The sequence below is a fragment of the Pseudophryne corroboree genome, chromosome 1 (genome assembly GCF_028390025.1).
Source record: "Pseudophryne corroboree isolate aPseCor3 chromosome 1, aPseCor3.hap2, whole genome shotgun sequence".
Lineage (NCBI taxonomy): Eukaryota > Metazoa > Chordata > Amphibia > Anura > Myobatrachidae > Pseudophryne > Pseudophryne corroboree.
In genome coordinates, this window is record NC_086444.1 from 106,179,193 (window position 1) to 106,323,371 (window position 144,179).

A 144,179-nucleotide genomic window follows, 5' to 3' on the forward strand; every position below is an offset into this window, starting at 1 on the left:
CATTGGCCCCTTCCCTGTCGAAAGAGTCATTAACCCTGTGGCCTACAAGCTGAAGTTACCACCTTCTCTGCGAATACCTAATGCTTTTCATGTTTCTCTCCTCAGACCTTTAGTCCTGAATCATTTCCAAAGAGCTCTTCCAGTTGGCCCCAAAGTTCGAACTCAGCGGGGCGTGGAGTTCGAGATTGGCAAGATTCTGGATTCCCGTTGCCGGTATGGACGTCTTCAATACCTTGTCGATTGGTCCGGTTATGGCCCAGAGGAGAGAAGTTGGGTGAATTCGTTGGATGTCCATGCTCCAAGGTTGGTCCGTGTCTTCCATAACACTCATCCTTCCAAGCCACGTGGGTGTTCGGTGCCCACCCTTAAAGGGGGGGTACTGTCAGGAATCGACTCACCAAGCTGACATCTGTCCGCCGCTGCGGACTCCGTCCTGGGTCCCTGCGTTCATCTGTCATCCGCGTCTCTGCCATCAGACGCCATCCTGGGCCTGGGAGCGCTCCTGTGATAGCGGGCGTGTAGCACGCCGCGTTCCCGCTAGGCCGCGGCATGGGCGCCGCCATGACAGCCTCCAGCAGTCAGCATACGGCGGCCAATCCGGTGCTTGGCCGCACCCACTTTTCCTCACTCCACCAATGACTGTCTAACAAGGGGTATATATGAAGCTGCAGGATCAGTCTGCAGGCATCCTGAACTTTGTGTCACTCCTGCGACTCATGTGTAAGGATCTGGTTCCTGTTTCCTCCGTGTACCTGGATACCTACCTGCTGTTCCGTGTTCCTGGCTTTCTACCTGAGACTTTGTACTCCTGGTTACTCTTCACAGCTCCGTGGAACTTCAAGCCCCAGCAATACCTGCTTCCATCTACAGGCTTCACACTCATCACCATCTCTGTGTGCTTCAGCCTAGCAGTAGAGACTGACTCCAGGTGTGTTCCATCTCTCCACCTGTGATACAGCTTGCTTGCTGCCAGTGCCTCATCACCTGCACTGTGAGTCAGACTCCTGCCTCTGCTACCAGGTTTACTATACTATACCATCTCTGCTGGTTCCATGTTTTAATCTGCTCTGGTTCCCATACCAGAATATTCTCTGCCAAATTATCACTCATCTGTTATCATCACTACCGGTTATTATTTCATCAGTCACCATTCATTCTGTTACCATAGACTTTCAGCTGCCACGCTGTACAATTGACATTTGCATTTCCTACTGTTATTTTCTGCTGCCGTTTTGTGAACCATCTGTTTAATAAATATCATTGCGCTCATGCGCAGAAACATAATCCAGCCTCCTCGTTTTCTCCCATCCACCTCCACTGACCCACTAGCGCCCCCTCCGGGGACACAGACAAAACCAAGTCTGACAGGGACCTTTATGTCTGGACGGGTGGTCTGGGCAAACTCTGCACAGTCTCTTAATGCCTAAAGGGGTGGGCAGTCCTTCAGCCATGGGTCCTCAGAGGTTTCCTCCACAAGGGGGTTTTTCCTCTCCTGAGTGCTGAAGGATGACTCTTCATGAGTCATGAGGCTTACGTCATCTTGTTCCTCTTATGGGACAAGTTTGTAAGATTACTGGACCAATCGTAGCAGAGTAAATAATAATAATAATTACAAATAATAGTAATAATAATAATAATAATAATAAGAAGAAGAATGAGGAGAAAAAAAACAGGCAGCATTTTACTTAAAATAAAAATAGACATTTATTTTTAAAATATATTTTGATTGAAGTTGTCTTTATTTTATTAATAAATCCCCTCAAAAGGTGAAGAAATTACACATATTTGGGGAGACAAAATTATTAGGAGAGTTCAGAACCATGTATTGTTTATCCTAAGAGAGTACCAGGCGAGGCAGCCATGTTGGGCGCACTACATAGGTTACATTGTGCGATTAGCAAAACATGGCAGTAAGGCATACAAGGGTACAAAGAAAAGCAACTAACAGGACACCTAGTTCTGCAGCTTACATAGTAAGGAAAATGGTCTTGCTCTGTAATTGCTTTCAGAAAATGTTCTCCTTTATAAAATTTTTAAAGTGAGCTAAGGGGAAAATATAAAAAAAAAATACCAGTTAGATGTTGAAATAATTTACAAAAAATAATAATTATCTGACCAAAAAATAAGAAAAAAATAAATCCCGACAGCCGGCGTACCAACAGCTGGGCGAGCGCAAATGAGCTGTGGGCACGGTTGTGCGCTATGCTCGCCACTATTTATTCTCCCTCCATGGGGGTCGTGGACTCCCAAGAGGGAGAAAAATTGTCGGTATGCCGGGTGTCGGGATTCCGGCGCCAGGATCCCAACAGCCGGCAAACTAAATACCACCCCACAAGGATTACTGGCACCTCAGGAGGTATGTGATAACTCTGAGCTGTTGTAAGGGTTCCAATGACACAGACTTTGTTTCTGTGCAAAATAGACAAATACAAGTGCTATGAGACCCGTAAAGAAATGTTAATTACATTCTAAACAACTACAGTGGAGATAATATCATACAGTTTTAATCTATTTTCACTTAAAAACCAGTATCAATAAAGAAAAAGTGATGAAACAGTGCTGGATGTGATCTGCGGTACAGAATCTGACCTGCTTCCTAGGACTTGACCAACGACTGGCCTGCAGAGTCCTGAGAGCCGCGGCACATGACTGGACCAAAAAAGAAATCAGCGCCAAAGTCCTGGAACAGCAGAAGGATTATTGCAAAATGAGCTTCATACAAACATCTATTCCCTCAGTGGTTCCCAAACTGTGTTGTCTCTAGGCACTTGTAGTGGTGTCCTGGGTTGGTGGTCTAGGTCTAGGACCAATTCAAATTATTTATGGTCAATATAATAGGCAAAACCAGTGCTAAGCCTTACTGAAGCAGCCCCTATAGCAGGGATGGGGAACCTATTTTCTACCAAGGGCCATTTGGATATTTATAAAATCCTTCGGGGACCATACAAAAATTATCAACTTAAAAATTAGCCTGCCTCCAGTAATTATGCCCCCAGTCAGTAGTTATGCTCCCAGTAGATATGCCCCAGTAGTTATGCCCCCAGTACATGTGCCCGCAGTAGATATGCCCCAGTACATATACCCCCAGTCAGTTGTTATGCCCCAGTAGACATGCCCCTAGTCAGTTGTTATATCCCAGTACATACGCCCCCAATCAGTTGTTATGCCCCATTAGATATGCCCCCAGTCAATTGTTATGCCCCATTAGATGTGCCCCCTCTAGTGGCGCCGCTTGCACACACACACACACATAAAAAAACAACAACAAAACACAATACTCACCAGCCCCGTTCCTAGTTCCGGACCGCTGCACACCGCCTGGCAGTCCGCTCCTCTGAACTATGGGAGAGATGTCATGACGTCTCTCTCATAGCGCACAGCCGCACACTGTCAGAGCCAGCTGCCACTGAGTGGAAGGAGCCGGTGCCTGCTGGTAACACAATCTCAGCGGGCGCCCAACATCTCCCTCGGTTAGGTGAGCCTGGCCGGGCCGGATCAATTGGATTTGCGGGCCTTATATGGACGTTCCCCACCCCTGCCCTATAGGAACACAAATTGTCTAGTTTCAAAGAGCAGAAGCTTCTCTTTCTATAAAAGTGTTTTACCAAGGTTATTCTAAGAGAACTGCTATTTCACATAATTATACCACAAAAGAAAACTAACATGTATCTGTAACCTTGATATAGGGCCTAATTCAGATCTGATCTGATCGCTGCTGTGTGCTTTCGCTCAGCGGGCGATCAGATCTAAACTGTGCATGCCTATGCATCGCAATGCGCCAGAGCGTCGGACGGCTACAATGGGCTTTAGCGTTCAGCGACGGGATGGTGCGAAGGATCCATTCACACGGGCGTTCACACGGAGATTGACAGGAAGAGGCCGTTTGTGGGTGGCAGCTGACCGTTTTCAGGGAGTGTCCGGATAAATGCAGGCGGGCTCAAGCGTTTTCAGGGAGGGTGTCTGACGTCAGCTCCGGCCTCGATCAACAGGATTCAATCGCACTGGAAGAGTAAGTCCTGGGCTGCGCAGAGACTGCACAAAATCAGTTTGTGCAGCTCTGCTACACATGTGATTGCACACCTGCACAGCGAAAAACCACTCCCCCTGTAGGCGGCGACTATCTGATCGCAGGGCAGCAAAAACCGCAGCCCAGCGGTCAAATCTGAATTAGGCTCACAGACCTTACTGCAGTGTCGGACTGGGGCATGAAGGGCCCACCGGGGGAATGCTGTTGTAGGGCCCATACTTAAGGGTGTGATCAGACTCCAGTGGGAGAGTGGCCAACCACAACAGAGGTTTGGCTAACCATTACAGTGTACATGTTCTGTGCCCCTTGGTAAATGTATAATAAACCATATTCTTGTGAAGTATAATGTAACATAAGTATAATGCATAATTTAAGTGCACTTGGATAGAGTGTGGAACCTGATCCCTAGAGGAGGAGGAGGGCCCACAGGCAGTGGGTCCCACCGGTGGTTTCCCCCGTTCCCTGTGGGCCAGTCCGACCCTGCCTTACTGCACCTCCTAAATCTGAACTTTGAGCTTTTTATTTCTAGACCTATCATTCGCCATTATGGTGTTCCATTATAATGCCCATGTTGATGTCCTATAGATATGCTACGATCCACAAAGATGTGTATTGTACATTGTCCTACAAATTTATCAGTATGTGCTGCTCTGTTTAAAGAAAAAGATGATGTGAATGTAGAAGAAATATACTATTTTACACGTCTTGTTTGCTTCCTCACACACTCAACCTTTTGACATTACTCCATAAACTGGAAGGGTGACATGCATGGACAGTGTTGGACTGGGGCATGCAGGGCCCACTGGGGGGAATGCAGTGGTAGGGGCCCATGTTAGGGGTGTGGCCAGTCTGCAGAGGGGTTGTGGCCAGCCACCTCATTGGTTTGACTAATCATTAGAGAGTGCAACGTCTGGGCCCCTTCATAAATATATACAGTATATTAAGCTGCTGCATGCATGATAATGTACCAGATTAATAACAGATTAATAACAGCAATGCACTGTAGAAAATACACCATAGTCCAGTATAAGGTAACATATGTATAATGTATAATTCAAGTTCACAGTTTGGAACCTGATCCTTAGAGCAGGAGGTGGGCCCCCAGGCAGTGGGGCCCACTGGTGGTTTACCCTGTTCCCCTGTGGGCCAGTCCAAGCTTGTGCATGGAGCTATCACCTTACAAGTCATTACATGCAGACAAGTTCCTACGTGTGAGAGCCAATGTTTGGATTACACTGGATTGATAAGGGAACAATATTACAATAAAATAAAAGAGTTGAGACCAGCTGGGGAAGGCATTGGCAATCAGAGCCTTTTAGACTTTTTGGTGCCCTGTGCCAGAAAGAGAATTGCTGCCCCCCCAATATTGGAACTCTGACAGACACACACCAGGCTGCTATTATTTATGGTGCTGGTTCAGCGAATCCAATTTATCACCCATTGGAAACAGTAATTGTTCCATAGTGTTCCCTTTGTTCATATGCTTTATTGGTCCAATATAATCGTAGGTAACCATATATAAAGTTCCTGTTGGGGACCTTCATTAATTGAAGATTTTTATCCGATTTTAATTAATTCTGTAGTAATTTCCCACATGGAAAACCGATCTGTTTTCAGACTATTTCAAACCGGCACTTCTAGCGACATACTCCTGTATATCATATTTGCCTATAAATATTTATACTTGCCCCTGAAGAAGTCCTTTAGGACGAAACGCATTGGGTTCAGTGTCATTTTGTTTTTCATTTATCACCATTTGAATGAATATCTGACAAAAGCTATTTGTCCTGTTCATGTTGAATCTATCAATACATCAATGTAAAATCTGCTGTTAATCTGTGCTTAACTGCTCTTATGTGTGGTTCTGTAAAATACATTTTATTAATTTAAAGGAGTTTGTGTTTTATAAAGACTTTTAGATTACTGGTACTAATCAGCTGTCTTACACATTATTATAATTTGGCTGTTAACAAACACCACTAGCGCCCTCAGAATAGTTTTTCATATATACATACATATATATATATATATATATATATACACACACACAACATCGGATAGGCACTCACCCTTCCCTGTAAATGGAGCCCCGGTGCCTTCTGGAAACTGTTATACATACGGCATTTCCTAGCATGCAGTGGCACTCAGAGACAGACTCATGGATATTCAAAACAAGCTGTGTTTAATCCATTCTAGTGCAAAAAAGACCATCCAACGTTTCGGGGTGCTAACACCCCTTTGTCAAGGTGAACAAATAAGAAGTGTGTAGTAAAACAAAGTGATTACCTTTATAGGTGAAGAAGTCCCGCCGGCGGGAGGTACAGCAATCTTTTAGGGGAAGACGTGAACTCCCTTCCCAGCTTGTGAGTAAGTGACGTGATGTACGAGCGCTGGTCACATGATACGACGTCGCGCCGTTGGACGTCCCGGTTCCCCTGGCAACCTTCCGCATACGCGCTGCACTGCCAGGCAGCTACTGTTGTAGTTATGGAAACGAGGGCCCCCCCGGGCAATCCGGTCGCGGCGGTCATAGTCCAGCGCTGTAAAAACATATAGGAGATGTGTAATCATGTGACAGAAAGTGAAATTAAAAATATACTGTGGCATCAGTCTATTATAGTTCCATTAGTGAAATAGATTAAAAAACATGTGTGTCTGATATATTAAATTCTCTTAAAACTAAAAAACATATTCACTTAAATCAGGAAAATGTAGCTGGTGTGGAACCCAAAGTCCACAACAGAGGTGTCTGCAACTGTCAGACTCACCAACAGTTAGTGTCCTTCGGCCCTATACCCATGCATATAATGTACACAAATGCATAATTATATAAATAAATACATATGCACATAACTCCTGGAATAGATTACTCAAAATACACTCCATTGCATTTTGTCATTAAGTCCCTTGGGTTTGATAGTTGCCAAATTATACATCCACCTAGCCTCAAGTCTCAAGAGGTTGCCAGCTCTGTCTCCGCCCCTCAAGTTCTTTGGGCAGTGGTCAATGATCTGGAACCGTAAATCGTTCATAGAATGACCATGATCAGCGTAATGGCGAGCTACCGGTTGTTCCGAGGGTTTGCCAGATAGTGCAATCTTGACCGCTGATCTATGTAGTGCAAACCGTTCGCAGGCATTGCGAATGGTCTTGCCCATGTATTGCAATTCACAGGGGCAAGCTATTAAATATACTACAAAAGTGCTCGTGCATGTAAGAACATGTCTGATGTCGTATGATCTACCTGTTGAACAAGACTTAAATGTAGAACCAGGGGTCATAAATTTGCATGTTTCACATCCCAGACATTTGTAGCACCCTGGGGACCTAGAGAGGAACGTAGTAGATAAGGGATTCCCAAAGCCTGTAATATCAGAATGGACGATCAAGTCTTTGATGCTCTTACCTCTGGTATGGCATACCATAGGTCTTTTTTTATGTAATGAGGGTAACGATTTATCGGTTGCAATAATGGGCCACAGTGCACGTAGGGCCCTAGGTATTACTGGACTGGCGGTGTTATATTTTGTAACAAATGGCAAGATCTGTGTGTCTTTTTTTGTTTTCTGGACTAATAGGTCCTCTCTTCGCATCTGTGCTACTTCGCGCTGACTGTCCTGTAGTATGTTGCAATCGTACCCCCTCTCTATAAAGCGTGATGTTACTTCTGTCAAGGCACCATTCAACTTGGTGGGATCACTGGTGATTCTTGCCGCCCTAATAAGTTGTGATTTGGGAAAACCTTTCTTTAAGGCCCCAGGATGATGACTGTTGTGCCTTAATAGTGTATTTTTATCTGTGGGTTTGTAGAATACCTCCGTTGTTATTCTATTGTTGTTAATGGACACCCTCACATCCAAATAATTTAATGTGACCAAATCACTCGCTGCTGTAACCTTAATAGGAGAATCCCTGCTGTTGATATGTGCAATTAGTGCATCAAATTTAACTTGGCCGCCAGTCCATAAAATAAATATATTGTCTATGTACCTTGAATAATATAAAATGTGCTGGGATATGTTAAGATCATCAAAGAATATTGTTTGTTCCTCCTGCAACATAAAAGGTATTGGCGAATGACGGCGACACATTGCTACCCATAGCACACCCACTAGTTTGGCGGTAAAATTTACCGTCAAACAAACAATAATTTCTTGTGAGGGCTAATTCCAACAGTGTGAGAAAAGGACCCAAATCTAGGGACTCCATGCCCACACGAGTTAGAAACTCCCTCATAGCTCTAAGGCCCAATGCCTGGGGTATGCTGGTATATAAACTGCAGATATCAATAGTGCAGATTAAAGTGCCTGTGGGAATATCCGGTAATGTCTTAAGTTGATTTAAGAACATAGTAGTATCTTTAATAAACTTAGGTTGTTGGCAGATCAACGGCTGTAATATGCTATCTAAAAAAGTTGAAATTGGTTGGTAAAGTGACTTGTGCGCAGAGATGATCGGCCTTCCTGGAGGCCTTTCTACATCCTTATGTATTTTAGGCACCGTAAACAGGACCGGTACCACAGGAAATTCTTGTTTAAGTGCCGTACATAAATGCGGATGCAGATAGGCTGAGGTTTACAGAGGATCTGACTGAGGCAGATGACCAGCTGAGTATGGAGGACATTTTTCATCAATTAATTAAACTAAAGAGGCGTGAATTGGACTTTTTAATGCATGGTATCTTTTTGTCCAATTATCATAGGGACAAAATGATCCCGCGGGGTTTCCGCATTCGCAATGTGCCTACTATAGGATGTTTCAATACTGAGTTCTGCAGCCGCTGGATAGGCATTTTGAACAAATGTAGTATGGATTTGATGTTATTGGTTGTGGAAGAGTTTGGCCGTGAGCTCAAAGTCACTCGTGAAAAAATACAACAACTAGAGCTAATTCACAAAGATATGTTGAGGCTGGATACCAACCAGAACATGATCCAGAAACTACAGCTGCAAGTGAACAAATACAAAGGTGAACTCATAAAGTTCAAACGGGGAACACAACTAACCGTTAAAGAGGACTATGAGACTAATAGGGTCTATCGATGGCTCTCTGGAGGTGACCCGGGCAATCATAGGCCCTATAATTACAGGTCCAAGCATAGCTGGCGTAAACGCCGTGAAGATCGCAATAATGACCTTATGACATCAAACAGCGATAGTGAGTTTGCCATGGGTGACTCAGAAGGGCCCTCCGAATCACCCAGTGTCCCTTTAGGGACCTCTCCAGTCGCTGCAGCAGGCAAAAGAGCAAGAGGACGCCCACCCGCAGGGGTCAACAAAACACAGGGATCCAAAAATGCCTCAACAAAAAAGAAAGTTTAATATATAATCTGTCTGACCGATAGCTTAGTGACTTGGAAATGAAAGTACTTCGTAACGGTTTATCATTTCTGCCGACAAATAAATTTGATGGCCTTGGTTGGCAAGTTGAACTTCACAAGTTTGCGCGCAAACTTCGTTTACAGGAATTCTTCCAGCAGCACATTCCTCCAGCTGTTTTCGGATCCTCATCAAGCCTACATCAGCTCTACCCGTAAATCCCAGTTTGATCCCACTTCCACGAATGCCTCAATTAAATCTTTCATTCGACTTGTAGATGACTCGGTATCCAGATATACAGCGGCCTCAATGGGGACACACTACAACATATCTAAGTCTGAACACAGAGCACTGAAACAGCTGGGATCATACAGAGACATAGTAATCCGCCCCGCCGATAAAGGGGGCGGTATTGTCATCATGAACCTGTCAGATTACAAGTCTGAAGTTTACAGGCAGCTTTCGGATCAACAAGTTTATCAAGAACTAGCCCATGATCCCACCAGGGAATACAAACAGGAGACTGACACTATATTGGATCTAGCAGCAGCAGCCGGGAATATTTCCAAGAATTTATGTACGGCACTTAAACAAGAATTTCCTGTGGTACCGGTCCTGTTTACGGTGCCTAAAATACATAAGGACGTAGAAAGGCCTCCGGGAAGGCCGATCATCTCTGCGCACAAGTCACTTTACCAACCAATTTCAACTTTTTCAGATAGCATATTACAGCCGTTGATCTGCCAACAACCTAAGTTTATTAAAGATACTACTATGTTCTTAAATCAACTTAAGACATTACCGGATATTCCCACAGGCACTTTAATCTGCACTATTGATATCTGCAGTTTATATACCAGCATACCCCAGGCATTGGGCCTTAGAGCTCTGAGGGAGTTTTGTGTGGGCATGGAGTCCCTAGATTTGGGTCTATTTCTCACACTGTTGGAATTAACCCTCACAAGAAATTATTTTTTGTTTGACTGTAAATTTTACCGCCAAACTAGTGGGTGTGCTATGGGTAGCAATGTGTCGCCGTCATTCACCAATACCTTTATGTTGCAGGAGGAACAAACAATATTCTTTGATGATCTTAACATATCCCAGCACATTTTATATTATTCAAGGTACATAGACGATATATTTATTTTATGGACTGGCGGCCAAGTTAAATTTGATGCACTAATTGCACATATCAACAGCAGGGATTCTCCTATTAAGGTTACAGCAGCGAGTGATTTGGTCACATTAAATTATTTGGATGTGAGGGTGTCCATTAACAACAATAGAATAACAACGGAGGTGTTCTACAAACCCACAGATAAAAATACACTATTAAGGCACAACAGTCATCATCCTGGGGCCTTAAAGAAAGGTTTTCCCAAATCACAACTTATTAGGGCGGCAAGAATCACCAGTGATCCCACCAAGTTGAATGGTGCCTTGACAGAAGTAACATCACGCTTTATAGAGAGGGGGTACGATTGCAACATACTACAGGACAGTCAGCGCGAAGTAGCACAGATGCGAAGAGAGGACGTATTAGTCCAGAAAACAAGAAAAGAGACACAGATCTTGCCATTTGTTACAAAATATAACACCGCCAGTCCAGTAGTACCTAGGGCCCTACGTGCACTGTGGCCCATTATTGCAACCGATAAATCGTTACCCTCATTACATAAAAAAAGACCTATGGTATGCCATACCAGAGGAAAGAGCATCAAAGACTTGATCGTCCATTCTGATATTACAGGCTTTGGGAATCCCTTATCTACTACGTTCCTCTCTAGGTCCCCAGGGTGCTACAAATGTCTGGGATGTGAGACATGCAAATTTATGACCCCTGGTTCTACATTTAAGTCTTGTTCAACAGGTAGATCATACGACATCAGACATGTTCTTACATGCACGAGCACTTTTGTAGTATATTTAATTACTTGCCCCTGTGAATTGCAATACGTGGGCAAGACCATTCGCAATGCCCGCGAACGGTTTGAACTACATAGATCAGCGGTCAAGATTGCACTATCTGGCAAACCCTCAGAACAACCGGTAGCTCGCCATTACGCTGAGCATGGTCATTCTATGAACGATTTACGGTTCCAGATCTTTGACCACTGCCCAAAGAACTTGAGGGGCGGAGACAGAGCTGGCAACCTCTTGAGACTTGAGGCTAGGTGGATGTATAATTTGGCAACTATCAAACCCAAGGGACTTAATGACAAAATGCAATGGAGTGTATTTTGAGTAATCTATTCCAGGAGTTATGTGCATATGTATTTATTTATATAATTATGCATTTGTGTACATTATATGCACGGGTATAGGGCCGAAGGACACTAACTGTTGGTGAGTCTGACAGTTGCAGACACCTCTGTTGTGGACTTTGGGTTCTACACCAGCTACATTTTCCTGATTTAAGTGAATATGTTTTTTAGTTTTAAAAGAATTTAATATATCAGACACACATGTTTTTTAATCTATTTCACTAATGGAACTATAATAGACTGATGCCACAGTATATTTTTAATTTCACTTTCTGTCACATGATTACACATGTCCTTTATGTTTTTACAGCGCTGGACTATGACCACCGCGACCGGATTGCCCGGGGGGCCCCTCGTTTCCATAAATACAACAGCAGCTGCCTAGCAGTGCAGCGTGTATGCGGAAGGTTGCCAGGGGAACCGGGACGTCCAACGGCGCGACGTCGTATCATGTGACCAGCGCTCGTACATCACGTCACTTACTCACAAGCTGGGAAGGAAGTTCACATCTTCCCCTAAAAGATTGCTGTACCTCCCGCCAGCGGGACTTCTTCACCTATAAAGGTAATCACTTTGTTTTACTACACACTTCTTATTTGTTCACCTTGACAAAGGGGTGTTAGCACCCCGAAACGTTGGATGGTCTTTTTTGCACTAGAATGGATTAAACACCGCTTGTATTGAATGTCCATGAGTCTGTCTCTGAGTGCCACTGCATGCTAGGAAATGCCGTATATATATACAGGTTGAGTATCCCTTATCCAAAATCCTTGGGACCAGAGGTATTTTGGATATCGGATTTTTCCGTATTTTGGAATAATTGCATACCATAATGAGATAGCATGGTGATGGGACCTAATTATAAGCACAGAATGTATTTATGTTACATATACACCTTATACACACAGCCTGAAGGTCATTTTAGACAATATTTTTTATAACTTTGTGCATTAAACAAAGTGTGTGTACATTCACACAAATCATTTATGTTTCATATACACCTTATACACACAGCCTAAAGGTCATTTAATACAATATTTTTAATAACTTTGTGTGTCAAACAAAGTTTGTTTACATTGAGCCATCAAAAAACAAAGGTTTCACTATTTCACTCTCACTCAAAAAAGTCCGTATTTCGGAATATTCCGTATTTCGGAATATTTGGATATGGGATACTCAACCTGTATATATATATATATATATATATATATACCTGGACAGTTACCCCGGCACTCTCATTATCCACTGCGGGATACGTCTTGCTCCGGTGCCCTCCCCCTCCGGGGGTTTCCCTCCGGTATAGACAGCGGTTGAAGGAAGAGGCGGCACTCGGAGGCTGTACAATCAATGTGTATTGAAAAAAAGTGCAATCAACGTTTCGGGGACCAGTTCCCATTCTTCACGATAAAGTGACAGTGCATAAACCAGTGTTTAAATAACATTCCCAGTACTCACCCCCCTCCACGTGCATACACTCCTCCCAGAGTTTCCAGCTGGTCACCTTGTCGGAGCTTCCACCCGGTGCCTCCGCTCGCGTCAGCGTAACCAGGAAGTGACGTTGCGGGAACCCCTCGATGCGGCCATGGAAACGCTATAAACAAAAACAACAAATTATCAACACATGCAGTGCCTGTGCAACGTAAATAAATGTATGATGACCAATCGGTCAATAAAGTGCTGTGTGCCATTATTTCAACAGTATTGAAGCCTACATCAATCATACAAATACTGTTTATAAACATAAGCTGGAAACATATCACCATTAAAAACATGAAAATCATACTGCATCATAAAACTCGCGGTGACCCTATTAATTAAGTTTGGTGACACCCTTTAACATGCTAAGTACCTCAGACGGACCTATACTCATGTCGCCTCACATGAAGCGGACTGCAACTAGCGGGGTACCTAACATGACTAACCGCCCAGGGTGACAATTTACTCTAAGTCCTATGTGGTCTAAGGGAAAAAATTGTTATTACTTACTAAATAACATGGATACTCCCGGGCTGCTAGCAACTTATGGGATGTAGCCTACAGTTGTAAAAAATTATAAAAAATAAATAAGACCTAAATTTTCATTAAGACCCCTGGGTTTCAAAGTGTTTAATCTGTGGATCCAAACGGACTCTAATTGTAGGAGTTTTTTGCCCCTGCTCCCCCCTCGAGCTGATTCTGGAACATGGTCAATAATGCGATGTTTTAAGGTGGCCATGCTGTGTCGATGTTCCACAAAATGCTTGGCCACCGGCTGTTCTCCACTACCTGAGGACAGGGCATTTCTGATAGCCTGCCTGTGCTGCGCCATTCTCACCTTAAATTGGCATTCGGTCTTGCCAATATAGTAACGCCCACAGGGGCACATGATAGCATATATCACGAATTTCAAACTACAGGTGAGAGGCCATTTGATCTTAAAGCTCTTACCTGAAAACGGGTGCGAAATAGTGTCACCTGGTGACATGTGCGAACAGGTCGTGCACCCTGTGCACTTAAAACACCCATTCTTTCTGGTCATAAAATGGGTGGGTGTCACTTTAAATTTGGCCATATCGCATTATTGACCATGTTCCAGAATCAGCTCGAGGGGGGAACAGGGGCAAAAAACTCCTACAATTAGAGTCCGTTTGGATCCACAGATTAAACACTTTGAAACCCGGGGGTCTTAATGAAAATTTAGGTCTTATTAATTTTTTATAATTTTTTACAACTGTAGGCTACATCCCATAAGTTGCTAGCAGCCCGGGAGTATCCATGTTATTTAGTAAGTAATAACATTTTTTTCCCTTAGACCACATAGGACTTAAATTGTCACCCCGGGCGGTTAGTCATGTTAGGTACCCCGCTAGTTGCAGTCCGCTTCATGTGAGGCGACATGAGTATAGGTCCGTCTGAGGTACTTAGCATGTTAAAGGGTGTCACCAAACTTAATTAATAGGGTCACCGCGAGTTTTATGATGCAGTATGATTTTCATGTTTTTAATGGTGATATGTTTCCAGCTTATGTTTATAAACAGTATTTGTATGATTGATGTAGGCTTCAATACTGTTGAAATAATGGCACACAGCACTTTATTGACCGATTGGTCATCTTACGTTTATTTACGTTGCACAGGCACTGCATGTGTTGATAATTTGTTGTTTTTGTTTATAGCGTTTCCATGGCCGCATTGAGGGGTTCCCGCAACGTCACTTCCTGGTTACGCTGACGCGAGCGGAGGCGCCGGGCGGAAGCTCCGACGAGGTGACCAGCTGGAAACGCTGGGAGGATTGTATGCACGAGGAGGGGGGTGAGTACTGGGAATGTTATTTAAACACTGGTTTATACACTGTCACTTTATCCTGAAGAAGGGGAACTGGTCTCCGAAACGTTGATTGCACTTTTTTTCAATACACATTGATTGTACAGCCTCCGAGTGCAGCCTCATCTTCAACCGCTATATATATATATATATATATATATATATATATATATACAGATCTGAGGGCATTACATTAATGATACCATTCTAATATTGTAATACAATGATTGTTTAACAACGAATTACACTTCCCTTAGTTCAGTCAAGTAAAAGATAACAGGGGCCTCAAACCAGAAATAACCATGTTTGGTTGGTCTGGTGGGGTGTGTGAGGTCATGCTGATGTCATAGTGGCAACTGCCTCTATCAGCACTGTGCTGTTGCTGTCTCTCACATATGCCTTCAGAGGCCTGGGATGGCATAGCACATTGGCAGAAGGTTAGTTACTAGACAAATATTGGGGCAGCTTAGTTCGGCAGACTTTTAGCATGACTATTATAATATATAACTTATGACCTTGGGGATAGCATAGTATTGGATTAAAACAAAATCTCACACCTACTGGGACAGCACCATTACTTAACAACCACATGTGCCTGCAACTGGGCAACTGGAGAAATTTGAAGCGCACTGTCTAGATGTGCCTATAATGTTCCTAATTACAGGTAAATCCTTTATGTGCAGCCGCACCTATGACATCTCCTTGGAGTTGTTTGGTGAGCCTATAATGTTGCAAATTAAATACTTTACTCTCTCTCTGCCTGCCTAAATCCCAGTATGCCAGTATTGCAGGCTGATCCATTTTTATTAATGTGCAGAGAATTATATTGTGCTTTAATCATTACTTTTGTTTTTATCCAATACTATATACAGATGTAGCCATGCTGGTCATGGTTACATCTGAGGTAAATGCAGGGACGTGCAGTCAGGGGAGGCAGGGAAAGCAGTGCCTACCATGTCATTAATAATTAAAATAATATAAAGAAGATACTTATGACACATATTCTGTGTCATTGGCATCTGCTTTATATTTTCCTAATCATTATTAGAGATGAGCGCCTGAAATTTTTCGGGTTTTGTGTTTTGGTTTTGGGTTCGGTTCCGCGGCCGTGTTTTGGGTTCGAACGCGTTTTGGCAAAACCTCACCGAATTTTTTTTGTCGGATTCGGGTGTGTTTTGGATTCGGGTGTTTTTTTCAAAAAACACTAAAAAACAGCTTAAATCATAGAATTTGGGGGTCATTTTGATCCCAAAGTATTATTAACCTCAAAAACCATAATTTACACTCATTTTCAGTCTATTCTGAATACCTCACACCTCACAATATTATTTTTAGTCCTAAAATTTGCACCGAGGTCGCTGTGTGAGTAAGATAAGCGACCCTAGTGGCCGACACAAACACCGGGCCCATCTAGGAGTGGCACTGCAGTGTCACGCAGGATGTCCCTTCCAAAAAACCCTCCCCAAACAGCACATGACGCAAAGAAAAAAAGAGGCGCAATGAGGTAGCTGTGTGAGTAAGATTAGCGACCCTAGTGGCCGACACAAACACCGGGCCCATCTAGGAGTGGCACTGCAATGTCACGCAGGATGGCCCTTCCAAAAAACCCTCCCCAAACAGCACATGACGCAAAGAAAAAAAGAGGCGCAATGAGGTAGCTGTGTGAGTAAGATTAGCGACCCTAGTGGCCGACACAAACACCGGGCCCATCTAGGAGTGGCACTGCAGTGTCACGCAGGATGTCCCTTCCAAAAAACCCTCCCCAAACAGCACATGACGCAAAGAAAAAAAGAGGCGCAATGAGGTAGCTGACTGTGTGAGTAAGATTAGCGACCCTAGTGGCCGACACAAACACCGGGCCCATTTAGGAGTGGCACTGCAGTGTCACGCAGGATGTCCCTTCCAAAAAACCCTCCCCAATCAGCACATGATGCAAAGAAAAAGAAAAGAAAAAAGAGGTGCAAGATGGAATTGTCCTTGGGCCCTCCCACCCACCCTTATGTTGTATAAACAAAACAGGACATGCACACTTTAACCAACCCATCATTTCAGTGACAGGGTCTGCCACACGACTGTGACTGATATAACGGGTTGGTTTGGACCCCCCCCAAAAAAGAAGCAATTAATCTCTCCTTGCACAAACTGGCTCTACAGAGGCAAGATGTCCACCTCATCATCACCCTCCGATATATCACCGTGTACATCCCCCTCCTCACAGATTATCAATTCGTCCCCACTGGAATCCACCATCTCAGCTCCCTGTGTACTTTGTGGAGGCAATTGCTGCTGGTCAATGTCTCCGCGGAGGAATTGATTATAATTCATTTTAATGAACATCATCTTCTCCACATTTTCTGGATGTAACCTCGTACGCCGATTGCTGACAAGGTGAGCGGCGGCACTAAACACTCTTTCGGAGTACACACTTGTGGGAGGGCAACTTAGGTAGAATAAAGCCAGTTTGTGCAAGGGCCTCCAAATTGCCTCTTTTTCCTGCCAGTATAAGTACGGACTGTGTGACGTGCCTACTTGGATGCGGTCACTCATATAATCCTCCACCATTCTATCAATGTTGAGAGAATCATATGCAGTGACAGTAGACGACATGTCCGTAATCGTTGTCAGGTCCTTCAGTCCGGACCAGATGTCAGCATCAGCAGTCGCTCCAGACTGCCCTGCATCACCGCCAGCGGGTGGGCTCGGAATTCTGAGCCTTTTCCTCGCACCCCCAGTTGCGGGAGAATGTGAAGGAGGAGATGTTGACAGGTCGCGTTCCGCTTGACTTGACAATTTTGTCACCAGCAGGTCTTTCAACCCCAGCAGACTTGTGTCTGCCGGAAAGAGAGATCCAAGGTAGGCTTTAAATCTAGGATCGAGCACGGTGGCCAAAATGTAGTGCTCTGATTTCAACAGATTGACCACCCGTGAATCCTTGTTAAGCGAATTAAGGGCTCCATCCACAAGTCCCACATGCCTAGCGGAATCGCTCCGTGTTAGCTCCTCCTTCAATGTCTCCAGCTTCTTCTGCAAAAGCCTGATGAGGGGAATGACCTGACTCAGGCTGGCAGTGTCTGAACTGACTTCACGTGTGGCAAGTTCAAAGGGCATCAGAACCTTGCACAACGTTGAAATCATTCTCCACTGCGCTTGAGACAGGTGCATTCCACCTACTATATCGTGCTCAATTGTATAGGCTTGAATGGCCTTTTGCTGCTCCTCCAACCTCTGAAGCATATAGAGGGTTGAATTCCACCTCGTTACCACTTCTTGCTTCAGATGATGGCAGGGCAGGTTCAGTAGTTTTTGGTGGTGCTCCAGTCTTCTGTACGTGGTGCCTGTACGCCGAAAGTGTCCCGCAATTCTTCTGGCCACCGACAGCATCTCTTGCACGCCCCTGTCGTTTTTTAAAAAATTCTGCACCACCAAATTCAAGGTATGTGCAAAACATGGGACGTGCTGGAATTTGCCCATATTTAATGCACACACAATATTGCTGGCGTTGTCCGATGCCACAAATCCACAGGAGAGTCCAATTGGGGTAAGCCATTCCGCGATGATCTTCCTCAGTTGCCGTAAGAGGTTTTCAGCTGTGTGCGTATTCTGGAAAGCGGTGATACAAAGCGTAGCCTGCCTAGGAAAGAGTTGGCGTTTGCGAGATGCTGCTACTGGTGCCGCCGCTGCTGTTCTTGCGGCGGGAGTCCATACATCTACCCAGTGGGCTGTCACAGTCATATAGTCCTGACCCTGCCCTGCTCCACTTGTCCACATGTCCGTGGTTAAGTGGACATTGGGTACAACTGCATTTTTTAGGACACTGGTGAGTCTTTTTCTGAGGTCCGTGTACATTTTCGGTATCGCCTGCCTAGAGAAGTGGAACCTAGATGGTATTTGGTAACGGGGGCACACTGCCTCAATAAATTGTCTAGTTCCCTGTGAACTAACGGCGGATACCGGACGCACGTCTAACACCAACATAGTTGTCAAGGCCTCAGTTATCCGCTTTGCAGCAGGATGACTGCTGTGATATTTCATCTTCCTCGCAAAGGACTGTTGAACAGTCAATTGCTTACTGGAAGTAGTACAAGTGGGCTTACGACTTCCCCTCTGGGATGACCATCGACTCCCAGCAGCAACAACAGCAGCGCCAGCAGCAGTAGGCGTTACACGCAAGGATGCATCGGAGGAATCCCAGGCAGGAGAGGAATCGTCAGAATTGCCAGTGACATGGCCTGCAGGACTATTGGCATTCCTGGGGAAGGAGGAAATTGACACTGAGGGAGTTGGTGGGGTGGTTTGCGTGAGCTTGGTTACAAGAGGAAGGGATTTACTGGTCAGTGGACTGCTTCCGCTGTCACCCAAAGTTTTTGAACTTGTCACTGACTTATTATGAATGCGCTGCAGGTGACGTATAAGGGAGGATGTTCCGAGGTGGTTAACGTCCTTACCCCTACTTATTACAGCTTGACAAAGGGAACACACGGCTTGACACCTGTTGTCCGCATTTCTGTTGAAATACCTCCACACCGAAGAGCTGATTTTTTTGGTATTTTCACCTGGCATGTCAACGGCCATATTCCTCCCACGGACAACAGGTGTCTCCCCGGGTGCCTGACTTAAACAAACCACCTCACCATCAGAATCCTCCTGGTCAATTTCCTCCCCAGCGCCAGCAACACCCATATCCTCCTCATCCTGGTGTACTTCAACACTGACATCTTCAATCTGACTATCAGGAACTGGACTGCGGGTGCTCCTTCCAGCACTTGCAGGGGGCGTGCAAATGGTGGAAGGCGCATGCTCTTCACGTCCAGTGTTGGGAAGGTCAGGCATCGCAACCGACACAATTGGACTCTCCTTGTGGATTTGGGATTTCGAAGAATGCACAGTTCTTTGCTGTGCTGCTTTTGCCAGCTTGAGTCTTTTCATTTTTCTAGCGAGAGGCTGAGTGCTTCCATCCTCATGTGAAGCTGAACCACTAGCCATGAACATAGGCCAGGGCCTCAGCCGTTCCTTGCCACTCCGTGTCGTAAATGGCATATTGGCAAGTTTACGCTTCTCCTCCGACAATTTTATTTTAGGTTTTGGAGTCCTTTTTTTTCTGATATTTGGTGTTTTGGATTTGACATGCTCTGTACTATGACATTGGGCATCGGCCTTGGCAGACGACGTTGCTGGCATTTCATCGTCTCGGCCATGACTAGTGGCAGCAGCTTCAGCACGAGGTGGAAGTGGATCTTGATCTTTCCCTAATTTTGGAACCTCAACATTTTTGTTCTCCATATTTTAATAGGCACAACTAAAAGGCACCTCAGGTAAACAATGGAGATGGATACTAGTATACAATTATGGACTGCCTGCCGAGTGCAGACACAGAGGTAGCCACAGCCGTGAACTACCGTACTGTACTGTGTCTGCTGCTAATATAGACTGGTTGATAAAGAGATGTCTATGTAACTATGTATGTATAAAGAAGAAAGAAAAAAAAACCACGGTTAGGTGGTATACAATTATGGACGGACTGCCTGCCGAGTGCAGACACAGAGGTAGCCACAGCCGTGAACTACCGTACTGTACTGTGTCTGCTGCTAATAATATAGACTGGTTGATAAAGAGATGTCGTAGTAGTATGTATGTATAAAGAAGAAAGAAAAAAAAACCACGGTTAGGTGGTATACAATTATGGACGGACTGCCTGCCGAGTGCAGACACAGAGGTAGCCACAGCCGTGAACTACCGTACTGTACTGTGTCTGCTGCTAATATAGACTGGTTGATAAAGAGATGTCTATGTAACTATGTATGTATAAAGAAGAAAGAAAAAAAAACCACGGTTAGGTGGTATACAATTATGGACGGACTGCCTGCCGAGTGCAGACACAGAGGTAGCCACAGCCGTGAACTACCGTACTGTACTGTGTCTGCTGCTAATATAGACTGGTTGATAAAGAGATGTCTATGTAACTATGTATGTATAAAGAAGAAAGAAAAAAAAACCACGGTTAGGTGGTATACAATTATGGACGGACTGCCTGCCGAGTGCAGACACAGAGGTAGCCACAGCCGTGAACTACCGTACTGTACTGTGTCTGCTGCTAATATAGACTGGTTGATAAAGAGATGTCGTAGTAGTATGTATGTATAAAGAAGAAAAAAAAACCACGGTTAGGTGGTATACAATTATGGACGGACTGCCTGCCGAGTGCAGACATAGAGGTAGCCACAGCCGTGAACTACCGTACTGTGTCTGCTGCGACTGGATGATAAATGATATAAAAAATATATATATATCACTACTGCAGCCGGACAGGTATATATTATATATTATATAATGACGGACCTGCTGGACACTGTCTGTCAGCAGAATGAGTTTTATTTTTATAGAATAAAAAAAACAACAACACACAAGTGAAGTCACACGACGAGTGTTTAACTTTTTCAGGCAATCACAATATAAGTATACTACTAACTATACTGGTGGTCAGTGTGGTCAGGTCACTGGTCAGTCACACTGGCAGTGGCACTCCTGCAGCAAAAGTGTGCACTGTTTAATTTTAATATAATATTATGTACTCCTGGCTCCTGCTATAACCTATAACTGGCACTGCAGTGCTCCCCAGTCTCCCCCACAATTATAAGCTGTGTGAGCTGAGCAGTCAGACAGATATATAATATATATAGATGATGCAGCACACTGGGCTGAGCCTGAGCAGTGCACACAGATATGGTATGTGACTGAGTCACTGTGTGTATCGCTTTTTTCAGGCAGAGAACGGATATATTAAATAAACTGCACTGTCTGGTGGTCACTCACTATATAATATTATGTACTCCTGGCTCCTGCTATAACCTATAACTGGCACTGCAGTGCTCCCCAGTCTCCCCCACAATTATAAGCTGTGTGAGCTGAGCAGTCAGACAGATATATAATATATATAGATGATGCAGCACACTGGGCTGAGCCTGAGCAGTGCACACAGATATGGTATGTGACTGAGTCACTGTGTGTATCGCTTTTTTCAGGCAGAGAACGGATATATTAAATAAACTGCACTGTCTGGTGGTCACTCACTATATAATATTATGTACTCCTGGCTCCTGCTATAACCTATAACTGGCACTGCAGTGCTCCCCAGTCTCCCCCACAATTATAAGCTGTGTGAGCTGAGCAGTCAGACAGATATATAATATATATAGATGATGCAGCACACTGGGCTGAGCCTGAGCAGTGCACACAGATATGGTATGTGACTGAGTCACTGTGTGTATCGCTTTTTTCAGGCAGAGAACGGATATATTAAATAAACTGCACTGTCTGGTGGTCACTCACTAGTAAACTCTCTGCACTCTCTACACTTCTACAGTACTCCTCCTAGTCCTAAGCTCCAGTAAATCTCTCTCTCTTATAATCTAAATGGAGAGGACGCCAGCCACGTCCTCTCCCTATCAATCTCAATGCACGTGTGAAAATGGCGGCGACGCGCGGCTCCTTATATAGAATCCGAGTCTCGCGAGAATCCGACAGCGTCATGATGACGTTCGGGCGCGCTCGGGTTAACCGAGCAAGGCGGGAGGATCCGAGTCTGCTCGGACCCGTGAAAAAAACCATGAAGTTCGGGCGGGTTCGGATTCAGAGAAACCGAACCCGCTCATCTCTAATCATTATCCCTGTTTAAATGTGTTTGGGAGGCACCGATCATGGTGCCTCCCGTTGTGAATGGGGAAAAGTGTGGGAGCGAGGGGCGGGCACAGGCGGGGCCTAGCCATGGGCATTAAAAGCCCATTGGAAATACAGTACATGGAAAAGCGGCACCATTAGAGGTGCCACTTTCATACAGGGACGTGCTTTCAACCAATGAAAGCACACCCCTGTTAGTAAGAGAAAAAAGTGACTGGCCAGCAGATCCGTCACTGGATCCGCTGTCATCACTATGTGGGCGTGGCGGAGGTGCTGGCATCGGTGGCGGCGGAGGTGCGGGTGGCGGGAGGTGACGGAGGTGCAGGTGGCGGTGAGAGTATTAGCGGCAGGCAGGGATCCGAGATCCCTGCCTGCCATTCTGCAGAGTTTGGCAGCGGAATGGTACAAATTTAAAAAATGGCGCCTCAGCATCATTTTTGAAATTCAAGATGGCCGCCGCGAGCCAATCACGGCTCGCTGAGTCAGCACCCCGCCCCCTCCGGCTGACTAATATAAGTCAGCGTGAGGCAGTGGCGTCAGTCCGACGGCGGAGGAGGAGCAGAGAAAAGCTCCTAAAGACAGAAGACGCCGGAAGTCCTGGATGGGCGGCCGCTGAGCAAAAGAGCCTAAAGGCCGCCGCCCCCCAGGTGAAGACGCCGGAAGCCCTGGGAAGGCAGCGGCCATGCAAAAGAGCTTAAAGGCCTCCGCCTCCCAGGTGAAGACGCCAGAAGCCCTGGGGAGGCGGCGGCTCTTCCCAGGTGAAGACGCCGGAAGCCCTGGGGAGGCGGCGGCCGTGCAAAAGAGCTTAAAGGCCGCCGCCCCCAGGTGAAGACCCTGACTAATAAACTTTTTTTTAAAGATGGTGTGGTGTTTTTATTTTAATATTTTCTTTACAGGTGGACTACAGGTGCCAGTGGGACCTTTATGTCTGGGCGGGTGGTCTGGGCAAACTCTGCACAGTCTATTAATGCCTAGAGGGGTGGGCAGTCCTTCAGCCATGGGTCCCCAGAGGTTTCCTCCACAAGGGGGTTTTTCCTCTCCTGAGTGCTGAAGGATGACTCTTCATGAGTTATGAGGCTTACGTCATCTTGTTCCTCTTATAGGACAAGTTTGTAAGATTACTGGACCAATCTTAGCAGAGTAAATAATAATAATAATAATAATTACAAATAATAGTAATAATAAGAAGATGAAGAAGAAGAAGAATGAGAAGAAGAAAAAAATACAGGCAGCATTTTACTTAAAATAAAAATAGACATTTATTTTTAAAATATATTTTGATTGAAGTTGTCTTTATTTTATTAATAAATCCTCACAAAAGGTGAAGAAATTACACATATTTGGGGAGACAAAATTATTAGGAGAGTTCAGAACCATGTATTGTTTATCCTAAGAGAGTACCAGGCTAGGCAGCCATGTTGGGCGCACTACATAGGTTACATTGTGCGATTAGCAAAACATGGCAGTAAGGCATACAAGGTTACAAAGAAAAGCAACTAACAGGACACCTAATTCTGCAGCTTACATACAGTAGTAAGGAAAATGGTCTTACTCTGTAATTGCTTTCAGAAAATGTTCTCCTTTATAAAAAAATGTAAAGTGAGCTAAGGGGAAAATAACAAAAAAAGTTCCAGTAATAATTATCTGACCAAAAAATAAGAAAAAAATAAATCCCGACAGCCGGCGTACCGACAGCTGGGCGAGCGCAAATTAGCCCCTTGCGGGCTCGCTGCGCTCACCACGCTGTGGGCACGGTGGTGCGCTATGCTCGCCACTCTATTTATTCTCCCTCCAGGGGGGTCTTGGACCCCCAAGAGGGAGAAAAATTGTCGGTATGCTGGGTGTCGGGATTCCGGCGCCAGGATCCCAACAGCCGGCAAACTAAATACCACCCCACAAGGATTACTGGCACCTCAGGAGGTATGTGATAACTCTGAGCTGTGGTAAGGGTTCCAGTGACACAGACTTTGTTTCTGTGCAAAATAGACAAATACAAGTGCTATGAGACCCGTAAACAAATGTTAATTACATTCTAAACAACTACAGTGGAGATAATATCATACAGTTTTAATCTATTTTCACTTAAAAACCAGTATCAATAAAGAAAAAGTGATGAAACAGTGCTGGATGTGATCTGCGGTACAGAATCTGACCTGCTTCCTAGGACTTGACCAATGACTGGCCTGCAGAGTCCTGAGAGCCGCGGCACATGACTGGACCAAAAAAGAAATCAGCGCCAAAGTCCTGGAACAGCAGAAGGATTATTGCAAAATGAGCTTCATACAAACATCTATTCAGTGGTTCCCAAACTGTGTTGTCTCTAGGCACTTGTAGTGGTGTCCTGGGTTGGTGGTCTAGGTCTAGGACCAATTCAAATTATTTATGGTCAATATAATAGGCAAAACCAGTGCTAAGCCTTACTGAAGCAGCCCCTATAGCAGGGATGGGGAACCTTTTTTCTACCAAGGGCCATTTGGATATTTATAAAATCCTTCGGGGACCATACAAAAATTATCAACTTAAAAATGAGCCTGCCTCCAGTAATTATGCCCCCAGTCAGTAGTTATGCTCCCAGTAGATATGCCCCAGTAGTTATGCCCCCAGTACATGTGCCCCCAGTAGATATGCCCCAGTACATATGCCCCCAGTCAGTTGTTATGCCCCAGTAAACATGCCCCTAGTCAGTTGTTATATCCCAGTACATACGCCCCCAATCAGTTGTTATGCCCCATTAGATATACCCCCCAGTCAGTTATTATGCCCCATTAGATATGCCCCCAGTCAATTGTTATGCCCCATTAGATATGCTCCCAGTCACTTGATATGCCCCCAGTCACTTGTTATGCCCCATTAGATTTGCCTCCAGTCACTTGTTATGCCTCATTAGATGTGCCCCCTCTAGTAGCGCCGCTTACACACATACATAAAAAACAACAACAAAACACAATACTCACCAGCCCCGTTCCTACTTCCGGACCGCTGCACACCGCCTGGCAGTCCGCTCCTCGGAACTATGGGAGAGATGTCATAACGTCTCTCTCATAGCACACAGCCGCACACTGTCAGAGCCGGCTGCCACTGAGGGGAAGGAGCCGGTGCCTGCTGGTAACACAATCTCAGCGGGCGCCCAACATCTCCCTCGGTTAGGTGAGCCTGGCCGGGCCGGATCATTTGGATTTGCGGGCCTTATATGGACGTTTCCCACCCCTGCCCTATAATAATACAAATTGTCTAGTTTCAAAGAGCAGAAGCTTCTCTTTCTATAAAAGTGTTTTACCAAGGTTATTCTAAGAGAACTGCTATTTCACATAATTATAACAAAAAAGAAAACTAACATGTATCTGTAACCTTGACATAGGGCCTAATTCAGATCTGATCTGATCACTGCTGTGCGCTTTCGCATAGCGGGCGATCAGATCTGAACTGCACATGCCTATACATCGCAATGTGCCAGCGGGTCGGACGGCTACAATGGGCTTCGCCGATCAGCGACGGGATGGTGCGAAGGATCCATTCACACGGGCGTTCGCACGGAGATTGACAGGAAGAGGCCGTTTGTGGGTGGCAGCTGACCGTTTTCAGGGAGTGTCTGGAAAAATGCAGGCGGACTCAAGCGTTTTCAGGGAGGGTGTCTGACGTCAGCTCCGGCCTCGATCAACAGGATTCAATCGCACTGGAAGAGTAAGTCCAGGGCTGTGCATAGACTGCACAAAATCAGATTGTGCAGCTCTGCTACACATGCGATCGCACACTTGCACAGCGAAAATACACTCCCCCTGTAGGCGGCGACTATCTGATCGCAGCGCAGCAAAAAACGCAGCCAAGCGGTCAAATCTGAATTAGGCTCACAGACCTTACTGCAGTGTCGGACTGGGGCATGAAGGGCCCACCGGGGGAATGCTGTTGTAGGGGCCCATACTTAAGGGTGTGATCAGACTCCAGTGGGAGAGTGGCCAACACCACAGAGGTTTGGCTAACCATTACAGTGTACGTGTTCTGTGCCCCTTGGTAAATGTATAATAAACCATATTCTTGTGAAGTATAATGTAACATAAGTATAATGCATAATTTAAGTGCACTTGGATAGAGTCTGGAACCTGATCCCTAGAGGAGGAGGAGGGCCCACCGGTGGTTTCCCCCGTTCCCTGTGGGCCAGTCCAAGCCTGTGTACTACCTGTACATTTTTGGAATCTGGACCTGCCTTTGTACATCCAATTACTCATAAGAAGTTCCGCATCCAACATTATCTCACGTGCTCTACGCAATTCATTATTTATGTACTCCAATGTCCAAGTGGCTTATTGTATGTTGGACAAACCATTAGAATGTTTAAAGAGCGTATGGCGCTTCATCGCTCTGCTATCAAGGCTGCCTTGGAGAATAAAGAGAACGATCAGCCAGTAGCACGACATTACAAAGCTGCTAATCATCAATTACACCAATTAAAATATATGATCGTGGATCATGTCCCTGTGTTGACCAGAGGAGGAGATCGGGCTAAAAGACTTTCACAGAAAGAGACACAGTGGATTTATCGTCTGATCACTCTGGTCCCCCATGGGTTAAATGAGCAGATTGTCTGGAATGTTTTCTTATGAAATTTTTCTGAAAGTTACCTGTATCTATGGTAGATTATCAGCATCTAATTCTGAGTATCCATACATAGTTGTCATCTAAGATTGTGAACAACAATAGTATATTTAGTTTTATTGTTACTATTTCATAGTGTATAGTTATTTTGTATCATTCATTGGCATCTAGTTATGCCTTACCCAGTAAGAGATTTTTAAACCTTAATGTTTTTTCACACTGATCACTGCACACTTTTTTCCATTTCTGTTTTTATTAGTATCTGGCCCCCCTGGTGATCCACAGACGCGGCTGTATGAGGCTTCCGGCATCTGCAATTGCCAGGCAACGGAGTGACGTCACCAGACATGACTCGATCCCCGGAGCTGCTCGGATGTCCTGCCCACGGCCTGCGGACGGAAGCCAGCACGATGGGCCTCTTTCAGATACATTTATAAGGTAACGTGCACTACAGCTCCTTGTTCATGACATATATATAAACTACTGTATATGTGACAGCAATTTTTAGAGCCTGAAAGACAGAGTGACATCATTTCAGGTCCTTCCTTTTCTCCAAACCATGAAAAGATATTTGTAAACAATAAATAAATATCAGCGTTTACGAACTCAGTGCCAACTGGAACGAGTATAAGCCTCGTGTACAGTCAGTATACAATATTAAATCAAATTTGTTCTTTGATGGTAAATAAGTGGATAATAATCAGTCTAAACTTCAACATATACAAACTTTTGCCTACAATAGAATCAGTGGAAATACATATAAAGAAATGAGAATACTAATCTTTAGGGCAGAGGTAAGTAACCTATGGATCTGCAATTATTGTGGAATAATATAGTGGGGAGTACTAGGTTGCCTAGTGTAATAATTTGACAATGATATGTAGATAATATGCTATGTAATCTAACAGCTCCACGTATGCCTATGGAACTGTGCTTTGCTTCATAATATAGAGGGGGTATAAAACGGTTGAATGACGATTTGGGGAACACAATCCATAATTTACTGTAGGGCTGTTATAAGGAATTGTACAAAACATCTTTTCTCTGGAAACACCATTTTGCTACAAAATTGACCCTCTAAATCCATTTGGCAACTGATAATGGATACAAGTGCTTGTAGGAAGCCTCAATTGATATGACAGACAGCACCTGTCACTGTGGGAGAGGGTCCACCGCCGTGTGCTAACGTAGAGGAGGGGGTTAGAAAGGTGGAAACCTCCTTAATCCACAACAGCCTAGGCATGTATCTAATGCGGGAATCTAAATGCAGCGTTTTATCTTCTAATCTCTTCTGAGCAGCATGCAGTTTATCCTTGATGTCATGCTGTTATAGCACCTGTTACACAGTTTGCTTGTTACTGTTTTTGTTGTGAATGTGTGCGTGTGTTTCATTAGTACTATTGTACATGCTCCTCACACTATGAATGGTCATTTTCTGAACAAGAATTGCCTGAATCTATTCCTTCCTTCCTTCCAATGATGTCTGATCTCTATCACCTTTGGGGATGTGGCAGTATGAAGCCCTTTTCTGAAGAAAAAGAAACTGTGTGATGGTCCAGAACACAGGTGTCACACACTTAATGTGTCCTGTCCACTTATCTTATTTGGCATATGGTTGCACACTCACAGGTTGGTGCATTCACTGAAGTGCAAAAACAGAAATAACCAACCGAGTTAGAAGGGCCGCTCAAGCTGTGGCTCCAATTAATTTGTATATTTAGCAGCTGTCTGGATAGGCTAGTCACACCTATGACATCATACATACAAACAAGAATAACAGAAATAAGACAGCGCTGACTGAGATGGATTGTCAATCAAATTACAATAATATTTAATGATTTAAAATTGCAATAAAATATTGAATAAAATAGGTCTCACTGCACTAATGAGCTTATAGTCACCATACATATAGAGATTGATCACTTGCCGCTTGATCCAATGTCCCCATGGGACCCGCACAATTGGAATATCCCTTATCCTGGGGTTGTTGCACAATCCCCGGGCCGAATGCTTGTAGTAACAACGCTGGAGGAATAACTGTCCCAGTAGTGTAGCAATACAACAGGAAAGTCCTCACCAGTAGTGCGTAGTTGTGATGATGTTCGGTCCTTATTATATGGATGTGGGTACAAATAGCGCTATTTTGGCAGAGTCCACAGAGGTCCAAGCGGTGATAAGTTTTCAGTGAAAAGGTAACATAAGCTCACACCTGACGCGTTTCACAGCTGACTGCTGCTTTATCAAAGGTCCTTTGATAAAGCAGCAGTCAGCTGTGAAACGCGTCAGCTGTGAGCCTATGTCACCTTTTCACTGAAAACTTATCACCGCTTGGACCTCTGTGGACTCTGCCAAAATAGCGCTATTTGTAGCCACATCCATATAATAAGGAACGAACATCATCACAACTACGCACTACTGGTGAGGACTTTCCTGTTGTATTGCTACACTACTGGGACAGTTATTCCTCCAGCGGTGTTACTACAAGCATTCGGCCCGGGGATTGTGCAACAACCCCAGGATAAGGGACATTCCAATTGTGCGGGTCCCATGGGGACATTGGATCAAGCGGCAAGTGATCAATCTCTATATGTATGGTGACTATAAGCTCATTAGTGCAGTGAGACCTATTTTATTCAATATTTTATTGCAATTTTAAATCATTAAATATTATTGTAATTTGATTGACAATCCATCTCAGTCAGTGCATTCACTGAAGTGCCTAGCTGGTTCCGCAGATGCTACCACCTTGGCCGGCAAATCCATGCGATTTCCTGTACAAACAGGAGCATTTGCATCAGACTAAATGCACAACATCACAAAAAGGCATTTGCGTCGGATTTTTGCATGAAATGTAATTTCAAAAGTCCTTATCCTACCATGGTGGATACTAATCTAATTTTGGAGAAAGATAAAGTGAAGAGAGGTAAAGTAACAACCAACCAATCAGCTTCTAACTGGCATTTTTCTTGCACAGTCTGTAAAATGACAACTAGAAGCTGATTGGTTGGTACTTTATCTCTCTCCATTTTTATCTCTCATCAAAAGTTGATGAATCTCTTCCATGTCCATAACATCATCCAGCTTGGTTGGTTCCTCCTGTCTCTCTGAATACAGCAGCGTTAGCTCAAATACTGCTCTGATACAACATGCAACAGGACCTCTTGTCTTTCATTGTTAACTGCGTTACTCCTTCTCATTGTAATAACTGCTTGCTTACACCTCTATTATGTTATATTGTCCATGTGTCACCTACAGTTACTGAGCAATACCTGCCATGATACTGATCCCCCTGTAAGATTATTGCTGTAGGGAATCTTTTTTTATATATTTGAGTCTGTCTGACAATTATCCAGCTCTAACTAGGGTTATTCTGACTTGGCCTGGTGCCACGGGCAAACATTCACCAGCCGCTCTAATCCTCTGTTCCCTCTATACTTACCATGCTTGGTCCTCGCATATGAATAAGCCACAGTATCCAGCTGCCCTACATTTCTAGGGAGAATCCCATGTTGTAAAGATTTGTCCTGGGAAATCCTGGATTTTGCAATTCTGTAAATTCCATGTAGATTTCACAATCTATTCTTAATTTGAAACTTTATAGGTTGATTTGTAATTAGATGGACCATTTAAAATTGTAACAAGGTTCAGTATACAAGTTGTTATACTAGTAATATACCATGGTTCATATAAGAGATGTGCACCGGACATTTTTCGGGTTTTGTGTTTTGGTTTTGGATTCGGTTCCGCGGCCGTGTTTTGGATTCGGACGCGTTTTGACAAAACCTCCCTTAAAATTTTTTGTTGGATTCGAGTGTGTTTTGGATTCGGGTGGGTTTTTTTTTCAAAAACCCCTCAAAAACAGCTTAAATCATAGAATTTGGGGGTAATTTTGATCCCATAGTATTAACCTCAATAACCATAATTTCCACTCATTTCCAGTCTATTCTGAACACCTCACACTATTATTTTTTGCCCTAAAATTTGCACCAAGGTCGCTGGATGACTAAGATAAGCGACCCAAGTGGCCGACACAAACACCTGGCCCATCTAGGAGTGGCACTGCAGTGGCAGACAGGATGGGACTCAAAAAAAAAATTGGCCCCAAACATCACATGACGCAAAGATAAATAAAAAAATAAAAAAAAGAGGACCAAGGTGGAATTGTCCTTGGGCCCTCCCACCCACCCTTATGTTGTATAAACAGGACATGCACACTTTAACAAACCCATCATTTCAGCGACAGGGTCTGCCACACGACTGTGGATGAAATGACTGGTTGGTTTGGGCCCCCACCAAAAAAGAAGCAATCAATCTCTCCTTGCACAAACTGGCTCTACAGAGGCAAGATGTCCACCTCATCATCATCCTCCGATTCCTCACCCCTTTCACTGTGTACATCCCCCTCCTCACAGAGTATTAATTCGTCCCCACTGGAATCCACCATCTCAGGTCCCTGTGTACTTTCTGGAGGCAATTGCTGCTGGTGAATGTCTCCATGGAGGAATTGATTATAATTCATTTTAATGAACATCATCTTCTCCACATTTTCTGGAAGTAACCTCGTACGCCGATTGCTGACAAGGTGAGCGGCGGCACTAAACACTCTTTCGGAGTACACACTGGAGGGAGGGCAACTTAGGTAGAATAAAGCCAGTTTGTGCAAGGGCCTCCAAATTGCCTCTTTTCCCTGCCAGTATACGTACGGACTGTCTGACGTGCCTACTTGGATGCGGTCACTCATATAATCACCCCACTGGAATCCACCATCACAGGTCCCTGTGTACTTTCTGGAGGCAATTGCTGGTAAATGTCTCCATGGAGGAATTGACTATAATTAATTTTGATGAACATCATCTTCTCCACATTTTGTGGAAGTAACCTCGTATGCCGAACGCTGTCAAGGTGACCAGCTGCATTAAACACTCTTTCGGAGTACACGCTGGGAGGTGTGTGTGTGTGTGTGTGGGGGGGGGAATTGGCAACTTAGGTAAAATAAAGCCAGTTTGTGCAAGGGCCTCCAAATTGCCTCTTTTTCCTGCCAGTATACGTACGGACTGTCTGACATGCCTACTTGGATGCTGTCACTCATATAATCCTCCACCATTCTTTCAATGGTGACAGAATCATATGCAGTGACAATAGACGACATGTCAGTAATCATTGGCAGGTCCTTCAGTCCGGACCAGATGTCAGTTTTCGCTCCTGACTGCCCTGCATCACCACCAGCGGGTGGTTTTGGAAATTTGATCCTTTTCCTGGTAGTTCCAGTGGTGGTAGAAAATGAAGGAGGGGCTGTTGACGGGTCACGTTCCACTTGACTTGACAAGTGTCTCACCAGCAGGTCTTTGAACATCTGCAGACTTGTGTCTGCCGGAAAGAGAGATACAACGTAGGCTTTAAACCTATGATCGAGCACGGTGGCCAAAATATAGTGCTCTGATTTCAACAAATTGACCACCCGTGAATCCTGGTTAAGAGAATGAAGGGCTCCATCCACAAGTCCCACATGCTTAGCAGAATCGCTCCGTTTTAGCTCCTCCTTCAATCTCTCCAGCTGCTTCTGCAAAAGCCTGATGAGGGGAATGACCTGACTCAGGCTGGCAGTGTCTGAACTGACTTCACGTGTGGCAAGTTCAAAGGGTTGCAGAACCTTGTACAATGTTGAAATCATTCTCCACTGCGCTTGAGTCAGGTGCATTCCCCCTCCTTTACCTATATCGTAGGCAGATATATAGGCTTGAATGGCCTTTTGCTGTTCCTCCATCCTCTGAAGCATATAGAGGGTTGAATTCCACCTCGTTACCACCTCTTGGTTCAGCTGATGGCGGGCAATGTTCAGGAGTGTTTGTTGGTGCTCCAGTCTTCGGCACACGGTGGCTGAATGCCGATAGTGGCCCGCAATTCTTCGGGCCACCGACCGCATCTCTTGCACGCCCCTGTCATTTTTTAAAAAATTCTGCCCCACCAAATTCATTGTATGTGCAAAACATGGGACGTGCTGGAATTTGCCCACATGTAATGCACGCACAATATTGGTGACGTTGTTCGATGTCACAAATCCCCAGGAGAGTCCAATTGGGGTAAGCCAATCTGCGATGATGTTCCTCAGTTTCCGTAAGAGTTTGTCAGCTGTATGCCTCTTCTGGAAAGCGGTGATACAAAGCGTAGCCTGCCTAGGAATGAGTTGGCGTTTGTGAGATGCTGCTACTTGTGCCGCCACTGCTGTTGTTGCTGCGGGAGGCAATACATCTACCCAGTGGGCTGTCACAGTCATATAGTCCTTAGTCTGCCCTGCTCCACTTGTCCACATGTCCGTGGTTAAGTGGACATTGGGTACAACTGCATTTTTTAGGACACTGGTGACTCTTTTTCTGACGTCTGTGTACATTCTCGGTATTGCCTGCCTAGAGAAGTGGAACCTAGATGGTATTTGGTACCAGGGACACACTACCTCAAGAAATTTTCTAAGTCCCTGTGAACTAATGGTGGATACCGGACGCACGTCTAACACCAACACAGCTGTCAAGGTCTGAGTTATCCGCTTTGCAACAGGATGACTGCTGTGATATTTCATCTTCCTCGCAAAGGACTGTTGGACAGTCAATTGCTTACTGGAAGTAGTACAAGTGGTCTTCCGACTTACCCTATGGGATGATGATCGACTCCCAGCAGCAACAACAGCAGCGCCAGCAGCAGTAGGCGTTACACTCAAGGATCCATCGGAGGAATCCCAGTCAGGAGAGGACTCGTCAGACTTGGCAGTGACATGGCCTGCAGGACTATTGGCATTCCTGTCTAAGGAGGAAACTGACACTGAGGGAGTTGGTGGTGTGGTTTGCAGGAGCTTGGGTACAAGAGGAAGAAGGGATTTAGTTGTCAGTGGACTGCTTCCGCTGTCACCCAAAGTTTTTGAACTTGTCAATGACTTCTGATGAATGCGCTCCAGGTGACATATAAGGGAGGATGTTCCTAGGTGGTTAACGTCCTTACCCCTACTTATTGCAGCTTGACAGAGGCAACACACGGCTTGACACCAGTTGTCCGCATTTCTGTTGAAATAATTCCACACCGAAGAGGTGATTTTTTTGGTATTTTTTGACCAGGCATGTCAATGGCCTTATTCATCCCACGGACAACAGGTGTCTCCTCGGGTGCCTGACTTAAACAAACCACCTCTCCATCAGAATACTCCTTGTCAATTTCCTCCTCAGCGCCAGCAACACCCATATCCTCATCCTGGTGTACTTCCACAGTGACATCTTCAATTTGAATATCAGGAACTGTACTGTGGGTGCTCCTTCCAGCACTTGCAGGGGGCTTGCAAATGGTGGAAGGAGCCACCTCTTCCCATCCAGTGTTGGGAAGGTCAGGCATCGCAACCGACACAATTGGACTCTTCTTGGGGGATTTGTGATTTAGAAGAACGCACAGTTCTTTGCTGTGCTTCTGCCAGCTTAATTCTTTTATTTTTTTTAGCAGGAGGATGAGTGCTTTCATCCTCATGTGAAGCTGACCCACTAGTCATGAGGAACATAGGAGAGGGCCTTAGCCGTTCCTTGCCACTCCGTGTCGTAAAGGGCATATTGGCAAGTTTATGCTTCTCCTCAGACGCTTTTAATTTAGATTTTTGGGTCATTTTACTGAACTTTTGTTTTTGGATTTTACATGCTCTCTACTATGACACTGGGCATCAGCCTTGGCAGACGATGTTGATGGCATTTCATCGTCTCTGCCATGACTAGTGGCAGCAGCTTCAGCACTAGGTGGAAACTGATCTTGATCTTTCCCTATTTTACCCTCCAAATTTTTGTTCTCCATTTTTTTATGTGTGGAATTATATGCCAGTAATATATCTGGGATTAGACGGCAGTAATGTCTGGAATTAGATACCACTAGATAGATACCATATACCACTGTGACTGGAATGATGATGACCTATGCACAGTGACAGGACACCACCACAGCACCCTACAGCAACAAGATGCAGCACAAGACACTGGACTTTTAGTCACCACAATGTAGCACTGACATTGAGCACAGATATTAAGCACTGTTCAGGATACTAGAAGTGACACGAAGCTGCAAGATACAGCAATGGACTACTGTACTGTACTACTATATACTGATGGTCACCACAATGCAGCACTATACTACTATATGCTGCTGGTCAACACAATGCAGCACAGATATTGAGCACTGATCAGGAGAATAGAACTGAGTCTGACACGGAGCTGCAAGATACAGCAATGGACTACTGTACTATACTACTATATACTGGTGGTCACCACAATGCAGCACTGTACTATTATATACTGGTCAACACAATGCAGCACAAATATTGAGCACTGATCAGGAGAAAAGAACTGAGTCTGACACAGAGCTGCAAGATACAGTGATAGACTACTGTACTGTACTACTATATACTGGGGGTCACCACAATGCAGCACTGTACTACTTTATACTGGTCAACACAATGCAGCACAGATATTGAGCACTGATCAGGAGAATAGAACTGAGTCTGACACAGAGCTGCAAGATACAGCAATGGACTACTGTACTGTACTACTATATACTGGTGGTCACCACAATGCAGCACTGTACTACTATATACTGGTCAACACAATGCAGCACAGATATGGAGCACTGATCAGGAGTACAGAACTGAGTCTGACATGGAGCTGCAAGATACAGCAATGGACTACTCTACTGTACTACTATATACTGGTGGTCACCACAATGCAGCACTGTACTACTATATACTGGTCACCACATTGCAGCACAGATATTGAGCACTGATCAGGAGAATAGAACTGAGTCTGACACGGAGCTGCAAGATACAGCAATGGACTACTGTACTGTACTACTATATACTGGTGGTCACCACAATGCAGCACTGTACTACTATATACTGGTCACCACAATGCAGCACAGATATTGAGCACTGATCAGGATACTAGAACGGAGTCTGACACTGAGCTGCAAGATACAGCAATGGCCTACTGTACTGTACTACTATATAGCACTGGTGGACATCACAATGCAGCACACTGAGCACAGATATTGAGCTTTTCAGGCAGGTAACATAGCCACGTCCTCTCCGCTCAATCGACAATGCACGAGTAAAAATGGCGGCGACGCGCGGCTCTTTATATGGAATCCGAATCTCGCGAGTATCTGACAGCGGGATGATGACATTTTCCCCCGTTCGGGTTTTGCGTGTTAGGCAGGAAGAACCGAGGCTGCCTCGGACCCGTATAAACCACGTGAAGTTCGGGGGGGTTCGGATCTCGACGAACCGAACCTGCACATCTCTAGTTCATACAGAGCAGAGGTTCTCACCTCCAATCCGCAAGTCCCCACATGTATAGGAAGAAATTAATGTTGGTGGGACTAATATGTTTTATATTTCCAATTCCACTGTTCCGTAGCCACTCTATTAAAAAAAAAAAAAAAATAGTATAAAATGACTCTTTCATGAAAAAGGCACAATTTATCTATTAGGGGCAGATGTACTAAGCAGTGAAAAGAATGGATAAGTGAGCTAGTGGAGAAGTAGCCCCTGGCAACCAATCAGCATTGAAGTAGCATTTATAATTTGCATACTATAAAATTATAAAGAGCAGCTAACTGGTTGCCATGGGCAACTTCTTTACTGGCTCATTTCTCTACTCTTTTCACTGCTTAGTAGATCTCCCCCTTAATCTCTACAGTGAATTAGGGGGAGATGTACTAAGCAGTCATAAAAATGGAGAAGTAAGCCAGTGGAGAAGTTGCCCATGGCAACACATCAGCATTGACGTAACATTTATAAATTTGCATACTATAAAATTATACAGAGCAGCTGATTGGTTGCCGTACGCAACTTCTCCTCTGGTTTACCCCTCCACTTTTATCACTACTTAGTCCCCCTAAATCTGGAGATGATACTTCCTTTCTTTGTTAATTGTATTACTATAAATGCACAATGTATTAAACCTTTTAAGATGGTCATTTTAAAACCATAAAAAACATAAGTACTGAGATTTTGGGGTAAATGTATGAAGCAGTGATAAGAGTGGAGAAGCGAGCCAGTTTGGGCAACCAATCAGCTGCTCCGTACAATTGTATAGTATGCAAATTGTAAATGTTACTTCAACGCTGATTGGTTGCCATGGGCAACTTCTCCACTGGTTCACTTCTCCACTCTTATCACTGCTTCATACATTTACCCAATAAGGAGCAGATGTACTAAGCCTTGGATAGAGAGATAAAGTGGCGAGAGATAAAGCAACCAATCAGCTCATGTCATTTTTCAAACACAGCCTGTATACTGACAGTTAGGAGCTAATTGTCTGTTTCTTTATGTCTCTACACCATCAGCGTTTCTATCATGGGTGCAGTGTGCGCGGTGCACATGGGCCCCTGGGTCTAGGGGGGGCCCACACCGCACCCATATTTTAGTACTCACCTCTCCAGAGTCCGGCATCGGGTGCTGCAGCCTCATCCATCGCGCAAAAAATCTCTTCCAAAATAGCCGCCGCGCATGCGCAGTTTGAATTTTGTCTCTGGAACATGGCTACCCTGTAGCATATTAAATCTGCGAAATGATGGGTACCTACCATAAAGATAAAATTGTCTGACTTATTGATTAAAAAAATGTACATTTTAGCTTTTTAACTTGTTAGAATTTTTTTCAGGATTATTTTCTTTTTTAATGGACATTGCATTAGTACAAATGCATGAGTAACAGGTCAGCAGTACAACTAGATCCATCCTAAGTGAGAGTAAACTATACACAGCTATAGTCAAATACTGTAATTTACTATTATAGGACCCAGAATCATGTTTGGCTAGAGTAAAAATTTACTTATAATTAGCTCCCTCAATGGATCTTTGTAGATTATTTTACAGATGTGTCCTCAAACACAGAGCAACTTTATGGCACACAGGCTCAGATTTATCAAGCTTTGGATAGTGATAAATAGCACCGCACCGGGGGTTAACACTTGTAGTGCCGCCTTGTGCTTCTGGGCAGCAGTCAGCACTGAGCGCTGCGGCCCTGGACAGGTCATCCCGGCTATAGCAGCTCCTTTACATCCCGCTCCCCCGGTGCAGCATGCCAGGGGTAAAACCACCACTTCAGCGGCTGCCAGAGAGGTTTTGGCTGTAGCAGAGCAAACATTTAAAAAAAATCACTTTGAAACTGGAGCCCTTTGTCCCTTAAAAAATGGTGCCCTGACAATAAGCATGAAAACGATGGCAACGAGCATGAAGCCGCTGGCAATGAGCATGGAACACAGGGCATGAAACCACTGGCAACGAGCATGAGACCCCTGGCAATGAGCATGAAACCGCTGGCAACGAGCATGGAACCCAGGGCATGAAACCATTGGCAACAAGCATGAAACTGCTGGCAATGAGCATGGAACCCAGTACATGAAACCATTGGCAACGAGCATGAAACCCCTGGCAATGAGCAGGTAATTTAAAAATAATTAGTTGCCTTACTGTGGGCATAATTTGTAGGGGGACATTATTGTGTGTGGAGCATAAAATGGTGTCAGGGGCATAACTGTATGTGGCATAATGTGTAATGGGTATTACAGTTTATGGCATAATGGGTGGCATAATGTGTAATGGGCATTACGCTGTGTGGCGTAATGTGGAATGGGCATTACGGTGTGTGGAATAATGTGGAATGGGTATTAAAGTGTGTGGTATAATACAAAATGGGCATTACGGTGTGTGGAATAATGTGGTATGGGTATTAAAGTGTGTGGTATAATACAGAATGGGCATTACGGTGTGTGGAATAATGTGTAAGGGGCATTACAATAAGGAGCAGAAATGACAAATAATGTAAAGTACATAAATCAGTTTGTTTTTTTCCTTGTGTTTTTGTTTTTCCTGTGTTGTGTAGAGGGCTCTACCTGGCATAATGTGTATAAGGGGTACTACTGTGTGGTGTAATGTGACTATTGGACACTACAGTGCGATGTAATGTGAATTGGTACTATTCTGTGGCCACACCCCCTTCCCCATGAAGCCATGCCCCTATTTTTTGACGCGCGTCTTCTGTGTGCAACTCTTCCCTTTTTTCATGCCCCCACTTCAAAATGTCCACTTGGACCACTGCATATATATATATATATATATATATATATATATGTTTATTTATCAAAGGACCCAGACCATGCATTCTCTAATGGATAGCCTCTGTGGTGGCTGGACACACCCATAAACATGGGCCCCTACAACTGCATTCCCCCAGTGGGCCCTTCATGCCCCAGTCCGACACTTCTCCTAACTGTCATTTTTTAACACAGCCTGTAACATGGCAGTTAGGAGGTGATTGGCTGGTACTTTCTCACAGTGCAATTTATCACTCTCCAAGGCTTTATAAACCTGGGCCACAGTGTGATACGGCCAGTGCAACTGAGACACCTGAGACACCCTAGGAGTAGGGAACATACATATATATATATATATATATATATACACACACACACACACACATATATATATATATATATATATATATATATATTGCATCCTAGTCGCAGATGCAGTGAAAAGCATCACACTGTGTATAAGAGATTCTAGGCTGTGACTATGGGGATAATTCAGACCTGATCGTTAGGCTGCGTTTTCGTACAGCAGGCGATCAGGTCCAAACTGCGCATGCGTATGCACCGCAATGCGCAGGCACATCGCACGGGTACAAAGTGGGTTTGTGCGACGGATCCGAAGGAGATTGACAGGAAGAAGGCGTTTGTGGGTGTCAGCTGACCATTTTCAGGGAGTGTCTGGAAAAACGCAGGCGTGTCCATGCATTTGCAGGGAGGGTTCCTGACGTCAATTCCGGTTCCGGACAGGCTGAAGTGATCGCAGCGGCTGAGTATGTGCTGGGCTACTCAGACAATGCACAAAATCTGTTTGTACAGTTCTGCTACACATGCGTTCACACACTTGCACAGCAAAAATACCCCCCCCCCCTTCCCTGTAGGCGGTGACTATCTGATCGCAGCAGTACAAAAATCGCTTGCTAGCGATCAGGTGTGAATTAGGCCCTATAACTGCACAGGAAATGCTGTTGTACACAAAAAAAGTCGCAGATGAAGCACAATGGAACCTGGCCTAATCTGGTGCACTGAGAGGGCTATTTAGAGCGACTGAAGCCACAGCACAAAAGGACACATCTATATGTGATAGACCGATATGCATAAAACATATGCAAACCATTCACATTTACAAAGAGATCACACCATTTCCTATATGCAAATTTGTTTATTAGTTTTCAAAAATCAGAATTGACTGATGAACATCAGAGCTGCTAAGAGTTCACAATTCAGTAAAAGTTCCATTGTTTGACATCTGTCATGATCCAGAGTGTTAAGTACATCTTATTTACCTTTGCGGTGTCTCTCCAGGCTGGCCCTCTCACTGTGTCCTCACACGGTTTGTGGATATTGCTGGGGCCTGCGTGTGAGCGCCGCTCCCAGCAGGTGCCTAGGTCTGTCCACACCACCACTGCCCAGCGCTTCCCTCAGTGTCATGTTGTCTCCAAGCATCATTCTCCGCAGTACTCTCTCCGTTGCGCCAGAGCCCAGGCCTTCTTCCTCCAAACCAAAGTTTCCTCCAAAACACTGACATGGGCGCAGGAAGTCACCTGATCGATATCTGCCATTCCAAAAGCTGCTTCCCAGTCAGCTTACCAATGCAGCCAATCACAAGTGACTGATACCTATAAAGGGAGCAACCTGGCCACTCCCAAATTGCCAGTACAATGTTGCATCCTCAGTGTATGCAGCTCTTTGCTGAGCTCCCTGATACTAAGGTGTCAGTGCTACTAATCTAGTTCCAGTCCAGACACTATCTGGCTCCAGTTCCTGATGCCAATCCAGTTCCAGCCCGGTCATTATCTGGTTTCAGTTCCTGCTTCCAATCTGGTTCCAGCCCTTTCATTATCTGATTCCAGTTCCTGCTACCAATCCGTTTCCAGCCCGGTCACTATCTGGTTCCAGTTCCTGTTATTAGCCCGGTTCCAGTCCAGTTATTGTTTGGTTACAGTCCAGTCTCCTCTCCGGATCCAGTCGTCATTTCTCTTTCAATCCTTTGGCCAAGCCACTGCTAGAGAACCAACGTAACTCATAAAGTCCACTAACCTACATACCTGTTTGTGCACATCACTCCATTAGTAGGATTTGGATAAAGCTTCTGCACTCTCTCCAGTGTCCAGCTGCTCCGGCTCCAGCCTCATACGCCAACCCAAGCCTACCCAAACCCACAGGTATGACAACATCTGTATTGCATTATTAATTTATCTTTATTTAAGCCCAATCTAGTTCCACTGCAATTGCACCTCATTTTGCATTTAGGTGTCAAATAACATATACCTCTCTGGCCAATGAGACCTACATTTTTGGAACCCTGGATCTTGAACTGTTATGGGGGCCCCGTCGCAATTAGCAACAACAGGGCAACATCCAACAAGGTCCAAAGGGCCTTGCTGTCCTTGCAAAGACCTCAAGACCCAAATGGTGGAAAACGGGGTGGTGGGGTGGAATCTATTCAGTGAGCCTCTTTCCTGATTACAGCACCCCCTCCCCCCTGGCCCCTTTAATGTCTACCTCTCACAGCACTCCCCCCCTTTAATAATAATCTAACAGCACCCCCCATCATTAATCACCTCATAGGCACCCCCTCTTTCAATAATTACCTCACAGAGCTCCAACTTCATCATTCACCTCACAGCACTCTCTTTCCCCTCCTCTCTTCAATAAACACCTGACAGTACACACCGCTCAGCGCCAGCAAAATTACCTTATTAGCAAACTTCCCTTATTGTCCCGGGCTCCTTCTCACCTTTCATTTCTCCTAGCCTCATTCCTAGGACAGGCCCTCTCAGACTCCTCCATTCCTGGGAATGTCACAAAGAGAAATTTTGTAGGCTGTCGGGAATTGTAGTTTAAAACGGATACATTGTAGTTTAAAATGGATACATGTTTCACAATTTATGTTTAATCAATAATTTATTCTTATTTATTATACTAAGTACCGCTGATCACTAATTGAAAGCAACTTATTATATTTGGGAAGTGTAATTGTTATTTATTATGTCTATAATTTGGTTTACCACATTATCAATATAGTCACATTATTTTATTCTGGCAGAGTGATTGTTAGTATCAAGGCATCAAGTCTATCATACACTTTCTATAATATATATATATATATATATATATATATATATATATATATAGAAACAAAAAGTACAGCACTCACCAAAATAAGCTCAATTATCCTCACAACATCTCTGGATAAATGAATAAACGATGGGGGTTTAGTTAGTGAATTGGCCAATGCACGGAAGCCTGCATACCGCTCCACGGTACCCCACCTTCATGCAGGTCCTACACTATCACCAAATCATCTAAATTAAAACCTGGCAACTGTATCTCATAATATAACTGCAAAAATGCCCACTTGGTGTAAGGTATACCTGCCATGAACTGCATGGCTTTTAAAGGTACACTATTCACCTGACACTGGCTAATCATTTACTAAAGGGCAGCTGACACAGGTTTAAGATAATTGGGGTGCATGAACAGAGTTTGTGGCCACAGTTAATGAGTTAACCAGGGGTTAACCCTAAAATATACCAGCATACAGAAAACCACAGCACTCGCCACCCCAGAAGTGGGGTGCAGTATCCGCACTCGCCACTGATGGGGTGGGGTGCATGTAGCCCATGGCCACCTACTCAAAAATATAGAAACAAGCACCCCACCCTATCAGTGGCGAGTGCGGATACTGCACCCCACTTCTGGGGTGGCGAGTGCTGTGGTTTACTATATGCTGGTATATATATATATATATATATATATAGTCTATTCCAGAACCAACTGATATAACACTGAATTTTCGTCTGACCTCCATCTTGAAAGAAGCTCCTGAAAAATACTTTCTGCCAACTGTCAATCATTATTTCATTTCAATATATATATATATATATATATATATATATACACACACACATATATACATACAGTGCTCGAAGTGGGCCGGTATACAACGGTATGGTATACCGGCACTTCTTCGATCACTGACTCTGCCCCCACCGCCGCATCGAGCTCTCGCTCCTTTGACCGCGGCGCTACTATTTCAAATCCGCAGCAGACTGGCAGCTAATCAGGAGCGACCTGATTGGTTGCCGGTCCACGGCAGATTTGAAATAGTAGTGCCGCGGTCATAGCAGCAGTGCCGCCGACCACAGCCTCCTCCTTCCTGCACCACCGCCGCCCTCTGCCTCCTCCTCCTTGCTACACCGCCGCCGCCCTCAGCCACACCATCACCCTGCCGCCGGCCTCAGTCCTTCTCTGCACCTTCGCCTCCTCCGCACCATGCCGACTGCAGCCTCCTCATCCACCGCAGACCACAGCATCCTTAGCACCGCCGATGCTAAATAGGTAATCTTACCCTGCTGCCTTTCTCTCTCCCTAGTCCCTACTGTATGCCCTTGTTGTCCCTCTCTCTGTCACTCTCCCTGTCCCTATGTCCCTGCTGTCACTTTCCCTGTCCCTCTGTCACTCTCCCTGCCCCTATGTCCCTGCTGTCACTTTCCATGTCCCTCTGTCACTCTCCCTGTCCCTGCTGTCACTTTCCCTGTCCCTCTGTCACTCCTCCTGTCCCTATGCCATTGCTGTCACTTTCCCTGTCCCTCCGTCACTCTCCCTGTCCCTACTGTCACTTTCCCTGTCCCTCTGTCACTCTTCCTGTCCCTATGCCCTTGCTGTCACTTTCCCTGTCCCTCTGTCATTCTCCCTGTCCCTATGTCCCTGCTGTCACATTCCCTGTCCCTCTGTCACATCTCCCTATCCCTATGTCCCTGCTGTCACTCTCCCTGAATTTTGTCTCATTCCATGTGGCATAATGTGAATTTCGGTTCATTCTGTGTGCTATAATGTGATTTTCGGCTCATACCGTGTACTATAATGTGAATTTTGGCTCATACCATTTGCTATAATGTGAATTTTGGCTCATACCGTGTGCTATAACGTGAATTTCGGCTCATACCATGTGCTATAATGTGAATTTCGGCTCATTCTGTGTGCTATAATGTGAATTTAGGCTAATACTGTGTGCTATTATGTGAATTTCGTCTCATAACGTGTGCTATAATGTGAATTTTAGCTCATACCGTGTGCTATAATGTGAATTTCAGCTCATACTGTGTGGTATAATGTGAATTTCAGCTCATACTGTGTGGTATAATGTGAAAGGGGCACCAGTACTAGATAGTATAATAGGTCATACTATTGTGGTGCATAATGTGTATAAGGAGTATATGGTGTGGTAAACTACACTGAAGGACATGCCCCCTTTTGAGTGGCCACATCCCCTTTTCCAGAGCGCACGCGCACCTTTGGTGCGCACATATTTGCGACCTTCACTCTTCCATACCCCCACTTCAAAATTTCCACTTCGACCACTGTATATATATATATATATATATATATATATATACATACATTAGTGACAAATACATAGTGTAGCATCTTGCTGGTGATACAAGATCAAGAGTTAGGCGTTAAGCCGCACTCCCAATAGGCAGACATCTTGGTGGTGGTATGCCTTAGAGACATCCTTACAAGTAGCAGTTTAATAGGTATATCTTGATCTTTTTTTATACAAGCATGTACACAGGGTCTCTTCTTGTGAATTTGTCACTATTGTTTTCAGATTCATAGCCAATGTGAACTATTGGACTTGACTATACAGCTGCCACCAACAATCGAGGAGTGCACCATCTAAAATAATTATTTTTCCTATTTATCACCTTTATGTGTTTATTATTCACTGGGTTGATTGCATGTAATAGTGTTGGAATCATCACTGTTGTATATATAAATTTTATATATATATATATATATATATATATATATATCATGTATATACTGTAGATAGATAGATAGATAGATAGGTAGATAGATAGATAGATAGATAGATAGATAGATAGATAGATAGATAGATAGATAGGTAGATAGATAAATAGATAGAGAGTTATTGTAAAATGTGATTATAGCTTGGAATTCTAAATATTTTAAATATTATCCACCAGCTGTACCTCTATTACTCATGTTGATACTCACTACCTGTCATTAAAAATAAAACACTCATTATGCCACAATTATCATTAGCTACCAAACAATAACCTTTTTTCGTGTTAAAGTGGTTTGTCTGCTCGGAATAATAGGCAGCTTTCAGCTTTATTCATTTAATATGCAGTATTTAAACACGATTTAATGCACTCTCCATTTTCAATTTAACATGCAAAAGGCAAAGTGCATCATAACAGGATGTAACTACATATTAATCAAATTAGCACAACACTTCAAAGGCTCCATGCTTTCTCTCAGCTCGCAGTTAAGAAGTGTGTAATGACAGGAGGAATCAGTGGAAGTTAGCGGTTTTGCCAAGAGAACAAATTGTCTTTAATGCTAAGTAATGTTTATTTTTGCTTGGGTGAAACAATTGTTTAGTAACTCACTGATTAGTTGTAATGGCATTCTAATTGTCAAGTACTGTCATCCCATAAAAATGAAATAGAAAACATTGCCAAAAATGTAAAAAAAAATGTTGTTTCATAAATGTAACTGAACCATAGAACCTCACGACATGTATTTGTTACATTCATTAAATTATTCATTCAGTACTGCTATAGTCCATTGTTTTTGTAGCTAAGAGTTGGAATTACTATTCCGGATTACGTGAAGCCTCATTGTCATATTTGCATTGTTTGTTTGGGTTTAATTCTACCATGAAAACTTTATGCAAAACAAAAAGTGTAAACATAGGGAAAAATGTTCATCAGGTAAGTAACTGCAGAAAAGGTGCTGTTGCCATAATAACCAATCATATTGGAGCTATCATTATACTAGTACTACAGTTTATAAAGGCTAATGTCTGATTGGTAGCAATTATTAGCACCATCTTTTCACTTACATATGGAACAATATTCATAAATATTTTTTTTTTTAATTAATTGTGTAATTAAGGTCTTTGGGGGTCATTCCGAGTTGTTTTTTTCAGCGCTGCAAACAGATAGTCGCCGCCTATGGGGTTAGTGTATTTTCGCTTTGCAAGCGTGCGAAAGCTTGTGCAGCCGAGCACTACAAAAAAGTTTTGTGCAGTTTCTGAGTAGGTCTGAACTTACTCAGCCGCTGCGATCACTTCAGCCTGTCCGGTCCCGGAATTGACATCAGACACCCGCCTTGCAAACGCTTGGACACGCCTGCGTTTTTCCAACCACTCCCTGAAAACGGTCAGTTGACACCCATAAACGCCTTCTTCCTGTCAATCTTCTTGTGATTGGCTGTGAGAATGGATTCTTCGTTAAATCCATCGCCCAGCACCGAACCGCTCAGTACCCATACGACGCGCCTGCACATTGCGGTGCATACGCATGCGCAGTTTTGCCGAGTTTTGACCTGATCGCAGTGCTGCAAAAAATAGCTAGCGTTCGATCAGATCAGAATGACCCCCTTTGTTTTATAAAGAAAATATTTATTTTAAAGAAACATTGAACACCTGATATTTTGAAAGTGGTTGACAATTTTTTTTTTAAACGTCTGTAAAAATCAAAGAAATGATATGTAGATCAAGATAGCAAGAAAACAGTATTTATTTGTCTCCCTTGAAACCATCTTAAATTAGGGCAGGTATGTTATTATAATTCTAAAATACTCCACAAATATTTCTATAATGTGTAGAGGACGATTTCAGATAAGAAATAGAAGAGAAACATTATAAGGCTCAAGGGGTGGTGGTGTATCAAACCTTTGAGAAAGATAAAGTGAAGTTCCCATTCCAACCAATCAGGTTGAAGCTTTCATTTATCAAGTACAGTTTAAAAAAGTGACAGAAGCTTTTCCACTTTTTCTCTTTGCTATATCGCTCCCTAATACCCCTTTCAGACTGCACAAATAACCCAGTATCGACCCGGTATATTGCCGGGCTGACGCGGGTCGCTGTGCATTATGAAAGGGTCACTCCCAAATTCCCGGTTCCCTGACCCGGTAATTCAACCCGGGAGTAAAGAAGGGTTATTCCCAGGTCAGATGCAGTGTGAACGGGTTACTCAAGTCAATGTGACCCAGTACCCGTTCACAGCATAGGGAGAGGCGGTGCGGAGATGATCTCATCTCCCAGCACCACCTCCGCACCTGCCCCCGATGCCGCCATGGTCCCTGCCCCCGATGGCAACCTGACCCCGCATATTGTTGGTTTGGGAAGCCAGTTCTCAGGGTCCAATGCTGGTTCGCACTCAGGAAGGACCCTTTTCTATTTCCCGGGTACGACCCGACATTTGCGATCTGAAAGCGGTATTAGAGAAGTAGCACAATCTTAAAGACTTCAGTGCCGACTTAAGAGCAGGGCCTTCCTACTTCTATGTCTGTTATTACTCAGTTTTGTTTTATCACTGTCGTTTCCAGTTGTTTTGTTTTATCACTGTTGTTTTCAATTGTTTTGTTTTATTTTATCACTGTTGTTTCCAGTTGTTTTGTTTTATTTTATCACTGTTGTTTCCAATTGTTTTATTTTATCACTGTTGTTTCCAATTGTAAAGTGCAACGGAATTTCGCTGTGCTATATAAGAATCTGTTAATTAATAAATAAATAAGTGCAAGGGTGAAAAACCTGTGGGACGGGATCCCAGAAGCTGGGTCGGAGTCTGATTATGGATTCTACTTATTATCAGCTATGTAAAATATTCTGTTAGGAACTCTTATTCTTTTACAGGCCCAGGATAATGGTTCATTGACACTTCCCAGAAAAATAGCACACTAGCATATAATGTCACAGACAAAATTATAATTTATATAACAGGTTCCAGGTCTTCTGTGTCTAAATGTAATAATATTTAATATTGCTGCTGGTAAGACACACTTTAGCAGAAGCTTTTATACTGATTCTCTTTCATTTTTAAGAACAGGGTTTTTTTTTTATCCCAAAGGAGTATCTGACATTTCATGATAAATGCTAATGAACAAATAACTACCAGCATAATTGTGCTAGGTAGTAAAAAAGGGCAATTGAATGGAATCTGGTTCTCGTTGATGCTGAAGCTCTTTAGCCAATTAACCGAAGGGCAAGATTAGAACCGTAGTGTAAAGTGGTAATATTTAATATATGTGCCCTCTGCAGATGAAAGCTGGCTGAATATCTTAGCATGGGGGCATTTAAAAGGTCAGTAACCAGAAATCACCCAGCTGCTTAAGCTACAGCAGTGGGTCCCATTTTAAGTCCTTAAGGGCCCTAAACAGCTCAGACGTTTTGGATACTCCTGATTGAGCACAGGTGGCAAAAGTCAAATTGACATTGATTAAACCATCTGCAATTATATATGGATATCTGTAAAGTTCTGTCTGTGGGAGCCAAATGATATTTTATTTCCATTTGTTTCTTCATTCGAAAACACTGTTTCCACTGAAACCTATTAAGCTTTCTCAATTTAAAACAAAAAACAATCTTTAAAATATATTTCTATATATTAATACAGCTTATATTTTAAATGAAATTTAGATGCATTTGGATTAAAACTGTTGAGAACAGCAAATGTAATCAACTACACGTACTACTGTAACTTCTAAAGTACACACACACACACACACATACACACACATATAAAGTGCACACACATACACACACACACATATAAAGTACACACACATACACACACACATATAAAGTACACACACATACACATACACACACATATAAAGTACACACACATACACACACATATAAAGTACACACACATACACACACATATAAAATACACACACATACACATACACACACATATAAAGTACACACACACACACACACACACACACACACACACACACACACACACACACACACACACAAAGTACACCACATATAAAGTACACACACATACACACACACACACATATAAAGTACACACACACATAGGCGTGCGCAGAACATTTTATTAGGGGGTGCACGGTCGGAGGGGTGTGTTTGGCACGACCTATTAGGCGTGTCTAGCACCGCCTATTGGGCGTGTCTAGCACCGCCTATTGGCACTCAAAGCAATATAAACATATGCCCCCAGCGGTGCACCCTACTCAATACCCCCAGCGGTGCCAGATACACACTTGCCCCCAGCGGTGCCAGATACACACATGCCCTCAGAGGTGCCAGATACATAAATGCCCCCAGCGGTGCCAGATACACACATGCCCCCAGCGGTGCCAGATACATAAATGCCCCCAGCGGTGCCAGAAACATTAATGCCCCTAGCGGTGCCAGATACATATGCCTCCATTTGTGCTAACCCTCCTCTGTTGCCAGTGCCATCGATTTCCGTCACTGCTGCTGAGGTGAGGAGTCCCTGGCTGTCTCCGGCGGACATTTGAAATATGGCGCCGGCTTGTGAGACAATCAATGCTCACGGGTCGGCAGCCAATCAAGAGCCGGTCCGAGAGCTCTGATTGGCTGACAGCCGAGAGATATTGTAAATGACTGCCGGAGACGGGGACACACAGTGAGGGGCAGGAGAGACACACTCAGTGCTCTCCTCCCTTCAAGTTCAGCATCAGACTGAGACGGGAATCGGCGGCAGCAGCAACAGGCGTGCGCGTGTGTGCGGGGGGTGCCGGACATTAGGGGGTGCCTGTGCGCACCAGGCACCCCCTGTGCGCACGCCTATGCACACACATACACATACGCACACATATAAATGGGTGGTCTTCAGTTTGCCGGCTGTTGGGATCCCGGCGCACAGTATACCGGCTCTGGAATCCTGACACCCGGCATACCACACCTTTTCTCCCTCTTGGGGGTCCACGACCCCCCTGGAGGAGAGAATTGATACACACCACCGTGCCCGCAGGGGCTCATTTGCGCTCACCCAGCTGTCGGTATGCCGGCGGTCGGGATTCCGGCGCTGGTATGCTGGCTGTCGGGGTCCTGGCCGCCGGCATACCATACTACACCCATATAAACAACTAGCTATTCTACCCAGTTTGGTAAATCTATAGAGATGTAAATTTAAGACGTCTTAATGTAAGTTAATATTAATCCATGGTTCTTGGCGTTACCCGGGGAGCACCTGTAGCAGATACGGTAAAAACTGACAGGACCATTTTTGTAGTTTACTAAAGGCTACACACTAGAGGTGTAATCCAAATTTTGATCCGATTATCCGTTTGGACGTTATTGTCCACGCAACGCAAGCCACGCATCGGTGATGACGTCATTATGTCAACCCCCTGTTCATCCCCTTAGGGGAGTTTTATTAAAATTCTAATTATGTAATTTTCCTATTTCTGCTGCGGGGTACACTGCGCTCCACAAGTCTGGACAATGGGGTGTAGAGTAGGATCTTGATCCGAGGCACCAAAAAGGCTCAAAGCTTTGACTGTTCCCAGAATGCACAGCGCCACCTCCTATATTACCCCGCCTCCCAGTACAGGAGCTCAGTTTGTCAGTTGGTGCTGCAGTAAGCAGGCACTTAACAGAGGGGCTGCTCCAAGCAGCCCTGAGAAAAGCATTTTATGAGGTAAAAAGTGAAGACTTCAAGGGCAGCAGCGGTGGTAAATGTTTTGTGACATTCACTGCTGCAGCTCCAGCTCTCCCCAGCGGCACTGTACACTCCCGAGCCCTTGTTGCCGGGTACCTACAGCGGAGGCTCCGGTTTACTTCACGTTAGGCACACACGGCTGGGGCTCTCCAGGATCGCGTGGCCGCGCTTCGGGAGGTGGTAAGTGGATCCCGCTCGCGGGACCCGGTCTTTATCGCGATCCGGCGCAGTCAGTGGGAGGCGGGCCGCGCGCGCTGGCGGTGGACACTGTGGCAGTACAGGCGATCCCACTAGATCACCAGGGCATGGGCGCAGGTCAGGTTTTCTCTTAAAACCGATTTTAATATCGCCCACAGTACCCGGTGGTTTTGCCAGCAAGGGGGATAAGGCTTAGACCTGAAGCCCCTCCCCTAGCCCCAGGGTGCCATTTCTAGCAAGTGTTCCCGCCCTGGAGCTGCATCTCAGTCTTTCCTCACTCCCTGTCAGTGTCTGCGGAGCCATTACTCCTCAGCTCACTGTTCCTGGGACTGCTTGGGCAAATCCTCCTATGTAAAGCCGCCTGGTTGTCAGCGCTGTGCCTTTACATGACACTTAAGTATTCTACCTGCCTTTTCTCTGACGTCCTAGTGGATGCTGGGCACTCCGTAAGGACCATGGGGAATAGCGGCTCCGCAGGAGACTGGGCACAACTAAAAGAAAGCTTTTAGACTACCTGGTGTGCACTGGCTCCTCCCACTATGACCCTCCTCCAAGCCTCAGTTAGAATCCTGTGCCCGGCTGAGCTGGATGCACACTAGGGGCTCTCCTGAGCTCCTAGAAAGAAAGTTTATTTTAGGTTTTTTATTTTACAGTGAGACCTGCTGGCAACAGGCTCACTGCATCGAGGGACTAAGGGGAGAAGAAGCGAACCTACCTGCTTGCAGCTAGCTTGGGCTTCTTAGGCTACTGGACACCATTAGCTCCAGAGGGATCGACCGCATGGAACTGGCCTTGGTGTTCGTTCCCCGAGCCGCGCCGCCGTCCCCCTTACAGAGCCAGAAGCAAGAAGAGGTCCGGAAAATCGGCGGCAGAAGACATCAGTCTTCACCAAGGTAGCGCACAGCACTGCAGCTGTGCGCCATTGCTCCTCATACACACTTCACACTCCGGTCACTGAGGGTGCAGGGCGCTGGGGGGGATGCCCTGAGCAGCAATAAAAACACCTTGGCTGGCAAATATATCACAATATATAGCCCCAGAGGCTATATATGTGATAAATACCCCTGCCAGAATCCATAAAAAAGCGGGAGAAAAGTCCGCGAAAAAGGGGCGGAGCTATCTCCCTCAACACACTGGCTCCATTTTCTCTTCACAGTGCAGCTGGAAGACAGCTCCCCAGGCTCTCCCCTGTAGTTTGCAGGCTCAAAGGGTTAAAAAGAGAGGGGGGGGGGGCACTAAATTTAGGCGCAATATTGTATATACAAGCAGCTATTGGGAAAAATTCACTCAATATAGTGTTAATCCCTAAATTATATAGCGCTCTGGTGTGTGCTGGCATACTCTATCTCTGTCTCCCCAAAGGGCTGTGTGGGGTCCTGTCCTCAGTCAGAGCATTCCCTGTGTGTGTGCGGTGTGTCGGTACGGCTGTGTCGACACGTTTGATGAGGAGGCTTATGTGGTGGCAGAGCAGATGCCGATAAATGTGATGTCGCCCCCTGTGGGGCCGACACCAGAGTGGATGGATAGGTGGAAGGTATAAACCGACAGTGTCAACTCCTTACATAAAAGGCTGGATGACGTAACAGCTGTGGGACAGCCGGCTTCTCAGCCGCGCCTGCCCAGGCGTCTCAAAGGCCATCAAGGGCTCAAAAATGCCCGCTCCCTCAGATGGCAGACACAGATGTCGACACGGAGTCTGACTCCAGTGTCGACGAGGTTGAGACATATACACAATCCACTAGGAACATCCGTTACATGATCCCGGCAATAAAAAATGTGTTACACATTTCTGACATTAACCCAAGTACCACTAAAAAAGGGTTTTATGTGTGGGGAGAAAAAGCAGGCAGTGTTTTGTTCCCCCATCAAATGAGTGAATGAAGTGTGAAAAAGCGTGGGTTCCCCCAATAAGAAACTGGTAATTTCTAAAAAGTTACTGATGGCGTACCCTTTCCCGCCAGAGGATAAGTTACGCTGGGAGATATCCCCTAGGGTGGATAAGGCGCTCACACGTTTGTCAAAAAAGGTGGCACTGCCGTCTTAGGATACGGCTACTTTGAAGGTACCTGCTGATAAAAAGCAGGAGGCTATCCTGAAGTCTGTATTTACACACTCAGGTACTAGACTGAGACCTGCAGATAGTGCTGCTGCAGCGTGGTCTGTGACCCTGTCAAACAGGGATACTATTTTGCGAACATATTAAAGACGTCGTCTTATATATGAGGGATGCACAGAGGGATATTTTGCCGGCTGGCATCCAGAATTAATGCAATGTCCATTCTGTCAGGAGGGTATTAGAGATCCGACACTGGACAGGTGATGCTGACTTTAAAAGGCACATAGAGCCTTATAAGGGTGAGGAATTGTTTGGGGATGGTCTTTGGGACCTCGTATCCACAGCAACAGCTGGGAAGAAAAATTTTTACCTCAGGTTTCCTCACAGCCTAAGAAAGCACTATATTATCAGGTACAGTCCTTTCGGCTTCAGAAAAGCAAGCGGGTCAAAGGCGCTTCTTTTCTGCACAGAGACGAGGGAAGAGGGAAAAAGCTGCACCAGTCAGCCAGTTCCCAGAATCAAAATTCTTCCCCCGCTGACGCGGGGGCTCCACAGGCGTAGCCAGTTACGGTGGGGGGCCGCCTCAAAAATTTCAGCGATCAGTGGGCTCGCTCACAGGTGGATCCCTGGATCCTTCAAGTAGTATCTCAGGGGTACAAGCTGGAATTCGAGGCGTCTCCCCCCCGCTGTTTCCTCAAATCTGCCTTGCCGACAACTCCCTCAGGCAGGGAGGCTGTGCTAGAGGCAATTCACAAGCTGTATTCCCAGCAGGTGATAGTCAAGGTGCCCCTACTTCAACAAGGACGGGGTTACTATTCCACACTGTTTGTGGTACCGAAACCGGACGGTTCGGTGAGACCCATGTTAAATTTGAAATCCTTGAACACATACATAAAAAAATTCAAGTTCAAGATGGAATCGCTCAGGGCGGTTATTGCAAGCCTGGAGGAGGGGGATTACATGGTATCCCTGGACATCAAGGATGCTTACCTACATGTCCCCATTTACCATCCTCACCTGGAGTACCTCAGATTTGTGGTACAGGATTGCCATTACCAATTCCAAACACTGCCGTTTGGACTGTCCACGGCACCGAGGGTCTTTACCAAGGTAATTGCAGAAATGATGATACTCCTTCGAAAAAAGGGAGTTTTAATTATCCCGTACTTGGACGATCTCCTTATAAAGGAGAGGTCCAAGGAGCAGTTGTTGGTCAGAGTAGCACTATCTCGGGAAGTGCTACAACAGCACGGATGGATTCTATACATTCCAAAGTCACAGCTGGTTCCTACCACACGCCTACTGTTCCTGGGGAAGGTTCTGGACACAGAACAGAAAAAAGTATTTCTCCAGCAGGAGAAAGCCAAGGAGCTGTCATCTCTTGTCAGAGACCTCCTGAAACCAAAACAGGTATCGGTGCATCACTGCACACGAGTCCTGGGAAAAATGATAGCTTCTTACGAAGCAGAATTCCATTCGGCAGGTTCCATGCAAGAACCTTTCAGTGGGACCTCTTGGACAAGTGGTCGGGATCGCATCTTCAGATGCATCGGCTGATAACCCTGTCTCCAAGGACCAGGGTATCTCTACTGTGGTGGCTGCAGAGTGCTCATCTTCAAGAGGGCCGCAGATTCGGCATACAGGACTGGGTCCTGGTAACCACGGATGCCAGCCTTCGAGGCTGGGGGGCAGTCACACAGGGAAGAAATTTCCAAGGACTTTGGTCAAGTCAGGAGTCGTCCCTACACATAAATGTTATGGAACTGAGGGCCATTTACAATGCCCTAAGTCTGGCAAGGCCTCTGCTTCAAAACCAGCCGGTACTGATCCGATCAGACAACATCACGGCGGTCGCCCATGTAAACCGACAGGGCGGCACAAGAAGCAGGATGGCGATGACAGAAGCCACAAGGATTCTCCGATGGGCGGAAAATCACGTCTTAGCACTGTCAGCAGTGTTCATTCCGGGAGTGGACAACTGGGAAGCAGACTTCCTCAGCAGACACGACCTACACCCGGGAGAGTGGGGACTTCATCCAGAAGTCTTCCAACTGTTGGTAAACCGTTGGGAAAGGCCACAGGTGGACATGATGGCGTCCCGCCTAAACAAAAAACTAGATATTGCGCCAGGTCAAGGGACCCTCAGGCAATAGCTGTGGACGCTCTAGTGACACCGTGGGTGTACCAGTTGGTTTATGTATTCCCTCCTCTGCCTCTCATACCAATAATACCAATAATAAGAAAACGAGGAGTAAGAACGATACTCGTGGTTCAGGATGGGCCAAGAAGAGCTTGGTACCCAGAACTTCAAGAAATGATATCTGAGGACCCATGGCCTCTACCGCTCAGACAGGATCTGCTGCCCTGTCTGTTCCAAGACTTACCGCGGCTGCATTTGACGGCATGGCGGTTGAATTCCGGATCCTAAAGGAAAAGGGCATTCCGGAGGAAGTCATTCCTACGCTGATAAAAGCCAGGAAAGAAGTAACCGCAAACCATTATCACCGTATTTGGCGAAAATATGTTGCGTGGTGTGAGGCCAGGAAGGCCCCAACAGAGGAATTTCAGCTGGGTCGTTTTCTGCACTTCCTACAGTCAGGAGTGACTATGGGCCTAAACTTGGGTTCCATTAATGTCCAGATTTCGGCTCTGTCGATTTTCTTCCAGAAAGAACTGGCTTCACTGCCTGGAGTTCAGACATTTGTAAAGGGAGTGCTACATATTCAGCCCCCTTTTGTGCCTCCTGTGACACCTTGAGATCTCAACGTGGTGTTGAGTTTCCTAAAATCACATTGGATTGAGCCACTTAAAACTGTGGATTTGAAATATCTCACGTGGAAAGTGGTCATGTTATTGGCCTTGGCTTCGGCCAGGCGTGTGTCAGAATTGGCGGCTTTGTCATGTAAAAGCCCTTATCTGATTTTCCATATGGATAGGGCAGAATTGAGGACTCGTCCCCAGTTTCTCCCTAAGGTGGTATCAGCTTTTCACTTGAACCAACCTATTGTAGTGCCTGCGGCTACTAGGGACTTGGAAGATTCCAAGTTACTGTACGTAGTCAGGGCCTTAAAAATGTATATTTCCAGGACGGCTGGTGTCAGGAAAACTGACTCGCTTTTTATCCTGTAGGCACCCAACAAAATAGGTGCTCCTGCTTCTAAGCAGACTATTGCTCGCTGAATTTGTAGCACAATTCAGCTGGAGCATTCTGCGGCTGGATTGCCGCATCCTAAATCAGTAAAAGCCCATTCCACGAGGAAAGCGGGCTCATCTTGGGCGGCTGCCCGAGGGGTCTCGGCTTTACAACTTTGCCGAGCTGCAACTTGGTCAGGGGCAAACACATTTGCAAAATTCTACAAAATTGATACCCTGGCTGAGGAGGACCTTGAGTTCTCTCATTCGGTGCTGCAGAGTCATCCGCACTCTCCCGCCCATTTGGGAGCTTTGGTATAATCCCCATGGTCCTTACGGAGTTCCCAGCATCCACTAGGACGTCAGAGAAAATAAGATTTTACTCACCGGTAAATCTATTTCTCGTAGTCCGTAGTGGATGCTGGGCGCCCATCCCAAGTGCGGATTGTCTGCAATACTTGTATGTAGTTATTGCCTAACTAAGGGTTATTGTTGAGCCATCTGTTGAGAGGCTCAGTTATATTTCATACTGTTAACTGGGTATAGTATCACAAGTTATACGGTGTGATTGGTGTGGCTGGTATGAGTCTTACCCGGGATTCAAAATCCTTCCTTATTGTGTCAGCTCTTCCGGGCACAGTATCCTAACTGAGGCTTGGAGGAGGGTCATAGTGGGAGGAGCCAGTGCACACCAGGTAGTCTAAAAGCTTTCTTTTAGTTGTGCCCAGTCTCCTGCGGAGCCGCTATTCCCCATGGTCCTTACGGAGTGCCCAGCATCCACTACGGACTACGAGAAATAGATTTACCGGTGAGTAAAATCTTATTTTTAGTCAGTGTTAGTTAAGAAAGAGTGCATTTAGTCAGGGGTTTATAGTACAATTACCCTGTGATATACATCCAGTTTCTTACTGTGTGGCGTTATATCTCTTGTTATATAGCTGTGTAAGCTAGTCCAGTGCAGTATTATTATCTGTAATATCCTCTGCATTGTACAAACTGTGACTATTTGTGTGTGCATTGATAGCTGAGTGGTGTCCATCTCGTGTCTTTCACTCAACTTGCTATCCCTATATTCTATAACCTGAGGGGGCTTGGTGTGTCAGGTGTTATTTAATATAGGATTTTCACAAAGATATACTGTATTACGTATTTTTCTCTGTGATTTAGTCACCATATCTCTCCTTTATCTCTGCTGGTGCTGACTACACTGCGCAGGGGTTTGGGTTTAGGGATATAGTGCTGCTAATAATTGTACTGTGTTACCTCATACTGCAAGTTATATCATGTCTGCTCCTAGGGTAACGGTTCTGGGGCGGAACACACTGCTGGTGTTGCTGAAGCCACAGGCACATATGGGGAGAATATAGCAGCTGTGGGCTCTGGTTCTGGGGGCTCCTTGCCCCCCAGTGGGACTGTGGCAACGGAGGCACATACTGACCCTCCGTGGGGCGCTTTTTCCACGCTTCTGCATACGCTAGTTCATAAACTAACACCCCCTATGGGACCCCCAATGCCGGTTCAACCGTTTGTGGTCCCTGCAGCTAACCCGCCGTGGGCGGACGATTTATCTGCTCAATTAAAGAAGTTGAACCAGTCCCTGACTACTAAAAAGTCTGACCAACGCTCGCCTAAGTCAAAGAGGTCCTCTAAGCGAGCGCTCGTCTCCTCACAATCCACTGCTGTCACTGACATCTCGTCTGATGAAGACAGCACATACACTGACCCCACAGGTTCTGACTCGGATACGGCTGATGGGGAGGGTAGTTCACATGTGGATGTTCCTGATCTTTTGGAGGCTATTAACTTAATTCTGCAGATTACAGATGATCCCGAGCCATCCGTTCCTCCTAAGAAACCAGATAGGTTCAAGCGTCAGAGGGTGATTAAACAGGTTTTACCTCACTCTGACCACATGTGGCTAGGATGGTGGTTTCCTCAGCTCTACCTGTCACTACAGTCATGTCTCAAAAAGAGCCTACGGATAAACGTGTCGAGGGTTGCGATTTACACCCTCACGGGTGCTGCACAAAGGCCCACTATTGCAGCTACATGGGCGGCAGAGGCTATTGAAGCATGGGCCTTGGAGTTAGAAGCTGAAATCTCCTCTGACCATGCTAGACAATGCTTGTCATATATTGTCACAGCTTCTCGCTATATTAAAGAGGCGGCTTCTGATGCCGGTATCCTAGCAGCCAAGGCCTCTACTACGTCAGTCCTGGCTCGCAGGATATTGTGGCTGAGATCCTGGTCTGTGGATCTGGACTCTAGAAAAACCCTGGAAGTACTCCCTTTCAAGAGGGATATTCTGTTTGGGGAGGACTTAAATAAGATAGTGGCTGACTTGGCTACTGCCAAAACTGCCTGTCTGCCTAATACAGCTCCTTCTGTGTCGAAGGCCAAAGGCACGTCCTTTCGCCCCTTTCGTCCTTCAGGTAAAGCATAAGGTCAGGCGTACCATAAGCAGGTCTGCACTTCCAAACCTGGTAAGCCGAAACCCAAAAGAGCCTGGGCTGCCCGTCAGCCAGCAGCCAAGACCGATAAGCCTGCCGCATGACGGGGCGGGCCTCTCCCTGGGGAATCCCAGGGTGGGGGGCCGGCTTCTAGGGTATACCCAGGAATGGTTGAAGACCACTTCAGATGCCTGGGTACGGGAAGTCGTCACTCGAGGTTACGCCATAGCCTTCAAAAACCGACCCCCTCAGCGATTTTGCCAGACAGACGTCCCGTCGGAACAGACAAAAGCAAACACTCTGCATTCGGTGGTACAGACCCTCCTGGATACAGGAGTCATAGTACAGGTGCCTCTTGCTCAGAGGGGCCGGAGGTACTATTCTCCGCTGTTTCTAGTCCCGAAACCGAATGGGTCCTCCCGGCCCATTCTCAACCTCAAGGCACTGAACAAGTTTGTGAAGGTTTCCAAGTTCCGTATGGAAACCCTTCGCTCTATAGTTCTGGCCTTGGAACCTGGGGACTACATGGTCTCCCTGGACATACAGGATGCTTACCTGCATATTCCTGTAGCAGTGTCACATCAACTATACCTGAGGTTCGCTATTGGCAACCTCCATTACTAGTTTCGGGCGTTACCTTTTGGTTTAACAATGGCTCCGCGAGTCTTCACCAAAGTTATGGTGGTGATGACGGTGGTACTCCGCCGTCAAGGGGTCAGGATACTGCCGTATCTGGACGACTTGTTAATCCTGGCAAATTCCCCAGATCTTCTCCTGCGTCATCTGGATATGACGGTCCGGTTTCTACAAGCCCACAGGTGGCTCATCAACTGGAAGAAATCCTCCCTGGTCCCTGCTCAGAGCATGGTGCATCTGGGAGCGCTGTTGGACACTCACAACCAGAGGTTGTTCTTGTCTCAGGAGAAAGTCCTGAAACTTCAGGACATGATTCGTTGCTTCCTTTCTCGTCCGCAAGTGTCGATACATACGTCAATGCAGGTGCTGGGCCTCATGGTGTCAGCATTCGACATGGTGGAGTATGCTCAATTCCATTCTCGCCCCCTCCAGAAGCTGATTCTAGCCAAGTGGGATGGCCTGCCTCACCGAATCAGGTCTCAAATGATCTCTTTGACTCCGGAGGTCCATCTGTTGCTGCTCTGGTGGCTCCAGGACCGACAATTGTGCAGTGGCCCACTGGCCATCCCTTCTGGATATCCAACTGGGTCCTGTTGACGACACATGCCAGTCTAAGAGGTTGGGGCACGGTGCTGGAGCAGCACTCCTTGCAGGGTCGGTGGACCAAGGAGGAATCTCTCCTCTCGATCAACATTCTGTAATTGCGGGCGGTCTTCAATGCGTTGAACCTAGCCCAGCATGTGATTCAGAACCGTCCTGTTCAAGTACAGTCGGACAACGCCACCACAGTGGCTTACATAAATCATCAAGGTGGCACTCGAAGCCGTTTGGCAATGAAGGAAGCCTCACGGATTCTACGTTGGGCAGAACGCCATCTACCGGCAATATCGGCAATATTCATTCCGGGGGTCCTGAATTGGGAAGCGGACTTTCTCAGTCATCAGGACGTGCATGCCGGCGAGTGGGGCCTCCATCCAGAAGTGTTTCAACTCCTCATGGAAAGGTGGGGTCTTCCAGATGTGGATCTGATGGCGTCTCGACACAATCACAAGGTTCCGGTCTTCGGAGCAAGGAGAAGGGATCCTCAAGCAGCATTCCTGGATGCGCTGGCAGTGCCATGGAGGTTTCGGCTGCCGTACGTGTTCCTTCCGGTGTCACTCCTGCCCAGGGTAATTCGGAAGTTCAAGCAAGAAAAAGGAAATCTGCTTCTCATAGCTCCGGCGTGGCCCAGACGGCACTGGTTCTCAGACCTGCAAGGCCTATCGTCAGAGCGTCCACTTCTACTTCCACAACGCCCAGACCTCCTCGTTCAGGGCCCCTGTGTCTACCAGGACCTAGCCCGGCTGTCTTTGACGGCGTGGCTCTTGAAGTTTCCGCCTTAAGAGCTAAGGGTTTTTCTGAAGAGGTCATTAAAACTATGTTGCGGCCCGGAAACCGGCCTCTGCTCGGATTTACCATCGGGTCTGGCATTCCTACTTTGTTTGGTGCGCATCTAACCATTATGACGCTTCCAGGTTTAGTACAGCCAAACTTTTGGCTTTTCTACAGCAGGGCCTAGATTTAGGCCTGCGTCTGGCCTCCCTCAAGGTTCATATTTCTGCCTTGTCGGTGTGGTTTCAGAGAAAAATTGCGACTTTACCTGATGTTCATACTTTCACTCAGGGTGTGTTGCGTATCCAACCTCCCTATGTCCCGCCTGTGGCTCCTTGGAACTTGTCGGTGGTTTTGGAGGCGTTGCAGGAGCCTCCATTTGAACCTCTTGGTTCAGCTGACCTTAAATGGCTTTCCCTTAAGGTGGTGTTCTTGCTGGCTATTGCCTCTGCTAGAAGAGTGTCGGATTTGGGTGCCTTGTCTTGTAGTTCCCCATATCTGATTTTTCACCGTGACCGGGCGGTTCTTAGGACTCGTCCCGGATATTTACCTAAGGTGGTTTCTTCGTTCCACCTTAATCAGGAGATTGTGGTTCCAGCTTTTGTCTCTCCTGATTTGTCTCCCAAAGAGCGGTCTTTGGATGTGGTACGGGCTCTCCGTATCTATGTGAAGAGAACTGCTTCTATTCGAATGTCTGATTCTCTCTTTGTTTTGTTTGGATTTCACAAACGTGGATGGCCTGCTCACAAACAGACCCTGGCCAGGTGGATTAGAATGGTGATTGTACATGCTTATGTGAAGGCTGGCCTGTCAGCTCCTGTTCACATTACGGCCCATTCTACTCGATCTGTTGGACCTTCTTGGGCGGCCCAACGTGGTGCGATCCTTGATCAATTGTGCAAGGCGGCTACGTGGTCCTCCGGGAACACGTTCATAAGGTTCTATGCCTTCGATACTGCCGCTTCCCAGGATGCTTCCTTTGGACGCCGGGTTCTTGTGCCCGCTACAGTGCATCCCCTCCCATAAGGAACTGCTTTAGGACATCCCCATTGTCCAGACTTGTGGAGCCCAGTGTACCCCGCAGCAGAAAACGAGTTTTATGGTAAGAACTTACCCTTGTTAAAACTCTTTCTGCGAGGTACACTGGACTCCACAAGGCACCCACCCTGATGCACTTAGCTTCTTTGGGTTGATATGGTATTAGCCGCTGACACTTCTCTTGTCGTGAGAGTGTGGTGTATGTGGCTACTAACCGTTGTCGTCTCTTTTCCTGCTACTGCATTGGGCTGGTTAACTAAACTGAGCTCCTGTGCTGGGAGGCGGGGTGATATAGGAGGCGGCGCTGTGCATTCTGGGAACAGTCAAAGCTTTGAGCCTGTTGGTGCCTCGGATCAAGATCCTACTCTACACCCCATTGTCCAGACTTGTGGAGCCCAGTGTACCTCGCAGAAAGAGTTTTAACAAGGGTAAGTTCTTACCATAAAACTCGTTTTCCCAACTGAAGAATACCTATGTTACATTTCCTAACATAACGGGAAGTAAGAGAATTAGTTATGTGTCAGCCAGTCAGTGAGTAATGCTGCTTTCACATCGCAAAACCTGCTTTTTAAACGGTTCTTAAAACGGGTCTGAGCAGTTAAACCCCCTTCACATTGCATGTTGTAACCAGTATATTACCATTTCATCACCGTTTTGGTACCTTTCACACTGAACCCGTTTCACCCATACAAAACAGTGGTTGTCATTTTAAATGCTTATTTCCTAATTCTGCCTGGTGACATCACACATGGAGACAGCCTATCACCTTCTGGGGCTTGCAAATACCGTTTCAGACCCTTTCACACTGCACAATTAAACGGGTCTGAAACGGGTAGGACCCTGCTTTTTTACCGTTTCAAAATACCGGTATTTTGTAAACGGTAAATTGAAGGTGGTCCTTTCACATCGCAGCTCGAACCGTTTAGGAAGCCAGTAAAAACGGCAAATTACCGGGTACAAGCTGTGATGTGAAAGGGGTATTAGTGAGTGTGTGTGTGAGTCAGTCAGTGAGTGAGTGAGTGAGTGAGTGAGTGAGGGCTTTTGCATATATATATATATATATATATATATATATATATATAATTACTCAATTATCTGTGGTGCCTGATGTACTGTAACTGTTCTGCGGGATCCGGACTAGAGATCTGAAATGTCTAGGTCGACACCATATGGTCGACATGCATTAGGTTGACAAAAGGTTGACATGGACAAAAGGTTGACCTATGAAGGGTAGATGCTGGAAAATGTCGACATGTACAAAATGACGACAGAGTCAAATGGTCAACATGGCAATGACACTTTTTTATGCTTTTGAACTTTATCCTTTCTTGACTATCCATGTCACACATCATAACTCAGATGAAAAAACTGTCCACACTACCCCCCCCCTCCAAAATAAAGTGTATTGATCATTGCCATGTTGACCTTTTGACTCTGTTGACCTTTTGTCAATGTTGACTTAATGCGTGTTGACCATATGGGGTTGACCTACACATTGTAGATCTTTTATACCACACCTGTGATCTGCACTCACCTAATAGTGATTATACTCCAAATTGTATTTCATATAAAGTCAGCAAAAGATTGTTCCAAAATATGGCAATCATTTGTTAGTACTGTCTCATTAAGCCCTTTAAGCCAGCAGACCTCAACCTACGATAAAGGCATAGTTTGTGAATAAAATCTGTGTGGACCTGGGGGGAGTGTGGGGGGGGGGGTCATTCCGAGTTAATCGCTGCCGATTTTTGGAGCGCAGCGATCAGGTAAAAAAATGGCAAAACTGTGCATGCACCGCAATGCGCAGGCGTGACATACAGGTACAAAGAGTTTCGGTGCTGGGCGATGGATTTAATGAGGAATCCATTCGCACAGCCGAACGCAAGGTGATTGACAGAAAGAGGGCGTTTATGGGTGTCAACTGACCGTTTTCTGGGAGTGTTTGGGAAAACGCAGGCGTGTCCAGGCGTTTGCAGGGCGGGTGTCTGACGTCAATTCCGGGCCCGGACCGGCTGAAGTGATCGCAAGGGCTGAGTAAGTCCAGAGCTACTCAGAATCTGCAAAAAACTTTTTTGTCCCGCTTGGCTGCACAGACGTTCGCACACTTGCAAAGCGAAAATACACTCCCCCGTGGGCGGCGACTATGCGTTTGCACAGCTGCTAAAAGTAGCTAGCGAGCGATCAATTCGGAATGACCCCCCTGGTGGCTAAGGATGCAGAGCTTTTCTCATGTTTCTGTGAGTCTGTGTAGGTAGGGATGGGCCAGAAGGGGAGACTTTGATGGAGTTGGTTGGCTTAAGAAACTATTGCATTATTTTTTAACAAAAATTCCCTAAACTTAAATGAAATACGCAATGTAATTAGGTGACTGCAAAGCATTTTCCCCATATTCCCAATTCCCATGTCTCCTGCTATGGTTTTATGAGCATGTACAGAGGCTAGCAAATGCAGAGTGAACCAACGTTTGGGACAAGGAATGGAGAAGTGTGGGGAGCTGCCTATTTTTGGAACCAATGTAGCAGACAACACAGTATCTACTGTTATTTGGCTGGTTCCTTAATTCTTTTCACATCAATTTAGTAAATGCATGTACATTCAAACAGAGGCGCCAAGAGTGGTGAGGTCCAGGCCTGGGGCACCTCGAGGTACATTGCTTCTCAATTTATAAACACCTGAATATATGACCCAAAGTGAGGTTATTGCTATATACTGTAGTTTAGGATCACCTAAGCAGAGGCACTTTGAGGTGGCTGTTGGCTTATCACATATTTGCAAATGTGTGTGACTGACTCCTCTGCATTCTATTATGTAAGTCTTTTTTGCTGGCCCATTGCAGGGTGGTGGGTGAATTTACGGTCTGTTTTTTCCAGGGGCGGATTGGACACAGAGAAGGTTTGCCGCTGGGCCAGTCCCTTGCCCCATTCTGCCAGGCTTCTCACTATGGAACGCAAACTGGAAAGTACCCGACACCACATAAACTTTTTTTTGTAACAGTGCTGTGCTTACCCATGTAGCGCGGATTGTGTAGCGCGGAATCTGTGCTGTGTAGAGATGGAAGAGTGGGACCAGTCTGACTCACCGCGTGCCTGTCAGTCCTGTGTGAGGCTGCTGTCAGCTGACCTCGGAGGAAGCACACAATGTCCTGGACCCAGGAGCTGCAGACAGGAGGTGACAGTCCTTTCAGCTTAATCCCCACCACTTCTGCTACCAGTCTGTGCAACCAGCCCCCCCCACCCCTCTTTCCCCCCCAGTACTACTGGGATTTGTAGTTTATTTGGCAATTCTTCACTGTACTATAATGTAGTGTGGTGCTGAATGGGGGCACCAATACCACTTCCTGCATAATGTGTAAGGAGCAATATAACTGGGCTTCTGCCAAAGGCTCACCCTTAATTTTTTCAGGCGTGCCTTCGGTACGTGCAAAAGTGCCCCTAAGGCGCCGGAGCATATATTCGCTTACCTAAAAATGAGTTCTCGGTCCGGCCCTGGCAACATCTCAATTGAAGGCACATTTTTGAATGCTAGAATGTTATCTCTCAGTATATGTACTCATTCAGTATTTATTTTTATTGTTACTCTGATTTTTTTATATTTTATTTTGTTGTGTTACAGTATATTATTTTTATCTTATTATTCTTATTTTAAATTGTGTGCTGATATCGTATGTATATACTGAAAGTGAACATCTCAGTGGCTGCATGTTCGGATGCATGGATTTACACCAGGGAAGTGCATATGTATTTACTACAGGGACGTGCAGTCTGGGGAGGCAGGGGAAGCAGTGCCTCCCCTGTCATTAATGAGTAAAATAATGCAAAGAAGATACTTATGACACATATTCTGTGTCATAAGTATCCCCTTTATTATTTTAATCATCGTTCTGAGGCGTAAAGTGGGGTTGGGTGGCACCGATCGTGGTGCCTCCCGTTGTGAATGGGGAAAGGTATGGGAGCGGGGTGCAGGCGCGGGTGGCGCCAAGCAATGGGCAGGAAAAGCCCATTGAAATTACATGGGAAAGCGGCACCATTAGAGGTGCCACTTTCATACAGGGATGGGCTTTCAACCTATGAAAGCATGCACCTGTGAGTGAGGCTACAGTGATTGGCCAGCAGATCCGTCACTGGATCCGCTGTCAATCACTGTGTGGGCGTCGGTGGCGTCGGAGGTGCGGATGTGACGGGACGGGCGGTGGAGGTGCTGGCGGCGAGATGCGGCGGAGATGCGGGTTGCAGAGGTGGCGGCCGGACGCAGCAGTCAGGACCATTCTGCAGAGGTTGGCCTCAGCGTCATTCTTTAAATTCAAGATGGCCACCGCGAGCCAATCACGGCTTGCCGCGTCATCGCCCGCCCCCCTCCAACTGACTTATATAAGTCAGCGTGAGGCAGCGGCTGTCAGTCCGACGGCGGAGGAGGAGCAGAGAAGAGCTCCTGAAGAGAGAAGACGTCGTGGAAGTCCTGGATGGGCGGCGGCTATGCAAAAGAGCTTAACAGCCGCCGCCCACCAGTGAAGACGCTGGAAGCCCTGGGAAGGCGGCGGCCATGCAAAAGAGCCTAAAGGCCGCCGCCTCCCAGGTGAAGATGCCGGAAGCCATGGGGAGGTGGCGCCCCCCCAGGTGAAGACGCCGGAAGCCCTAGGAAGGCGGCGGCCACGCAAAAGAGCTTAAAGGCCGCCGCCCCCAGGTGAAGACCCTGTGTAATAAAACTTTTTTAAAGACCGCGTTGTGTTTTTTTTTATATTTTCTTTACAGGTGGACTACAGATGCCAGCAGGCCCTTTATGTCCGGGCATGCTGGCACTTGTGGTTCTCCAAGTGCCAGCATGCTGGGCCAGGCTTGCTGGGACCTGTAGGCCACCTGTAAAGAACAATATTAGCATACAATGAACCCCGCACCCTCCACCACCAGGGGTGCGGGGCATAGCACTGGGCTATCAGCCCAGTGCTGGTTGTTGCTCGGGAGGGGGGACCCCATTTTAATTTTTTGGGGGCCCCACTTTCCGAGGAATTCCAGCCCTGGGCTGACTGGCTTGGGGGCGCACTTTAATGGCATGGCAGGGGGACCCCACACTGAGTGTCTCCCCTACTATGGCATTAGCCCCCTGGCTGGTTCTGCCTGGTGCTGGTTTTAGTGGTGTGTGGGGGGACTACACTTCTTTTTTTCTTCCCCAGCCAGTGAGCTCACCGCACCCCACTGATATACTGGAAGTTGGCATCTCAGTGGTTGCATGTTTATATGCACGGATGTACACCAGGGAAGTGCGTATGTATATACTGGAAGTGGGCGTCTCAGTGGTTGCATGTTCGGATGCACGGATGTACACCAGGGAAGTGCGTATGTATATACTGGAAGTGGGCGTCTCAGTGGTTGCATGTTCGGATGCACGGATGTACACCAGGGAAGTGCGTATGTATATACTGAAAGTGGGCATCTCAGTGGTTGCATGTTCGGATGCACGGATGTACACCAGGGGAGTGCGTATGTATATACTGAAAGTGGGCATCTCAGTGGTTGCATGTTCGGATGCACGGATGTACACCAGGGGAGTGCATTTTAGCAGGAAGTCGCAGACACAACTGCAACAAAAGATGCAAGGAGGACGCAACTGCGTCCAACTCAAAATTAGGTCATATGAGTAAGTATCCTGTAGAGATGAGCGGGTTCGGTTTCTCTGAATCCGAACCCGCCAGAACTTCATGTTTTTTTTCACGGGTCCGAGCGACTCGGATCTTCCCGCCTTGCTCGGTTAACCCGAGCGCGCCCGAACGTCATCATGACGCTGTCGGATTCTCGCGAGGCTCGGATTCTATCGCGAGACTCGGATTCTATATAAGGAGCCGCGCGTCGCCGCCATTTTCACACGTGCATTGAGATTGATAGGGAGAGGACGTGGCTGGCGTCCTCTCCATTTAGATTATAAGAGACTGAGAGAGATTTACTGGAGCTGACTAGGAGGAGTACTGTTACTGTAGAAGTGTAGAGACTGAGTGGAGAGAGTTTACTAGTGAGGACAGTGCAGTTTACTTTATAATCCGTTCTCTGCCTGAAAAAAGCGATACACAGCACACAGTGACTCAGTCACATACCATATCTGTGTGCACTGCTCAGGCTCAGGCCAGTGTGCTGCATCATCTATTATCTATATATAATATTATATATATCTGTCTGACTGCTCAGCTCACACAGCTTATAATTGTGGGGGAGACTGGGGAGCACTACTGCAGTGCCAGTTATAGGTTATAGCAGGAGCCAGGAGTACATAATATATTATATAGTGAGTGACCACCAGACACACAGTGCAGTTTATTTAATATATCCGTTCTCTGCCTGAAAAAAGCGATACACACAGTGACTCAGTCAGTCACATACCATATCTGTGTGCACTGCTCAGGCTCAGGCCAGTGTGCTGCATCATCTATTATCTATATATAATATTATATATATCTGTCTGACTGCTCAGCTCACACAGCTTATAATTGTGGGGGAGACTGGGGAGCACTACTGCAGTGCCAGTTATAGGTTATAGCAGGAGCCAGGAGTACATAATATATTATATAGTGAGTGACCACCAGACACACAGTGCAGTTTATTTAATATATCCGTTCTCTGCCTGAAAAAAGCGATACACACAGTGACTCAGTCAGTCACATACCATATCTGTGTGCACTGCTCAGGCTCAGGCCAGTGTGCTGCATCATCTATATATATTATATATCTGTCTGACTGCTCAGCTCACACAGCTTATAATTGTGGGGGAGACTGGGGAGCACTACTGCAGTGCCAGTTATAGGTTATAGCAGGAGCCAGGAGTACATATTATATTAAAATTAAACAGTGCACACTTTTGCTGCAGGAGTGCCACTGCCAGTGTGACTGACCAGTGACCTGACCACACTGACCACCAGTATAGTTAGTAGTATACTTATATTGTGATTGCCTGAAAAAGTTAAACACTCGTCGTGTGACTTCACTTGTGTGTTTTTTTTTTTTTATTCTATAAAAATAAAACTCATTCTGCTGACAGACAGTGTCCAGCAGGTCCGTCATTATATAATATATAATATATACCTGTCCAGCTGCAGTAGTGATATATATATATTTTTTATATCATTTATCATCCAGTCGCAGCAGACACAGTACGGTAGTTCACGGCTGTGGCTACCTCTGTGTCTCTGCACTCGGCAGGCAGTCCGTCCATAATTGTAATACCACCTAACCGTGGATTTTTTTCATTCTTCTTTATACATACATAGTTACATAGACATCTTCTCTTTATCAACCAGTCTATATTAGCTGCAGACACAGTACAGTACGGTAGTTCACGGCTGTGGCTACCTCTGTGTCTGCACTCGGCAGGCAGTCCGTCCATAATTGTATACCACCTAACCGTGGATTTTTTTCAGTCTTCTTTATACATACATAGTTACATAGACATCTTCTCTTTATCAACCAGTCTATATTAGCTGCAGACACAGTACAGTACGGTAGTTCACGGCTGTGGCTACCTCTGTGTCTGCAGTCGGCAGGCAGTCCATAATTGTATACTAGTATCCATCTCCATTGTTTACCTGAGGTGCCTTTTAGTTGTGCCTATTAAAATATGGAGAACAAAAATGTTGAGGTTCCAAAATTAGGGAAAGATCAAGATCCACTTCCACCTCGTGCTGAAGCTGCTGCCACTAGTCATGGCCGAGACGATGAAATGCCAGCAACGTCGTCTGCCAAGGCCGATGCCCAATGTCATAGTACAGAGCATGTCAAATCCAAAACACCAAATATCAGAAAAAAAAGGACTCCAAAACCTAAAATAAAATTGTCGGAGGAGAAGCGTAAACTTGCCAATATGCCATTTACCACACGGAGTGGCAAGGAACGGCTGAGGCCCTGGCCTATGTTCATGGCTAGTGGTTCAGCTTCACATGAGGATGGAAGCACTCAGCCTCTCGCTAGAAAAATGAAAAGACTCAAGCTGGCAAGAGCAGCACAGCAAAGAACTGTGCATTCTTCGAAATCCCAAATCCACAAGGAGAGTCCAATTGTGTCGGTTGCGATGCCTGACCTTCCCAACACTGGACGTGAAGAGCATGCGCCTTCCACCATTTGCACGCCCCCTGCAAGTGCTGGAAGGAGCACCCGCAGTCCAGTTCCTGATAGTCAGATTGAAGATGTCAGTGTTGAAGTACACCAGGATGAGGAGGATATGGGTGTTGCTGGCGCTGGGGAGGAAATTGACCAGGAGGATTCTGATGGTGAGGTGGTTTGTTTAAGTCAGGCACCCGGGGAGACACCTGTTGTCCGTGGGAGGAATATGGCCGTTGACATGCCAGGTGAAAATACCAAAAAAATCAGCTCTTCGGTGTGGAGGTATTTCACCAGAAATGCGGACAACAGGTGTCAAGCCGTGTGTTCCCTTTGTCAAGCTGTAATAAGTAGGGGTAAGGACGTTAACCACCTCGGAACATCCTCCCTTATACGTCACCTGCAGCGCATTCATAATAAGTCAGTGACAAGTTCAAAAACTTTGGGTGACAGCGGAAGCAGTCCACTGACCAGTAAATCCCTTCCTCTTGTAACCAAGCTCACGCAAACCACCCCACCAACTCCCTCAGTGTCAATTTCCTCCTTCCCCAGGAATGCCAATAGTCCTGCAGGCCATGTCACTGGCAATTCTGACGAGTCCTCTCCTGCCTGGGATTCCTCCGATGCATCCTTGCGTGTAACGCCTACTGCTGCTGGCGCTGCTGTTGTTGCCGCTGGGAGTCGATGGTCATCCCAGAGGGGAAGTCGTAAGCCCACTTGTACTACTTCCAGTAAGCAATTGACTGTTCAACAGTCCTTTGCGAGGAAGATGAAATATCACAGCAGTCATCCTACTGCAAAGTGGATAACTGAGGCCTTGACAACTATGTTGGTGTTAGACGTGCGTCCGGTATCCGCCGTTAGTTCACAGGGAACTAGACAATTTATTGAGGCAGTGTGCCCCCGTTACCAAATACCATCTAGGTTCCACTTCTCTAGGCAGGCGATACCGAGAATGTACACGGACGTCAGAAAAAGACTCACCAGTGTCCTAAAAAATGCAGTTGTACCCAATGTCCACTTAACCACGGACATGTGGACAAGTGGAGCAGGGCAGGGTCAGGACTATATGACTGTGACAGCCCACTGGGTAGATGTATGGACTCCCGCCGCAAGAACAGCAGCGGCGGCACCAGTAGCAGCATCTCGCAAACGCCAACTCTTTCCTAGGCAGGCTACGCTTTGTATCACCGCTTTCCAGAATACGCACACAGCTGAAAACATCTTACGGCAACTGAGGAAGATCATCGCGGAATGGCTTACCCCAATTGGACTCTCCTGTGGATTTGTGGCATCGGACAACGCCAGCAATATTGTGTGTGCATTAAATATGGGCAAATTCCAGCACGTCCCATGTTTTGCACATACCTTGAATTTGGTGGTGCAGAATTTTTTAAAAAACGACAGGGGCGTGCAAGAGATGCTGTCGGTGGCCAGAAAAATTGCGGGACACTTTCGGCGTACAGGCACCACGTACAGAAGACTGGAGCACCACCAAAAACTACTGAACCTGCCCTGCCATCATCTGAAGCAAGAAGTGGTAACGAGGTGGAATTCAACCCTCTATATGCTTCAGAGGTTGGAGGAGCAGCAAAAGGCCATTCAAGCCTATACAATTGAGCACGATATAGGAGGTGGAATGCACCTGTCTCAAGTGCAGTGGAGAATGATTTCAACGTTGTGCAAGGTTCTGATGCCCTTTGAACTTGCCACACGTGAAGTCAGTTCAGACACTGCCAGCCTGAGTCAGGTCATTCCCCTCATCAGGCTTTTGCAGAAGAAGCTGGAGGCATTGAAGAAGGAGCTAAAAGGGAGCGATTCCGCTAGGCATGTGGGACTTGTGGATGCAGCCCTTAATTCGCTTAACAAGGATTCACGGGTGGTCAATCTGTTGAAATCAGAGCACTACATTTTGGCCACCGTGCTCGATCCTAGATTTAAAGCCTACCTTGGATCTCTCTTTCCGGCAGACACAGGTCTGCTGGGGTTGAAAGACCTGCTGGTGACAAAATTGTCAAGTCAAGCGGAACGCGACCTGTCAACATCTCCTCCTTCACATTCTCCCGCAACTGGGGGTGCGAGGAAAAGGCTCAGAATTCCGAGCCCACCCGCTGGCGGTGATGCAGGGCAGTCTGGAGCGACTGCTGATGCTGACATCTGGTCCGGACTGAAGGACCTGACAACGATTACGGACATGTCGTCTACTGTCACTGCATATGATTCTCTCAACATTGATAGAATGGTGGAGGATTATATGAGTGACCGCATCCAAGTAGGCACGTCACACAGTCCGTACTTATACTGGCAGGAAAAAGAGGCAATTTGGAGGCCCTTGCACAAACTGGCTTTATTCTACCTAAGTTGCCCTCCCACAAGTGTGTACTCCGAAAGAGTGTTTAGTGCCGCCGCTCACCTTGTCAGCAATCGGCGTACGAGGTTACATCCAGAAAATGTGGAGAAGATGATGTTCATTAAAATGAATTATAATCAATTCCTCCGCGGAGACATTGACCAGCAGCAATTGCCTCCACAAAGTACACAGGGAGCTGAGATGGTGGATTCCAGTGGGGACGAATTGATAATCTGTGAGGAGGGGGATGTACACGGTGATATATCGGAGGGTGAAGATGAGGTGGACATCTTGCCTCTGTAGAGCCAGTTTGTGCAAGGAGAGATTAATTGCTTCTTTTGTGGGGGGGGTCCAAACCAACCCGTCATATCAGTCACAGTCGTGTGGCAGACCCTGTCACTGAAATGATGGGTTGGTTAAAGTGTGCATGTCCTGTTTTGTTTATACAACATAAGGGTGGGTGGGAGGGCCCAAGGACAATTCCATCTTGCACCTCTTTTTTCTTTTCTTTTTCTTTGCATCATGTGCTGATTGGGGAGGGTTTTTTGGAAGGGACATCCTGCGTGACACTGCAGTGCCACTCCTAGATGGGCCCGGTGTTTGTGTCGGCCACTAGGGTCGCTAATCTTACTCACACAGTCAGCTACCTCATTGCGCCTCTTTTTTTCTTTGCGTCATGTGCTGTTTGGGGAGGGTTTTTTGGAAGGGACATCCTGCGTGACACTGCAGTGCCACTCCTAGATGGGCCCGGTGTTTGTGTCGGCCACTAGGGTCGCTAATCTTACTCACACAGCTACCTCATTGCGCCTCTTTTTTTCTTTGCGTCATGTGCTGTTTGGGGAGGGTTTTTTGGAAGGGACATCCTGCGTGACACTGCAGTGCCACTCCTAGATGGGCCCGGTGTTTGTGTCGGCCACTAGGGTCGCTAATCTTACTCACACAGCTACCTCATTGCGCCTCTTTTTTTCTTTGCGTCATGTGCTGTTTGGGGAGGGTTTTTTGGAAGGGCCATCCTGCGTGACACTGCAGTGCCACTCCTAGATGGGCCCGGTGTTTGTGTCGGCCACTAGGGTCGCTAATCTTACTCACACAGCTACCTCATTGCGCCTCTTTTTTTCTTTGCGTCATGTGCTGTTTGGGGAGGGTTTTTTGGAAGGGACATCCTGCGTGACACTGCAGTGCCACTCCTAGATGGGCCCGGTGTTTGTGTCGGCCACTAGGGTCGCTAATCTTACTCACACAGCTACCTCATTGCGCCTCTTTTTTTCTTTGCATCATGTGCTGTTTGGGGAGGGTTTTTTGGAAGGGCCATCCTGCGTGACACTGCAGTGCCACTCCTAGATGGGCCCGGTGTTTGTGTCGGCCACTAGGGTCGCTAATCTTACTCACACAGCTACCTCATTGCGCCTCTTTTTTTCTTTGCGTCATGTGCTGTTTGGGGAGGGTTTTTTGGAAGGGACATCCTGCGTGACACTGCAGTGCCACTCCTAGATGGGCCCGGTGTTTGTGTCGGCCACTAGGGTCGCTTATCTTACTCACACAGCGACCTCGGTGCAAATTTTAGGACTAAAAATAATATTGTGAGGTGTGAGGTATTCAGAATAGACTGAAAATGAGTGTAAATTATGGTTTTTGAGGTTAATAATACTTTGGGATCAAAATGACCCCCAAATTCTATGATTTAAGCTGTTTTTTAGTGTTTTTTGAAAAAAACACCCGAATCCAAAACACACCCGAATCCGACAAAAAAAATTCGGTGAGGTTTTGCCAAAACGCGTTCGAACCCAAAACACGGCCGCGGAACCGAACCCAAAACCAAAACACAAAACCCGAAAAATTTCAGGCGCTCATCTCTAGTATCCTGACCCCTCGACAGACCCCGCCCCTCAACAAACCCCACCTCCATTAGGGCTGCTTCCATAAATTTCCAGAGCTTATTTTCCATCTCAATCATTCCCTGGCCATACCGGAAGAGGTGTGACCATGTTCAGCACTGTGCAGCATGTACATAGAGAAACAGTATTACACCTGCCCAGCATGGTCATAAACCCACATGCTTAACCCTTCCCTCTTTCCCCAGTACCAGCAGTGATATGTGGTGAGATGAGGCAGGTGAGGCAGAGCCTTTCCAGTCATACTAACGTATATGCCAGAGTTTTGACTAGAGATGAGCGGGTTCGGTTCTTAGAGAACCGAACCCTACCGATCTTCACGTCTCGAGTCCGGATCCGAGTCAGGCTCGGGTTTTCCCGCCTGACTCGGAAACCCGAACGTGGCAAAACGTCATCATCCCGCTGTCGGATTCTCGTTGGATTTGGATTCCATATAAGGAGCCGCGCGTCGCGGCCATTTTCACTCTAGTCTCGGAGAGTGTATAGAGAGGACGTGTCCTCAGTGTTCAGTGTCTGTGTGGGGATGGGAAAGTGGGGTGGCAAGTGTTGTCAGTGTATTGTGCTGCATCAGTCCAGCCAGTCACAGTGTTGGTGTTCTCTGCTGCCATATATCCAGTGTAGCTGTATAAAGTGGTGCTATGTTGTGCAGACCAGTGGTAGTGTCCTGTCTCATCAGTAATTCCAGTGACGATATACGCTGCTGCTATATGTCCACTGCTGCAGTATAATAATTATAACAACAACCTGTTGTGCTGCATCAGACCAGTGGTAGTGTCCTGTCTAATCAGTCATTCCTGTGCTGCATAATGGGGGTCATTCTGAGTTGATCGCTAGCTGCCGTTGTTCGCAGCGCAGCGTTTAGTTCTAAAAACGGCAATTCTGCGCATGCGTATGGGGCGCAGTGCGCACGCGTGTCGTACTTTCACAAAAGCCAATGTAGTTTCCCACAAGGTCTAGCGACGCTTTTCAGTCTCACTGTTGATCATTGTGTGATTGACAGGAATGGGGTGTTTCTGGGTGGTAACTGACCGTTTTCAGGGAGTATGCTGAAAAACGTAGGCGTGCCAGACAAAAACGCAGGAGTGGCTGGAGAAAAGGGGGAGTGGCTGGACGAACGCAGGGCGTCTTAGTGACGTCAAAACAGGAACTGAACAGTCTGAAGTGATCACTAGCTAGGAGTAAGTATCGAGCTACTCTAAAACTGCACAATCTTTTATTGTAGCAATGCTATGATCCTTTCGGTTGCACTTCAGCTAAGCTAAGATACACTCCCCGAGGGCGGTGGCTTAGCGTTTGCAGTGCTGCTAAAAACAGCCTGCGAGCGAACAACTCCGAATGAGGGCCATTGTCTCATATAACTCCCAAAAAATAATGGAGAACAAAAATTGAGGATAAAATAGGGAAAGATCAAGAAGAACCACTTCCTCCTAGTGCTGAAGCTGCTGCCACTAGCCATGAAATAGACGATGAAATGCCACCAATGTCATCTGCCAAGGCCAATGCCCAATGTGATAGTAGAGGGCATGTAAAATCCAAAAAGCCAAAGTTCAGTAAAAAGAACCAAAAAAAGAAATTTAAATCGTCTGAGGAGAAACGCAAACTTTCCAATATGCCATTTACGACACGGAGTGGCAAGGAACGGCTGAGGCCCTGGCCTATGTTCATGACTAGTGGTTCTACTTCACATGACGATGGAAGCCCACATAACTGAGGCATTGACACTTATGTTGGTGTTAGACGTGCGTCCGGTATCTGCCATTCGTGCAATGGGATTTAAACAATTGATTGAAATATTGTGTCCCCGGTACCAAATCCCATCTAGATTCCACTTCACTAGGCAGGCGATACCGAGATTTTGCCATTTAATTCCAGTGATTTGGACGTATAATTATTAATTACAGTGATTTTGCCAATTAATTCCAGTGATTTGGACGTATAATTACAGTGATTTTGCCAATTAATTCCAGTGATTTGGACGTATAATTATTAATTACAGTGATTTTGCCAAGTAATTCCAGTGATTTGGATGTATAATTCCAGTGATTTGGACATATAATTCCAGTTGGAATTGTTTGTGTGGCTTGGCTTAGTCATACAGCTACCTCATTGCATCTCTTCGACATCTTTGCATGAGGTGCTGTTTGGGGCCTAGTTTTTGAAAAGTGCCATCCTGTCTGACACTGCCATATGAGACCAGGGGCATACGCGCACGCGTACCTAGAACTAGAAACCCCCCCTGGCGGGCGATCCATCGGCGCTGGTGTTTTTTAATTTTTTTTTTACTGGCTACGGAGGAGCTGCACCTGTAACGCGGCTGCAGCATCTCCCTCCGAGTCCTTACACTGACAGGCGGCTGCTGTGCTGTCTGCCTGTAGGGGGAGCTGCAGCGAAAGCACGCAGCTCCTCTCAGGCAGTATGTTGGGCATTATGACAGAACTTTTTGTGTAAAACCAAAACACAAAAAGTGCCCGCTGCACATCTCTAATAATATATATATATATATATATATATATATATATATATATATATATATATATATATAAATCATACAAATTCAGCACTCACCTAATATTGACACTTCAAACTGTAATTCATCTGAATTCAGGGAGTGTTAGTTCCAAAATATTGCAATAGTTTGTTAAGCTGTCCAGCCCCTTCAGTAGGGACAGCTGCTGAGGCAGGCAGTAGCTGTCCCTACTGTTATCAGCCACTCAGCACTACTGCAGCAGCCAGCAGGTGAAAGAGGGGACAGTAGTGTACATGATGTCCCAATTACTGTGAGTAGCATGTGGTTGGGTGGAGGGGCTGTGCTTCCTGTCAATGGTGTGTTTGTAAACTCCTTTCATGTATACTCTGTGTATGCATGTATACTGTATGTATGTGTGTGTGTGTGCATGTATACTGTGTGTGGCTGTGTGCATGTATACTGTGTGTGGCTGTGTGTATGTATACTGTGTGTGGCTGTGTGCATGTATACTGTGTGTGGCTCTGTGCATGTATACTGTGTGTGGCTGTGTGCTTATATACTGTGTGCGGCTGTGTGCTGTCTGTAACAATTGACATAGGCGCTAGTGAAAAAGTAATGATAAAGCTGAAGAAAAGAATATCATTAGTGACACCTATAAAGAAAAAGTTGGTTAGATAAATGTTTACAGCTCTTTTAGGGTAATGTGGAAAGAGCCGGTATACTCGAGTTTGATAGTGGTTCAGGTTACCTGTCCCTATCTTACACTAATCGGGACCTTTTCCTCCGCTGTCCGTTAATGCGTTGTCTTCAGATGCGTCTAGCCGCGATCGGCAGTTGTTGATGACGTCACCTGCTGGTCCCGTGAATCTGCTCCATGTCGTGGCATGCCTATATTCTGTTTGTAGCATTTCGTATGCAGATACAGCCACAGTCTCACACAGAATATAGGCATGCTGCATATCATTTTAATCGACAGAATCTGCTTGTGCATCCTAGCCACATAGTAATGCAAATAAGATGCATTTTCAAAAAGAAAAGGTGCCCGACGTTGGCATTGAGGCAAGATATATGAGGACACATCCGTATCCAAGCAGAGGCAGAGGTCACAGTGTTAGTGGCCGTGTGAGTGCTGTGTGCATGTGAGTGGGTTGGTTGTGCAGTAGTGTTCGGCATATGTGTAAGGAGCATTATGTGTCATGTAAAAATGCATTAATAATGTGCAACATATGTGTAAGGGGCACTATGTGTCATTATATGTATAAGGGCATTAATAATGTGCAGCATATGTGTAACAGGGTACTACTGTATTTGTGTCATTATGTGTATAGGGGCACTAATAATGTGCAGCAAATGTGTAGAGGGCATTATGTGCGTCATTATGTGTATAAGGGCATTAATAATGTGCGGCATATGTGTAAGGGACATTACGTGTAAAATGGCATTAATAAAGGTTGTCATAATGTGTAAGGTGCATTATGTTTATAAGGACATTAATAATTTGTCTCATATGTGTAAGGGGCATTACTCTGTGGCATTATGTGTATAAGGTGCTCTACTACTGTATGTGGCGTTGCGTATAGAAAGGGCACTACTGTGTCGTCTAATGTGAATAAAGAGCAATAGGGTGTGGTGTAATGTGAAAACGGAGCAATTAAGTGTGATGTAATGTGAATAAGGGGCTCTACTGTGAGGAGTAACGTTTATAAGGTAAAGTGATACTACTGTGGGATGTAATCTAAATTATGGACACTATCGCATGATCAAGTGAATAAAGTTGCAGTACTGTGTGGCGTAATTGGAATTGGGGTTACTATTGTGTGGCCATACCCCTTGCCAGCAAAAACACACCCCTTTTTGGGCTGAGCGCCAAATGTGCGAACTGCTCCTATTTAAAATATTGGAGGTACAAACACCAAAATAAGGACTGCTATGGGTGAGGAGTGATGGTGCTGGGAAAGAGGTGCAAGGTCAGAGGCGGAACCAGCGGTGGTGCTAGGGGGCATCAGCCAAAATCTTGCCTAGGGCATCATATTGGTTAGGGCCGGCTCTGTGTGTGTGTACGTACGCTGTGTGCATGTACACTTTGTGTATGTAAGTATGCTGTGTGCATGTAAACTGTGTGTGTGTGTATGTATGTGTGCATGTATACTGGATGTATGTATGTATGTATGTATGTGTGCATGTATACTGGATGTATGTATGTGTGTTGTGTGCATGTACACTGTTGTGTGTGTGCATGTACACCGTGTGTATGTATGTATGTATGTATGTATGTATGCTGTGTTTGTAAGTATGCTAGTGTATGTGTGTACGGCACTCTTTTGACATACAAAATGATACTCAGGTGCACTCTGTATTTAATTTGAATCCAAGTAAAAAAGGCAGGAGCCTGTACCCCTAACACGTTGGTATGCTGTGATCTTGCATCATTATTGTTTTTTTATAAAATCTAAGGGCCCCTGATTTTTTTTACCGGGAAAATATATGTAAATACATGTACAGAACCCCCCCCCCCCTCCCATGAAAATCCTGCGTTTGCCACTGAGGGGTACTGCTGCATTAGTCCTGGGGTACTGCCATATAAGTCCACCAATTGCAAAAAAATTTTTAAAACGACAGGGGCGTGCTGGAGATGCTGTCAGTGGACCGAACAATTGCAGCCCACTCTTGACATTCAGCCACTGCGTGACGATACTAGATGGGCCAGGTGGTTGTGTCGCTTAGCTTAGTCATACAACAACCTTGGTGTACCTTTTTTTCTTCTTTGCATCATGTGCTGTTTGGGGCCTTTTTTTTATATCTGCCCTCCTGTCTGCCACTGCGGTGCCACTCCTAGATGGGCCAATTGTTTGTGTCACTTGGCTTAAGGTGTGTACACACGGTGAGATCCTTGCTATGTCCTATTTTTTCTTGAGATTTCCCTTGAACTCCCCGGAGCCCAGATAGGACAGATTTTGACTAACTTTTCTTGAGATCTGTGTTTGTGTGCTTAAGATTTTGGCTTATGTGAGATTTCGACTTATGTGAGATTTCGGCTTATGTGAGATTTTGACTATCTCATTATAATAGTGGGATGGCATTACAGGGTTGGGGGGAGTGTCTTTTTCGACTGTCAGCCATTTTTAAAACAGTGCATTTCTGCTCTGTGGCTGATTTTTTATTTAATTTTTTCCCAGTGAACCTATGGATTCTACATGGACAAGAGGACCGAGGGGCTGCGTGGGACACTAGGTAAGTATGTGCGAGTGTGTCGGTGTGTGTCAATAAACTTTTACCTTCACGGTGTGTGTGTTTTGTCTTTCTTGGGGTATTTCTTTTGTTGTGGAACTATAGGTACCAGCAGGCCTTTTAATTCTCTGCATGCTGGTACTTGTGGTTCTCTAAGTACCAGCATGTGGGGGAGGCTTGCTGGGACTTGTAGTTCCACAGCAAAAGACAATATTCTTTTTGACACAATTTTGACATCAGCCCGGCACCCACCGCCCAGGGGTGCTGGGGACAGCCTCGGGCTTCACCCCTGGCCCTTGGGTGCCTGGAGGTGGGGGGCCCATTATTTAATGGGTCCCCAACCCCCCAGGGAACCCCGGCCAGGGGTGACTAGTTGGGGTGTGTGATGCTGCGGCCGCAGGGACCTGTATAAAATTGTCCCCCGGCTGCGGCATCACCTACCTGGCTAGTGGAGCCCGGTGCTGGTTTCAGAAATATGGGGGACCCCTACTCTTTTTGTCCCCCGTATTTTTGGAACCAGGACCGGACAAAGAGCCCGGTGCTGGTTGCTTAAATATGGGGGACCCCTACTCCATTTTTCCCTCATATTTTTGAAACCAGGACCGGCTCAAAGAGCCCGAGGCTGGTTATGTTTTTTGGGGGGACCTGCACATAATTTTTTTTTATTTTTAACACTTTCTTAACATTTTTACACAGAAGCATGCACGGATCTTATTGGTCTGTGTATGCTTCTGAGTAAGGGGGTCATTCTGACCTGATTGCTTGCTGCAGTTCATCTCAGCGATCAGGTCAGAAGTGCGCCGAATGGCCGACAGCTGTCGTGGGCTTGAGATCGCCTCGGCCTGATTGACAGGCTGAGGCGGGAGGGGGCGGCACGGCGGCGTTCGGCTGCCGTTTTGTGGGCGCAGTCCGGCCAACACAGGCGTGGCCAGACTGTGCGGGGGCGGGGGGGCAGGCCACAGCAGCGTGGCGTCACACGGAGCCGCTGTGACCCGGCCAACGACGAGTAGCTCCCGGCTAGCACGCAAAAGTTGTGCTGGCTGGGAGTTACTACTGAAGTGCAAAAGCATTGCAGCTGTATGATGCTTTTGCACTTCTGTGGGCCTGACATGCGGGGCACACTAGCCCTGTGCTGGGCGTCCCCCTGCATGTCAGTGTGCCTGATCGTAGGCCTGCAAAATTATGCAGGGCTACGATCAGGTCTGAATTAGCCTGTAATAAAACATGACCCCAAAAAAACATAAAAAATATGTGGTTCTCGGCAGTATCCCCCCCCCCCCCCCCACACACACACCTCAGCAACACTCAACTCCCATCCACCCCCCCAAAAAAAAAAAAAAACACTACTCCCCCACCTAAACATGCTATAGGGCGTTTTTACTACCTGCCAATAACAAAATATGAGCCCCTTTACATTTTTTTCAAAATACACCACACAGTTTGTTTTTTCCAAAACTTTTTAAAAATATTAAATGCCAACGCCAACTCTGGCCAGGATTCATAAGCTGTACCATGAGAACGAGTGCCTTTGGACAGGGACTATGCCAACAGAACAGGAAACGGGCAAATCTGAGTACAGTAGAGGCAAACAGTGCAATTTTGCCTTGGGTGAAGAACATCATCAAATTTCCAAACAGTCTTGAAGGAACACAAGAAGTGCAGACATCACAACGATCCGTAGTCCGGGACAGTGAGGTCACAAAACCGACGCTGCAGTACTAATGACCTCAATACAGTTCACTTTGAGCAAGAGCGTAGGATAAGGTCACCTGCAGATTTTTCTAACAAAACTAAAAAACCGGGTACAAAAAACTAATTATAAATTAAAAAAACGTGGGTCGCCCAGCACAGAGGACTGTGTACTCGGCATGTCAGAGTACATGCCACTGGACGAGGTGCAAGATTGGGGGGAGGGGCTGGGCTGTGTGTCTCCCGACGGAAAAAAATACGTTTGCTGAGGGGCGTTTACCGGCGCATGCTCCATGGGGGGGTTGTTTGGGAAGGGGGGACGGGCCAAATTTGGGTGATACCAAGGGTCAGTTGGCACTATCTCACACGCCGACACCAGTGTTTGGCGCCTGCCGCGTGAGACAGCCTCATTGACTAACCGTTGGAGGATGAATTTTTGATCATCCGTCATCAGGCGCATCTCCGATGCAATGAAATTGCCAAATTGTTGTTCGGCATCCGGGGGCCTATGCAAAACCTCCTCAGCGCGTTGAAAAAACTGCTGGGAGCCAGAGGGGTTGCTATAGGGGGCAGAAGCGTTCCTCCTTGCCGTGCGCCTCGGTCTTCCTGGGCGCGCCTGTGGGGGTGCCACCGGCTCCGCTACCGGCTCCTCCACTTCTGCCCCTTGGCCTGTGGTAGGCTCCACCTCCAGCTCCGGGGTAGCATCCTGCAATATAAGAAATACAAAAATTAGGTCTATGTCAAAATTGGTAGGTGGCATATGAAACAAATGTGTGTGTACTTACCAGATCCAGACTCTCCTGGGCCTCCTCTTCGACAAGAACTGGAGACTCTGGATCTAGAGCGTCCCGTGACCTTACCCGCGCCTCTTGCTCTATAATGAACTGAATTTGGTCATAGTACCATAGCGTCGGTTTATAGACCTCATCAGTCCCGGCTCCGGATCGCTGTGAATCTTGCACCTTCTTGCGTTCCTTCACGAACACTGTTCGGAAATTTGAAATTTTTTTCTTCACCCAATTCACATCGACATCAGAGTTTCTGCCTCTACTGTACTCAATAAGCTGCTGATATGCCCGATTCCGCTTGATTCTGTTGGCATAGTCCGGGCTTCGGACACGCCACAGGCACTCGTTCTGACGGTACAGATCAATGAATCCTGACCAGAATTGGCGGTACTCCTCAGATGACATTGCTGGTTGAAAATAAAATAACACAATTAGCCGACAAAATTCAACCGTCACATACAAAAAGCCTAAAAATACTATTTTATATATATATATATATATATATATATACAACAACCAGTCAGGCGGCACTCCAATACCTTCAAGTAAATTACATTAAACAGGCCGGTGCCCTCCCATTGAAGAAAGGAACATTCCTTCCCCAAATATTCATCCTCTTTAAAGGCAGCACTCACGGTGAAGAAACAAGACATCCTGTTTCTTCGCCGTGAGAGCCGCCTGAACAGAGGAGATATCTATCTATCTATCTATCTATCTATCTATCTATCTATCTATCTATCTATCTATCTATCTATCTATCTATCTATATATCACATTAAAATACGCTGCACCCTAAAAATGCATCCCTTAATGTGTCGCCAGCATCTCCCCGGCAAGGGGGCGTGCCCTCATTATTTAAATGGGCCTGTCCTCATTTTAATGGGCGTGCCTTGTCTGAAAAGACTACCTCATACCCCAGTATTTGACCGTGTACCAACAGATCATGCCCACCATAGGGAAATAAAAATTCTACCATCTTAAGCCCCACACAGTAATGTACCATATTATGCCACACTCCGCAATGCCCTTGATACATTAAATCCCCACATTACGGCAGGCAAGAGTCAGCATTTTACACATTATGGCAGGCAAGTGTTCCCCTTTTAACACAGTATGGCAGGCACGTGTCCCCATTTTAGACATCAGGGCAGAATCCCCATTTTATACATTATGGCAGGCAAGAGTCCACATTTTACACATTATGGAAGGCAAGAGTCCCCATTTTATACATTACTGCAGGCAAGTGTCCCCCTTTTTACACATTATGGCAGGCACGTGTCCCCATTTTATACATCAGGGCAGAATCCCCATTTTATACATTACTGCAGGCAATTGTCCCCATTTTAGACATCACGGCAGGCAAGAGTCCACTTTTTACCAATTTTGTTGTCCAGGGCTTCCATTAACTTAATGGAGAAGGGTCTGAATGTGTTAAAAAAAAAATGCGTGAGGTCCCCCCTCCTAAGTATAACCAGCCTCGGGCTCTTTGAGCCAGTCCTGGTTGTTTAAATACTGGGGAAAAATTGGACAGAGGTTCCCCGTATTTAGACAACCAGCACCGGGCTCTTAGTCCGGTCCTGGCTCCAAAAATACGGGGGACAAAAGATGTAGGGGTCCCCCGTATTTTTAAAACCAGCACCAGGCTCCACTAGCCAGGGACATAATGCCACAGCCGGGGGACACATTTATGGAGGTCCCTGCGGCCGTGGCATTACCCCCCCAACTAGTCACCCCTGGCCGGGGTTCCCTGGAGGAGTGGGGACCCCTTAAATCAAGGGGTCACCCCCCCTCCAGGCACCCAAGGACCAGGGGTGAAGCCCGAGGCTGTCCCCCCCATCCGTGGGCGGTGGATGGGAGGCTGATAGTCATGTGTGTAAAGAAAAGAATATTGTCTTTTGTTGTGGAAATACAAGGCCCAGCAAGCCTCCCCCGCTTGCTGGTACTTGGAGTACCACAAGTACCAGCATGCAGGGAAATAACGGGGTCGCTTGTACCTGTAGTTCTACAACAACAAAAAATACCCAAATAAAAACACAACTCGCACACCGTGACAGTAAAAATTTATTACAACACACTTGCACACTCACACATACTTACCTACATCCCACGCCGGTCACGTCCACTTGTCCAGTAGAATCCAATAGGGTACCTGTAAAAATGAGAGACAGATTACTTACCTACATCCCACGCCGGTCACGTCCACTTGTCCAGTAGAATCCAATAGGGTAGGGGTACCTGTAAAAATGAAAATGATACTTAACACATCCACAGGAGAGAGAGAGACTAACCTGCTGCTGCTGGGGAGAGCCGCATACACTGCAGGGCCATGCCGCTGCTCCTGTCAGTGGGAGGACGGAGCCGGCGGAGGAGGGGGGAGAGCCGCATGTGGGAGAGCCCCCCAGTGCCAGATACATTGCCCCACAGTGCCATATACGGTGCCCTCCAGTGCCAGCATACATTTCCCCACAGTGCCAGATATGCCCACCCCAGTGCCAGGTTACAATGCCCCACAGTGCCAGATGTCCCCCCCCCCCCCAGTGCCAGCATACATTGCCCCACAGTGCCAGGTTACATTGCCGCACAGTGCCGGATATGCCCCCCCCAGTGCCAGGTTACATTGCCGCACAGTGCCAGATATGCCCCCCCAGTGCCAGGTTACATTGCCGCACAGTGCCAGATATGCCCCCCCAGTGCCAGGTTACATTGCCGCACAGTGCCAGATATGCCCCCCCAGTGCCAGGTTACATTGCCGCACAGTGCCAGATATGCCCCCCCAGTGCCAGGTTACATTGCCGCACAGTGCCAGATATGCCCCCCCCAGTGCCAGGTTACATTGCCGCACAGTGCCAGATATGCCCCCCCCCAGTGCCAGGTTACATTGCCGCACAGTGCCAGATATGCCCCCCCCCCAGTGCCAGGTTACATTGCCGCACAGTGCCAGATATGCCCCCCCAGTGCCAGGTTACATTGCCGCAGAGTGCCAGATATGCCCCCCCAGTGCCAGGTTACATTGCCGCACAGTGCCAGATATGCCCCCCCAGTGCCAGGTTACATTGCCGCACAGTGCCAGATATGCCCCCCCAGTGCCAGGTTACATTGCCGCACAGTGCCAGATATGCCCCCCCAGTGCCAGGTTACATTGCCGCACAGTGCCAGATATGCCCCCCCAGTGCCAGGTTACATTGCCCCACAGTGCCAGATATGCCCCCCCCAGTGCCAGTATACATTGACCCACAGTGCCAGATATGCCCCCCTATGGTGCCAGATATGTCCCCCCAGTGCCAGGTTACATTGCCCCACAGTGCCAGATATGCCCCCCCCCAGTATACATTGCCCCACGGTGCAAGATATGTCCCCCTATGGTGCCAGATATGTCCCCCCGCGGTGCCAGATATGTACCCCTGCGGTGCCAGATATGTACCCCTATGGTGCCCCCCAGTGCAGATACGGTGCCCCCCAGTGCTGCCCCCCAACCCCGCTGCTGATATACTTACGTTCCCTCCTGGTTTTCTCCTCCACGTGCTGCCGCTGCTGCTTCTTTCTTCCTCCGCGCTGTTTAGAAAATGGACCCGGCGGGGAGTGGCCACATGACGCTGATCGGCATCGCAAGCTCATATCGCAAGGTACTAGAAACACTTGCGATATGAACTAGATAGTACACCGATCTAGCAAGGATTGACTTGCCAGCACGGTCTATCTTTGCTTGCGATGCCGACCTGGCGGGGACGCGCATCGGGATCGGATAAGGATCGCAAGGTGACTTTCACCTTGCGATCTGCACTATCTTTTCTTCCGATTTTGACTATATAGTCAGAATCGGAAGAAAAAATCGCACCGTGTGTACACACCTTGAGTCATACAGCTACCTCATTGCACCTCTTCTACATCTTTGCATGAGGTGATGTTTGGGGCCTAGTTTTTGAAAAGTGCCCTCCTGTCTTACACTGCAGTGCCACTCCTAGATGGGCTAGGTGTTTGTGCCGCACACTTGTGTCGCTTATCTTAGTCATACAGCCACCTCGGTGCAACTTTTAGGCCTAAAAACAATATTGTGAGGTGTGAGGTGTTCAGAATAGACTAGAAATAAGTGGAAATGAATGTTATTGAGGTTAATAATACCGTAGGAGCAAAATTACCCCCAAAGCAATACACAAAAGGGTGGTTTTGGCAAAACCAAGCCAAAACCAAAACCACAAAGTGGAATTAGAACCAAAAAACAAAATACGAAAAGTGGCAGCGCACATCTCTAGTTTTGACTATATAAAGTATATCAAAAATACAAAGAATATATTCAAAATATATTCTTTCTATTATTCTAGTCATTTTTTAGTCAAAACTCTGGGGTAAAAAAAGTCTATTGCTGGTGAGGCACTTATCTTTTCCACATATCGCCGATCAAAACTCACCAAATTTCCAACAGTATATACTGGTGTACCTGTGTATAATGCCCACATGTATATACTGCTGCACCTGTGTATAATGCCCACATACAGGGCCGTCTATTAGTATGGGCTCAATGGGCTCTTGCCCAAGGGCCCCAGGAGTATAAGGGCCCTAGGCTGATAGCTGAGGGTCCCCTCTTTTCAGGGGGTACCAGATTTTTGAAAATCAGCCCTAGGGAACCAGAGATATCCGACTTCAAACCAGTGGTCCCCATCCAAGCCTGTTAATTGCTCTTCCCAGCCAGATATCTCAGGCTCTGTATGACTTAGAGTTTTTCTGAGGATAAATTTCAAGAGCTGGGACTCTCCACTTTCGGTGGATACTAGCAGCTTGTCTCTACTATGCCCAGAACCAGAGATATCAGCCTTCCAGCAGCCGGTCCCTGCTCCAGCTCCACACGCCTGGTATCCAGTTTTATATATTTGTTGGTGGATTGCTCTGGCTCCTGAACTCTGACCCCAAGACCCCAGTACCTCCTGACAGGTGTCCGCAGTACCTCCTGACAGGTGTTCGCAGTACCTCCTGACAGGTGTCCGCAGTACCTCCTGACAGGTGAGACACTCAAATGTTTTATCCCATTGAAAGCTAAGAAATCTTTTTGCAGGAGCTTGAGATATCTGCAGTCAAGCAAGCTGCTCTCTCACCAGAAAATGATGAATATTAAGCCAACTCCACTATCCACCCCTCCCTTATGTGTTAAACACCCCCTACCACCCTGGAAGTCTTGTACTGGGGCCCCTTTATTCAGCCCAATGTCCTCTTCTACAGATTAGTGTTCTCCCTCCCTACCACCCCATCTGTGCAGTAAAGGAGTAATTAGCAGAAATAACTGTTCCAGGTCCTACATGCTGAGCGGAAGATAGAACACCCCCTACTGCCCGTGGAACATCAAAGCTGCCGCTGATATCACCCCCACCCATGGAGGATGGGTAGGGGCCCCAGTGCATTGCTGTGCCCAGGGGCCCACTCTGCTGTTAAGACGGCGCTGCCCACATATACTGTATATATTGCTGCACCTGTGTATAATGCCCACATGTATATACTGCTGCACCTGTGTATAATGCCCACATGTATATACTGCTGCACCTGTGTATAATGCCCACATGTATATACTGCTGCTCCTGTGTATAATGCCCACATGTATATACTGCTGCACCTGTGTATAATGCCCACATGTATATACTACTGCACCTGTGTATAATGCCCACATGAACCCTTTGGCTCATATATTGTGTGTAAATCTAGCTTTGGTACTAGCAGTGCCTCCTGAGCCAATTACCTCACCGCACATGCCTGAGTACCAGAGCCCAAAAGATGTCATAGCGGTCCTGCATTCAAAACTATAATAATAGGCTTGTTAAAATGACAGAATAAAAGCACATTTTCCAGAGCTATCTTAATAAGATTCCTTTGTGAGCCATTGCTACAGGTATGTGCTATTTGTCAGGCATCATTGCTGGTTGTTGATGAGGATCTCTCTCTTTCTCTCTCACTCTCTGTCTAGAATAGAAGGAGGCATTCTGTTTACAGGAAGAACTGTGCTAAAATGACCAGTAAATGCCTGACGCACATGATGAAGAGTATACAGTTCTTCTCTAAAACTCTGTCTATTGATTTTGTGATTGCCCTAGTAAAATACACTGGACTTATTGGTCAGTCACATCCTTCTACATCCCCACTCAAGTAGGACTATTAAAACCTGACCTACTGCATTAAACCATAAATAACCTCTAATGCAAACTCTAGCCTTTTACTATGTGCGGAAAATGAGAAGCTGCACCGTGCCATTTGTAAGGTATTGTTATTCATACAAGATAATGAAGTTATGATTCGACAAGTGAATTATGAATCAAATATTTGTCTGAAAAACTGACAATGAGCATTATTTATGGCCAGGGGTGACTAAAAGCGTGATCCTGTTGCATCTTCATTGTGTTATACTATTTTGCTAATCAATATTTATGTATTGTATCAGAGGTCTAATGAAAATTGCATTCTTTAGAACAGAAAATGATGACTACCCTGTTTTTAGTGCCCATGGGTTGCTGACTGGAGAAGGTCCTATCACACTGAGACTGTACATATGCTAATGATAATAATGAAAATGTTCCAGTCAGGGTTGCCATTAGAAATTGTAGGGCCAGGGACTGACAAAATAGGCAGCCACCTTCCCCCAATAAATTATATATATATATATATATATACAGGCAGTGGCGGATTTAGGGGGGGGGCACCAAGGCACGTGCCCCCCCTGTCATTTTTAGTGCAGACTGACATGCGGACGAGAGTCCGCATGTCAGTCTGCGGTCTCGTTTCCTCCCTGCTGTTAGGAGGGACACGGAGGGCACAGTGCGTGCCTCTCCTGTGTCCCTCCTGTGTCTCCGGCGGCCGCTGGTCTCATAAAGGAAGTGCCGTTCATGAGCACTTCCTTTATTACAGTGACCCGCGGCCGCCGGAGACACAGGAGGGACACAGGGAGGCGTGCACTGTGCCCTCCGTGTCCCTCCTAACAGCAGGGGAGCGGGGGGGAGCAGCGGCGGCGGCGGCGGAGGAAGGGGGGGACGCACTGGGGGGAATATCTGGCACTGGGGGCATATTTGGCAGGGAGGGAGGGGGGGGGAGAGAATATCTGGCACTGGGGGCATATTTGGCAGGGAGGGGGGGGGGAATATCTGGCACTGGGGACATATATGGCACTGGGGGGAATATCTGGCACTGGGGGCATATATGGCACTGGGGGGGGAATATCTGGCACTGGGGGCATATGTGGCACTGGGGGGGGATATCTGGCACTGGGGGCATATGTGGCACTGGGGGGGGAATATCTGGCACTGAGGCATATGTGGCACTGGGGGCATATATAGCACTGGGGGGGGCGATATCTGGCACTGGGGGCATATGTGGCACTGTCGGGGAATATCTGGCACTGGGGGTATATGTGTACCTGGCACATGGGGGGGGGGGCTATATTTGGCACTGGGGGCATGTGAGTACCTGGCACCGTGGGGGAATATCTGGCACTGGGGACATATGTGGCACTGGGAGCACAGCCCTAGCAACAAGGACTACCTCCTAGCAACGAGCATGACACCCAGTGCATGAAACCCCTGGCAACGAGCATGACACCCAGTGCATGAAACCCCTGGCAACGAGCATGACACCCAGTGCATGAAACCCCTGGCAACGAGCATGACACCCTGAGCATGAAAACCCCTGGCACCGTGCATGGAACCAAGAGCATGAAACCCCTGGCAACGAGCATGACACCCAGTGCATGAAACCCCTGACAACGAGCAGGTATTTGAAAAGTAATTAGAAGCCTTACTGTAGGACTTAATGTGTAATGGGCATTACGGTGTGTGGCATAATGTATCACGGACATTGCGGTGTGTGTCATAATGTGTCACAGGCATTACGGTGTATGGTATACTATATCGCTGGCATTGTGATATGTGGTATAATGTCTCAGGGTCATTGCAGTGTGTGGCATAATGTATCACGGACATTGCGGTGTGTGTCATAATGTGTCAGGCATTACGGTGTGTGGTATACTATATCATGGGCATTGTGGTATGTGGTATAATGTCTCAGGGTCATTGCAGTGTGGCATAATATATAACAGGCATTGCGGTGTGTGGCATAGGGTATAACGGGCATTGCGGTATGTGTCACAGGCATTACGGTGTATGGTATACTATATCACGGGCATTGTGGTATAATGTCTCAAGGTCATTGCAGTGTGTGGCATAATGTGTCACAGACATTGTATGTGCTATAATGTATCAGGGGCAGTGCAGTGTGTAGCATAATGTATAACGGGCATTGCGATTCCTGTCATAATGTGTCACAGGCATTACGGTGTGTGGCATAATGTGTCTGGGGCATTACAGTGTGTGCATATTGTGTCATGTGCATTATTGTGTGTGGAATAATGTCTAAGGGCCATTGCAGTATGTGGAATAATGTATACTGGGCATTACTATAAGGAGGAAAAATGACAAATAATGTAAGGGGCATGAATCAGGATTATTTTTCTTTCCTGTGGTGGCCAACGTCTGGGCGTGCAGGTTGCAAAACTGGGGTATAAGGTAGTCTTTTCCTGCAATACCACGCCCATTCAAACGAAGCCACGCCCATTCCAACGAAGCCACGCCCCTTATGGTGCCCCCCCTGTAATTTTTTTCTGGATCCGCCCCTGTATACAGGTTGAGTATCCAAAATGCTTGGGACCAGAAGTATTCTGGATATCGGATTTGTCCGTATTTTGGAATAATTGCATACCATAATGAGATATCATGACGAGGGTACTCAAGACTAAGCACAGAATGTATTTATTCATATACACCTTCTACACACAGCCTGAAGGTCATTTAATACAATATTTTTTAATAACTTTGTGTATTAAACAAAGTATGCGTACATTGAGCCATCAGAACAACCTGTATGTATGTATGTATATATATTAGGGATGAGCGAGTTCGGTTCCCTGAGAACCAGCAAACACCCCCAAACTTCACGCTCCGAGTCCGGCTCTGGTTTTCCTGCCAGACTCGGAAACCAGAACGAGGCAAAATGTCATCATCCCGCTGTCGGATTCTCGCGGGATTTGGATTTCATATAAGGAGCTGTGCATCACTGCCATTTTTACTCCAGTCCTGGAGAGTGTAGTGAGGGGACGTGTCTCTAGTGTCTGTGCGGGAAAGTGGCGTAGCGCGTGGGGTGGCGACCTGCTCTTTTGTATCATCCCAGTGGTGCTGTCTTGTGCTGCATCAGTCCAGTGGTGGTGTCCTGTGCTGCCATAAGTCCAGTGCTGCTGTATAAGTCCAGTCCAGTGGTGTGGTCATGTGCAGAATCAGTCCAGTGGTGGTGTCCTGTGCTGCCATAAGTCAAGTGCTGCTGTATAAGTCCAGTCCAGTGGTGGTGTCCTGTGCTGCCATAAGTCCAGTGGCGGTGTCCTGTGCTGCCATAAGTCCAGTGGTGCTGCTGTATAAGTCCAGTCCAGTGGTGCTGCCGTATAAGTCCAGTCCAGTGGTGCTGCCGTATAAGTCCAGTGGTACTGAGGTATAAGTCCTGGGGTACTACCGTATAAGTCTAGGGGTACTGCCATATAAGTCCAGCAGTACTGCCATATACTGTAAGTCCAGCGGTACTGCCATATAAGTCCATCGGTACGGCCGTATAACTCCAGTGGTGCTGTCCTGTGCTGTATATTATTTACTCCAAATAAAGAGGTTATTAATATTTAATCCAAATAATTTTTACAGGGTTTGCCCTTTGTGGTGTAGGGGTACGCTCTCCTGTGCTGCATATTATTATAATAACTCCAAATAAAAGGGTTATTATCCAAATAATTTTTACAGGGTTTGCCCTTTGTGGTGTAGGGGTACGCTCTCCTGTGCTGCATATTATTATAATAACTCCAAATAAAAGGGTTATTATCCAAATAATTTTTACAGGCTTTGCCGTGTGTGTGTGGCTTAGGGTACGCTCTCCTGTGCCCCATATTGTTATATAACTCCAGAAAAATAATGGAGAACAAAAATTTGGAGGATAAAATAGGGAAAGATCAAGAACCACTTCCGGCTAGTGCTGAAGCTGCTGCCACTAGTCATGACATAGACAATGAAATGCCATCAATGTCGTCTGCCAAGGCCGATGCTCAATGTCATAGTAGAGGTCATGTGAAATCCAAAAAGCCAAAATTCAGTAAAATGACCCAAAAAAATATAAATTTAAATCGTCTGAGGAGAAACGTAAACTTGCCAATATGCCATTTACGACACAGAGTGGCAAGGAACGGCTAAGGCCCTGGCCTATATTCATGACTAGTGGTTCAGCTTCACATGACGATGGAAGCCCTCATCCTCCTGCTAGAAAAATGAAAAGAGTTAAGCTGGCAAAAGCACAGCAAAGAACTGTGCGTTCTAAGATGGGGTGGTATTCATGTGACCACCGGTCAGCTGACCGACAGTCACATGACCTCCTCCACGAGCCCGACGGCTCACTTTCCCGATGGTCGGCATGCCGACCAACAGGGACTATTTCCACTCGTGGGTGTCCACGACACCCATAGAGTGGGAATAGAAGTCGTGGCGACCGCAGGTCGCCACCGAGCCCGCAGCGTGGCGAGCGCAGCGAGCCCGCAAGGGGCTTGCTGCACTCGCCCCTCCCCGCCGGTCAGCCATACTACACCCCTAAGATGGTATCACAAATCCCCAAGGAGAGTCCAAGTTTGCTGGTGGTTGCAATGCCTGACCATCCCAACACTGGACAGGAAGAGGTGGCTCCTTCCACCATTTGCACACCCTCTGCAAGTGCTGGAAAGAGAACCCACAGTCCAGTTTCTGATATTCAAATTGAAGATGTCACTGTTGAAGTAGACTAGGATTAGGATATGGGTGTTGCTGGCGCTGAGGAGGAAGTTAACGAGGAGGATCTGATGGTGATGTGGTTTGTTTAAATCATGCACTGGGGGAGACAGTTGTTGTCTGTGGGGTGAATAAGCCCATTGTCATGCCTGGGCAAAATACCAAAAAGGCCACCTCTCCGGTGTGGAATTATTTATCCACAAATGTGGAGGTGCCAAGCCATCAGCTGCCTTTGTCAATCCAAAATAAATAGCGGTAAGGACGTTAACCACCTTGGAACACCCTCCCTTATACATCACCTGCTGCACATTCATCATAAGTCATTGTCAAGTTCAGAAACTTTGGGTAATAGCGTAAGCAGTCCACTGACACCTAAATGATGTGGTTTTGTTTGTTTGAATATTATTTCTCTGTGAGGATGTAAACACTGAAGGGGAGGGGGGGGGGATCTGAGGATGAGGACGACATCTTGCCACTGTAGAGCCAGTTTATGCAAGGAGAGATTAATTGCTTCTTGTTGGTGGGGGCCCAAACAAACCAATCATTTCAGCCACAGTCATGTCGCTGAAATTATTGGTTTGTTAAAGTGAGCATGTCCTGTTTATACAACATAAGGGTGGGTGGGACGGCCCAAGGACAATTCCATCTTGCACCTCTTTTTCTTCTTTGCTTTACGTGCTCTTTGGGGCCTAGTTTTTAAAAGTGCCATCCTGTGTTCCACTGCAGTGCCACTCCTAGATGTGCCAAGTGTTTGTGCCACCCACTTGGGTCACTTAGCTTAGTCGTTCAGCTACCTCATTGCACCTCTTTTTTTTCTTTGCATTATGTGCTCTTTGGGGCCCAGTTTTTAAACGTGCCATCCTGTCTGTCACTGCAGTGCCACTCCTAGATGGGCCTGGTGTTTGTGCCGCCCACTTGGGTCGCTTAGCTTAGTCATCCAGCTACCTCGGTGCAACCTTTTGACCTAAAAACAATATTGTGAGGTGTTAAGAATCGACTGGAAACAAATGTTTTGAGGTTAATAATACCGTAGGATCAAAAATACCCCCAAACTCTGTGATTTTAGCTTTTTTGATGTTGTTTTTTTAAAATCATCCAGATCTAAAACCAAAACCCGAAAGGATGGTTTTGGCAAAACCAATCCAGATCCAAATTACGAGCGGGGATCCAGATCTAAAACCAAAACACAAAAAGTGCCCGCTGCACATCTCTAATATATATATATATATATATATATATATATATATATATATATATATAATCATACAAATTCAGCACTCACTTAATATTGACACTTCAAACTGTAATTCATCTGAATTCAGGGAATGTTAGTTCCAAAATATTGCAATAGTTTGTTAAGCTGACCAGCCCCTTCACGGCCATTCCCATTTGGTCAGTCCCTACACAAATCTGAGCAATGCTCACAGGCATCTTTTGGATTTTAAATACACAGCATGCTTATATCATGTGTTTAGGCCCTGTCCCACTCTTTTAAAAAGACAGGAACCACACCCAAGCATATCAGTAAAAACACCTGGGGAATTTCTTAACATTTAATTTACATATGGACAATAGGGGTGCAAGAAAGAGTGTGACCACAAAAATTTTATATAAACAATAGGCAAGAACCCACAGCACTCATACATCCGCGGTGCCAGTGGTATTGTGACCACACTATTTAAATAAAAAAATCATACAAATTCAGCACTCACCTAATATTAACACTTCAAACTGTAATTCATCTGAATTCAGGGAATGTTAGTTCCAAAATATTGCAATAGTTTGTTAAGCTGACCAGCCCCTTCACGGCCTTCCCATTTGGTCAGTCCCTACACTGACTTACACAAATCTGAGCAATGCTCACAGGCATCTTTTGGATATTAAATACACAGCATTCTTATATCATGTATTTAGGCCCTGTCCCACTCTTTTAAAGAGACAGGAACCACACCCAAGCATATCAGTAAAAACACCTGGGGAATTTCTGAACATTTAATTTACATATGGACAATAGGGGTGCAAGAAAGAGTGTGACCACAAAAATTTTATATAAACAATAGGCAAGAACCCACAGCACTCATACATCTGCGGTGCCAGTGGTATTGTGATCACACTATTTAAATAAAAAAATCATACAAATTCAGCACTCACCTAATATTAACACTTTAAACCTATTGTTTATATAAAATATTTGTGGTCACACTCTTTCTTGCACCCCTATTGTCCATATGTAAATTATATGTTAAGAAATTCCCCAGGTGTTTTTACTGATATGCTTGGGTGAGGTTCCTGTCTCTTTAAAAGAGTGGGACAGGGCCTAAACACATGATATAAGAATGCTGTGTATTTAAAATCCAAAAGATGCCTGTGAGCATTGCTCAGATTTGTGTAGAGACTGACCAAATGGGAATGGCCGTGAAGGGGCTGGTCAGCTTAACAAACTATTGCAATATTTTGGAACTAACATTCCCTGAATTCAGATGAATTACAGTTTGAAGCGTTAATATTCGGTGAATGCTGAATTTGTATGATTTTTTAAATTTAAATAGTGTGGTCACACTGGCACCACGGATGTATGAGTGCTGTGGGTTCTTGCCTATTGTTTATATATATATATATATATATATATATCGAGAGAGAGAGAGAGGGAGAGAGAGAAATAGCTTCTTTAGGGGCGCCTATTCATATTGCTTTCTATGGGTTTGTTCTTTTCACAGTCAAAAAGGTCTTAAATTTACATTTTGATCTTATATTTAGTCCAAATACCACGGTAAGTAATTTGTTGAGTACAACCAAGATTAATATTTACAAGATATAAACATATGTATTAAAAAACATGTAGAAATACATATATGATACTAGGTGCTTCATCGCGCCCTACGGGCGCTCTTCACACCGTCGCAAGGGGCTACGCCCCCTTAACCCTTGCATGCCTTTCTGGGGTTTAATATTTGTATTATATGGAGTATTACCTGCATTCCTTTGTTAGTGGTTAAATATTGCACAATGAAAGGGCGTGCGATGGTGAAGGAGGCGCAGCCCCTTGCGACGGCGTGAACAGCACCTGCAGGGCACGATGTACAGAATGTAGCGGGTGCGGGGGGGACTGCGGATGGTGTCTGTAGATGCTGCGGGTGGAGGGGAGGCAGAAGTGGGGGTGGGGCCCGGATGGGGAAGGTTCGGGAGGTGCTGCGCGTGGGGGAGGGGCAGAGGAGTGGGGGATGCAGATGGGGGAGGGGTCCGGAGGCACTGAAGGTGGGGGAGGGGCAGGGGTGCCACGGGTGGGAGAGGGGCAGGTGTGGGGATGTTGTGGATGGATGAAGGGTTCCGGAGGTGCTGTGGGATGGGAAGGGACGGGAGTGTCGGGGCTGGGGTAGGGGACCGCAGGCACCATGGGTAGGGTAGGGGCAGGTATGGGTGTTGCGGCGGATGGGAAAGGAGGTCCGGAGGTGCTGCAGGTGGTGGAGGGGCAGGTGCGGGGGTGCCATTGGTGGGGGAGGGGTGGGTGAGGGGGGGACCGCTGATGGAGGAGGGTGTCTGCAGATGCTGCGGGTGGAGGGGGGCAGGTGTGGGGGGAGACATATAAGGGGGGTGAATGGTGGAAGGGGCCTGGAGGTGCTGTGGGTGGTGAAGGGGTGGAGGAGTGGGAGCCACGGGTGGTGTAGGGGGTCTGGAGGCACAGCATGTGGGGGAGGGGTGGAGTGCCGCATGTGGTGGAGGGGAAGGTGCGGAGGTGTGGTGCATTGGGGAGAGGTCTGGAGGCGCTGCGGGTACTGTATATGCCATAAAAGGTAGTTGGAGGGTATGCAGTAACAGGGCCAGGACAGGGGTGACAGGGTCAGTACAGGGTTGACGGGGCCAGGACAGGGGTGACAGGGTCAGAACAGGGGTGACGGTGCCAGGACAGGGGTGACGGGGCCAGGACAGGGGTGACGGGGCCAGGACAAGGGGGTGCGGGGCCAGGACAGAAATGATAGGGACAGGATAAGGGTGACAGGGCCAGGATAAGGGTGAAAGGGCCAGGATAAGGGTGGCAGGGCAAGGCCAGGGGTGACAGGGACATGACAGAACACAGGGCACGGGAGAGATTGGTATTTGGGACAAAACAGTGGTGACAGACAGATGTGTCTTACCGGAGTCACTGCTGCTGGCTGCTGCTGTTCCACTCCAACCTGTTGGGATCTGCTGCTGCTGGAGACTTGGCATGGCTGACTCTCTCAGGCTGGATTCCTGCTTCCTCTGCCCGTCCGCATCCCTCCCCCCCTCCTCAGTCACACACCGCAGACCTCGCGCAGCTGCCGGGCACTGTGGTAAGGGGAGACTGGGAGTGACTGGTTAGCTCCCAGGAGACGCTGCGGCTGGGGGGAGGAGTGGGTCAGAGCCTGCAAGCAGCTCGGATTTCTGTAGCGCTACCCGCCAGCTAAAGTGTGTGAAGGAGCTGGGTGCACCTCACTGCGGGTGGCAGTGCTGCAGCTAGCGGTGGGGTTGCTGGGGCTGGAGATAACAGAGGCAGTACGGAACCTGCACAGCGGCAGGTGCCCCACTAAACTGCAGCTAAGAAGCGTGGAGTGTGCCAGAAAGTGACGCTCCTCCGCACCAGAGAGACCCTGCTGAGTATGCCGATGTGGGGGGTCAAGCACACAGTGAGCCGGTGCCCGTCTGTCTGTATGACATACCCTTCACACACCCCCATACCTCCCAAATGTCCCGATTTTCGCGGGACAGTCCCATTTTTTGGGGTCTGTCCCGCTGTCCCACCCGCGGGTCACAGTGTCCGGCGGTGGGGGGGGGGGAGGGGCAGTTGGAAAGTTCCTGTACTCGCTGTTCTGCTTAGCAGAGCAGCGGTGAATAGTGGAGACAGAGGGAGAGGGGGCATCAGGGGGTACGGATTAATGGGGGGGTTCCAGCAGCAGAGCCGGATTAAGGTGGGGGGGGGGCAGGGGATACGTACCGTTGGCCCCACAGTTTTAGGGGGCCCCCCGGCTGGAGTAGCTCTGTTCCAGCTCAGAAGCTCCCCCCCCCCGTCCTGCCAGCAACAGCGGCAGCATTTGTGCTACAGTCAGCACACGCTGCTGCGTATTGGCATGTCTGTGGTCTTCTCCCTGTGCGGGTGTGTAGGGGGGAGCGACCACCTCCTCTGGATTTAGCCCTAGCTGAGGGGCCAAAATCCCATCAAAAAAATAAAAATAAAAATCTAAATTTGCATAAGGGGGCGTGGCCACCCGGGGCGCGATTAGGCCACGCCCCTAACCCACAGCAGGCACAGCAATGAGATAGGGCTCCCCTGTCACAAGTGCCCTGGGCCCCCCGGACTCATAATCAGCCCCTTGGAGCATGGCAGCAGCTCACAGAGCGCTGGGCATGCTCCCTCACTGACGAAAACGGGGCCCTCCCGTGAAGCCACGCCCCCTTTTCGCCGAGTGTGTTTCCCTCCTTCTGCCTGGATAAAGCTCCTGCAGAAAGCTGGGAGGTCTGCACCCCTGCCTGTGCCATGCCTAATGCCCATGCTATCTGCTTCTGCTCCTAGTCTCCTGTAGATTTGGCCAGATCTCTGTGACTCATTTGACTAACTCCGCCCAGTGTTGTAACAGCGTTAGCAAATGAATCACAAGGTCACAGAATAGGGCTATTATATAGGAGATTGTGTAAAATTACTCAATAAACAGTGTATATTAAAAATCAGTTTCCTTTCATTTCTGGATCTGAGTGATCAATCCGTACAACTCCAGCGCGTTTTGTCATTCAAGACTTCATCAGGGGTATAACAAAACAACTAAACATATTATCCATACATCATGGTAGAGGATTAAAACAGGAGACATGTTTTTACATAGTTGACATATAAATCAAATCAAATCAAATCTAGTTCAGAGGACAAGATGTACAGTTGGTTGGTATATTAGGTTATTAATCCAATACTGTTACTAAAATAAGCTCTATCCATAATATACATTTTTTAGTATAGTTATAAATGTAATTTTTTTAAATTCAAATTTTTTAAAGATCAAATAAATGAGTAATTTTATACAATACGAGTTATGCCACATTGCAGTGGCCTTAGTACGACTTATGCCACATTGCAGTGCCCTTAGTACATGTAATGCCACATTGAAGTGCCCTACTAACTCAGTTAGTTATAGGTCACTTTGGGAGCTTCTGTGAAAGGCTGAGGACCTTTGTCAGTGTCTTCTATGAACACAAATTGTGTGACGGTTACTGGTCTGTGGTCATCCTACTGTAATTATTATTATTATTATTATTATTATTATTATCATCCTTTATTTATATGGTGCCACAAGGGTTCCACAGCACCCAATTACAGAGTACACAAACAAATAAACAAAACAGTGAACAGCAACTATAGGTGCATACACACAGAAAGATTTTAACTACGAGAGATTTTGACTGAGCGTTTTCCTTTGAATTGGCAGTAGGAGATTTTGACTAACTTTTCCAGCGATTTTGACTAAGTGTGCAAGTGATTTTGGCTATGGGCGATATTGGCTAACTCATTTAAGCAATGGGATGCTTTTTCTTTTCCAGCGACCTAGCCAAAATTGACTTGACTGCACAGTCTATTTTTAGCAGCGATAGCGACCTGGCAGGGATGTGCCTCGCTATCGCTGGCTGTGTACACACAGAGCGATATGCACTAACTTTCTGAGCGATTTTGACAATATAGACAAAATCGCTCAGCTATATCGCTCCGTGTGTATGGACCTTTACAGTTGAAGACAATATAGGACAAGGACAGGGTAAATAAACATAGCTACATCAGCAGATGACACTGAAATAAGTATCAGGGTGGCAGAAAACCGCAGAAATTGGTGCAGTTGAAGACTATTCAAGTAAGAAAAGGATAAGCACATGAGGGAAGAGGGCTCTACTCATGAGAGCTTACATTCTAAAGTGGAGGGGTAGACAGACAGGGGTGACACAGACGGGGTCACAGAAAGCGTGGAACAGAGGGCTTAGGATGAGAGACAGCTGGGTTTGGTGAAGAAATGGGTCTTGAGAGCCTGTTTGAAGTTTTGTAGAGAGGTGGAGAGTCTGAGTAGAAGAGGTAGGGAATTCCAGAGAAAGGGTGAAGCACGTGAAAAATCTTGGAGGTAGGAGTGGGAGGAAGCAATCAGTCGGCGTGCATTAGCAGAGTGAAGAGGACGAGTGGGAGTGTAAAGGGAGATAAGGTCAGAGATGTAAATGGGAGAGGAGATGTTTGAAGGCTTTGTGAGTGTGAGAAGCTTGGAATGGATTCTAAAAGGGAAGGGAAGCCAGTGAAGGGATTTTAGGAGAGGGGAGGTGGACATACTGTGTTTGGTGAGGAAGATGAGCCGGGCAGCAGCATTGAGAATAGATTGAAGTGGAGAGAGGTATTGTCAGGGATGCCAGTCAGGAGGAGATTATAATAGTCCAGTCTGGAGATGACCAGTGAGTATATAAGAGTCTTAGTAGCATCCTGGGTCAGAAAGGGTCTGATCCTGGAAATATTTTTTAGATGAAAATGGCAGATTTGTGAGAGGTGCTGAATGTGTGGTTTGAAGGAGAGGGAGGAGTCAAGGATTACTCCAAGACAGCGCACTTGATGGCTAGAGGAGATAGTAGTGCCATCAATAGATAATGAAATTGTGGGAGGTGAGGTTATGCAGGAGGGAGGGAAGATGATCAGCTCGGTCTTAGACATGTTAAGTTTAAGAAAGCTGGGACATCCAAGAAGAGATAGCAGAGAGACAGTTGGAGATACGAGTGAGGAGAGTGGGAGAGAGGTCCGGGGAGGAAAATTAGATTTGAGTGTCATCAGCATAGAGATGATATTGGAAGTCAAAAGAACTAATGAGCTCACCTAATGAGGACGTATATAGAGAGAAAAGGAGAGTACCAAGGACAGAACCTTGGGGTTACACCTACAGTTAGTGTTAGTTAGTAATAAACCATAGTACACACAAGTCCAAAGTCAGAATGTGCTTCCATGGGACAGTTTAATTGTCACAAGATCTGGAACTTCCTGGCCCTTTTTTCCAGAGTTTGCTAAGAGAGTGCCCCTCACTTCTGTAAGGTATTAGGTTGGTTACACATTGGCATTAGGAAAACAACATGCACTCTGTGCTTACCCTTGTGGTGGGGATGTCAATCCAGGCCACTCCAACTCCATTGCCTCCAATACAGTCAGTTGCAGTCAGTGGTGCAGGTAAAAATATTTTCTTAGTTGTACTGAGTGTGCCAAACAATGGGCGTGGTCACGTGTCATGACCACATGGCACTAGGGGGAGTGGCTACATTACACTAGGGGTGTGGTCACACAGCATATTCCCTTTTCTTTGCACTCTGGAGGCAAGGCTAGAAATATACAGTAATGCCTCCAGTCTAATAGAAATATATAGTAATAACCCCAGTATAATAGAAATATATTGTAATGCCCCCAGTATAATAGAAATATATTGTAATGCCCCCAATTAAATAAAAATACATAGTAATGTCCCCAATATAAAAGGAATATATATTGTAGTAGTGCCCCGGTATAATAGAAATATATATTAGTGTCCCACATTACAATACAAATATATATATAGTAATGCTCCATAATAATAGACATATATAGTAGTGTCCACATTATATTAAAAATAATTACCCCACACAGTGAAGCCAGCAGCCCAGCCTGTGAAGAACAAAGGCCGCTCAGTGCCGATGCGTCACTCGAGCCAAGTAAAGGAAAACAGCTGGACACTGCAGGAAAAGGCGCCCAGGCCAGTCCCCAGGCTCCTCTGTCCGTACCAGCCATGGCCGCCAGGAGAGGAAGCATGATGTGATCTTATGACGTCACCATCGCGCTCCCTGTAGCCCTGACAAAGTGGGAGGCGCCTTCATGCTGCTGAACACCATGGTCTTGTTGCTCAGCAGCGGAACACCATACACTAATCAAACCACTGTCATCTGGACCAGTGTAGGAGTTCATCTTTACATGCCAGTTTCAAGGGCTTCCAGCACACGTCAGCATGGGCATTCTCCTCATACAAACTGGTAATATACCAATATCTAGAAAAACGTTGTCATCCGTATTGATTTAATAGCAATATATTCATCCCTCATATGCCTCCTGAGACTGGTCTTTCCAGCAATAGACTGACAATTTCTTTACTGTTTTTTTTTCTTTCTGAATATGAATATAGGTGTCCAGTTGTTGATACCACCTTTATATGAATTGATGCATATTTTTATGCTGCTACATGTGTATTGTGTGTTGTTGCTGAATATGTGTATTGTGTGTTGATGTTTTAAATACTTGTTATTAAATATCTGTTATTTTATCAAGCGGCGCTATTCCTAATTTTTATAGTACCTTTAGCATTATTTTTCCGTCCAGAATTTTCTATTTAGTGTAAGCATACAGTAAGCTTTGAGTCTGACACACATTTTGCTGCGCCACCTTCGGGTCAGGTAACATATTTGCAAATATGACATTTGTTTGCAAAATGATTAATATTATTGACAATTAAAAATAATGACTGAAAAATTCATAGCACAGCAAATATAGCAAGTTACATTAGTAATATTCCTAAACAAGATATAATTACTAGACCAAACTTATAGTTACTGAATTGACTTATTAAATAAGTATGGCAGTTAAGACTCTTTATCTAATTATTGGTAATAGTACATGACATAAAAAATTATACTCAAACAATGGCAGGATGAAGATAGATTACTGTACATTAGGGAACTGGTGCATAGTTGGAAATAAATTCAACCGCATCTATGCGAGTCCCTGGTTTGTTACTACTTATCATCACCTGTACTATACTAGTTGATGAAGATACGCTTCCAAACAGAACTATTTGTGCATTACATACTGTAGTATGCATTCTCTGTACTTCGTCTACTGTATGTGAGGACACCCCGACACAACCCATTTCTGCCTCTTAGACTGTATGCGTGGATGTGACCATAGTACATACCACTCTACATCACCCATTTTTTACAGGTAGCACAGTGCAAGTTCATACTCGTTCAACTCTGTATCAGCCCTAGACAAACTGTAAATGTATACCAGTGTCCTGTTAGAGTACATCTCCAACAAAATATTAAAATTAGAGATGAGCGGTCTGGATTCCAAGGAAACTGAACCGCTCCAAACACTGGGGATTCAAGTTCACCCTGCCAGACTTGGTTCCCACATCAAGGCCACATGAAGGATTTCTTGCAGGACTTGTATCCCATATAAAGCGCCGCTGCCGGGATTCTGAGCCATTTCACTGATGCACGCTGCTGTTTGCTGAACTATACTTTGCTGTTTTGGCTGTGCTGTATCCAGAGACTCCAGACTATATGGCTGTGTAGTACAATGACTGTGTATATAGGGACACACTGCTGTATGCTTAGTTGTACTCTGCTGTTTTGGCTGTGCTGTATCCAGAGACTCCAGACTATGTGGCTGTGTAGTACAAGGACTGTGTATATAGGGACACACTACTGTATGCTTAGTTGTACTCTGCTGTTTTGGCTGTGCTGTGTCCAGAGACTCCAGACTAAGTGGCTGTGCAGTGTATAGTGACTGTGTATATAGGGGCACATTGCACGCTGCTGTATGCTGCGCTATACTCTGATTAGCTGTGTATGTGTCCAGAGACCCCAGATTCACAAGTGGCTGTGCAGTGTATAGTGACTGTGTATAAGGGCATGCTGCTGTATGCTGTGCTGTACTCTGCAGTCAATTTTACTGTTTGGTTCACGTGTATCTATAAGCCCTGTGATCCATGCAGTTTGAACCGAGCTACAAGTAAAAAAATAGAAAAATAAGAAAAATGTATATCTATTTTTTGTACTGTTTGGTGTGCTTTAACCTATGCACTTTGTTTATGTGTATCTATAAGGCTGGTTATCCACACAGTTTAAACTGAACTGCAAGTTAATGAAACAGAAAAAAATATCTATCTATCTATCTATCTATCTATCTATCTATCTATCTATCTATCTATCTATCTATCTATCTATCTATCTATCTATATTTTGTTTGTATTGTTTGGTGCACTTTACCCTAGTGAGCTTTGTTCATGTACATCTATAAGCCCTGTGATCCATGCAGTGTGAACCGAGTTGCAAGTAAAAAAATAGAAAAATATATACAGTAACTATTGTTTGTGCTGTTTGCTGTGCTTTAACCTAGTGCGCTTTGTTCATGTGCTCTATAAGGCCACTTGTCCACACAGTTTGAACCGAGCTGCAAGTTAATGAAACAGAAAAAAATAAAATTATACAGTGCATCCGGAAAGTATTCACAGCATTTCACTTTTTCCACATTTTGTTATGTTACAGCCTTATTCCAAAATGGAATAAATTCATTTTTTCCCTCAAAATTCTACACACAATGGGGGTCATTCTGAGTTGTTCGCTCATTAGTTTTTTTCGCTACGGAGCGATTAGTCGCAAACTGCGCATGCGCAATGTTTGCAGTGCGCCTGCGCCAAGTAAATTAGCACAAAAGTTTGGTATTTTACTCACGGCCTAACGAAGATTTTTCATCGTTCTGGTGATCGTAGTGTGATTGACAGGAAGTGGGTGTTTCTGGGCGGAAACTGGCCGTTTTCTGGGAGTGTGCGGAAAAACGGTGACGTTTCTGGGAAAAACGCGGGAGTGGCTGGAGAAACAGGGGAGTGTCTGGCCGAACGCTGGGTGTGTTTGTGACGTCAAACCAGGAACTAAACTGACTGAACTGATCGCAGTGTAGGAGTAAGTCTCGAGCTACTCAGAAACTGCTAAGAAATTTCTATTCGCAATTCTGCTAATCTTTCGTTCGCAATTCTGCTAAGCTAAGATACACTCCCAGAGGGCGGCGGCTTAGCGTGTGCAATGCTGCTAAAAGCAGCTAGCAAGCGAACAACTCGGAATTAGGGCCAATACCCCATAAGGACAACGTAAAAAAAGTTTTTTGCAGATTTTTGCAAATTTATTAAAAATAAAAAACTAAGAAATCACATGTACATAAGTATTCAAAGACTTTGACATGAAGCTCAAAATTGAGCTCAGGTGCATCCTGTTTCCACTGATCATCCTTGAGATGTTCCTACAGTTTAATTGGAGTCCACATGTGGTAAATACAGTTGATTGGACATGATTTGGAATGGCACACACCTGTCTATATAAGGTCCCACACTTGACAGTGCATGTCTGAGCACAAACCGAGCATGAAGTCAAAGGAATTGTCTGTAGACCTCTGGGACAGGATTTTCTCAAGGCACAAATCTGGGGAAGGGTACAGAAAAATATCTGCTGCTTTGAAGGTCCCAATGAGCACAGTGGCCTCCATCATCCGTAAATGGAAGAAGATCGGAACCACCAGGACTCTTCCTAGAGCTGGCCGGCCATCTAAACTGAGCGATCGGGGGAGAAGGTCCCTAGTCAGGGAGGTGACCAAGAACCCGATGGTCACTCTGTCAGAGCTACAGCATTCCTCTGTGGAGAGAGGAGAACTTTCCAGAAGGACAACCATCTCTGCAGCAATCCAAGCATCAGGCCTGTATGATATGATAGAGTGGCCAGACGGAAGCCACTCCTTAGTAGAAAGCACATGGCGTCCCACCTGGAGTTTTCCAAAATGCATCTAAAGGACTCTCAGACCACGAGAAACAAAATTCTCTGGTCTGATAAGACAAAGATTGAACTCTCTGGCATGAATGCCAGGGGTCATGTTTGGAGGAAATCAGGCACCGCTCATCACCAGGCCAGTACCATCCTTACAGTGAAGCATGGTGGTGACAGCATCATGCTGTGTGGATGTTTTTCAGCGGTAGGAACTGGGAGACTAGTCAGGATAGAGGAAGGGATGAATGCAGCAATGTACGAGACATCCTGGATGAAAACCTGCTCCAAAGCGCTCTTGACCTCAGACTGGGGCGACGGTTTATCTTTCAGCAGGACAATGACCCTAAACAGACACCCAAGATATCACCTCTGTGAATGTCCTTGAGTGGCCCAGCCAGAGCCCAGACTTGAATCCGATTGAACATCTCTGGAAAGATCTGAAAATGGCTGTGCACTGACGCTTCCGTCCAACCTGATGGAGCTTGAGAGGTGCTGCAAAGAGGAATGGGTGAAACCACCCAAAGATAGGTGTGGCAAGCTTGTGGCATCATATTCAAAAAGACTTGAGGCTGTAATTGCTGCCAAAGGTGTACCAACAAAGTATTGAGCAAAGGCTGTGAATACTTATGTACATGTGATTTCTTAGTTTTTTATTTTTAATAAATTAGCAAAAATCTCCCAAAAACTTTTTTTTAAGTTGTCATTATGGGGTATTGTGTGTACAATTTTAAGGGAAAAAAATTAATTTATTCCATTTTAGAATAAGGCTATAACATAACAATATGTGGAAAAAGTGAAGCGCTGTGAATACTTTCCGAATGCACTGTTGCCAAAAGATGATGAGTTTCATTTGGATGGAGAATGGCCCTCTATACTGCAGTGATATATTGTAGTGCAGTTGTGGAGTACTGAATGTGACGTTCTGTGGTTCATACAAAAACAAGTAACATCTGGCCCACCTCTATGTGTCTTACATATTATGGCTTCCATGCTTAAGAAGTTGTATCACACTGAAAAAACTTATCTTCGGAATCCCATGCCATGTCCATAGTGGCTAAACAGAATTGCTTAGCCACTGCGGAATTTACTTTGATGCTGCGTAGCATAGTATTAGTGTACAAATATTATATGTAACCCTTTCTCACCAATGTTAGGCATGGAAGGGTGATGGACTTTGGTCTGCTTGCCAACTAGCTTCTTATGAAACCCAATCGTTGCATTAATGTTACTGCTCTAAGAAGTTAATGATATCTTTCAGCTGTTTTTTATTCAATCAGGCCCTTTAAAAGCTGTGCTTGGTTTTAACATAAGGAAGAAAATCCAGCAAGCTTTAGTCAGTACTTCATTTGCTCTCAGTTCAGGAGGACTTCACTTCATGTTGTCATACTTTTCACTCATCAATAAAGAAAACAGGAATCTTAGCTGCATGTAATCAGACAGCTGTATTGATTCTGATATAAGTAAAAAAAATTATATATATATATATATATATATATAGAGAGAGAGAGAGAGAGAGAGAGAGGGAGGGAAAGGGAGAGAGAGAGTACGGGCACTTACATAGTGGCGTTGTCACCCTCCCAAGAGCTCACACCTTTTTGAGGTGAGGGAGGGTATTGTTTACCACCAAGACCACTGTTGTAGGGACTGTTGATGTTTCTATGTTTTTGGCAATTGTAATCGAACCAGTGTATACTATTTTATGTATTTTTAATAACTGTTCAAATATTGTTAACCACTAAATCAGCCTTTGGGCTTCTATTTGTTGGGTGATTTTTTGGTGTGAGGGTATGTCATTATAGGTACCCCTATTCCATACATCAGAGACTGGTTCTGTACATTTTGGAACTGGATATAGCGCACCAAGGAAAAACATCACATATTGCTATCACGTTATTGGTTCCTGATGATAACAGAGGTTCCTCCTGGGGTGCTGCTGAGAGAAATGCGCAGATTAAGGACATTTTTTTTTTGTAATATATATATATATATATATATATATATATACAAACAGGAAGTTCAGCACTCACCAAAGCAAGCTCACTTATTTTCACAACATCAATAAATAAATGATGGGGGTTTAGTTAGTGAATTGGCCAATGCATGGAAGCGAGCGGTTTGCAGGCTTCCGTGCATTGGCCAATTCAATAACTAAACATTAACGAAGCATTAACTAAGCATTCAGGTTATAAAATCAATGCGAGTAAAACTGAAGTGTTGAATTTTTACATTCCTGGCCCGATTAAGCTCTTTTGGAAAATTCCTTTCCATTTCAATGGCTCAAACAAAAAATTAAATATTTAGGTATTTTCCTAACACATTGGGGTAAATTTACTAAGATTCGTATTTTCCCGTTTAAGGTCAAAGTTCAATCACGAATGACATCGAAAGTGTAAAACTGCAACTTTTTGAATTTATTACGACTAATTTACTAAGCTGTCGTATTCGGATTTATCTTTTGTTCCGATGTCGATGTCATTCGTGTTTTTTTTTTTATTTTTACGGCAGTGATTAGCAAAACACTGCCGACTTTTTAAATATGAATCTCGGCCGGATCTGTGTGATCCGTGCTGGGGTTCATTTTTTTTTTTTTTTTTAAATTAAACCCTGTAAAATCACAAAAAAAAAAATGTGTGGGGTCCCCCCTCCTAAGCATAACCAGCCTCGGGCTCTTTGAGCCGATCCTGGTTGCAAAAATATGGGGGGAAAAATGACAGGGGTTCCCCCATATTTAAGCAACCAGCATCGGGCTCTGCGCCTGGTCCTGGTTCCAAAAATACGGGGGACAAAAAGAGTAGGGGTCCCCCGTATTTTTAAAACCAGCACCGGGCTCCACTAGCTGGACAGATAATGCCACAGCCGGGGGTCACTTTTATATAGTGCCCTGCGGCCGTGGCATCAAAAATCCAACTAGTCACCCCTGGCCGGGGTACCCTGGGGGAGTGGGGACCCCTTCAATCAAGGGGTCCCCCCCCCAGCCACCCAAGGACCAGGGGTGAAGCCCGAGGCTGTCCCCCCCATCCAATTGGCTGCGGATGGGGGGCTGATAGCCTTTTGTCAAAATGAAAAGATATTGTTTTTAGTAGCAGTACTACAAGTCCCAGCAAGCCTCCCCCGCATGCTGGTACTTGGAGAACCACAAGTACCAGCATGCGGCGGAAAAACGGGCCCGCTGGTACCTGTAGTACTACTACTAAAAAAATACCCAAATAAACACAAGACACACACACCTTGAAAGTAAAGATTTATTACATACATCCACACAAACATATACACATACTTACCTTATGTTCACACGCAGGTCGGTCCTCTTCTCCAGTAGAATCCAAGGGGTACCTGTTGAAAAAATTCTTCTCACCAGATCCAGGGTCCCAGGCTCCTCGTAGCATCCTTTTGTAATCCCCGTACTTGAATAAAATAACAAAACGGAGACCCGAGCCACGAACTGAAAGGGGCCCCATGTTTTCACATGGGACTCCTTTCCCCGAATGCAAGAAACCCACTCTGACTTCTGTCTAAGTGGGTTTCTTCAGCCAATCCATTGTAACCAATGGTGGGAACTTTCTGCTCAGCGGTGACGTCACTTTAGGTCAACCGCAGGGCAGAAAGTTCCCACCATTGGTTACAATGGAGCGCATAGGCGCTACATTGTAACACTGCCGTGTGCCGCCTGTCACTCAGTACAGGAGCACACGGCCGATCAGGAGAGTGCTACAACGTGGCGCTCCCTGATTGGCTAAAGAAACCCACTTAGACAGAAGTCAGAGTGGGTTTCTGGCATTCGGGGAAAGGAGTCCCATGTGAAAACATGGGGCCCCTTTCAGTTCGTGGCTCGGTTCTCCGTTTTGTTATTTTATTCAAGTACGTGGATTACAAAAGGATGCTACGAGGAGCCTGGGACCCTGGATCTGGTGAGTAGAATTTTTTCAACAGGTACCCCTTGGATTCTACTGGAGAAGAGGACCGACCTGCGTGTGAACATACGGTAAGTATGTGTATATGTTTGTGTGGATGTATGTAATAAATCTTTACTTTCAAGGTGTGTGTGTCTTGTGTTTATTTGGGTATTTTTTTAGTAGTAGTACTACAGGTACCAGCGGGCCCGTTTTTCCGCCGCATGCTGGTACTTGTGGTTCTCCAAGTACCAGCATGCGGGGGAGGCTTGCTGGGACTTGTAGTACTGCTACTAAAAACAATATCTTTTCATTTTGACAAAAGGCTATCAGCCCCCCATCCGCAGCCAATTGGATGGGGGGGACAGCCTCGGGCTTCACCCCTGGCCCTTGGGTGGCTGGGGGGGGGGACCCCTTGATTGAAGGGGTCCCCACTCCCCCAGGGTACCCCGGCCAGGGGTGACTAGTTGGATTTTTGATGCCACGGCCGCAGGGCACTATATAAAAGTGACCCCCGGCTGTGGCATTATCTGTCCAGCTAGTGGAGCCCGGTGCTGGTTTTAAAAATACGGATGACCCCTACTCTTTTTGTCCCCCGTATTTTTGGAACCAGGACCAGGCCCAGAGCCCGATGCTGGTTGCTTAAATATGGGGGAACCCCTGTCAATTTTTTCCCCATATTTCTGCAACCAGGATCGGCTCAAAGAGCCCGAGGCTGGTTATGCTTAGGAGGGGGGACCCCACGCAATTTTTTTAAAAAAAATAACCACTTTCCCACCCCTTCCCACTGATATACATGCACGGATCTCATGGATCCGTGCATGCCTATCCAATCACGGATATAAAAAGCAGGTCTGTTTTTTTTTTGCACTTTTTTACGAGTTGTAATTTTTCACGGCAGTGTTTTTTTTTTTTTTTTGCTTTGCACTTCTTAGTAAATGACCGAGATTCATACTTAAACAGCCGCGTTTTGACCGATGGTGTATTCATTCGTATTTTTTTGGATGACCTTCCAAAAAAATACGAATGCCCTCATCACTGCCGTGATTTAAGTTTAGTAAATGACCGAGATGACACTTTGAAGAAAAAACGGCATCTCGGTCAAAATCGGGACCTTAGTAAATTTACCCCATTGTCACTATCAACTATATCAAGCTAATTTCCCTAGACTTTTAGACCAAATTAAATCGGACTTGTCTTCTTGGTCTAACCTCTTTATTTCCTGGATAGGCATGGTGAATTCGGTGAAAATGAACGTGCTCCCTCGGGTACTGTACCTATTCCAAACTCTTCCGATATTTATCCCTCCATCTGCCTTCAAATTCTTACAGTTTTACATGTCACAATTTATATGGGCAAACAGGCGTCCCCGAGTCCGACTAAAACTATTACAGCACCCCACCTGTAGTGACGGTCTGGGCATCCCAGACTTTAGAAGATATTATTTAGCCACGCAGCTTTCACAGTGTGTACAATGGTGTAACCCTGAGTCTCGGAGGGTCTGGGTATCTATGGAAGCTGCCGAACTAGGTCTCTCTACTCTTTCTTCTCTTCTTTGGCTCACGAAATCCTGCCGCCCTAGAAATGTGGCCTCTCACCCCATAGTGTTCCGCTCACTGACGGTTTGGGACTTTGCCAATAGGAAAGACAGCTTGGCCCCAGCCCCCTCCCCCATCATCCCAATATTGCACAACCCAGCATTTTCCCCTGGCACGCAAAAGTTATTATTTGCCCCCTGGCAGGATAGAGGTATCTTATATTTGAATGATATCACCAGAGACACTAGTTTTCCTCAGTTCTCCAAGATTCAAGAAGATTCAAATATTTTTATCAATATTACAACTTAGGCACTTTCATTCCGCAATGAGCCACATCCTCTCTAGCAGACCTCTGACTACGTTCGAGGCAGTATGTTTTAGACTCACTCAACCAAAGGTTTAATCTCCCTCTTATATGCCACTCTTAATGGGGAATCACCCTCTCAACATGACCCTCACGAGAGGGCATGGGAACTTGAACTAGGCTCGGCTTTAGATGAGGAGGAATGATCTTAAGCCTGGGGTAACGCAGCATCTAGCTCTATCTACGTTAGAATTAAAGAGAATGTTTACAAATTATTATATAGATGGTATTATGTACCATCTCGCTTAAGCAGAATGTACTCGGATACATCAGACAGATGTTGGAGAGGATGTGGTGCAGAGGGCTCTTTCCTACATATATGGTGGTCATGCCCTAAAATAGAGAATATTTGGAGAGATGTGATCATGCTTATTAGTGACTTATTACAGATTCCTATTCCTTATGATCCTAAGTACATTCTGCTCCCCCTAAACCTGCCAACGCTGACAAAATATCAAAATAAACTGCTGCGTCATATAGTTTCTGCAATGACATGTCAATTGGCCGCAGACTGGAAAAACCCTACTCCGCCTTCCATACAATCTATAATTGCCCGCATCTTGTATGTTTACTGTATGGACTACATGACTAGTATCATTAATTGCTCCTCAAAGTCATTTGATAAAATATGGAGTCCATGGCTGACTAACCAACATGCCCCTTCACCTTTCAACTAACACCACCCTGTGCTATAACTGATGGAACCCTCCCTGGACTCTACTCTACTCTGCCCTATTCTATCTCTCTGCCTCTTTCTTTCTCTCTTCTCTTTCTCTCTTTTTTCTCTACCTTCTCCTGCACTACTCCCTAATATCAGTTGGTTGAATTTTCGGCTGACTGCCATTCTTTCTGTTTTATACTACCCGCTCCTTGGGTCAAAAATGGATCATCTTTTTTTTTAATTCTCTTTATACGTACCAACTGTCAGGTTGTATTTGCAATGTATTATGCTATTATTACCACTTGTTGGTTCCTGTTTGTATTTTGTGATCCCACAAATAAAAATTATGTTAAAAAAAAAAAGACAGATGGGAGCTGATTGGTTGGGGCACCATTTATCATATGCAATGAGTTTTAAATAGCTAAAGCTAGTTGATATGTGTGTCCCATACAGAGCCGGCCATAGGCATAGGCAAACTAGGCAATTGCCTAGGGCATTTGATATGCATAGGGGCATCAGCAGCTTCTGCTGATTAAAATGATATGCGGCATGCCTATATTCTGTGTGTAGCATTTCATATGCAGATGCAGTCTCACACAGTATATAGGCATGCTGCATATAATTTTAATCAGCAGAAGCTACTTGTGCATCCTAGCCACATAGCAATGCAAATAAGATGCATTTTCATAAAAAAAAGGTGCCCGACGTTAGCATTGAGGCAAGATTTATGAGGACACATCTGTAGCCAAGCAGAGGTCACAGTGTTAGTGGCAGTGTGAGTGCTGTGTGCATGTGAGTGGGTTGGTTGTGCAGTAGTGTTCAGAATATGTGTAAGGAGCTTTATGTTTATCATGTAAAAATGCATTAATAATGTGCAAGGGGCACTATGTATGTCACTATGTGTATAAGGGCATTAATAATGTGCAGCATATGTGTAAGGGACATTACGTGTAAAAGGGCATTAATAAAGGTTGTCATAATGTGTAAGGCGCATTTTGTTTATAAGGCCATTAATAATGTGTCTCATATGTGTAAGGGGCATTACTGTGTGGCATTATGTGTATAAGGTGCTCTACTGTGTGGCGTTGCGTATATAAAAAGGTCACTACTATGTCGTCTAATGTGAATAAAGAGCAATACGGTGTGATGTAATGTGAATAAGGAGCAATTCAGTGGGATGTAATGTGAATAAGGGGCTCTACTGTGAGGAGTAACGTTTATAGAGTCTGTGCGCCAAATGTGCGAACTGTTCTTATTTAAAATATAGGGGGGTACAAACACAAAAATAAGGACTGCTATGGGTGAGGGGTGATGGTGCTGGGAAAGAGGTGCAAGCTCAGAGGCAGAACCAGCGGCGGTGCTAGGGGGCACCAGCCAAAATCTTGCCTAGGGCATCATATTGGTTAGGGCCGGCTCTGGTCCCATAGTATGAAATAATGATGTCTAAATACTCTCAGCTGTATAAGATGCAGCCTGGACAAATGAAGATGGAAATAAAATTGTCCCCCCAATCCTCTAAGCTTTACATAGCTCATACCTTGGCTAATTGTCCAGTATAATGTAATGTATGCCGCACAAATTTTCTCAGAGTAACTATCTCTCAATACTTATAGGCCCTCATTCTGAGTTGATCGCTCACTAGCTACTTTTAGCAGCTGTGCAAACGCATTGTCGCTGCTCACGGGGGAGTGTATTTTCGCTTTGCAAGTATGCGATCGCATCTGCAACCGAGCGACACAAACAAATTTTGTGCAAAACAAGACCAGCCCTGTAGTTACTTATCCTGTGCGATGATTCTAGCGATGGAGGTCCCGGAATTGACGTCAGATACATAGTAACATAGTAACATAGTATCTAAGATTGAAAAAAGACAATTGTCCATCGAGTTTAACCTATTTGTGGTCTCCGACGCAGGATTATTTGGTATAAAATTTTGACTGATGCTGATGTCAGCCGTTACGTTTTACCCCTCTTTTTTATAATAACTATAGTGCGTGACTATGCACCATAACCCTGGATATCCTTATCCATTAGGAATTTATCTAACCAATTCTTAAAGGTGTTGACTGAGTCCGCCATTACAACTCCCTCAGGCAGGGAATTCCAAACACGTATCGTCCTTACCGTCAAAAAGCCTTTACGCCGTATTGTGCAGAATCTCCTCTCCTCTAACCTGAGCGGGTGTCCACGAGTTCTCTGTGTTGATCTAACCAAAAACAGGTCCTGTGCAAGATCTGTGTATTGTCCCATTATATATTTGTAGATGTTAATCATGTCCCCTCTTAGTCTCCTCTTTTCCAGTGTAAACATGCCTAGTCTTGCAAGCCTTTCCTCGTATTCCAGCATCTCCATACCCTTAATTAGTTCGGTCGCCCGCCTCTGAACCTTTCCTAGCTCCAGGATATCCTTTTTGTAGTATGGTGCCCAGAATTGTACACAGTATTCAAGGTGTGGCCTCACTAGTGATTTATATAACGGGAGTATAACACTCTCGTCCCTAGCATCAATTCCCCATTTTATGCATGCTAATATCTTATTAGCCTTCTTTGCTGCAGTCCTACTTTGGGTACTACTGCTTAGTTTGCTATCTATGTGGACACCTAAGTCCTTTTCTAGTACATAATCCCCTAATTTTACCCCATTTAGTATGTAGGTGTTATTTTTGCTCTTGTTACCACAGTGCATTACCTTACATTTGTCTGTATTGAAGCGCATTCTCCATTTCACTGCCCAAGCTTCTAATTTAACTAAGTCGTTCTGAAGCGACTCTGCATCCCCCTCCGCATTTATAACTTTACGCAATTTGGTATCATCTGCAAAAATTGACACCATGCTCTCTAGACCTTCTGTTAGGTCGTTAATGAAAATATTGAACAATAGTGGTCCTAATTCTGAGCCTTGTGGCACACCACTTAGCACTTCAGTCCAATTTGAAAAAGATCCATTAACCACAACATGCTGCTCCCTATTATCTAACCAATTTTTGATCCAAGTGCATATTGTGCTTCCTAGCCCTATTTCTTGTAGCTTGTAGATAAGTCTCATGTGCGGTACAGTGTCGAAAGCTTTGGCAAAGTCTAAAAAGACTACATCCACCTCTTTACCCTGGTCTAGGTTTGCGCTTACTGTTTCATAAAAACCAAGTAAGTTGGTTTGACAGAATCTGTCCTTCATAAACCCATGTTGATTCCTTTTAATTATCTTATTGACTTCAAGGAACTTCTGAATACTATCTCTTAGAATACCTTCCAATACTTTCCCCACTGTAGATGTAAGACTAACTGGTCTATAATTACCTGGTTCAGCTTTACTTCCCTTTTTGAATCTAGGCACTACTTCCGCTATACGCCAGTCTTTGGGAACCATACCTGATATTACTGAATCCTTAAAGATCAAAAATAGCGGTTTTGCAAGTTCAGAGTGAAGCGCCATTAGAACCCTTGGGTGAATACCATCGGGACCCGGTGACTTATTAATCTTTAAATGTTTTAATCGGTCACAGACTACTTCCTCGCTTAAATAAGTACCTATCAGTGGGATATTCTCATTAATGAGATTATGTGTTAGTCCCTGAATTGGATCCTCTCTAGTAAATACTGTTGAAAAAAACTTATTTAGTGTGTCCGCTATGTCATTATCATTTTTGCTTAAGACTCCCAACTTGTCTTTTAAAGGGCCTATACTCTCCTTCTTTAATCTCATGCTATTAATGTATTTAAAGAATTTTTTGGGATTCGCTTTGCTTTCCTTTGCTACTAGTTTTTCAGTTTCTACTTTAGCTGCTCTTATTTCCTTTTTGCATATTTTGTTACAGTCCTTATAGTGCTGAAATGACTCTGCTTCCCCGTCAGATTTGTATTTTTTAAATGCTCGCCTTGCAAACACCTGGACACGTCTGCGTTTGCCCAACCACTCTCTGAAAATGGTCAGTTGACACCCATAAACGCCCTCTTACTGTCAATCTCCTTGCGATTGGCTGTGCAAATAGATTTGTCGCTAGAAGCATTGCACAGCAACGATGCTCTTTGTACCCATACGACGCGCGTGCACATTGCGGTGCGCACGCATTTGCAGTTTTGCCGTTTTTCTACCTGATCGCTGCGCTGCGAAAATCGATACCGAGCAATCAACTCGGAATGACCTTCATTGTTCAATAAATTACTGATGAACCCCAGGACAATGGGGAATATGCTTCTATAGTTGCGCTAGCATATTAGGGACAAAATTGCACTAAAGGAATTATTTTAAGGTTTTTAAAACATTCAGGTCACTTGGGAAGTTTTTCATTTTAAAATAACCATAGACCCCACCTTGGCCATACATTTGTCTCACGGTGACTTAAGTGACCACTTAATGTCTACAGGCCATGGGCAGTCTTTGTCCTCTTGTTATACTGGCTATGACTGGACTGGGTTCCAATATATAGATAGGCAGTGTCTTGTTAGACAGTCAATAGGTTGACCACATATAGTCAACATGCAATAGGTCATCATGGTCACAAGGTCGAAAGGTCGATAGGAAAAAGGTTGACTGTGCTTATGGTCAACATGCAATAGGTCATCATGGTCACAAGGTCGAAAGGTCGACAGGAAAAAGGTTGACTGTGCTTATGGTCAACAGATACAAAGGATAGACAGGTTTAAAAAGTCATCATGACAGTGGCAGACACAGAGATGCTTCATGTACTGTCCACGTTGACTACAACTGTGAATAGTAACCTCTGGTGAGCGCAGCAGTTGTGGAGTGAGACACCTTGCCCAAAGTGAGCCCGCTAGGGTCTACGTTTGTACTATCATTGTCATATACTGTAAATGGAAAATTTTGGCCAAAAAACATCAAAAAACTTGTGTCTACCATTTCCAAGTCGACCATTTAACCCAGTAGACCTTTTTTAACTATCGACCTGACCCTGTTGACCTGTTGAATGTTGACGATATCTACAGTATATACTAAAAGTGAAAATATGTAAGTACTGTATGTATGTTTGTTCTTCATAGTCTCCTACACAGGTTGATAAAGCTTGACCAAACTTGGTACACATACCCTTCATTATCCAACTTAAAATACTAGCAGGGTTAAAAATAAAAATAAAAATAATCCACCCCTTTTAGGGCCAGGACTACATATATTTAATATATATATATATATATATATATAATTCATTGGTGTATTTGTGTATCTGGTTATGCATTCAGACACCCCTGCACCGATTAGGATGAAATCAGTGCATGGTTGTCCAGATGGATCCCGCCCAGGTTTTAGGGGGGTTATGGTCACAGCAGAATGCGCCAGGCAGACCCAGAGAGCCTGTTCTGGGCCTTTCACTGGATAAACTTGGAATAAAACTTCATAGAATGGTAATCTTGGATCCCAGTAGACATACTAGTGGGTTGGGGTCAGTCAGACCTCAAGGCGTAATGCATCGGGCAGAACTTTGACCCAGGGAGCCTATTCTGGGCCTTCCATTGGATGGATTTGGAAAAAAAACTTTACGGGAGGAATGTGCTGGGCATAACTTCAACCCAGGGAGACTGTTTGGGGCCTTCCACTGGATGTATTTAGAAGAAAACTTCACAGAGTGGTAACATTGGATTCCAGAAGACATACTAGGGAGTTGGGGTCAGTCAGACCTCATGGCGTAAAGCACCGGGCAGAACTTTGACCCAGGGAGCCTGTTCTGGGCCTTCCATTGGATGGATTTGGAAAATAAACTTTAGAGAGTGGTAAAAATGGATCCCAGAAGACATACTGGGTGGTTGGGGTTGGGGTCAGTTAGGCATCATGGCAGAAGGTGCCAGTCATAACTGTGACCCAGGGAGCCTGTTCTGGGAATTCCACTGGATGGATTTGGAAGAAAACTTCACAAAGTGGTAACACTGGATCCCAGAAGTCATACTAGGGGGTTGGAGTCAGCTGGCCCTCACTCAGGAATGCGCTTGGCAGAATTTTGACCCAGGGGGATGGTTCTGGGCCTTCCACTGGATGGATTTAGTTGAAAACTTCACTGAGTGGTAACATTGGATCCTAGAAGACATACTAGGAGGTTGGGGTCCCAGTCAGACCTCCTGTTGGTGTACACTGGCCAGCAATTTGACCTAGGGAGCCTGTTCTGGGCCTGCCACTGGATGGATTTGGAAGAAAACTTCACAGAGTGGAAACACTAAATCCCAGAAGACATACTAGGGGGTTGGGGTCAGTCAGACCTCACTCAGGAATGCACTTGGCAGAATTTTGACCCAGGGGGATGGTTCTGGGCCTTCCACTGGATGGATTTAATTGAAAACTTCACTGAGTGGTTACATTGGATCCTAGAAGACATACTAGGAGGTTGGGGTCCCAGTCAGACCTCCTGTTGGTGTACACTGGCCAGCAATTTGACCTAGGGAGCCTGTTCAGGGCCTGCCACTGGATGGATTTGGAAGAAAACTTCACAGAGTGGAAACACTAAATCCCAGAAGACATACTAGGGGGTTGGGGTCAGTCAGACCTCACGGCAGAATGCGCCAGTCAGAACTGTGACCAAGGAAGCCTGTTCTGGGCCTTCCACTGGGTGAATTTGGAAGAAAACATCACAAAGTGGTAACATTGGTTCCAAGAAGACATACTAGGGTGTTGGGTTCCCAGTCAGACCTCCCATTGGTGTACATTGGCTAGAACTTTGACCTGTGGAGCCTGTTCTGGGCCTGCCACTTTATGGATTTGGAGGAAAACTTCACAGAGTAATAACATTAGATCCCAGAAGACATACTATGGGGTTGTTTCCAAGTTGAACCTCCTAGTGGTGTACGATGGCCAAAACTTTGACCAAGGGAGATTGTTCTGGGCCTGCCACTGTATGGATTTGGATGAAAACTTCACAGAGTGGTTACATTGGATTCCAGAAGACATACTAGGGGATTGGGTTCCCAGTCAGTCCTCCCGTTGGTGTTTGATGGCCATAACTTTGACACAGGGAGCTTATTCTGGGCCACCCACTGGATGGATTTAGAAGAAAACTTCACATATACCAGAAGACTTAATAGGGGGTTGGGGCCCTGGTCGGACCTCCTGTTGGTGTACGCTGGGCAGAACCTTCACACAGGGAGCCTGTTCTGGGCCTTCCACTGTATGTATTTGTATGGAAACATTAACAAACTGTAATAACTGACAGAAATGACCATAAATCAATTAACTAAAATAACTGACAGAAATAGAGGTAGGAAGACAAAAAATGTTGTGTATGCAAAATCAATGTATTAGCAACATTGATAACAGAAGGAAAACTTTAAATTCATCTCACAATGTAAAAGTGATTATTAAACTGAACAGAACAGAACAGAAAGATGAAGATCAGGGCTACTGGCGACACCCAAAAACCAAAACAACACTGGACTGACACCTCATGTGTGTGTGTGTAGGAAGAGCTACTTAGCTACTAATTATTTTTAATATGGTGACAGTTACATCCAACTCATAGATAACTTAATAACTGGAAAATTTAAACCCGGGCAACACCGGGTACATCAGCTAGTATATTATATTTAATCTTTTTCTTTCAAGTGTGTTTTTTAATGAATGATTTAAGCAGTGCTTATGTATTAAAATCTTTCACCTTCACTTTGTATTTTCCACATATTGGGCCTGATTCTGAATTGGTTGCATCAAAACTCTTCTGTTTGTCCATGGCAGCCTACTTATATTCTTATACTAATTAGAGAATCCCCCCATGTATACGAAAAATCTGTGCAGCAGCATGTGGTAGCCAGTCTCGTCCGCTGTTTTTATTTCTGCAACCTCAAACGCCATCATTAGTATCTGAACTATGCAGGGTGCATAAGATCCATCTGAAACAGGTGACCAATTTTCATCCGCATGCTATGATTGACCTTGGAAGCCGTCCTATAGGCCCAAAATATTCTGGCGCTTGCAAGATCGCCGCCCACTTACCGCCCATAATCTACTATTTTACGGATATCTTGCACTGTCAATACTTATGTACTAGCAAATTATGACTGTAAGTATATATTTGATTCGTCTACATTTCCAATTCCGCCCAACTCAGAAACAGGCACCATTTTGAACAACTTATTATTCTGTTTACATGGATATTACATTTCTAATCAAACTGGGGTGGTTTAAGAGAGGTATGGTCCAGTATGCAGACTCCATGCAGGCCCCCTCCTCTTTGAGATGCAGTAGACTCTGGCTACTGTGCACGTGCAAGTCTCCGAGAACATGGTGCCCACACCATGTTGCCAGTGACTTCTCTACTGCACACCCACAAATCACCGGGAAAATGGGCACTACTGCAGAGGTGAGTTCATTTTTATGGATGCAGGGTGTGCTGTTTGGACCCCTTGAACCCATTATAGATATGCAAATGTATTAAAACCAGATCTACCCTGCCTAAGGGTTTCTGCAGTTAACTGGCAGCAATCAGTGGATAAACCGTGTGCTGGGGCAGGAACCAAATACCATGTTTCTTGGGCCAACAATTATGGAGAAGTGTGACCCTGTCACCTTACCTATGCCACTTCTAAATCAACATGAGAAGTATCATAGACAAATATAGAGCTCACAATTATCTTAGGGAGCAATCCGATTCAGTGCGATGTGAGCAAAGTTTTACCAGAACTGTGAGTGCACTTTGTGACTATTATTTTTGCTCATATTTCCTCGCAGCACATAGAGGTGTGCAGGGAAATGAATGAAGGATGCCTAAGATATTATCAGTAACACGCTGAGCTGAACTCCGTGCTGCTGAATATAATTGCCCCATAGCGTGTAGAGGGGTTCAGTATGAGTTACCCATGGACGGGTTGTTGGCCGTCAGTATACCGACTGCTGCTTCTCATCCATCAGAATCCTGACAGCCCCACATTAAGCCACCTAACCCTCACCTTTTACCTACCCTAACCCCCCCTTGTGGGTGCCTAACCCTAACCCTCCCTTGTGGGTGCCTAACCCTAACCCTCCCCGGTGGTGCCTAACTCTAACCCTCCCTTCCCTGATGCCTAAACTTAACCCTCCCCGCTGGGTGCCTAGCCCTAAACTCCCATTCTGTGTGCCTAACCCGAACCTTCCATCCCTGGTTCCTAACCCTAATCTTTCTGTGGCTGCACCCTGACCCTAAACCCTGTTGTGCTTCCTAAACCAAACCACTCCCCCTTCGCGGAAGGACAGCAGCCAGTCCCGCTGTCCGAACGTTCGGGATGCCGGTTGTTGGTATTTTGATGCTAGCATTCCCGCCCAGCGTTGGTATATCAACGCCGGGTTTGTGTCCTCCCTCGGGATCCCGGCGTCAGTATGTCGTCCACTGGGATCCCGTTCGTCGGGAAGCTAACTGCTTCCCATGTAGAGGGATAACATACTCATGATTGTCTGCTCAGCAGTTTTGTAAATGTCTTTAAAATAATCATCTGTTTGAAGCAAGTGTCCCATCCTCATAGGAACCAATCTGTTCCAACTACTTGCAGTAGCCCTTACTGGACCTGATTCAGAGATGTACGGAAAAGGATGTATTTGTAGCTACATGTTTGTACCCAGCAGCCATACAAAAATATGCAAATGTCGATCATGTCTGGATTTGTATTGAGGAGCCTACCGGTGGCTTTGTAAATCCCAGTAGCTGTGTACAAAGACGAAGCATCCGTTGCAAATCAGTTTATAATCAAAGTTCTTAGTAACCGTATAGCCGTGAAGCATGGCCACAGCCGGGAGGAGACATTTTTGGACATGCTACAATTATCTGGGCGATCCACCAATATCGGGTTACATAAGTAGTAAGTAGAGATGTGTGCAGACCCCCGTATTTTGGTTTTGGTTCTTAGTAATCACCGTGATTTGGTTTTGGTGAAACCACTCTAAAGTGTTTTGGTTCAGATTCGGTTTTTGGATCTTAAAAATTCATATAAATTTTTATAAAAAATCGATAATCATTGATAAAAATCGAGTAAAAAAAAAAGCTAAAATCATGTACTTTTTACAATCAACAAACCTAAATTCGGACTTAAAATCTGAATTCTGAATTGCAAGGAGATCTGAACTTTGGTTCGGTTGGATCAACAAAATTCGGGTGGATTCGGATTTATGAAGAACCGACCCATACATCTCTAATAATAAGATTAATTTTTCAAACAATACAACATCTGACTCAGCAATACACAATGCACGCAAGTTTATAAGTCAAGAGCAAGACTCAACATGTAAACATCTAGGAGTGTCTTGCATACAATATGATGCATTGTGTTATTATTTCCGCATTCAGAAGCTGAATATACAAATTCATTTTTATTATGCTGCTGGTACATTCATTGTATGTTCTTTATGTATCTTTGTAGCAAATATTTCCGCTAAGGAAAGTTAGAACAAGATGTGACATCGGCTTGCAGCTATTCAGTGTTCAGCAGAGAGGATCTCACCACTTGCCCATAACACTGACCGGATTCTGTAAAGGAAAAATTGCATGATATGCTTAAATTTTTATAGGAAAAGGTAGAAGTTTGTGGAAAAGCTTTCACGTAAACAAAAAAAAAAAATATATCCAAATGATACACTTAGAGTAAATCATTTGCCTTGAGAGACAGGAGGTCTCTTGTGATTTGAATGCCAACCACAAGAGACTTCCAGACTAGCTGCTTTCAGCTAAATGTACTCTCATATTAATATTTTAAAATGCCATAATGCCTCTCTGAAATCCTCCTAGGACCGATGCATCACTTTGCAAGGTCTTCACTACAAGAAAGAGAGGCAGGCATAATCTTCCATTAGGAGAAATAGTTCATTATGTCTGGCTTCTTGTAAGCACATAAACACTGTCCCTCACAATCTTAAATTGCAAATCCTCACTTTAATGTGTAGAAAAACACAGTGCCCTGGAGCTTTATTGTCCTACTGTTCATTAGTACAAAAAGGTTTGTTGTGGTATGAAATCTTAAGCGTGTTGTGGTAATCAATCAGCTTCCAAACATCTCTCCTCCGAGCCAGAACCATTGCAAATAAATCAATTAAACATAAGTTTCTATATCCACGCTGCTCAAAACACAGGGGCAGCGCAATACTTAGCAGGGTAAAGCACGGGCCATTAAAGGGGGTTCTGGTTGTTGTAGCAAAACAGTGGCTATTATGCTTATGGTAAGCAAAATTATGGTTAAGAAACAAAAAACATACTGTCATGTTTTATTGCTTTATTATGCCTAAAAATAATTTATATGACACATGTATTATTCTTAATAAAATTCTTGTTGTGATAATGATTATAATTATTATTACTCCTAATATTATTTTAGTATACTGGACTATGTAAATCAGCACTGCACAATCATTACATATGTTGTTTATCTAATGGACTTATACATAAAGCTTATAGTAAATATTCAAAAAAAGGCAACTTTATCGACACTATGGGCTTGATTCAGAGCCGCACACACACAATTCCGATGTTCACGTAACTGAGCGATTCTTTGCTAATGCGTATGCGCAAACATTCCCAAGAGCTAAGGGGCATGCATTACAGAGTGTACGCACAAAGGTGCTATGTGATTAAGGGGGACATTTACTAAGCAGTGATAAGAGCCAGTGGAGAAGTTGCCCCATCAACCAATCAGCAGCTCTGTATAATTTTATAGTATGTAAATTATAGCTGTTACTTTAGTGCTGATTGGTTGCCATGGGCACTTCTCCTCTGGCTCACTTCTCCGCTCTTATCACTGCTTAGTAAATTTCCCCCTAAGACACATGGTATCAGAAATGTCTTGGAAGAGTAATAGCCATTTTTGGGCGGTGACAGTGAGGTAGCTTAGAACATGCACAGAGATGGTCCTTCTTTTTGTGTTTGTTATATGTGAAAGTGGTTGTGCACACAGACACTGAACTGTTCACACAGGAGGCCATAGATAGGGATGTTGGGATGCCGGCGGTCATGTGACTGACGCTGGAATCCTGACAGAATTTGGGAGATCGGCACTGGAAGACCAACATCCGCCATCCCAAAGGTAAGTATCAGGTTAACTTTTAGGGTTAGGGGTGGGAGTTGGGTTAGGGTTAGGCACTGGGGGAGTTAGCCCTTGCCACCCCCCCCCCCCGAGGATAGCCCCAGATGCCACCCCCAGGGGGTTTAGACCTAGTCACCACCCTGGAGGGTTAGGTTTAAATTAGGAGAGTAGTAGTAGGCTAAAAATACTTACCCCCACCAACGTCTTCAATGTCGGAATGTTGATGTCGGTCATGTGACTGCCGTCATCCCAACAACCTGGATATTATACGGAATCCCATACACAGACTGAGAAACTACATGGGGAGTCGAGGGCTGGTGCAAATGTATGATGATGATGACGAGGAGGGTAATGATGATAATAATGATTACTAGCATCAATAAACTGTTTGTATTTCTCTGATTGTGAATACAATGCTGAAGCTCATAGGTGCATTCTTTGTTGCTTGTGTATATATACATGTATGTATGTATGTATATATGTATGTATGTTTGCATGTGAATTTTTTAGAATACAAGATACAGTATGGGGTAAATTTAGTACGCATCAGTTTTGCTGTCAATTCAAAACCGACAGGCATCAATGGCTGTTTAGGTGTAAAGTAACTGTACGTAATAAGTATGGGTTTGATTGTCATTTTAAATCCGCTGTGAATGCCTGTTGGTTTTATTAAGCCCCTAGCCAAAACCCAAAGTCAAACCAATCAGAATCAGTCGCTCATCCGCAGCAAATTTCAAGTACCGCACAGATCAGTAGGATGTGTGTAGGCTTTTATGTTAAAATGTTTTAAGAAGTAGGAAAATGTAAAAATGAATTATATGAGATTTGGGTCCCCATAAAATGATAACCAGCCCATGGCTTCTTAGTCTTGTTGGTATTGGAAAAAAAAAGGGGGAAGTGTCATGGAGCCCCCCTATTTTTTAATAACGGCACTAGGATGAACCAGCCAGGGTGGTGACACTATAGCAGGAAGACATACAGCATGTGGCCCCATAATGTCAGCCAGCCCATGTTATCCTAGTACTGGTACCCCTAAGCTAATGGGGAACTCACCATAAATGGGGTCCACCCTCCATATGGACAAGCAGCACTGAAAGCCCAGGGACCTTCTCTGCACCCTGGGGCTTTAGGTGCAGAGATTATTAATAATAATATTATTCTATGCTGGTTTACTACTGGTCCCAGCAAGGCTGCCAGGGTATGATGGAACTTTGAGAACCACAAGTGACAGCATCCCGAGGCATCAAGAGCACACTGGCACTTGTAGTTACAATGTAAATATGAAACAAAAGACAGTACACACACTGACTTGTAATATTTTAATAAATAAACACATCTATCATTCAACACTTCATTACTTATAAATACATGGAAATACAGTCCATTTAGCAGCCACAGGAGCTCTACTGATTGGTTAGAGTGTGGGAACTGCTGGAAAACCGTTGCAAGCCAATCCTTACTTAATATACCCACAGACTTGTATTCTGTGGAGGATTCGGAAACTAAATTGGCCCTGAAACTGGCTTCATGAAGACAGGACCAAATCTACTGTAGGCAGGGCCCAACACAAAAGAAAAGGAGGTTAGCCCACCGGTATCCATAGCCACAACTGTGGTGAGCAAGGCCAATGCACTATGGAAGTAAGACTCACACCAACTGTAGGAAGAGCCTGCCACAGTAGGCGGAGCTCCAATAATACAAAGGGCAAGGTTACACTACAACAATTACAATACAGGTTGAGTATCCCATATCCAAATATTCCGAAATACGGAATATTCCGAAATACGGACTTTTCTGAGTGAGAGTGAGATAGTGAAACCTTTGATTTTTGATGGCTCAATGTACACAACTTTGTTTAATACACAAAGTTATTATAAATATTGTATTAAATGACCTTCAGGCTGTGTGTATAAGGTGTATATGAAACATAAATGAATTGTGTGAATGTACACACACTTTGTTTAATGCACAAAGTTATACAAAATATTGGCTAAAATGACCTTTAGGCTGTGTGTATAAGGTGTATATTAAACATAAATGCATTCTGTGCTTAGATTTAGGTCCCATTATCATGACATCTCATTATGGTATGCAATTATTCCAAAATACGGAAAAATCCGATATCCAAAATACCTCTGGTCCCAAGCATTTTGGATAAGGGATACTCAACCTGTATTTCCAAAAATCAGTTCATTATTGCATTTGAATTGAAGAAACCGCAGAACCAGAATAAATCTGTAGATATTATGAAGAGAGATACTACATGCCTGTTGTTTCCTGGTTGCAGTAGGAGGTGAGTTTTTTGCTTCTTTCTCTGACACCAACATTCATGCAGTACCTATCATAGTCCCTCCTCCACACCACAACAGAGAGGCAAGGAATTCCAGCCCAAGTACAGCAAAGATTCATTGTAAATAGTGCAACAGATTTACTATTACTTGAAGGAATTGGACGGTAGGAAGATGATGCACTTTAAATATGAATAGACATTAAGTATAAATAACTGTTGAAATTCTAGAGATAATAATATTTTCAGCAAAACAGGTACTTTAAATAAATATGCTTCTGCCACACATACTTAGTGGAACAATAATCAAAGGTTATTAAATCAGGTTAAGATTAATGCTAAGAGATGCTGACTTGCACAATGGTGTATTAAGATAGATAAAGATAATTGCAATAATATAAATACTCTTGAACTGATAATAATATTTATAGTTATGTAAAGTGATAATTTTGATGATCAGAACTCTTGTACCAAGTGGATCTCAGTATCCAAACCAGACTCCAGCTATTATTATTAATCGTAACAGTACTTACTCTTTCTCACCCAGGATGCCACCAAGACCATTATCCACTCACTGATTATTTCCAGACTGGATTACTGTAATCTCCTCCTAACTGGCCTCACTAACAATTACCTCTCTCCACTCCAATATATCCTCAATGCTGCAGCCCGGCTCATCTTCCTCACCAAACGCACTACGTCCACCTCCCCTCTCCTACAAGCCCTTCACTGGCTTCCCTTCCCTTTCAGAATCCAATTCAAACTTCTCACACTCACTTACAAAGCACTCACCCACTCCTCTCCCATTTACATCTCTGACCTTATCTCCCTTTACACTCCCACCCATCCTCTTCGCTCTGCTAATGCATGCCGACTATCCTGTCTTCTGATTACTTCCTCCCACCCCTACCTTCAAGGTATTTCTCTTGCTGCTCCCTTACTCTGGAATTCTCTACCTCTCTCCCTCAGACTCTCCACCTCTCTACAGAACTTCATACAGGCTCTCAAGACCCACTTGTTTACCAAACCCAGCCAACTCTCATCCTAACCCTCTGTCCCACGCTCAGTCTACCCCATCTGTGTCACCCCTGTCTGTCTGCCCCTCCCCTTTAGAATGTAAGCTCTCAAGAGTAGGGCCCTCTTCCCTCACGTGCTTATCCTTTTCTTACTTTAATAATCCTCAACTGCCCAAATCCTGCAGTTATCGGCCACCTTGATACTTATCTCAGTGTCGTCGACTGATGTAGTTATGCTTAGTTACCCTGTACTTGTCCTGTATTGTCTTCAACTGTAAGTCACTGTTTTCCTGTTTTGATTATGTGCATATGTACTCTGTAACTGGGCGCTGCGGAACCCTTGTGGCACCATATAAATAAAGGATAATAATAATAATAATCCAACAGACCTTCTGTACGTGCCTAACTGAAGTATCAAATGTCCCATCTATCAATTGATATGAGCAATAAATGGGTACTTACTAAATTAACTGTCCTGGCTACAGTAATAGCAAGGCCTTATAGTAAGGTTTGACTTGAATGTTGGTATCCTGGACCACGGTTATGTAAGTATTGATTACGTGCACTTTTGGGGCCCTTATATGTACAGTATGATGCAATCTCTATATACCAGCTGTTAATTAAATAACTGTGTACAGTATATCACAGTGATTATAATCAACACAAAATATTGGTTTTGGGTCTGTCTTATCCGATCCAATGACTACACAATACACAATAGTACTTTATTGTCCTCTCAGTCAGGACTCTGCAGACACTTGACATAACATGTAGTACTCCGCAGTCCTAGTCTAACCTACTACTGATACTTTGCAGCTTCAGCAAGGTTTCTAACGGTCAACTGCATATAATTTCTGCATGCAGCGTGAATTCAGTCTCTCAGACTCACCCCTATAGGGGGCAGATGTATTAAGTCTGGAGAAGTGATAAAGCAGTGATAAGTGCAAGGTGATAACGCACCAACTCCAATATGTAAATTGACAGTTAGGAGGGTCGCCATAGCAACAATTAACCACTGTCTGTGACACCTACAGTAGCAGCACACAATCAGTAACCCAGGTAATCATCATAGAAAAGAGTAAATGTTTTGGTGCGGAGCAATGGCCCCCTTCCTTAATGCAATACGATGCACATCATATAGTAATATATATTAAAATAAATATCAGTTGCTCTGCTGTATGCCAATTTTGGAAAAGAGAAGGATTCATTCAAAATCAAATGCAGGGATGTGAGGATGTAAATCGCATCATCATTGCCCCAACTGGTTAGTGCTGCATCAAACTGCCGGGCATGGGGCAATGATTCATAGTGAATCGCATCTTCAAGCCCTGACCACTTCTTTAGCAAAGGGGCAGTGTGTGTGTGGGGGTGAAGGGGGGGGGGGGGGGGTTGTTGGAGAATGTGCCTCAAATGTGTAATTTATATATACTTATTTTTTCACCAGAAGACAGCGGGAAAGGTAGTAATAATAATAATAATAATAATAATAATAATAATAATAATAATCTGATTACCAATTGAGGGATAACAAAACCACGCTTTAATAAAAACTGCGCTTTACCTATAGAGAGATCTGTAACAATACAATGAAAAAGCTCACTGAATAAATCCTAAACATGGGGCACATATTGCTCTACTTGTACATTTTCATTAATTAAGCGGCTGATGTGTTGCTTTAGCAGAAGATGCTCCATCTATACAATAGTTCCACATAACAAGGAACTATTGACTTAATATTTTTAGGTGTCAATTCATGTTTACATTGATGAATTTCCTATACTCCTGTATGTAAAAGAGGTGATGTAGACAGAGGCGATGTGCCGGTCCGAAACAGCACATCACCATCATCGCCCCTAATTGGATCGTCCCTTAAGTGTACACCTTCAGATCTTTTCTTTGAAACCAAAAAGATCCAACCAAACACATATGTACGATACACTACAGATACCAAGGGGTGTATTTACTAAGCCTTGGATGGAGAGAAAGTGGTCAGAGAAAAAGCACCAGCCAATCAGCTCCTAACTGTCATTTTTCAAACCCAGCCTGTGACATGGAAGTTAGGAGCCGATTGCTGGGACTTTATCTCCATCCAAGGTTCAGTAAATAGACCCCTTAGTCACTGAGAACACGGACAATGCTCTGACATTAAAACTGTTATGTGTATTGCTCCCAGATCCCAATACCTGCAACCAGAATTGAATTAAAGAGAAAGTATCTATGTGTACCCTTAACCAGAGTTACAGTTAACAAATAAAGTGTAACTCCACCTACAACCAAAAATGTCATTTTGGGTGGAGCTACATGAGATGAATGAAATAAGAAAATCTTCCCAGTTTTCTCCTGATCCATTGATGCCTCTGACTTCCATCTTCTGATTGGAGAGGGAAGAACTCGACCACTCCCATCCCGATTGCGAGAAAGTAATTGCTACTTGGACCATTAAAGGCATTCCAGGACCCTCTGGATTAGAAGAGCTGGAGCTACATGAGATGAATGAAATAAGAAAATCTTCCCAGTTTTCTCCTGATCCATTGATGCCTCTGACTTCCATCTTCTGATTGGAGAGGGAAGAACTCGACCACTCCCATCCCGATTGCGAGAAAGTAATTGCTACTTGGACCATTAAAGGCATTCCAGGACCCTCTGGATTAGAAGAGCTGGAGAGAGAGAGAAGGTACATGAGATTGTCTTTTTATTTCATTATTTATCAGCGTTATACTTTAACAGGGATTTTTTACTAACACTGAATTAAGGTCAGTATAAAAACAAAGCTGCCAAACTATGGGGTAAATTTACTAAAGCTTCTAAAATTGAAAGGTGGTGATGTTGCCCATAGCAACCAATCAGATTATAATGCAATAGAGAATTGATATACAGAATCTGATTGGTTAGTATGGGCAAATTCATCAACTTTTTTAATTTTAGAAACTTTAGTAAATTTACCCCATATGTGTCATACGGGTTGGGACTGTAATGCCGGTGGTCGGGTTTCCAGAGTTTAGCATCCCGACCACAGGATCCTGGCCGCTAGAATGCCAGCATGGAGCCCCTTGTGGGCTCGGTGGCTTGCTGCGCTCACCACAGGTTCTGTTCCCACTCTATGGGTGCCGTGGAGCAGTGGGAATAGCCCCTGTTTGCCGGCATTCCAGCTGTCGGCATTGTAAGTGGTCAGAATTCCAGCGTTGGTATCCTGACCGCTGGGATCCCGACCGCTGGTAAAGCCACTACATCCCATGTCATACATGTAAAAATATTTTCCCTGTTTGAAAAAAAAAATGTTCTGCGTTATCCATTTAATGTAGAATCTATAATAGAGCTGGAACTACGATGGTGTCAGTGCAGTCTGTCCTGGTGGCCATGCCCCCTTGCTGTGATCCCACTCCTGCTAGTTTTAGTTGCACGCCTTCAGCACATGTCCCGCTACGGACCTATACAAAGTTGGGAGATATGTCTTCAGTCCATGTAGCATCCTGATTCTTGATGATTGGCCAGTTTGGGGAAGTTCCCACACTCTGACTAGTCACACTGTTTGTACCCTCCCTTTTTTTTTTCAATACCAAACTAGACAACTAGGCTATAAGGCCTAGGGTTGGCTATCTTTTGATGATGGTGGGGACCCCACATAGTTTTTTTGTGTTCTATTATTTTACACTTTTCTACATTGTAAATAAAACAAAGCCTGTACAGATCACACTACTTTTATTCCACTACTGATCGTCGGTAGATTCTCGTCAGCTTAGCGGTGGCCCTGCAGTGGTATAAGGGTTTCAAATCTGATGGCTATTAACAGGGGATTTTAAATGATAGATAAATATTGTTACTTTTGTACACTAAACCACTGTAAATACTTGAGACTTGACTGTTAAAAAACAGCTACTGTGACTGTGATTAAGGCCAATGGGACATTTCTGCTTCACCTTAGACTTAGTGTCATCAGTGAAGGGCTGTGGGTTGCAGCATTGTGACTGAGTCAGTGTTAGGAAAATCATTATTATAAAAAATAAAATGTGTGTGTTGTTGTTCAGACACTGTACTTAAAAAAAATAATGTTCAGTAGGTGCCACCCATCCGTTTCTTACTGCAGTGTTAAAAAAAAAGAAAATGTGTGTTTTTAGGACAGGTCAAGCACTATTCAAAAATAACATTCAGTAGGTGCCACCAGTACATACTAATAGTGCTATGAGTCTAGATGGATCAGTTGATAGAAGAGCTGGAGCAGCAACCCAGTACTAGTGCTGTGGCTTCTGCCAGTCATGATAGTCCTTAAACTTCTACTAAAGGTGGTCCAGGGGCAGAAAGTTTAAGAGAGGACATTTGAAATCTAAATATTTCACAATGTTAAAGAAAAGAGGTAGAGGTGTCACCTTTAAAACAGACAAATCAATGCCTCAAAAACCACAAGATCAGTAAGGCTGATGAACAAACTGTGTGTTCCCAATTTCCTAAGCAGAGTCTAGGGGTGTCCACATTAGCTATGTGTGAGTCTGACTTTTCTGACATATCATTCAAAGAGAAGTCCCCTTTTCACCCCCTTTCACCCCCTCTCCAGATGTGGGAATGAGCAGTACATGTAGTGATGGCGATATAATATAAATTGAGGATGCTAGTGTGGAAGAATGAGGGGAAAATGTGTGTACCTGATGCTAATGAGTATGTTGATGGTTAGGATGTTGATGTTGAGGATTTGGCAAATGGCAGCAGTTCTTGCCCAAGATAAAAAGAAAGCCATTGTTATGTCTGGGCATTGGACCAAAAAGACACCTCTTGAGTGTTTAATTATTTTTTTCTCAAATACTGACAACATTTATGAAGGCATCTGTTCCATTTGTGAGGCCAACATTAGTAGAGGTAGGGACGATAACCATCTAGGCACCTCCTCCCTGTTACGTCATTTGCAGCAAGTACATTACATTTATTTTACAATATTATATTAATTTGAAAATAAAAACAAACAGTCCAGTATCAGGTACCAACAGTTTGAACCAGCAAATGCAAACTCCACACCAACACCCTCATCATCAACCTCCTTATTAATGATCGTTGGTAGTCCTTTCAAAAAAGTGTGTAGTCCTTTAAAAAACCAAGCACTTCAACCACAAAAGTGGCAGTCCCTGTTGCTGAAGTACATGGATTTGTTAAATTGTGCATGTCCTTTTTAATATCCAACATAAGGGTGGGTGGGAAGGCCTGAGGACAAGCCCATCTTGCACGACTTGTGGACTAAATTTAGGAGACAATACATGGTATTATCGCTCACACTCAGGCTCTCTGGTGCACCTCATAAATGTACTACAGGGGTTTGTTACCTAATTAGGAAGGAGAGAGTATGACCAGCAGATCAGCCTCCTAATATTTATTAGTGTGATTTTTGTGATTGTGATTTTTCTAAATTAATTCATCAATAAATTAATCAATTCTTTCAACCTTTGCCAGCAATCCTTGGCTTTTAATATTGTACTCTTGTGTTATGGATGGATTTTTCTCTTAGTGGCTGCAAAACAGCTTCTTTAATTTTTTTGTATTCTAAATTAATCAGCTTAATCAGTTCTTTCAACCCTTGTCAGGAATCCTTGGTTATATGCTTGTGTTATAGGTGGCCTTTTCTCTTAGTGGCAGCAAAATAGATTCTTGATAAAAAAAATTGTATTCTATATTAATCAATTTAATCAGTTATTTCAACCCTTGTCAGGAATACTTGGCTATTAATATTGTACTCTTGTTTTATGGATGGCTTTTTCTCTTAGTGGCTGCAAAACATATTCTTGTGATTTTTTTGTATTCTAAATTAATTAAATTAATCAGTTCTTTTAACCCTTGTCAAGAATCTTTTGCTGTTAACAGTATACTCTTTTATGGCCTTTCATCTTAGTGGCTGCAAAACAGATTGGGATTTTTATATTCTAAACTAATCAATTAAATCAATCAGTTAATCAATCAATCAATCAATCAATCAATCAATCAATCAATCAGTTCTTTCAACCCTTGTCAGAAATGCTTCAGGAAAACTGAACCCATCTCTACATAATACCCGTTGGTTTTTAAATTGACACCAAAACAGATGCTTAGTAAAGCCCCAGAGTTTTCTTTACAGTGTTTCAGGGGCAGATGTATTAACCTGGAGAAGGCCTATGGAAGTGATAAACCAGTGATATGTGCAAGGTGATAAAGGCACCAGCCAATCAGATCCATTATGTAAATTAATAGTTAGGATCTGATTGGCTGGTGCCTTTATCACCTTGCACATAGCACTGGTTTATCACTTCCTTATGCCTTCTCCAAGTTAATACATCTGCCCCTCAGTCTTGCACTGTTTGGATGGTTAGTTTATACACAGATACAAGAACCAGTGATGACATGCTGTAATAAACATAAAACAGTGTCCTAATGTCAGCATAATACTTAATGTATTTTACTTGCATATTTCTTATTTGTAAATTAAAATGTTGCCATTTAGGGCTCTGTTAAGTGTCTCTTGATGTTTACATGGATTGTAGGTTAATGATTAAATATTATTGAAAAACACCTTTGCCGTGCATTTGTACAAGTTTGAGTCACCATTTGACTGATATCTCATAGCTGATAAATGTAAATTAAACAAAATGTGATTTGCAGAATTTGCTATCCATGGGTCTCCAGTCCATGAGCTTGCGTTCTACACTCAGGCACTTGGCATACATCCACCTATTTTGTTTACTATTTACTATTTTGTGACTCGGGCAGATTTATTAAGCCTGGTGAAGTGATAAAGTGGAAGGTGATAACGCACCAGCCAGTGAGCTCCTAACTGTAATTTTTCAAACCCAGCCTGGAACATGGAAGCTAGGAGCTGATTGGCTGGTGTTTTATCACCTTCCACTTTATCATTTCACCAGGCTTAATAAATCTGCCCCTCAGTCCTATACTGTGTTCTGCTATTTTATAATTTTCATAAATCATGCATACTTACCAATATTCAAGATATTTCCGAATCATGGGAGGTGAGAGGTACAGGGATCCTAGCCTTGGGAATGCCTCAATTTGTGTCCTTGGGCAGCCAAGCAATGATGACATGATTTATCGGAAGTCACATCATCAAGCTCTCAAATTGCTCACATCACTAGGGATGCTGACCCAGTCTTCCAGAGTCCCAAAGGTTTGTGAGGCTCCTAGACATTTTGGGAAGGTAGGTAAGTATGATAATAAGTATTAAAAATACTTTCTAAATGTTGGAAGAATATGTAAACTCTTATGTTTTACTGCCTCAATTTTTATTAATAGAAAATATTGGATATCCTGCCGGTATGTGCCTCCCCATTACCATAGCATCTCTCTCAGCAGTTCAATCAATCAATAAATAAATACATATAATATAATATAATTTCCAAGAGTAGCTCCCCTCCACTTCTCCAACAGTTGTAGAATAAAAGACCCTGCATCATGTGCCAGAATATATGTGACAATGCATCCTGGGGTCTAAAGGTTCAACAACAACTGGAAGGAGGTATGTGTGTTCTAGTATCTGAGGTATGGCAACGCATAGGGCGGGATGTAATGCCGTCCGAGTTGGCCAAAGGTGCGAGTTGCCAGCCGAACTCGGATGTTTCTTTAAAGTGGCAATCATTTACAAGGCGGGGTTTTGCCATGTAAGCAATTGCCCCTTTAAAAAAAGGCCAAGATCGGCCGGCGATCTTGGATGCCACTACATCCCTCCCATAGAATCTTCAAAGTAAATAAATCACCTAAACTTTTGTAGGTCAAGTTATGGCACCACAACCAATGAGTTGGCCTTGTTGTTGATGCAATTGTGAATGGCACAATGTAACGGGTTAAAAATATTCATGTTATTTTTTAACATAAAAAATGTATCTTTTCTATACCTTGATACCATATCAATACTACAGTATATGATTTTTCCTCTGAGAAAAGACTAATTGAATCCCTAATGGTTATAAAACAACAGAGATAAGCAAAACATGTTGAAAATAGGAAAGATAATTACACTTATGATCATGTTAGAATAATTGTTGAACAAGAATTATCTGAAAGCTAGAAATAGTTCTGAAAGCTGTGTATGCAAAATGATGGAAAATAATCTCACAAGGCCGGATAGCTGTCTTCCAACAATGTCTGGATTGGAAGGGGTTAGAAGGAGCAAGACAGAGGGCATTTTATATGCCTGGTAGAATTTAAACTACTAGGCAGAATACATTTAGGAGATAGCAGTAAAAATGTAATGAGTGTCCTTATTTTTTGGTCTGATTTATGTAGTCCTCTTACAATTAAGGGGTGGAGTTTGGGGCTGAGCTGCTTGCTTATCATAGTGCTTTTCTATTTGGGAGATCGCTTACTTCTATGGAAGTTCCAACCTCTTCCACAATGGTTTTTGTGAATGCCGGCATTATTGTTTTGTGGGAAAGAACAGTAATAGTGGCCTGACACTTAAACATCAGGTTTCAGCCACAATAAAATCCTCATTCTTTCATCTGAGAAACATAGCCAGAATCAAGCACTTAATTCCTTCAGAAGACCTGCCTAAAATCATACATGCATTTGTATCATCACACCTAGACTACTGCAATGTCCTCTACCTTGGTCTCCCAGCAAAAGAATTGCACCACTTAGAGAAAATGCAGTTGCCAGACTATTAACCAACCAGCCCCATTCCAGCCACATAACACCCATTCTCTACTCTCTACACTGGCTGCCTGTAAAATGGCGAATCGTTTTCAAGATTGGCTTACTGACTTTCAAAGCACTACATAACCAGGGCCCAAGGTACCTGAAGCAGCTTCTGATTCCCTACTGTCCCACTCGATTACTATGATCTGTAGATGTAGGACTACTAACAGTACCTAGAATCTCCCTGAATTCATCTGGGGGTTGAGCTTTCAACTTTGTGGCTCCAAATCTATGGAACTCTCTTCCACGCATAGTGTGAGAAGCCACCACTCTAGAATCCTTCAAAAATAGACTAAAGACTTACCTATTTAATCAAGCATTTCACTAATATCTACTGTTAGCTTGTTTTGTATTTTGAGCTGTAAAGACAATTGTAAAGCACTGTGAGTCCTATTAGGAGAATAGTCCTATATAAATATCATCATTATTATTATTATTAGTGATGGGCAGGCATTTGTCCCCTATCAAAGCCATAAGTTGTTGTTGATAGGCTGGTAATTGATCATATGCCCTGAGATGTTGGTGATGTGCTGGCAATAGGCCCCTATCTAAGCCTTGAGTTGTTGGTGATGTGCTGGCAGTTGGCTCCTATCTAAGCCTTGAGTTGTTGGTGATGTGCTGGCAGTTGGCTCCTATCTAAGCTTTGAGTTGTTGGTGATGTGCTGGCAGTTGGCCCATATCTAGGACATGAGATATTGGTGATGTGCTGGTAGTTGGCCATATCTAAGCCTTGAGTTGTTGGTGATGTGCTGGCAGTTGACCCCTATCTAAGCCTGGAGTTGTTGGTGATGATTTAGCTGCTGTCCTCCTCTACAACTTTTATTGGACTGATCCTGCCAATACTGTACTGTACTGTATGTCTCCGTGTCTTTATTGTACATATGATTTTTTTTCTATTTTTGCCTGGTGTAAGCTGACATCTGCTGATAGGAAGTTTATTATTGCAGTCACAATGGATCATGAATGTAGACTGGTCAGTTAGAGTTGATCAGTTTGTCTAATCTGAATGAATTTTTAATCAGAGGGGGTTATGTGATATCTTTCTGACAGAAAATGTTCCCACTCCTCCTTCCCCTGTAGCCATTTTTGTTATTTGTGGTTGGTGTGGTGTGGTGTTTTTAACTTGTTTTCTTTTTTGTTTGGGGCGGTAAAGCATGGGACACAGTGGCTGCTATGGTGCTTACTTGGTCGAGGGCAATTGAGGTTTACATTTTTACAATAAGAATCACTGATACCACCCGCAAGGGGGCGTGTCAAATTTTAATATTTTAGGATAAAGCACTACGTTGGTGACAGTGTTGCCCAGGGGTGAGTGGTATAACCCCCTGATATGTTTGATGTTGGTTATTGAATCATATCATTGGCCTACACCGGTTTGCTCATGCTTCAGTCTACCACAAGTAATTTATTATATTTGATTTAAAAAAATGATTTCCAGTAACAAAAACTGTTTTTAACAACACAAGTTTTAATTTGCCAAAATCAATGTCTCCTTGTCTTTATTTGAAATTATAGTTGTTAAATTTTAAGATTACTATGCATTGCTGAAGCTGTAATGGGGATTAAGGATTCAACAAATAAAACACTCTACACTGATTCTAGAACTCTGTAAGAGTTTTTTATGAACTGCAAAAAAATGCAGATGCTCCAAGCATAATATTTGCTGAAAATTGCCTATTTGGCTGCTGTTAGCATCTACAGGTGCATGCCCATTCTGCTTTTTGGTAATCATCCATTCAGGGACTTTGTGCAGCCCTTTACATTATTGAAGTGCATCATTGAACTGCATATACTGTCTAAGCAGTAAAATTATCACTTCAAGTGACTTTAGATATATATTTCTCTTACGTCCTAGAGGATGCTGGGGTCCACATTAGTACCATGGGGTATAGACGGGTCCCTTTGGAGCCCTGGGCACTTTAAGAGTTTAATAATGTGGGCTGGCTCCTCCCTCTATGCCCCTCCTACCAGACCCAGTTTAGAAAATGTGCCCGGGGGAGCCGGTCACAGCTAGGGGAGCTCCTAGGAGTTTTTCTAGTTTTATTATTTTTTTAAAAGAGTTAAATACAGGGAGGTTGCTGGCAACAACCTCCCTGCATCGTGGGACTTAGGGGGGGGAGTAGGAACCAACCCTAGAGGTTAATGGTTCTCTATCTCCGCTGACAGGACACTGAGCTCCTGAGGGTGATGATCGCAAGCCCCCGAGCCCCCCGCTCACTCCCACAGCACGGCCGCCACCCCCTAACAGAGCCAGAAGATGGAGTGGTGAGTATGACGCCGGTGACCCGGTAAGCGGGTCACCGGCGGGAAATGTCGGCACAAGGGTAGGAGCGCAGCTCTGACAGGCTGTGCTCTGGAGGTCTCAGTGGTACTTGTAGTGGGCGCTGTGAGGGGTGCCCTGGGCCAGCGCAATATCCTACACTGGTCATGTATAGCTTACAAGGTCTAACCCACTGTTTGCTGCAGAAATTACCTCCGGCCATTATAATCTCTAAGTGCGTGAAGACGCACCATTACAGGCGGCGGAGCTTCTTCCTCAGAGCGGATCCAGTGCTCACCAGTGCCATTTTCTCCCTGCAGATCACACTGAAGAGACGCTGACAGGGAGCGCTGCCCTCCACATAACTCCAGCATACCTCTGCGGTACCAGGGTGTTATAGACAGGAAGGGGGAGTGAGATATTACCTGTTTAATCTATTAAGTTTATTCAGGAAGCGCTGGCTGTTTACTGTATAAACTGCCTACTGGGGCGCTGGTGGCTGGCTCCTTATACTCTGTGTCTCTCTGAAAGTACTCTGGGGGAAACTGTGTCTGCATTTTCCTGTGTGTGTGTGTGTGTGTGTGTGTGTGTGTGTATGTGTGTGTGTGTTGTATAGCTCACATAAACATGTCTAAGAACTCTGTATCCTGTGCTGCAGAGTGTGTATCTTCTCCTGAAGAATCTATTCCTTGTACTCAGGACGGCAATATACTGTCTCAGCCTTCTGAATCCGAACCCCCATGGGTGGATTTTATTAGGGGAATGATATCCCAGATTTCATCTCGGATAGCTCAAAATTAGACCGAAACACAGGTTTTGAAAAAGTATGTTTAGGTTTTGTCGTATTCAGCTCCCACTACCTCTTCAAAGACCAGCATTCATTACCCTAGGAAGCATGCTCTTACCCAAATAATGCAAGTTGACATGTATACCGACTCTGATACAGGGGACGGTGATGGGGATATGCAGGGGGGAGATGCATCCCTTGCTAAGGGGGTGCAACTTATGATTGAGGCTATTAGGGACATTTTACACATTACTGATAAGGTGCCTGAGCTTGCAGAGGAGACTTACTTTAATGAGACTAAGAAATCCTCTATTACATTCTCTGCATCTAAGGAATTGTTTGAAAAATCCTGGGAAAACCCAGAGAAAAAAATCCCGATCCCAAAAAGGGTTCTCATTGCTTTTCCTCTCCCTGAAGAGGATAAGAAAAAGTGGGAAATCCCACCTGTAGTAGATGCTTCTATGTCTAGGTTGTCTAAAAAAGTGGTTTTACCTGTCCCAGGGTCCACCGCTTTAAAAGAGCTGGCTGACCGTAAGATTGAGACTACCCTCAAATCATTATACACAGTTACTGTCGTAGCTTTAAGGCCTACTATTGCTTGTGCGTGGATTTCTAAAGCCATAGTAAAGTGGTCAGGCACATTACTAGAGGAATTAGATTCTATGGATAGAAGTGACATTGAATTGTTCTTACGTCACATACAGGACTCTGCAGGTTCCATGGTGGAGGCCATAAAAGACCTTGGCCATCTCAATGCGAGGGCTTCTTCCATGGCTGTCTCGGCACACAGGGGACTCTGGATGCGGAATCCAAGAAGAGTGTGGAGAACCTACCCTTCACAGGTTAGGCTCTGTTTGGGGAAGCATTAGATGCATGGATCTCCACGGCAACTGCGGGTAAGTCAACATTCCTTTCCTCAGCTGCACCACCTATTAGGAAATCTTATCCTACGTCTACCATGCAGTCCTTTCGGACCGCAAAAGTTAAAAAGTCCAAACCCCCTTCCGCTTTCTTTAGAGGATGTCGGGGGAAATCCGGAAAACCTGCTCCAGCTGGTTCAGAGGAACAGACACCTGGTTCTGCTTCCTCAAAATCGTTGGCATGACGGTGGACCTCCCAGCCTGGAAATCAGGCAGGTGGGAGCAAGATTAAGAAATTTCAGTCATGTCTGGGCATCATCAGGCATAGACTCCTGGGTACAAGATATTGTTACCCAGTGGTACAGACTGGAGTTTCAAGAACTCCCACCTCACAGATTATTCAAATCAGGCTTACCAGCTTTGCTGACAGAAAGTGCTATCCTATAGGAAGCCATTCAAAAATTGCTAAAATCAAATGTTATTGTTCCAGTTCCACCTCACTTAATAAACAAGGGTTATTACTCAAACCTGTTTGTGGTACCAAAACCGGATGGTTCGGTCAGGCCAATATTGAATCTAAAGTCGTTGCACCCTTATTTGAGGGAATTCAAATTCAAGATGGAGTCTCTGAGGGCGGTGATCTCAGGTCTGGAGGAGGGGGAATTTCTAGTATCCTTGGATATCAAGGATGAGTACCTTCACATTCCGATCTGGCCGCCTCACCAGGCTTATCTCAGATTTTTGTGCTGCTGGACTGTCACTATCAGTTCCAGGCACTGCTGTTTGGCCTCTCCATGGCACCGAGGGTGTTCACCAAGGTCATGGCGGAGATTATGCTATTCCTCCGCAAGCAGGGGGTGAACATAATTCCTTATCTGGACAATCTGCTGATAAAAGCATCTTCTAGGGAGAAGCTGTTACAGAGCATTACGCTCTCAACTCAACTACTCCAGGATCATGGGTGGATCCTGAATCTTCCAAAGTCGCATTTGGCGTCGACAAGGAGACTGTCCTTCCTGGGGATGATCCTCGACATGGAAGTACAGAGGGTGTTTCTGCCGGAGAAGAAAGCGTTGGGGATTCAAGAAATGGTTCGGGATGTCCTGAAGCCTGCCCGGGTATCGGTTCATCAGTGCATTCGCCTTCTGGGGAAGATGGTTGCCTCCTATGAGGCTATACAGTATGGAAGACTTCATGCACGGTCATTCCAACTGGATCTCCTGGACAAATGGTCGGGATCTCATCTTCACATGCACCAGAGGATACGTCTGTCAACGAAAGCCAGAATATCGCTCCTCTGGTGGCTGCAAACATCTCACCTACTAGAGGGCCGCAGGTTCAGGATTCAGAATTGGATTCTCCTAACCACGGATGCAAGTCTCAGAGGTTAGGTAGCAGTCACCCAAGGGGAAAACTTTCAAGGAAGGTGGTCAAGTCAGGAATCCATCCTTCCGATAAACATTTTGGAACAAAGGGCCATCTACAACGGTCTTCTGCAAGCGGCACATCTTCTGAAAGATCAGGCCATTCAGTTCAGTTGGACAATGTAACGACGGAGGCCTACATAAACCGACAAGGCAGAACAAAGAGCTGAGCTGCAATGTCAGGGGTAACAAGAATCATCCTCTGGGCGGAAAAGCACGCAGTGGCGCTGTCAGCAATCTTCATTCCGGGAGTGGACAACTGGGAAGCGGACTTCCTCAGCAGACACGATCTCCATCCAGGAGAGTGGGGCCTCCACCCAGAGGTGTTCGCAGAGGTGACAAGTCTTTGAGGCGTACCTCAAATAGACATGATGGCCTCCCGCCTCAACAAGAAGCTTCGGCGGTACTGTTCCAGGTCGAGGGACCCACAGGCAGTGGCAGTGGACGCCCTGGTAACTCTGTGGGTATACAAGTCAGTGTATGTGTTCCCTCCACTTCCACTCATCCCAAGGATTCTCAAACTAATAAAAAGAACAAGAGTTCAGGCAATCCTCATTGCTCCAGACTGGCCAAGAAGGGCTTGGTACGCGGATCTTCTGGAGTTACTGTTGGAAGATCAGAGGCCTCTTCCTCTTTGAGAGGACCTCCTGCAACAGGGGCCGTTCGCTTATCAAGACTTACCATGGCTACGTTTGCCGGCATGGAGGTTGAACACCAGACCTTAGCTCGGAAGGGCATTCCGAACAAGGCTATTCCTATTCTGATACAGGCTAGGAAAGGAGTAACGTCTAAACATTACCATCGGATTTGGAAAAAGTATGTGTCTTGGTGTGAATCCAAGAGGTTTCCTATGGTGGAGTTTCAACTAGGGTGGTTTCTCCTCTTTCTGCAAGCAGGTGTGGATATGAGCTTGAGCTCAATAAAAGTCCAGATTTTGGCCTTGTCCATTATCTTCCAGAAACAAGTGGCTGTCCTCCCTGAGGTTCAGACTTTTTTGAAAGGGGTTCTGCACATCCAGCCTCCCTCTGTGCCTCCTATGGCACCTTGGGATCTTAATGTGGTGCTGCAGTTCCTGCAGTCGGATTGGTTCGAACCTTTACAGGAGGTTGATGTCAAGTTCCTTACTTGGAAGGCGGTCACACTATTGGCATTAGCATCTGCTAGATGTGTGTCAGAATTGGGTGCATTTTCCTGCAAGAGCCCCTACTTGATTTTCCATGAAGATAGAGCTGAGCTCAGGACGCGTCAGCAATTTCTTCAGGAGGTTGTGTCAGCTTTTCATATCAACCAACCTATTGTGGTGCCATTGGCTACTGACTCCTTAATTACTTCAAAATCCTTGGATGTTGTAAGGGCTTTGAAGATTTATGTGAAGAGAACTTCTCGTCACAGAAAGTCGGACTCTCTGTTTGTCCTTTATGATCCCAACAAGGTTGGGTGGCCTGCTTCTAAGCAGACGATTTCTCGCTGGATCAGGTGTACTATCCAGCATGGATATTCTACGGCAGGCTTGCCGTGTCCAAAATCTGTTAAGGCCCACTCTACTCGTAAAGTGGGTTCGTCCTGGGTGGCTGCCTGGGGTGTCTCGGCTTTACAACTTTGCCAAGCGTCTACCTGGTCAGGATCGAACACATTTGCTAAGTTCTCCAAGTTCGATACTTTGGCCTCTGAGGACCTAAAGTTTGGTCAATCGGTTCTGCAGGAGCCTCCGCGCTCTCCCTCCCGTACTGGGAGCTTTCGTACATCCCCCATGGTACTAATGTGGTCCCCAGCATCCTCTAGGACATAAGATAAAAAAGGATTTTACCTACTGGTAAATCCTTTTCTCGTAGACTGTAGAGTATGCTGGGTGGCCGCCAATCGCTTAGTTTTCCTGCATTTGTTACTTAGTTAAGTACTGCGTTGTTACTTGGTTAAGTACTGCGTTGTTACTTGGTTAAGTACTGCATTGTTACTTGGTTAAGTACTGCATTGTTACTTGGTTAAGTACTGTTGTTCAGCCGTTGCTGAATTTTTTTCAAGCTGGTTAGCTTGGATTTCTGTTATGTGTGAGCTGGTGTGAATCTCACCACTATCTGTGTATTTCCTTCTCTTAAGGTATGTCCATCTCCTCGGGCACAGTTTCTAGACTGGGTCTGGTAGGAGGGGCATAGAGGGAGGAGCCAACCCACACTATTAAACTCTTAAAGGGCCAATGGCTCCCAAGGGACCTGTCTATACCCCGTGGTACTAATGTGGACCCCATCATCCTCTACGGACTACGAGAAAATGATTTACTGGTAGGTAATTAAAATCCTATTTTTTTTTACTTTAGTTATTTAGGATAATTGTGACTTGGCACAAAATGAGCGGGATGCCATTGGTAAGCTTGCTTAATGAATCCCCTCAATTCTCACCTGATTAGGCAGCAATCTTTAAAAGAACTTTTCATTCCCCCAGTGTACCGCCATCACCAGGTAAAATGCATGTAAGTGGCCTACGGAGACAAGGGGCCTAGTGGCACTAATGATCCCTGCCACAAACTGCTTTTGATTAGAATCCGGCCAGGATCCTGGCTGTTGGGTTCCTGAATACTGATGCTGGAATCCAGACACTATTCAAAATACAGACATGGCATGATGAATTAGTTCACCATCCTGGCGCTGGAATCCTGACAGCTAGGATGCCGAATGGCCATTAACCGTTCCACAGGACAGGTAAGCCATGGAGGGCAGTTAGGTTTAGGTTGGCTCTAGGCTGCAGGGAGGGAGGGTTAGGGGTCCAGGGAGGGATGGTAAGTATACTTACCTTCCCTTGTTGGGATTCCGATCATCATGATGCCGCGGTCGGTATTCTGACAGCCAGCATCCCAAACACCGGCAAATCAATCCCAACCGCTTTTGACTATGTGGTTCAGAAGCATTTTGTGACCAGAATCATCAGTGTCTGCAGCTGCAGGGCTAA

At 45.1% G+C, this 144,179-nt stretch overlaps 1 protein-coding gene and 1 long non-coding RNA gene across 2 annotated transcripts; one reads left to right on the plus strand and one right to left on the minus strand.

Moving 5' to 3' along the window:
• The first annotated feature begins 15,278 nt into the window (after positions 1–15,278).
• Positions 15,279–88,318, plus strand: LOC134957791 (uncharacterized). Its single transcript, XR_010186837.1, has 3 exons — positions 15,279–15,351; positions 27,438–27,616; positions 88,088–88,318. It is a non-coding gene; the product is annotated as an uncharacterized LOC134957791 (long non-coding RNA).
• On the minus strand, positions 29,873–82,540 carry LOC134932027 (uncharacterized). Its single transcript, XM_063926040.1, has 4 exons — positions 82,133–82,540; positions 81,767–82,053; positions 30,618–30,727; positions 29,873–29,949 (listed from the first exon to the last, which is right to left on the minus strand). The coding sequence occupies exons 1-4, from the start codon at positions 82,538–82,540 to the stop codon at positions 29,873–29,875; spliced, it is 882 nt and encodes a 293-aa protein (XP_063782110.1).
• Positions 88,319–144,179: the final 55,861 nt, after the last annotated feature.

Excerpts from the sequence above, each read along its gene's own strand:
- LOC134932027 (XM_063926040.1), bottom strand. The coding sequence starts at position 82,540 with ATGTCATCTGAGGAGTACCGCCAATTCTGGTCAGGATTCATTGATCTG. Across the intron at positions 82,054-82,132 it reads CCCAGGAGAGTCTGGATCTG|GATGCTACCCCGGAGCTGGA; the intron begins GTAAGTACACAC and ends CTTATATTGCAG. Across the intron at positions 30,728-81,766 it reads CAAAAATTCATCCTCCAACG|AATTGCAAAATCCAGGATTT; the intron begins GTTAGTCAATGA and ends TGGAATTTACAG.